Source organism: Giraffa tippelskirchi, chromosome 9, assembly GCF_054371585.1.
Source record: "Giraffa tippelskirchi isolate mGirTip1 chromosome 9, T2T-mGirTip1v1.2.pri, whole genome shotgun sequence".
Taxonomy (NCBI): domain Eukaryota; kingdom Metazoa; phylum Chordata; class Mammalia; order Artiodactyla; family Giraffidae; genus Giraffa; species Giraffa tippelskirchi.
The window spans coordinates 149,795,177-149,899,078 of record NC_137283.1 but is presented as its reverse complement, the minus strand read 5'-3'; the positions used below and the strand labels follow the sequence as shown (position 1 = coordinate 149,899,078).

Here is a 103,902-nt window from a genome sequence, read left to right as displayed (position 1 = left end):
AGCACTTCGAAAAACTTCGAGGAACTGGAAGCGGTAGTACTTAGTTGGCTCATTACCACCCCTCGGCGTGACTGTCAGCAGGGGAGGCGGCTGCCCAGGACTGCGCAGGCGCGCCCGTCGACCCCGCCCACACAGCCGTCCCCGCCCACCTCCGTCGGCCCCGTCCAGCCGGCGCCCGGCGCGCGCACGCCGCCTGGCGTCCTCGCTCCCGGGGCGTCGCCCCGCGTGCGCTGGAGTCACCGAGGCCACCCTTGGCACCGGAAGTGACCCTGGCGGGTCTGCCTTCAAATTCTGGGCGACTTGAAGCAGCCTCTGGGGCTCGTGACGGTTGGACCAGGCAGTGCTGGGTCCGTGAGCACAGAGCAGAGTGGTTGAGGCAGGGCAGGGCCCTCCCTCCTCGCTGCCGGGAATCCCGCTCGGCCCTCCCCCTCCGCCCGGTAGTGGGCGGCTTCCCGAGAGCCTCTGCGCCACAGGTGAGTGTCGCGGGGATCCCCGACCCCCAGTGATCAGGGCTCGGAGGGACTCGGGAGCTGTGATGCGATCCGGCTGCGCATTCTGCTTGTGAACCTGCCGGTGCCTGCGCCGAAGTTCTAGGTCCTCGCTGTTGTCGCTGACACCTGTGGCTCGGGTGACGGTCCTCCTACCTGAGGAATCCTGTCTGGCCGGAGACTTTTGGGGGCCCCTGCCGATCCCATTCTAGGCCTGTGTCGTTAGAGAAGTCTCCGGCGATCAGAACCTGATATTATTTCTTTGCTTTTTTGACGCGTCCCCGCCCGAAACCCTCTCTCCTGAAAAAAAAAAAGCAAAAGCCTTGACTTTGGGGATTACATTTTGTTAGGTAGCTGTGATATTGTTGATGTTATTTCTTACTTATTTTGGAGCTAGGCATCCTCTAGAAGGCTGACGACTTTTTGTTTGTTTGTTTAGAGTTGGTACTTTTTACAAAAAAGTATCCCTCGAAACTTTGTTTCATATTGTATATTATGTGGTGATAAAGTTAGAGATGGACGTGGATCCTTAATGCCTTGTGGGGGATAGACTCAAGCTCTCATTTACTCGAAAATAATTTTCTCTTTTAAGTGCGAAGTGCCATTTTTATATCAGTTACTAACTTCTGACAACACATTGCTGCACCTTTCTCTTTTGAAAGCACTCACTTATGTCTTCCTCTTTGAAATCAGACCCTTAGGTACTGCTGAGGACATTCTTAATGTTTTAGAATGTGTACGATGTATCTTTGCCACATAGTCACAATGCTAGAACACCAAGGTGCCAAGAAAGACTCTTGTGATGTTCATGCAGGCCAAAATATCTCAGTGTGCAGTCCTGTTTTCTTTTCCAAAGGAGATGGTTTTTGTAATCAGTGAGTTCTCACACAAAGAAACAGTGGCAAAACTCTGTTTTGCATTATTAATACGAGTATTAACTTGTGACTTGTTTCATGCCTTAAAAAAAGAAATAAAGAGGTAGTGCCAATCAACGTGTTTTTTTATTCATATTTTCCTTTACTTATTTTTCTTTCAATGCCAGTCAACTTTCCAATATTCTTAGACTATGAAAAGCTATATAAAGGTCCTTTATGGCATGGTTGTTCAAGTAGCTTTTACATTTTAAAGATTCAGTGCTAGGCCCATAGTCTACAATGGATTCTGCATCTTATTTTGAAACTGGTATCACAGTTCTGACAAATACTAAGGATTAGAGAATCTTCTAGAATTTACTGTGTTAACAACAATGTTGAATTTTGGTTTACAACAATGGTTTGGGCTTGTTTGCTTTTTCGCTGCTTGACTGATTTAAAAGAGTGTGTCAAATCAGTATGGTCAATATTGATACCATGCGAAATAGGTTCTGCCTGTGGTGTCTACTGATATGGCTTGAATATGGCTTTTAAGTTACATTTTAATTGTTATATTCACTGATTTGTTTTGTTCAAGGTAAACTGAAAGTTTACCAAATACATATATATGTTTTTGTTTTCTTGACCAGGTCTCTCTTGGTGCTTTTTTTGTAGTGATAACTTTTTTATGCTTCTTGAGTGTTTATCATATGATGGTTATAAAGGTAAGAATGTATGCCATGCTATAATTGGTCATTGGTCACTATTGTGCTTATTTGTAATCATCAGTGACTGATTGTAAATTAGCATTATGGTTGCTTTCATATTCCAGAGATGAACATTCTGAAAATTGCTTCACAGTGTATTGTCACTGCTGAAGTTACACACACTCAGCTTACTGAAATGCCCACAGGAAAATGCATAATTGAGCTTCATTTGTTTTTAATTTAGAATGTTAGTTTTGCAGGTAAATATTTTTTAACATTGATACTGATTTTTTAAGCCTGTGCTTAATAATGTTCTGCGCTTGTTTCCTCCAACTTAGCAAAGAAAAAAACACTGAGGATAAATAAAATGATATCCCACTAAACTTCAAGGATTTCAAGGTCTGTCTTATTTTTGTATTCAGTGCAATTCCTTGCACCTCAGTGTGTGTTCTGTAATATTTCTTGAATGAATGACCTTTGCACATTACAGTAAAAACTGGAGTGAGAGTGGAACCCTGTCTAAGATTCCTTTAAAAATTAAGTGGGCATGGTATCCTGTTTAGGTGTGGAATTGGGCAGGCTGGGTATTTGTTCTGGGCAGAAAACAGAAATCTTAGAACTCAGATATTTGGATCTGTATCCTTTTTCAGTCTCTTTGAATGCTTCTTTCCCTAATCCTGGAGGAGTAAAGATACTTTGTCTTTTATAGAGATACTACCAAGAAGGAAATGGCAACCCACTCCAGTATTCTTGCCTGGAGAATCCCGTGGACAGAGGAGCCTGGTGGGCTGCCGTCTATGGGGTCGCACAGAATCGGACATGACTGAAGTGGCTTAGCAGCAGCAGCAGCAGCAGCAGCAAAGATACTGCATAGTGTCGCATCAAATTTGCTAGAAATTTTGTTGTAATACTGAGTTTTTAGTGGGCTGCCGTCTATGGGGTCGCACAGAATCGGACATGACTGAAGTGGCTTAGCAGCAGCAGCAGCAGCAGCAAAGATACTGCATAGTGTCGCATCAAATTTGCTAGAAATTTTGTTGTAATACTGAGTTTTTAGTGTTTAAAATAATTTGACTCTGTTGTTCAGTTGCTAAGTTGTGTCTGACACTTTGAGACCCCATGGAGTACAGTACCTCAGGCTTCCCTGTCCTTCACTATCTCCTGGAGTTTGCTCAGACTCATGTCTGTTGAGTCGATGATGCCATCCAATCATCTAATCCTCTGTCGTCCCCTTCTCCTCCTCAGTTCAATTCAGTTCAGTCACTCAGTCGTGTCTGACTCTTTGCAGCCTCATGGACTGCAGCACGCCAGGATTTACTGTCCATCACCAACTCCAGGATCCTACCCAAACTCATATCTATTGCATCGGTGATGCCATCCAGCCATCTCATCCTCTGTCATCCCCTTCTCCCACCTTCACTCTTTCCCAGTATCAAGGTCTTTTCCAATGAGTCGGTTCTTTGCATCAGGTGGCGAAAATACTGGCGTTTCAGCTTCAGCATCTGTCTTTCCAATGAATATTCAAAGTTGATTTCCTTTAGGATTAACTGGTTTGATCTCCGTGCTGTCCAAGGGATTCTCAAGAGTCTTCTCCAACACCACAGTTCAAAAGCCTCAATTCTTCAGGACTTAGCCTTCTTTATGATCCGACTGTCACATCCATACAGGGTGACTGGAAAAACTATAGCTTTGACTGTACAGACTATACGACAAACTAATGACTTTGCTTTTTAATATGCTGTCTAGGTTTGTCATGGCTTTTCTTCCAAGGAGCAAGTGTCTTTTAATTTCAGTCACAGTCTGCAGTGATATTGGAGCCCAAGAAAATAAAATCTGTCACTGTTTCTACTTTTCCCATCTATTTGCCATGAAGTGAATGGGACCAGATGCCATGATCTTAGTTTTCTGAATGTTGAGTTAAAGCCAGCTTTTTCACTCTCCTCTTTCACCCTCATCAGGAGGCTCTGTTACTTGAATTAAAGTTTCATGTTGCATCTTACTTAGGTTAAATGAATGAATTTCATCATAAACTAAAATAAATACTCAGGACATTTAAGCAAAGGGTGGTTCTGACAGGAAGGATGATAAAAAGGAAAAACTTACATTTTTTATCCAGGTAAAGCATGCATAACCTATACTTATGGTTATTTTTGTTTTTAATAATCTCTCTTTAAAAACCAGCAGTGTGTTTTAGACAATCTCATTTTTATAATTTTATAATCTCATTTTCTATTAATTGAATCAATAGGTAGTGTTTGCAGTTCATTGTGGTTAAAATTTGGTCTAAGGGCTTTTCTTCATATATATTCATTTCTTCAAGTATTGCCGGATACTGTGTCAGGTAGACCTAAATTCTGTCTTCCTGAAGTGTAATTTTGGCAATGATAAGGATATATTGTTGTTGTTTATTCGCTAAGTCATATTTGACTCTTTGTGACCCCATAGACTGTAGCCCGCCAGGCTCCTCTGTCCATGGGATTTCCCAGGCAAGAATACTGGGATGGGTTGCCATTTCCTCCTCCAGGGGATCTTTCCGACCCAGGGATCGATCTTGCATCTCCTGCATTGACAGGCGGATAGGATTCTTTACCACTGAGCCACCAGGGCTTCCCAGGTGGCTCAATGGTAAAGAATCTGCCTGCCAGTGCGGGGTCAGACACAACTGAGAATGCAGTCACTAACTAAGGATATATTCTTGGAAATTGAAGATTCCTGTAAATTTACAATGTTGACATTCATTTGAGAAGAGTGTCTTAGACTTAAAGATACTAAAGGAATTGGAGCGTTTATTTTTTGTCCGACATTAAGACACTGTATTCACTGACTCGATGGACATGGGTTTGGGTAAACTCTGGGAGTTGATGATGGACAGGGAGGCCTGGCGTGCTGCAGTTCATGGGGTCGCAAAGAGTCGGACATGACTGAGCGACTGAACTGAACTGAACTGAAGACATTGTATGGTATTTTAATACATTTTCAGTAAACTCATTGTTTCTTTGATAACCGAGAATTTTTAGGTCATTTTTAATGTGGCCTTGGGTTGACTTTTACATTTGTTTGTTAGGAAATGCCCATTCATTGACTCCTTAGGAATGTTATCTGAGTAGAAAGAAGTATCCATAACACAGAACCTTCAAAGAAGGCCTAGAGTGACTTCTGTGAGTTTTGGGACAGCGAACCCTGGCCCTCAGAAAAACAAAAGGGCAACAATTTAGATTTTTTTTTAAGCCGGGGGTGGAGTGGGGTGGGGAGGATGAAAGGGCCAGAGTCTGTTAAGGAAGGAAAAGACATGTGAGTTGTACTGTCTGTGCTTGTCCAGATCAAGGATATACTGCCAGCAGTACGTCTTCTAACAGCTTCTAACAGGCCCCAACTGCGCTCTTCTTACATTGTTGCCCAGACTGGGTGTCACTCTAGGGCATATGTAGCTTCAGAGCCAAGCAGTCACACAGTTGTAGTAGGGATGAGTTGAGAATCAAGGAATGTGAGCGTGCTGAGGGTAAGAAACTGGACAAAGGTAAAAAAACTTAGTAGTTAGACAAAACCTGGCAGCACTCATTCAAAGATTTCCTGAGTGTGTGCTGTGTGAGAGGCCACGTGTTGCTGGGGATATATCCGTAAAATAACCGAGAGCCATGTGCCTGACCCAGAGCTTTTATTCAGGTGGAGTATTATCCATGGTCATGACTCCAGAAAGTCATGGGATTTTTTTTTTTTTCTTTTGGACCGCAGATGATTAGTCTTGAATTACTTATAGACCCAGTTCATAGCGGTATTGCTTCAAAACAAATTGACCGAAAACTAAAAGGCTTAAAACGACAAGCATTTATTAGCTCAGTTTCTTTGGTTAGGCTCTGGGCATAGCTTAGCTGGGTGCTTCTGATTCAGTCTTTCACAGGCTATAGTCAAGATACCAGTCAAGGCTGCAGTTATCTCAAGGCTCGGCTGAGGGAAGATCCACTTCCCCGCTCCCTCATGGCATCGTTGGCAGGATTCAGTGTCTCTGGACTATTGGACCGAGGGCCTCAGTTTCTCACTGTTGCCCTTGTGCTTCTGTCAGTTCTTTGCCACATGAGCCTCTGCATGGTCAACTCGCAGCATGGTAGCTGGGCTTCCTTTAGAGTGGTCCAGCCAGAGAACAGAAGATGGTGAGCAAGGCAGAAGTCACAGTGTAATCTCAGAAATGACATTTTGTTATTTTTGTGTATTCTGTTTGTTACAGGCTCACATCCAGGGGGAGATGATTACACGGGGGTATGGACACCAGGAGGCAGAGGTCATTGAGAGCCATCTTACAGGCTCTCTGTGATTATTGATGGATATAAGGCACTTCTTTTGTTGTAGTTATTTAACCCTAACCCTACCCTTCATCCTCTTTCTCCACTCATATTTCCCTACCTTACCCTCCATAGACACTGTAATATATTTAATATATTTTCTTGGATGTGTATGTATCCTTTGAAAAAGAGTGTTTTATATACCACATATAAATATAGCATATTTTTAAGTTTATAAAATGGTATTGGTGATTTAGACCTTGTTCTGTATCTAGGTTTTTTTTTTCACCCAACCCTGTATTTTTTGTTTGTTTTTTGGCCGAGCAGCTTGTGGGATCCTAGTTCCCTGACTAGGGGCTGAATCCCCAGGCCCTCAACAGTAAGTGTCAAGTCCTAACGACTGGACTGCCAGGAAATTCCCTTAACCCTGTATTTTGACGATATATCCATGTTGCTATTTGTACATTTTCTTCATTGCTTCCATCTGCTACATAGTATTCGTTAGTGCATGCACCATACTCCTTTATCTTTTCCCTAGCAGGAAATAGATTACCTCCAACTACCGGATATCTCAAACAGTTTTGTCATTAATATCCGAAAACAAGTCCCTTTGTGGGTCTGTGTGAAACTTCGTCTGGAATATTTATAGAAAAGTAGGGTGGCAGCGTCATAGGGTAGCTGCATACATAATTTCTCCTAAGTACTACCAGATCACTCTCCAAAATGATTGTAGGAGTTTATGCCCACAAATTGTATGTAAGGGGATATCTTTTTCCCCAAATTCTTGCCAGTACTAATTTTTTTTTAATCTAGTAAATGTAAAAGAGTCTGTCACACTTTATTTGCATTCTTCTGTTACTAGTATCTGTACTTGTTAACTGTTTGGATTTCCCCTTCATAAGTTGCCATTTATGTGCTACTCATTTTTGTATGAAGTTCTTTTGTCTGTTAGTATAAGGAATTATAAGGTGGATTTTCTGATCTTAGGTTATCCTCGCATTCCTGGGATAAATGTTCTTGATCGTGGAGTATATGTGTGTGTGTGAGTGCGTGCATGCGTGTCCTTGCTAATACATTGTTAATGAGCTAATTTTTATTTACCATGGTCTTAAGTGAAATAGGCTTTGTATTGTTCTTAATTAGTTTTGAAAATTGAGGTGGTGGCTCCCTGGTGGCTCAGCAGGTAAAGAATCCACCTGCAATGCAGGAGACACAGGAGATGTGGGTTCGATCCCTAGGTCAAGAAGATCCCCTGGAGAAGGGAATGGCAACCCACTCCACTATTCTTGCCTGGAGAATTCCACGAACAGAGGAGCCTGGCGGGCTACAGTCCATGGGGTCGCAAAGAGTCAGAGACAACTGAGCAACTAACACTTTCACTTTCTACCTCATAAAAAGTTGATTAGTTTTCCCTTATTTTCTGGACCGATTTTTATGTCATTGAAATTACCTGCTGTCTGGAGGGTAGGTAAAAAACCCCCTATAAAAACCCCATATCCATATATCCACATGCTACTAAGTATAAAGACTATGCTTGGTTTTTGCATATGGAAAGTTTCAGGGAAGGTGCAGTTAGCATTTATTGAAGACCTACTCTTTGCCAAGTAGTATGCTAGCTACTTTAAGTAGTTATTTATTCCTTATAGTGCAACTCTTGGAAGTATGGTTACTTGGGAAGTCCCTGGCAGTCCAGTGGTTAGGACTCCGCATTTTCACTGCTCAGAGCCTAGGTTCAGTCCCAGTTGGAGGAACTAAGATCCCTCCCACAAGTTGTGTGATGTGGTTAAAAACAAAAAAGAAGTGGTAACTATCCCAATTTACAGATTTAAAAAGTAAGGCTCAGAAAAGATAAAGGGCTTGACAAAGGTGGCAGAATTACAATTCTACCAAGATTCTTCTAATATCAAAATGTGTGTTTTCTCTTTCACACTGCCTTCCAAGAAAAGCATCTAACATTCTATATTTGTTCTGCAGATATTCCATAAGACTTGTATTTCATGCACTGAAGTTACCAACTCAGATCTTTCCCTGCTCTCAGAGATTCAAGGTGGACAAGTGCCTTGAGATGAAGGCCCCCAGTCAAGCACCAGGGGGCTTTAGAAGGGGGAGGGCTTTTTCTGAACTGCCAAGTTTGGAAGGTAGACATACTGGGAGAATTGCTACTTATCTGAGTGGGACTTTGACATAGGTAGGGTTTGACTGTGGAAACTAAGAAATTTCTCTGAAGGAGTGGAAATTATCATAAGCAAATGTACAGAGATGGAAAATGCAGTGTGTGTGAAAGCGAGCTTCTTCAGGGATCCTTGGAAAGTATGCTTTTAAAAAACTCTTTGTAATACTTATTTTTAAAAGACAATATGAAATGTTTCTTTCTTTTTTAGCTTGTAATTGAGCATGAGTCTTCTTATGATTAGTGAGAATGTAAAGTTGGCCCGTGAATATGCGTTGCTGGGAAATTACGACTCTGCAATGGTCTATTATCAGGGAGTTCTTGACCAAATGAACAAGTATCTGTACTCAGTCAAAGATACATACCTCCAGCAGAAATGGCAACAGGTAAGATTCGTGACTGCTCCTCGTTTCAATGGTTTAAAATACTCAGATTTAAGTAGGTAGTGCTTTTGCAGCTATGCATTAAGACTATATAATTTATTATATGGATTTGTATATAATGTTACTTAAAATGAGTATCATAATAATAGTCTATATTCACCATCATCAGTATGATGAGTTCTACTCAATTATTCTGATTTTTGGAATCTGATAGGAATGGGTTTGAAATTTTTTTCTAGATCACATTTTGACCTGCTAAAATTAGAATTGACTTTATTAAGCCATTGTTGAAACTGCAGATGACACCTGAATCTCACATGTACTGTATTCCCTGCAGAACATCATAAATCAGACCATACTTGAATCCCAGGTGGGGAATTTTAGTCACTGAGGAGCAATAGAAATTTATGTGCTTGCTAAGTTGCTTCAGTCATGTCCAACTGTTTGCAACCCCATGGGCTGTAGCCCACCAGGCTTCTCTGTCTGTGGGATTCTCCAGGCAGGAATACTGGAGTGGGTTGCCATGCCCTCCTCCAGTGAATCTTCCTGACCCAGGGATGGAACCCAAGTCTCCTGCGGCTCCTACATTGCAGGCGGATTCTTGACCACTGAGCCATGAGGGAAGAAATTTATAGGTAGAAACTATAGAACTTACACATTCAGTTGGATGTGTCATTTATAATAAGGTTCAACAAGGTCCCAGGAGAGAAATGTTATAGAAATTGATAGTCTTTTGAGCTGATCTTCTAGATAGAATATTACCCTCAAGTTATACTAAACTGCTTTTTAAATAATATTCCATATTTGTCCTTAATTTCTTTAACAGAGAAATAGTCTACCTCTTTGAACTTAACCTCTTTCCTTAAATCTGCCTCTTCATATTTTACATTAGAAGGGGAAAATATTTCGTAAAGTGTCTTAAATTTGCCACTGAAAGACTTTTAAGACCTTTTGTTCTTAGGCCAGCAACTTTTACTTAAGAAGTCTAAAATGTTTTATAAGAATATTTAAATTGGAAATTCCCTGGCTGGCCAGTAGTTAATATTCCACATTTCCACTGCAGGGGACGCAAGTCCAATCCCTGTTGTGGGAACCTGCAAGGTACGTGCTATGGCCAAAAATAAATAAAAATAAAAGATTGAGTGTATTTTTTAAAATCTTTATTGAATTTGTTACAACATTGCTCCCGTTTTATGTTTTGATTTTTTGGATCTTAGCTCCTCAACCAGGGGCTGAACCTGCACCCCCACACCCCCTGAATTGGAAAGTGAAGTCTCAACCGCTGGACCACCAGGGAAATGCCAAGAGTAAACGTGTTTAAAACAAGCAGAGAAAAAGAAAGGGCATTTAAACCATTTAGTTTTAAAACCAAACATTGCTAGCTTCATCTCTTTCATATATATATATATATATATATATATATATATATATGAAATATGTATCATTTTAAAGTTGTCAAGGCAGCTTTTTTAAAAAAATATATAGGTTGTATGTGAATTGAGCCATTTATCTTCTGAAGCTTTATTTTTCAACCTGTGGGATGCATTCCAATAGTGAATTGTGAAATTAGTCAATTCTGATGAGCATTTTTAAAGTCAGTTAAGTAGCATAAAAACCATCAAAACACAACTTGCAGAAGTAATATTTTTACAAAACTTTAAAGGTACAGCTAACTTTTAAATTTGTTATGCACTTTGACCTATAATGCACATTGTTATAAGTCAGTAACAGTGGCCTAATTAGCCAGAACACTTAATTCATTTCATCAGAATTAATTTTGTAATTGAAGAATTGATGAACCATTATTAAAATTTCAACAAAATATTTTGGTATGGTTTCCTGGATATCTGGTGTCACAATGGAGGCTTCTAGCATTCTTAATAAACGGCCCGACTTTATTTGGCAGTGATTTATTAGTTATAGAAATTTAAAGAACCATATTCTCCTTTGAAATCAGGTTTGGCAGGAAATAAATGTGGAAGCGAAACACGTTAAGGATATCATGAAAACACTAGAGAGCTTTAAGCTAGACAGCACTCCATTAAAAGCCGCACAACAAGAGCTCCCAGCGTCTGAGGGAGAAGTCTGGTCCTTGCCCGTCCCCGCCGAACGAAGGTAAGCGGAGACCCTTTACGAAACAAAGCGACACAGAGAGCTGGTAGCATTGGTCCTGTCTAGGAGAACTGAGGGGCTGAGAGACAGGAATGGGGGAGGGCTTGTGTTTTTAAATACCGTTTGTAACTTAAATTGTGTATCGTGTGATTCTGTGACCCATTTCAGTAAATGAAATTTAGGTAGACATGTTCTTTTGTGAATGAGCTCAAAGTAGTAGAAATACACCTTATGGAAGGAACATGGGGATGGAGATTGAAATATCTGGACTGTAAGTCTATCTTTGCCACTATTTATAGCTTTGGGAAAAGCATATAACCATTCTAGACCTCAGATTTTGTTATGTAAAGTGAGAGAATTAGACTAAAACAGTAGTTCTCAAAAAGCTATCACAGAACACTACTGTTTATCAAGCTACACTGCTGCTAAAATTGAAAAGTGGGCTTTTTAGTTAACAGGAAAAAAACATAAAATGTTCTCGATTATAGGTTTTATTCTGACATTTTTATTTCCAGATTCCTATTACCTGGTGCCAGCAAGTGAACAATTAGTGAAAGTTGATATTTACTGAAATGCTCAAAAGAGCCAATTATGCTTAGTTCCACTGCATATTTTTTTAACTGACAGGAGTACAAGTGGATGTCATTTATCTATTTTACTCACACAATAGATTTCCTAGTTTGTATTGTGTGTTTAAATATACTAGTGTATAATAGCGGAGAAGGCAATGGCAACCCACTCCAGTACTCTTGCCTGGAAAATCCCAGGGATAGAGGAGCCTGGTGGGCTGCAGTCCATGGGGTTTCACAGAGTCGGACACGACTGAAGCGACCTAGCAGCAGCAGCAGTGTATAATAGCATTCTACAAAGAACAGTGACTTCCAGCTTCGTTGCCCTTAACCAGTTTGAGAGCCTTGCATTAAAACATTGCTCAGGTGCTTTTTACATGTTTAAGATTCTATCATTGCAACTATTACTCCTTGACTATATTTTATGACAGGTGCTAGATATTGAGTACTCATGTGGTTCTGAGCACTAATACAGAATACACATGTTATTTTATTTATTTTTCACAATAAGCCTTCCAAATAATTAGTTATATTTTCTCTGTGTTTCAGGTAAGAGAGTTGGATACAGTGAAGTTAGGTAACTCCCATTATCACAAAACTAGTACCTGGTGGAGTTAAGATTTGAACCCGGATGTGTTTGGTTACAAAGCTAGCACTCTCTGCCATATTGGTCATTCTCAAACTCTAGCATACATAAAGATCCTTGGGGAACTCATTCAGAATGTGGATTCTGGGGTTTCACTCCCAGAGAGTCTGGTATAATAGCAGGGGAGCCCAGGAATCTGCAGGCGATTCTAATCCAAGTGGTTGGTAGATCACACTTTAAGAAGTACTGTACTGAAGTGTTGCTCCTCCAGTTTAGGATTGACTAATGCGCATTGATTGTTTTTAGCCACTTTCATTTTCTTCAGCTCCAGATAAAAGTACTAATATTCTGTTATTGACTATGACACCTTCTGAATATTTACTACATTTTACCCTTACTCTTAAGTACTTTTATATGTATGTGTGCGTGTATGTATTCTGTTTTATTTTAGAATTCACTAAAAAAAACCAAAAACCCTCAAAACTACAGCAGTGGGCTCATTAAAGAAAAGCAGGAAAATGCATAAAAGTAGAGGCGAAATCATATAGTCATCCTAGTGCAACTTCTAGTCCTTTATCCGTTGTTTATTTTCATAGTTGTAGTTGTGCTGTACCCATAATATATAACTTTGTATCATTTTTTTAAAAAAAATCCTAATAGTAGACAATAGCTGTACATTTACTGTGTTGCCGAGTACCATGTCAGTTGCTTTACATATATTATTTAATCCTCAAAACGGACTTAGAAGGTAGGTACTAAACTGTTAGCCCCAATTTCTGATGAGGAAACTTAAGCTTAGATAGGTAAAGTAACTTGCTCTTTATAGTGTAAACATTGGTAATTTATAAGCCATCTTAGACCCTATTCTTTGCTGCTTTTAAAGGGTTGTTTGCTGCACTTTTAAGGGATATAACCTACAATAGTTACCCCTTTTTTCTTCTTATAAATAAATTGAAATTTTTCTACATCTGTTTACTTTTTCTTAATTTCCAAAGTAGAACTAATAAAAGATGAGTGAAGTTGTGTTTTTATTTTATCTTGCCTATAAGTATGTTTTACTCCTGCTTAACTTTCTTTTTATGCCTCCTTCTGGAGAATCATCATTTGGCCCTTGTATTGGTCACTCTGGCTGCCGTAACAAAATCCCACAGACTGGGTGACTTAAACAACAGAAACTTAATTTCTCACAGTTCTAAAGCTATAGAAAGTCCAAGCTTAAGGTGCGAGCCAGTTTGGTTTCTGGTGAGGAGTCTTCTTGAGCAGCTGACCTCTCTGCGTTCTCACATGGCAGAGGAAACAGCAAGCTCTCTGGTGTCTCTTAAGAAGGACACTAATTCTTAGATCAGGGCCCCACCCTTATGACCTTATTTAATTTGAATTACTTCCTTACTCCAAATGATCACACTGGGATTTAGGAATTCAGTATAATGAGTTTTGGAGGAATACAAAGATTCAGTCTGTAACAGCACCATAACTCCTTTCTGAGTTACTGATAAGAACTTTCCAGTGAATAGATGTGCCCAGTGATTATTCAGGTGATTTCAGATTTAATGATCTGTTTGACTGCCACAGTCTTAACAAGAGGAAGCAGGAGGTTTCTCTCTTTGGGGTAGTAGAAAGTTGTTAAATGAGCTTTTCATCTTGAAAAGTCTATAATGATGAGCTGTAGGGTCCCTCCTTATTGCTTCTGGCTTTCTTCCATATTTTATTCTGTCTCTGATTTTAAATGCCCTGGATAGCTATTAGCTACAAAGTCCTCCTCTTTGACTTTATTTGCTGCATCTTTCTATTTCTTCCTGGAATTTATTTAACTTAACTTCCTCAACTGAATATCCCTCAAAACTCTCTGTTTTTCTGTTAGTCTTAATCTGTACTCAGGCTTAAGAGAGCTTGTTCTTTCAACTCTGTTGGGGATTGTAACTGTGACATCACCAAAATTTTAATCTCTTTTAAAGAACAGAATCAGTCGATCCTGTGTTCTCTTCTAGCGCTGTGCACAAACATGTTTGTACAAGGAGGTTCATTGAAGCCTTTCAGAGGAACGATTAAAAGTATTTTAAAGCCATTAGGTGTAATTCTTTTAAAATGTCTTTTAAAAGTCAGCTGAAGTCCCTCAAACATCTTCTCATCTAGCTGAATAAAACCCAAAGTTTTCAACATTTCCCTCAGTGCCACCCAATGAGATCCTGTCCCCCGCTACCTCTGTGACCCCGGTGCTTACAGTTCTACCCCTCAGCCTTCTTGAACAAGTCAGACGCAAATGCTTCAGTTCTCTGCATTCACCTTTCCTTCAGCTCAGGTGTGTGATGGCTTGTTCTCTCATTTCTTTCAAGTCGCAACTTAAATGTTGCCTCAGAAAGGCCTTCTCTGATCAGCCTACCTGTATCATTTCATATCCCCTACCCTTCTTTATTATATTTTCTTAGATGGCACTTAGCTTCATCTGATGTACTGTTTATTTCTTCATTGAAACCCTGTCTGCCCCCCCATACACACTGATGTGTAAACTTGTGAGAGTAAAGGCTTTTATTAAAGTTGTTTTTTTTTTAATCTTGAATTCAGGTAGTGCCTGTCAGTAGTAATAGTTCAGTAAATTATTTCTCGGATGAATGAATAGCAATAAGAAGTGGATAAAGGGACTTTCCTGGTCCAGTGATTTGGACTCTGCTTCTACTGTAGGTGGCACAGGTTCGATCCCTGGTCAGGAAATTAAGATTCTGCAAGCCACGTGGTTTGGCCCCCCAAAAAAGTAGATTAAGTGTGGTACATTTTATATGACTGACTGCCATCTAGCCGTTCAAAGTCATGTATGAGGTAATGATAGAGGAGAGGATACTGAACATGCTTCATGATACAATGAGTAGAGAAAAACATGAGCATATGTATGTGTGTGTGTGTCACTTAGTTGTGTCCGACTCTTTGCGACCCCATGGACTGTAGCCCGCCAGGTTCCTCCATCCATGGGATTCTCCAGGCAAGAATACTGGAGTGGGTTGCCATTTCCTTCTCCAGGGAATATGTATGTATAATGGTTCCAATTTTGTTTAAATGAAAGGCAACCATAAGAAAATAAACTGATATGTTAAGTGGTTAACTCTGGATAGTGGGGATACAGGTGACTTTTTCAAATTCTTTATTACTGAAATATATTTCAGTGTCTATTTGTTTTGTTTTTTTTTTCTTAAGGGGAAAAATACTATATTTTAAAACGATATCCGTACTTGGCTACCCAAGTTTCTAAATTCAAAATTGAACCCCCATCATTCCTGTCACAAAAATCAATACATTGGTTTGACTTTATCATCCTCCCAAATTCTCATTCACAACCTTTCATATCACTGTCTTTCTTCACAGTGTGTCTTTTAGAGTTTTATCATGACTCTGTAAGCTAGGCTCTCATCTTATGCCTTGATAACGCCTCCCTGCTTTTTGTGATTCTTTCATCAGTATATCTTACTCATTATTAGACTGGTCTTTCTAAAACCTTTTCAGTGACAGCTAAAAACCAAGCCTCTTGAACTGGTGATATTTAGATCTACTTACTGAACCAGGTTATCTGTTCAGTATCATCTTTTTTGTGTGTGATTAGTTCATTTTTTCACTTTTCAAAAAAGATTTATTTTTTGGCTGTGCTGAGCCTTCATTGCTGTGCAAGGGCTTTCTCTAACTGTGGCAGATGGGGGCTACTCTTCGCTATGGTATGAGGGCTTCTCTTTGTGGTGGCTTCTGTTGTTGCAGAGCGTGGGCTTAGTTGCCCTGTGTCATGTGGAATCTTCCTGGACCGGGATTTGAGCCTGTGTCCCTGCATTGGCAGGCGGATTCTTAACCACTGGACCACCAGAGAAGCTCCAGTATCATCCTTTAGTGTTTTTCATGTATCTTTACAGTTTGTGTCTTTATGACCTTTATGTAGATTAAGCTCATCTTGCTTTCTTTGCGTTTCCTCACTTATTTGCTTATCTGCAGTTGTACCATCTTATTTAGGTCAACTCCTAAATAAGGAGGATGTTTGCAGATCCAGTTTGCTTTCTGTCTTAAAGAGGCCATTCCCATTGCCGCAGCACTAGGTCTCTTTCACACTTTCTAGTATATTTGCCCAATTTTGTCTATCTTCTTTCTTAACTCTACCTGAGGTATTTGAGTACAAGACTCCACTACCGTTTTTATTGCTCATCTTAACCCCAACCAAGTCTAGAAGCATAATAGTAGGAGCCTAATAAATATTTGAGAGCTCTAAATTCTGCCACAGAAATAAAGATGAAGTGATCTACATAAAGGCAAAGCACCGTACGTGAGTTCTTATAACTCTCCATAGCCAGTGCTTGTATCAGTTTTTTTTTAATGGGAAAATGATTAAATTTTATTAATTAAAACATGAGAACTGTGATACATTCTAAATAAAATTGTACCAAATTGTGTGTATGTTAGTACATAAATGTAATTTCTACACCTGTGCTTTATTCTTTCTCTTTTGATAAAACTCCTTTCTCAGATTATTTTGCTCTCTTTTCAGTTCTCAATTATCAGGCTATTTTTTTCATTTATCATTGATATACAACAGGTATTTCATTTCAAAAGAGAGGTGATGATCATTGCTTTCTGTTGTTTCTGCCATATAACCATACTGCAGTTACAGTTACGTCCAGACAGTAACGTCCAGTTTCAATGCTAGATCTTAGATTTCAGTGACCTGCAGTTCTGTCTTGTGTTCAGTTATTGCCATTGCTTCAAGTCATAGATTGATTTACACACTGTGTGTGTTCATCTATATTTGTACCAACTCCAAGAGATAATTGTGATTTTCATGATCTTATCTTTGAGTAGACCATCACCAGGACCTAGAAAACGCCAGTCTTCTCAGTACAGCGACCCTAAACCACAGGGTAACCGTCCAAGTACAACTGTCAGAGTTCACCGTCCATCCACACATAATCTTCACAATGACAGAGGGAAAGCTGTTCGTAGTCGGGAAAAGAAAGAACAGAATAAAGGAAGAGAGGAAAAGGTAAATGTTACTGATTTTTATAAATTAAAAAGTTATTTATTAACCTTAAAAGTGAAGACTGTACAAATTTTAATAATTTTTAGGAAGTAAATCTGCTACTATAATAAAACCGTAGTCACACTGCACCTGGGCTAGGATTTTTCCTACTCAATATTCAACAAATATTTTTGGTTGCTTTTTGTAACTTTCTATCTTGGTAATAAAGAAACATATGTTCTTTACCCATTTTTACCAGTTATTAATATTTTATCCTTTTTGGTTTATCATTTACTCTCTATATATTTGATTTTTCCTGAAGCATTGAGGGTAAGTTGTAGAAATCATGCCCTTTTACCCTTAAATATTTTAGTGTCAGTTTCTTAAATACTGGGACATTCTTTTGCACAAACACAAAGCAGTGATCAAAAATCATTAATTTTGCCTTGATATAGTACTCCCAAAGAAAGGCGATGCCAAAGAATGCTCAAACTACCTCACAATTGCACTCATCTCACATGCTAGTAAAGTAATGCTCAAAATTCTCCAAGCCAGGCTTCAGCAACACTTGAACTGTGAACTTCCAGATGTTCAAGCTGGTTTTAGAAAAGGCAGAGGAACCAGAGATCAAATTGCCAATATCTGCTGGATCATCGAAAAAGCAAGAGATTTCCAGAAAAACATCTATTTCTGCTTTATTGACTATGCCAAAGCCTTTGACTGTGTGGATCACAATAAACTGTGGAAAATTCTGAAAGAGATGGGAATACCAGACCATCTGACCTGTCTCTTGAGAAACCTGTATGCAGGTCAGGAAGCAACAGTTAGAACTGGACATGGAACAACAGACTGGTTCCAAATAGGAAAAGGAGTACGTCAAGGCTGTATATTGTCACCCTGCTTATTTAACTTGTATGCAGAGTACATCATGAGAAACGCTGGGCTGGAAGAAACACAAGCTGGAATCAAGATTGCTGGGAGAAATATCAATAACCTCAGATATGCAGATGACACCACCCTAATGGCAGAAAGTGAAGAAGAACTAAAGAGCCTCTTGATGAAAGTGAAAGAGGAGAGTGAAAAAGTTGGCTTAAAGCTCAACATTCAGAAAACTAAGATCATGGCATGTGGTCCCATCACTCCATGGGAAATAGATGGGGACACAGTGGAAACAATGTCAGACTTTATTTTTTTAGGCTCCAAAATCACTGCTGATGGTGATTGCAGCCATGAAATTAAAAGACGCTTACTTCTTGGAAGGAAGGTTATGGCCAACCTAGATAGCATATTTAAAAGCAGAGACATTACTTTGCCAACAAAGGTCCGTCTAGTCAAGGCTATGGTTTTTCCAGTGGTCATGTATGGATGTGAGAGTTGGACGGTGAAGAAAGCTGAGTGCCTCAGAATTGATGCTTTTGAACTGTGGTGTTGGAGAAGACTCTTGAGAGTCCCTTGGACTGCAAGGAGATCCAATCAATCCATCCTAAAAGAGATCAATCCTGGGTGTTCATTGGAAGGACTGATATTGAAGCTGAAACTCCAGTACTCTGGCCACCTCATGTGAAGAGTTGACTTATTGGAAAAGACCCTGATGCTTGGTAGGATTGGGGGCAGGAGGAGAAGGGGACGACAGAGGATGAGATGGTTGGATGGCATCACCGACTCAATGGACATGGGTTTGGGTAGACTCTGGGAGTTGGTGATGGATAGAGAGGCCTGGCGTGCTGCAATTCATGGGGTTGCAAAGAGTCGGACACGACTGAGTGACTGAGCTGAACTGATAGTACTGTTATCTAATCCACAGACTTTTATAAAATTTTGCCAGCGTCATTATAAGTGATGCCAATAATGTCATTTATAGCTTTTCCGCCTGCCTGCTCCATGCTGGGACCCAATATAGAAGCATTTGTTCCATTTGGTTGTCACGTTTCTTTAGTCTCTTTTAATGTGAACATTTCTTCCGCCTTTATCTTTTTTGGCCTTTTTAAAGAGTTATTTTGTAGAATGTTCCTCGGTTTGAGTTCACCTCATGTTTCCTTGTGATTAGATTAAGGTTGTGCATTCTTGGCAGGAGTGCCACTGAAGTGAAGTTTTGTTCTCCTCAGCGTATCATACAAGGAGGCACACAGGATGTTTATTGCTCTGTTACTTGTGATAAATTGGATCACTTGGTTAGGGTGGTGTCTGCCAAGTCTCTCCACTATAAAGTTACTCTTTTTCCCTTTATAGTCATTTGTGGGGAGATACTTTTGAAATTATATAAATATACTGTTTCTCATCAAAATTTTATTTGTTTCGGCATCCAGGAGTTCTTGCCTGAATCAGTTACTCCTCTGACAATTGAAAAATCATTTTCTAATGCTATTATCTCTCCTTTAATTAATTGACTTTGGATTTTAAGAAAAAGCTCTATCTCTTCCCCTTAATTTAATTTTATCTGTATGGACTCATGGATTCTTATTTTATTCAATGAATTAAAATTTGTTACTATCCTTCTGATGCTTAAATTGTCCAGAATTTGAGGAGCGGGAAACCCTTGAAGCTGAATCTTAAGTCTTTGTAACATGTACTCACCATTCTCTGACAAAATAGAGTATTCCAGGCTCTTCCTGTGTTTACCCTTGTTTCTCCAGGAAACCCTGGTTCCTATTAGTGAGGAATGAGCTTTATAAACCAAGATTTCAGTGCTAGTTAATGTTATTTGAGTGCTTATGCTCCCTTGCATTAAGAAGCACATAGGACTCTAAGAATTTAATTTCAGTCCTCTCTCTTCCACCTCCGCACTCCCTTGACTGAGGCACATACCTAGTCTATGAAATGGTAAAGCACCGGATCATTTGTTTGGCCCCTCCACATCACCTGGGCAAAGTAAAAACTGGGTTATAGCAAATGTAAAGTCCCCAGTGCTGTTCTTCTCAACAATCTAACAGTCTATGCTGAGTTAGTCTATTCTTCTAAATAGTAGCTGTACAAGCTGACTTAAGAAAAGGAAATAAGAGCACAGAACCAAGTCTCTTCAGAGAAATGTCTCTTTTATAATGGGCAGGTCTGTTGCCCATTATACAAATGACTTTTTTTTGTTACTGTTGAGTTTTGAGAGTTCTTTATATATTCTAGAGTTTAGTTCTTTGTCAGATATGTATTTTGCAGATTTTTTTTAAAGTGTGTAGTTTGTCTTTTCATTGTTTTAGCTGGATCTTTCACAAGGCAAACGATTTTAATTTTGGTAAAGTCCAGTATTTCCTTTTATAGACTGTGTTCTTGTTGTCAAGTTCTTAACTCTTTGCCTATCCCTGCTCCTGCTGCTAAGTCACATCAGTCGTGTCCGACTCTGTGCGCCCCCAAAGACGGCAGCCCACCAGGCTCCCCCGTCCCTGGGATTCTCCAGCCAAGAACGCTGGAGTGGGTTGCCATTGCCTTCTCCATGCCTATCCCTAGATCCCAATTTAAAAAAATTTTTTTCTTAAAAGTTTTATAATTTTATGTTTTATATGTAAGTCCATGATCTGTTTTGAGTTGATTTTTGTGTAAAGTGTGAGGCTTAGGTCAAGGTTCATTTTTTGCCCATACATATTCAGTTGCTCCAACACCATTTGTTGACAAGGATTTATTATAGCTCAGGGAACTATATTTATCCTGTGATAAATTATAATGGAAAAGAATATGAAAAAGAATATATATATGTATAACTGAGTCACTAGGCTGTGCAACAGAAATTAATACATTATAAATAATATATACTTCAATAAAATTTTTATACCATTCTCAAAAATTTGGGGGGAATATTTGTGTGGGTCTGTTTATGGGCTCTCTGGTAGGTTTCATTGAGCTGGCAGTTAACCCAGTGTTCAAATAGATGTTTTTGTGTTTCTCTCAAAAGTTTGAAATATCCTGCAGTGTCCTGTGAGTTTGTCATTGTGCCTTGGAGTGCTTTAGCATGCAGATTTGTGGCCCTAATGACTGACATCACAGAAGATGGGAGGAAATCTCTTCTAAGGGCTGAGGAGTCTCTTGTGGGGATATGGGAATAGTCAAAAGGTGTTTTTGGAGCATCAGTAGGAACTGAGTAGGTGTTAAGGATTGACCTATTATCTTACCTAAAGAAACCATCTGTCTTTAACCTTATCTCTTCTAAAGCTTTGATATACATATACATATCTAATATTCACTAGTGACCACAATTTATCTCAATATTAATTTTTTCTGTTGTCAGTTCATATGCATAATATTTTTGTTTAACACCATTGTCATAGTTTTTATGTAAAAATAAAAATTCAGTATGAAACTTTGATGTTGATATAGAATGATGACTTACAGTCTTTGATTCTGTCCTTATTACTTGTACTATTACATTAGCTTTTATAAAAATGTCATGAGTCTGATCTTTGTTTCTGAGTCATAGAAATGAAATATAATGTTTGAGTTAATCATAAGCTCATGGTTTTTTTCCTCTATTTGTGTAGAACAAATCACCTGCTGCAGCTACAGAACCAGAGACAAATAAATTTGATAGTACTGGGTATGATAAAGACTTAGTAGAAGCTTTGGAAAGGGATATAATTTCTCAGAATCCCAATGTTCGATGGTAAGTTATAGCACAACAAAACGATTGGATGTTGCTTTTTGGAACAGAAATGGGCATGTCTTTGAGGATAGAATCGGAAGACATAAAATCTGAGCAAGACACATAATGAAAAACTTCACTTTGATTCAGGCTGTACCAGTTTTTGTTTGAAATTTTTAAATTTAATGAAATAAGTAATAATAAAATTTTTATTAAATAAAAAAATCGTGTGTACAGAATGTGAACAAGATCACAAAAATTTCATCTTCTTTTTGGGACATTCTTTAAAAGTAAAATGGCAGTCATTCGTATGCATATATATTGCTTGTTATCTTTAGGTTTATACAATACATATTGCTCCTATATCCTATTACTTAGAGCAGTGGTTCTCAACTTTATTAATATTATAAAATTAGAAGTTTGGGATTAACGTATTACACACTGATATATATAAAATATATAACCAACAAGGACCTACAATATAGCACAGGGAACCATACTTAATATTTTGTACTAATCTATAAGGGGAAAGAATCTAAAAAAAAAAAAGAAGATATTCTATGTATGTTTAACTGGATCACCCTGCTGTACACCTGAAACTAATATAACATTGTAAATCAACTATACTTCAATAAATTATTAAAAAATAAATATTATATCTAATCAAAGAACTATAATTTATCACAAGTTCTAAAGCTCCATTTCCCACAAAGTTAGGCACATTCAGTTATATATTTTTTGTTAAAACTTTATTTTTAGGTATAGTTTTGGAGATATTTTAAAATATATTATCAAGTCATATAATACATTATCATGCCATGTGTACTAGTGGTTGTAGTAGTGGTGGTGCTCTCATGGTTGATGATGATTTCGTGGCAATCTCTATAATACTCTTTAACCTTGCTGTCCACCTCTTGGTAGATTAGGGGGCGAAGCTGCTGAATTACAACCTGTGTCTGCTTTAGGCTATGTTTATTCTTATGTTTGTTTGTTTGTTTAGTGGGCTCATTATTTCTAAACTATGGAATTTATGGAATGAGCATTTTAAGAACAGAAATTTAAAATAAGATGGCATAATAATAAAGAGTAGGCCTATAGACCTGTGTTCTCATTCACCAAGCTGAAAATCATTACTGCCAAGACTTGAAGATTCAGATTGTGCCCTTTCTATATACTGGCTGGTGTGGCAGAGACCTCGTCACAATGTGTTAGTTCACTAGTGCCTAGGAAGAAACTTCACATTCTGTCGGCAACATAAAATCTTGTGCTTTCCGTGACTCTCAAGAATGACTAAATATGTGATCTAAGGTTTTAATCAAATATCTTCTCTTTCAGGGATGATATTGCCGATTTAGTAGAAGCTAAAAAGTTGCTTAAGGAAGCTGTGGTGTTACCAATGTGGATGCCAGAATTCTTTAAAGGCATTAGGAGACCATGGAAAGTAAGTTTCTTACTGTAACAGCGTTGTTAAAGCAAACAGCAAATGCATTGTGTAGAGAGCCAGTATTTACCTGTGTGGAGGGAAGGGGGAGTAGAACGTAGAGCAGGTACAGAAAAATTTAAATATGTAGTGTTATGCAGACCAAAAACTATTTCAAGGTTTCCAGAATAGGAAACAGATGCAGTGTGATCTTTGAAAAGGTATACACATAGCAGATTTATAATGAACTTATATTTGCAAATATTAACAAGTTGCCTAAATACAAAAATACTCCATTTTACATGTTGTGTTGCAGAACTTGTATCTGTATTTCTTGGAATTGTTCTGAAGAAATTAATAAGGCATATCTGCGTCTAACGAGTACTCCTTTTTTAAAAAACTTATTTATATATGGCTTCACTGGGTCTTCATTTCTGCATGTGGGCTTTCTCTAGATGAAGCACGTGGGGGGCTGCTCTCCAGTTGTGGTGCACAGGCTTCTCATTGCGGTGGTTTCTCTTGTTGCAGAGCATGGGCTCTAGGAAGGTGCTTAGGCTTCAGTAGTTGCAGCTCTCAGGCTCAGTTGTTGCGACTCCCAGGCTCTGGAGCACAGGCTTGGTAGTTGTGGTACATGGGCTTAGCTGTCCTGCAGCATGTCGGATCTTTCCAGAGCAGGGATTGAACCCGTGTCCCCTGCATTGGGAGACAGATTCTTTACAACTGAATCACTAGGGAAGCCCTAATGAGTACTTCTTAAAAGTCATGTGCTGATCTGAAAAGTGTCCAAAAAACTCTTGGATTTGGGAAATGTGCTAATGGCTCACTCTATACTTGTTATTTTGAAATTCTTGAAATGTTAAGTGATAAGCAAGATACAAAATTCTAGACATACCTTGAGTACAGCCATGTTAAAAAAAAAAAAAAAAACTAATTTGTTTGAGCAAAAGGACTACCAGGAAATATATCCAGATCCTAAGGGTACCTGTGTTAGGGTATGACATCAGTACTGTAATACTGATTATCTTTTTTCTCATCTCTCAGTTCCAAATTTTTAATAATGTGTAATTACCTTACGTTTGTAATGCAAAAAGTAAATTTGTGATAAAATATCCTTCTGTTTATCTTTGTCTTTTATTTATCTCAGTATTATGTGTAAGTTGGTTGAAGATTGATTCTTAGTACTGGAATTCTTGTGAATTAGAACAACGGCAGATAAACCCTTTGCTGACACCGTTATATTCCCAACAGGGAGTGTTAATGGTGGGCCCACCTGGCACGGGAAAGACCCTCCTTGCTAAAGCAGTAGCGACGGAATGTAAGACAACGTTCTTCAATGTCTCTTCATCAACTCTGACTTCCAAATACAGAGGAGAGTCTGAGAAGCTTGTTCGTCTTCTGTTCGAAATGGTGAATGTTTGAGACAACTCTAATGATTCTTTACTTCTAGAAGGGAAGAAAATGAGTTGTAACTAACTCCATGGTGTAGAATCGCCAGGCAGGATGCGCTTCTGCCCAGGGTTTAGTTCCTGTGCCCTTGAAAGAAAGTGAAAAAGAAAAAGTGAAGTCGCTCAGTCATGTCCGACTCTTTGCAACCCCATGGACTGCAGCCCACCAGGCTCTTTCATCCATAGAAACTTTTTACTAACATGAATTACTTGTGTTTCTCTTCAGTTCCTTTTCTCTGGAGGAATGACTGTCTGTTAGCTTATGGACATGCTCATGCTATGGAATCTGCATTACTGATCTGCTGCTATAGAAATGTGAAATTATTATGTTTTTTAAGCCAGGCTTTGTTATAGTAAATTCAGTATTGGTAAATAATGGGGAAAGGTGAAAATCACAAGTAAATATGGAACTGAGATTACCTCCTATCTGTTCACTGTATCAAATACCTGGAGTTTAATGACATAATCTCTGAAATTCAGTTCTTTGCATCTTTCTTTGAGTTTCTTTTTCCTTCTTCCACTGCCACAATTCTGAGTATCAGTAGAAGAAATATAATTCAACAAGTTCTGACTGAATGGGTTGAATTCAATAGCTTTTAGACTTAAGTTTCATGTAACTGTTTCTGTCTTACCTCATTTAAGAAATTGTATAGTTACATGCATGAAGACAGAGTTGTGTTTATTATATAAATAGTAACAAAGATTTACATTCTTAGTCATGGTGGCCAAAATCTTAGATGATCATGCTAACATTATACCACATCTTCCTTCCTAGGCTCAGGATAAGACAAAACAAAAGCCCTCACAATTTCATGTTATCCATTTTCTATAAAGGCTTCTTCCTGTTTCAGTTCCCATTTTTTTTCTCCTTCAACTGCGATAATTCATACGGCAGGATGTAAATTCTGACACATTCTTATGGATTATTAATAGTCCATCCCACAGTAGGTGTCTAATAGCGAACCTCTTATATCATTTTGAAAAATTCTCTTCAGGGGAAAAAATTACCAGTATTCCAGAATAACTTGGCGTTTTAAAAATGTAAGCTCAGTAGAATGAATGGCTAAGTATGGGGTCATTAGAATCAGATGGCCTGGTTTAGACCCCACTTCTATCACTTTCCCAGCTAGCTAACTGTGGGAGAATTCCTCTCCTGTTGCTCAGTTGCTTTATCTGTAAGAAGAGGACAGTAATTTAGGACCTACCTCTGATGTTTAAGCACAAGCTGGAATCAAGATTGCAGGGAGAAATAACAGTAACCTCAGATATGCACATAACACCACCGTTATGGCAGAAAGCGAAGAGGAACTAAAGAGCCTCTTAATGGAAGTGAAAGAGGAGAGTGAAAAAGCTGGCTTAACCCTCAACAACATTAAAAAAACTAAGATATGGCATCTGGTCCCATCACTTCATGGCAAATAGATGGGGAAACAATGGGAACAGTGACAGACTTTTATTTTCTTGGGCTCCAAACTCACTGCAGATGGTGATTGCAGCCATGAAATTAAAAGACACTTACTTCTTGGAAGAAAAGTTATGACCAACCTAGACAGCACATTAAAAAGCAGAGACATGACTTTGCCAACAAAGGTCCGTCTAGTCAAAGTTATGATTTTTCCAGTAGTCATGTATGGATGTGAGAGTTGGACCATAAAGAAAGCTGAGTGCTGAAGAATTGATGCTTTTGAAGTGTGGTGTTGGAGAAGACTCTTGAGAGTCCCTTGGACTGCAAGGAGATCCAGCCAGTCCATCATAAAGGAAATCAACCCTGAATATTCATTGGAAGGACTGATGCTGAAGCTGAAACTCCAATACTTTGGCCACCTGATGTGAAGAAATGACTCACTGGAAAAGACCCTGATGCTGGGAAAGATTGAAGGCAGGAGGTGAAGGGGATGACAGAGGATGAGATGGTTGGATGGCATCATCGACCCGACAGACATGAGTTTGAGCATGCTCTGGGAGTTCAGAACGGACAGGGAAGCCTGGCGTGCTTCCCTGGGGTTGCAAAGAGTCAGACATGACTGAGCGACTAAACTGAACCGACCTCTAATGTTTGGAGGGTGAAATCAGCCAGTGCACTTCAGGTGCTTAATATAGAGCCTGACTCATAAGAACTCATAAATATTTACTATTACTGTTTAAGAATTATTTGATTATTTTTTTAATGTAGGGAGTTTTTTTACTTTATTTTTTTTAATTGGAGGATAATTATAATACTGTGTTCACTTCTGCCATACATCAGCATGAATCAGCCATAGGTATATAAGGTAGGATTTTGTATTGAAGAAAAAGGACTGTTTTCTTCTATGAGGAAAAGCCTCTTACAAAGTGCTAATTTGTAGTATTTTTTTTATAGTGCAGTTTATAAAGACATATCAAATAACTTACTTTTTACTGGCTTCCCTGGTATTGCCTAGGAAAATGTTAACCATCTTTAAATCTTATCCAGAGGGTGCTACCTTGAGCTGCTAACTTGATCAGAGGCTCAATCACAAACCAGTGCCTGCAGTTTGGAGCTCCTGCCTCTCTGAATTTTGTTTATGGCTCCTTTGAAACCAGGTTGATTTTCTCCTTTTCATCATGTGGACTCCCTCAAGGAGTAAAATTGTACTGCCCCTTGTCTTGGTTTTGACTGCTCTGCAGATGACTGCCTCTTATGTGCCCTGCCGCACCAGAATCTTTCAGAGTGAGCGTGGCTCAAGGCCTATATTTTGAATAAAGCCGCTTAAATATTACCATTACTATTTTTAATTAATTTATTTTTAATTGAAGGATGATTGTGTTACAGTATTATGTTGATTTCTGCCATACATCAACAAATACTGGTTTTTAAATTATTTATTTTCAGTTACACTGGGTCTCTTCTGCTGTTCCGGGCTTTCTCTGGGTGCTGTGAGGGGGCTACCCTCTAGTTAAGTTGTGCAGGCTTCTGGTTTCAGTGGCTCCTCTTGCTGTGGACACGGGCTCTGGGGCTTAGTAGCTGTGACTCGCAGGCTTAGTTGCTCCATGACCATGTGGAATCTTCCTAGACCAGGGATCGAACCCGTGTCTCTACACTGGCAGGCAGATTCTTATCCGCTATAGCACCAGGGTAGTCCCACTTAAATATTATTAAAATCTGTCCAGAGTTTTTCACATGACTTGGTATAGACATTTAAAATTTTAACTGTGTATTTTTTTGTTATATTGTTAAGAACTTTTCATTTTCAAGTGTCAGAAATCTAATCATGGGACTTCCCTGGTGATCCAGTGGTTAAGACTCTGCATTTGTAATGCAGGGGTCGTGGGTTCCATCCCTGGTCTGGAACTATGAGCCCACATGCCACAGGTGCAGCTGATAAAGGGAAAAAAGTCTAATCAAATCAGTTTAAACAAAAAGAATAATATGTTGGGTGACATAACTGGGAATTATCAGATTACATTTTAGATTTTTACGTCTAGCAGGATCCAGCAATTCAGATGTCCTTGGGAATTGTTTCTGTCTAAACATTTGGCTCTTTTTACCTCTGGGTTGACTTTGATGTTGGCAGATCCATATGGTGACTAAGATAGCCGTTAGAGGTTTAAATTTTGTTTTTGTTGTCCTAATGGTAATCCCTGAGAATTAGTCCTCATTTCTCAGTTGTTCCAGCAAAACTCCAGAGATTAATGTTTGGCCTTGCTTGAGTCACACACTTGTGCCTGGACTTTCCTGGGTCTCCAGCAGAGGCTGGCCTCACTTGAAGTAGTGGAGTAAGAAGGAGAAAGAGACGATTTATGTACAAATGGAGAGCTTCTCTTATCAGAAGAAGGGGTGCTGTGCAGGCAGAAACGGTTGGTGTCCTCTTCCACATCTCTCTATGATACTTTCCCAGGACGTCCACACCCAATTTTAAATGTGCCACATAGCCTCTGTTTTAATTTAGACCTTTCTGCTGCTGCTGCTGCTGCTGCTAAGTCGCGTCAGTCGTGTCCGACTCTGTGCGACCCCATAGACGGCAGCCCACCAGGCTCCTCTTTCCCTGGGATTCTCCAGGCAAGAATACTGGAGTGGGTTGCCATTTCCTCCTCCAGTGCATGAAAGTGAAAAGTGAAAGTGAAGTCGCTCAGTCGTGTCCGACTCTTCACGACCCCATGGGCTGCAGCCTACCGGGCTCCTCCGTCCATGGGGTTTCCCAGGCGAGAGTACTGGAGTGGGGTGCCATTGCCTTCTACCTTTAATATGGGGGAAAACTCAAATCTAGTAGTTTTTGCTTGAAAGTTGATTTTTGTCATTGGTTCTGATGGTTGCTAGCTAGAATTTCAATTACAGATTTTCTTGCATGTTTGCTTTTTTCTTTCTTTCCCTCCATTCAGTTTATTTTCTCCCTCTGTTTCTTGAAAAGAAAGCACAAAAATGTTTGTACATAGTGCCTAAAATCCAAGTAAAAGGATATGTTAATTAAAAATGGTATTATCCTTTTAGAGGGAATAGATGACTTAGAATTCAAGTTTTTAACTAGAAAAGAAACTGAGATTTTAATATTAGGATTTTCCAAGTGAACAGACTAAAAGTAAATCTGTACTTTGGAGGCACAGTCTTTCAGCACAGTTAATTGCCTTTTAGAGGGTACTGGATTGTAACCTCATGGTCAGAAGAATTGATGGACCCAGTACAATTGCATGTCCAAGTCTGTTGTGTTCATTTGCCATTGTGGACTTCTATTTTTAAAATCCTGTGTGTTCACTTAAGCTCTGTTTTGAGAAATCCTTGCCATCATTTAGTTTCAAGCTTTCTTGTGTGGTGATTCTGTAAGTTTGGATATTTCATTTAAAAAATGATTGACAGTAAATATTAGTTACTATAATAATATGGTTCTTATCAACTATACTCCAATAAAAAAAATTAAGTCTACTAAAAACAAAAAAAAACACAAAAATAAATAGATAAAATAAAATGCTGCTTCTGTCTCCTTAAGAAAAGGGTGATACTATTGAGTCTTACACAGCTGTTTATTAGGTTAATACTTGACCAGTGGATCAATCTTCCCTGTCCTTTGATTTGAGAAAGAAGAAATGCATTTGAGGTACAAAAATAAACTTGGTGGATATTATCCAGCCATAAAAGAGAATGAAGTCCTGTACATGCTATAATATAGATAAACATTGAAAACATGCTGAGTGAAAGAAGGCAGACACAAAGGCCACATATTGTATGATCCCATTAATCTGAAATGTTCGGAATAGGCAGATGCATAGGGACAGAAACTATTTTCAGTGATCACCAGGGGCTGGGGGGAAGAGAAGTGTGGGTTATTGGGCAGGGGGAGGCCCTGAAATGTTCTGGAATTGATAGTGATGACGGTTGCATAATATTATTAATATGCTAAATACTGAATTGTATACTTTAAAGTGGTTTAAATGGTGAATTTTTGTTATATGAATTTTATCTTTAAAAAAAAAAAGGCTATTTTAATTGACTCTTCTAGTTGACCCTTGAACAATGTGAAGATTAATCTGCATGTAACTTATAGTTAGCCCTCTGTATCCACAATTCCTCTACACCCTCAGATTCAACCAACCTAGGTACTAGTATAGTATTTACTACTGAAAAATATCTACCTGTAAGTAGACCCATGCAGTTCATACCTGAATTGTTCAGGGATCAGCTGTACTTGTATTAGTCAAATGAAAAATGGCAATTTAATTAGAATTCCTTAGAATTTATATTTATAAAAATATACATTTAAGTATATTTAAATTTATTTATATATTTTATATTGTATATATTTACATTAAAATAAATTTAAATATAAAATATTAAAATTTAAATATACTTTTAAATATACAAATCTGTGATATTATTAATATATAAGGTAATGGCTCTCTAACAAATTTTTTTCTGAAACTTTAGAACACTTATCAGTATCTATAAATGTCTTCCCACTATTGTTATCCATATCATTGTAATGTACAGGATAATCCTGTATTTATATGACATATATATAGCCAGTTAGAGTATTGAATAGTATAGAAATTGCCATATAATATTTAAGTATATGATAAGTCTGTATTAGAAGCTATATTTTAGCTCTTCCAATTCTCTCCTCAGTATTAGGACAAGAGGGAGAGATCACAGCAGGCTCCTCCACTGTTTTCTAATTGCTTAACTGTAGGTTACTTTTAAATGAAATGAAAAACCTGATGTTGCCTGGTTTCTTCCTGCAGGCTCGATTTTACTCTCCAGCTACTATATTTATTGATGAGATAGACTCCATTTGCAGCCGCAGAGGGACTTCTGAAGAGCACGAGGCAAGCAGAAGGGTGAAGGCCGAGCTGCTGGTTCAGATGGATGGTATGCGTGTGTATAAGCGTGAACTAAGCTCCACTCACAGTGCTAACCCCCAGCTCCAGTGACCCGGGGCTGGCGAGTAGGTCCTGGAGATCGACAGCATTGAATTGGGTATGCTGACAGTGGTGACACACCGGAAATAACGGCCGTTCATTCACTGGACACCTTTTGTCATACACCCTGATCTCATTCTTAGCCATGAAACTGAAACAAATGCAGATAAATTGGCCTTAGAGGGGGATATGTATGGTTTTGAAGAATTTTTAAAATTGTTACATAGTTTTGCTGAACTAGTCTTTTTATTAAATCTGTTTTGAGTCATATTTTCTGCATGCTACAAAAATTCATTTTTCTTGAACTGCAAACTCACATGTACCAGTTTGCTTTATAAATCTTAAGGAGGCTTGATGATTACATTGCTTTTAATGTTGTGCTCAATATTTGAGGCTCTTTAAGTATTTGAGCTTTGCTTTTCTTTTTTTTTACTATGTTCTTACCCTTCCTCAAGGTGTTGGAGGTGCTTCTGAAAATGATGACCCTTCCAAAATGGTTATGGTTCTGGCAGCTACTAATTTTCCCTGGGATATTGATGAGGCTCTAAGACGACGTCTTGAGAAAAGAATCTATATTCCATTACCATCAGGTATCTTCATTTGAATCAGGAAGCTCATGTTAACTTTTTTTAAAAAAATATCTTTTATTTTATTTATTTGGCTGAACCAGGTCTTAGTTGCAGCATGTGAATGTTAGTTGCAGTCATATGGGATCTAGTTTCCTGACTAGGGATTGAACCCAGGCTCCTTGAATTGGGAGCCAGAGTCTTAGCCACTGGACCACCAGAAAAGTCCCTCATGTTAACTCTTAAGTAGTTTTGCTAAATTTTGAAGTTTGGTATTAATTAACTTTACTTTAAAAGACAAACCAGTTCAGTTAAAAACATAAAAACTAAAAAAAATTTCAATTAAAATAAAACTTTTTCAATTAAAAAAATAAAAATTAATTAAAATTTAAATTTAAAAATAAATTCAATGAGGAATAGTTCTTAAATTTTTTAAACAAATGAGCTCTAAGAATTGAGAAACAACTTCTTAAAGTAGACTGGAGAAAAATAAAAAATTATGTTGATATTTATGTTTACATTTGTTTATATTTATATATATGTTTATATATTTTTTATATATGTTATGTTTATATTTATATATATTCATTTATATTTTGTTTCTCCCAATAGCAAAAGGCAGGGAGGAGCTATTACGAATAAGTCTCCGTGAGCTGGAATTGGCTGATGATGTTGACCTTGCAAGTATAGCAGAAAACATGGAGGGTTATTCAGGTGCAGACATTACCAACGTGTGCAGGTATGAATTATTTTGGAAGTATAGGTTTTTGGTTCTGGTTTTGTTTTTAGGAAGCATAGATTTTTGTCAGTGTAAACTTCTATTATGAAGTTTTTATGCTAAATTAAGATAGATGAAGAATAAAGACCCACATTATATAACCTAGTCAGAGACACAAGTTTTGGCATTAAGCTAGTGTTAGCTGGTGCTAGTAAGTCATTTGGTTATCTTGTATGTCACTGAAGACTGTGGTTCATTTAAAAGGTACACGTTCAAGAAGGTAGTGTTAAAACAACTGATATAAAATAGGAAACCAGTAATTGTCTTGGATTAGAAAAAAAAGTTTTAGATTTTAAAACTTATTTGCATACTTTAAAAAGTGTGCATTCCAGTAATTAAAATCATTTGAACAGCAACGACAAAGTCACTCTGATTACGCTGTATTTTAACAGCCCACGGGACACCTTGGACCAGTTTGCTTTTTCACTCTAGATTTCACTGTCACCCCACTTAGCTTCCTCCTTCACCACCATGTAAATTCTTTTTCTTCCCCAGACAGGCAGATGGGAGAGGCAGGAATGGCCTTTAGCCCTCCTGTCAGTAGTTCTCCTTTCTTTGATGTGAAAAGGGCAGCACAGTCATTTAAATTTGACCCACACTCTTTGCATCTTACAAAGTTAAACAGCTAAAAGAAGTAAAATAAGAAGGCAGAGCTTGTGGAATGTACAGTGCTTATTGGCGTCACACGGCTTATTAAAACTTGCCTGCTTACTTCTGTTCAGTCATTTCTTTTGAAAGCAGTGGGTTTTTCTCTTCCATTTGTTTCTGTCTTCCATTTTGACTTACCAAATTTGATAATCTCAGCCATATTGGGTGTGTCAGACATGGTTGCAGAGGAAGCAGAGCAAGGCAAGACTGAGCGGAGTCCAGTCTGCACGGTGACTGCTGCCAAGTGCCTGAGTTAGAAAAGTTAATGTTGGCGCATTCATTCAGCATATGGTTCCATAGGAGACATAATCTAACGTAGATTGATTTGGCACATCAGAGGGGAATACAGTCTCATTTTCAGTGAAGTGTCATAAATGTGATAGGAATAGCAATAACAAGAAAAGATGGTCTCTACTTCAAAACGTGATTGAAGTAGGTTTTGTCCTAATCTTAATATTAGTTTGGACATATATTAGGAAGGTACTTGACTGCACTGGTTTACTCACCTCCAAAGTAAGCATTCCATGGAGGGCTGATGTGAGGATTAGCAATAACAGCTTTGTAGCTGTTGCTTTGCACACGTGGTGGCTGCTGTTAAGGATCAAACTGGGTGAAAGCAAGGAGGTAGTTGAATCTTAAGTTTCTCCTTAAAAAAATAGCACTAATACAGAGGAGAGGCCACTTGTTTAGCTTTTCTTACACAGGCAGTAGAAAATATTTAATTTTCCAGCTAGCAAGTTCTCTCCTGTCCCTGTGATGCTTATTCTTTATTTTATGGTACCCTTTTAAAAAAATTCAGTTGCCCTCATGTTATATCCTTCTACTTCTTGGGCTTTTGCTCTAATTTAACTGCTAACAAAACAGATCAAAAACAGGCCTTGTAGTTCAATACTAGATTCTGGGCAGTACTACTTATATATATGTAATAAAATAATTGCAGAATAACACATACACTGAAAAAAGTCTGTTCACAGTTTATTTGACCAGCACGTCAGTTTGTGGTTTTTGTCTTTTTAATTTAAAACCTAGGGATGCATCCTTGATGGCAATGAGAAGGCGTATTGAAGGTTTGACCCCAGAAGAAATCAGAAATCTTTCAAGAGAAGAAATGCACATGCCTACAACTATGGAGGATTTTGAAATGGCTTTAAAAAAGGTTTCAAAGTCAGTGTCTGCTGCAGACATTGAAAGATATGAGAAATGGATATTTGAGTTTGGATCATGCTAAATTCTCACATGTAAACTGCGAGCAACCTTGCATTAAGTGTTTGAATAATTAAATGTAGTATTTCATTGCACCAAGCGCTATATTTTTTTAAACTTTCATTATGGTAAGAGTGAAAAAGAAGTATGATTCTGAATAAAGGCAATTTTTTCAAGTTACAAGCAAACTTGTTTTACTTTAGCATTACTGTATTTCTCTTTCACTGACAACAAATGTTATAGCACAAGTGCTGTTACTTGGCTTGGAAACTGTCTTTATGTGCACTTCTGAGTGTATCCTTTTCTCTTCCACTGCCTGTGGCTGCTGTTCCTTCTGAAGAATAAGACTGGCTTTGGCTCTGTAGGTGCCAGAGGATAACTGAAAATTCCTGAACATTTTTACACAAATAGCCAATTGGGTGACGCCCGAACCACACCCACTGTGCTTTCCTTCCTGCCTGGTGTTATGGCCAGTTTCCCTCCTCCTTCTGAGAGAGCTTTAAAGGCCCCTTCATTTTACTGTGCAATTTAAAAGGAAAAAAGTATATATATACATCTGTACACAGTCTTGCCTACCTGACTTTATTCTGCCCACACGTAAAAGGCTGCACTGTAGGCAAGAAGCTACCTTTACGTTTGTGCTGCTCACTGTACTCTAATGAAAGTCACTAACCCATCACTTATGGATGTAAAGTGTAATTAAAATAATTAACAGTAAAAATATAAATTAATAAATGAAATAAACAGGAATGGTATAAAACTTTAGGTACGATTTCTATTTATAATTCCTTGTAATACTTACTGTATCACCCCCACCATAGAAAACAGAGCCTCAGGAAGACCACATGATTTGCCATGGTCTCAAGTATCACTGGTAAGGAGAGAAGGCAGGCTGGGAACTGCTGACTGCAGAGCCTGCACCCTCCAGTGAAAGCCTCCTACATTGTTCTCCCAAGAGTCTACAAGCTTATGCTTAAAGGATGAAATAAGACCCTGTCACTGTTTCAAGTTAGAACTGGTGATTTCTAGCAACTTTTAAGACTGAAGAAGGACATAAAAAAATAGTGTTAATTGCTGGGTGACTTTAGGATCAAATTGTAAACTGTATATTATTTGTCTAGAAGATGGACATAGTACATTACACAGGGCTGTTACTCCTTATTAAAACAGCTAAGCAGAATGAATGACTCCTTTACTACCTATCATCCTTCTACTACACGTACCTATTTAGCCAAAATTGAAGGTGGTCTTAAAATCCAGTCATTTCCCTCTAGAATGTGTTTTAAATGATGCTTGCTAAATCGCTTCAGTCATGTGCGATTAAGTCATGTCCACCTTATGGACTGTAGCTTGCCAGGCTCCTCCATGGAATTCTCCAAGCAGGAATACTGGAGTGGGTTGCCATTCCCTTCTCCAGGGGTTCTTCCCAAGCCAGGGAGCGAACCCGTGTTTCCTGTGGCTCCTGCATTGCAGGTGGATCCTATACCACTGAGCCACTGAGGAAGCTGTTTAAATGATGGGTTACAATTAAAAAAAAACTTAAAAAGAATTTTAATAGAACAGAAAGTACCACATAGAGTAAAGGTAAGAATTATATGTCTTATATCATATTGTAAAATATACGTCAATATGGGTGTTGGTTAAAAAAAAATCATTATTGTAGGGTAAACAGGATTATACTTAGAACCACAAGAGCAAAGGCACATTCTAATTTGACATTGATGGACTTATTAACTGATGTAACCCTTGGTTTCAGCCAGTGTTATGTGAACGGAGCTATTATAAGTAACTCACATGGGCAAAGATTTTATTCCAAAAACATTGTACTTTTATCTTCAAAAAAAAAAAAAGTTTATTTTTAGAGTGAGAACATGTCACTATTTTAAAATCCTGGTTCATTCAAGGTAAGTAGTCTTGGTACAGGATACAATCAAATCATGATACACACTTCAGTGATTTTTATACTGAGTCACATACTTAATATTAAGGCACATTTTACTGAATAAAAAAATAAGTGTTAAGTTCTTGAGCTTTTAAATTAGAATTTCATAAAGTGCTTTTCATAAAGTCTTATATATTATAGTAATTGAGTGTATATAACTTCCTTAACAAAGGCACCTTGAAAAGGATTGGCACATGGCATTTTGTCTTGCCCTTTTTTTTCTTTTTGGTAGTTTCAAAGTTTCTTCACATGTCTTCTCTTCCATTGCATTTCAATTTTCTTTAATAATTCACCACCAGAACAGGCAGCCCTATTATAGAATAAGGTGAACTTTAACTGTCACTTTAAAGATCAAGTTTTAGACAGCTTTAGGAGTTTAGCAATTTCTCTAGTGTACAAACTGATTCTTAATGGCTTAAAATTATATTTGCGTGGCAAATTTGAACCATTAGGCTAATTCAGAGTCCATGATTTGAGATGGTGTTCTAAACACATGTTTTATCTCTAGGGTTTTCCGCTGTTTTCTCAAGTCCATCTGGATATAAGTTGACAGCTGTCACAGGTATAACATTCACTTTATCCAACTGAAGAATTCCTCTGAAATATAAAAATTAAAACTAAAGTAAGATAGGGCTACTCTGAGGTTATAATTAAATGTATACCTGGGATTAGGTATTTTTGCTTCATTTTATTTATGATGGTTAGTTCACTTTAACCAAACTAATTGGTTTGGAGGAGTAAGAGCAAGTTCCTTAGCTGGTACTGTAGGAGATGACAAGGTAAATTACAGATCTCCATGGCATACACAGTCCTAGACTTGCACAAAGTGGGCAAGAGGACCAGGCCCAAGCAGCTTTCTAATCAGTACTCAACTGGCATGCAACCATAGATCTTTAGACAGCATTTCTCCTGTTACTCATAGCTCAGTTGGTAAAGGATCCGCCTGCAAGATCCGCTGGAGAAGGGATAGGCTACCCACTCCAGTATTCTTGGGCTTCCTTGGTGGCTCAGCTGGTAAAGAATTCGCCCGCAATGCAGGAGACCTGGGTTCAATCCCTGGGTTGGAAAGATCCCCTAGAGAAGGGAAAGGCTACCTACTCCAGTATTCTGGCCTGGAGAATTCTATACAGTCCATAGGATCCCAAAGAGTTGGACACGACTAAGCGACTTTCACTTTTACTTTCTTTTCTTTCACTTTCTCCTGTTACTAAAATACCTTGCTAGTCTTCAAAAATTTACTGCATTTTAAATTGATACTTTGTGGTTGAAAATACATAGTGAAGCCCTCTTGTTTCATTTCTTTCTTATTATACACAATGCATTTTCCATTATAGACACTTGATTTCTTTCTCTCCAATACACTAAGTTCTTACAGAGCAGAGTTTGTCCTATCCACATGTAAATTCCCAAGACAGGTGTCTTGACCATCAAGTTATCCAATAAATGTCTTTTAATTTTGCTAAAGCTAATAGATGGGCTAGAAAAAAGATATATTATTCCCCCCCAACTTGTCTTACTCTTCCTAATTTTTCTATTTTCTACTCTATAGTAAATACAACTACTTTTTAATCATTAAAAATACTAAAGTTGATAAAAAATGAGAAATACTTACTTGTATTCACAAACTGGGAAGAGCACCTTTAAGATGGTTATTACTATAACTGCTCCTATAATTCCAACCACCATGACATTCAAAAACATAAAGAATATCGGCAAAATACTGCTCCAGAACCTGCATAGATCTTTTCTGAACTTTTCCATCCACTGACACATCACCTAAAAAAAGAAAGTTTTTATTAGATATGCAAGTTTCATTTGTGCTCTAAGAAACTTTAAAAATTATGTTCTAGTTTTAGGTGATGGTAACATTTATACATGGTGACTGTAATGGTGGTAACATGGGTGTCTACACTTGTCAAAACTTATCTAACTGTACATTTTAAATGGGTGCATTTTATTTTTTAAATGTACCTCAAAGTTATTTACAATTTAAAAAATTATTTTCTAGCAAAAGAGGCATAAACGTTTGTTACATGTTACTATCCTTTACAATTATTTATACGTGTTGTCTAACTATAAAGGGCTTCCCAGGTAGCACTAGTGGTAAAGGATCCACCTGCCAATGCAGGAGATGTAAGAGACATGGGTTTGATCCCTAGGTCAGGAAGATCCCCTGAAGAGGAAATGGCAACCCACTCCACCCTTCTTGCCTAGAAAATCCCACGGAGAGAGGAGCCTGGCAGGCTACAGTCCCTGGGGTCCCAAAGAGTCAGACATGACTGAGTATCTGAGCATGCATGACAAGAGGGCTAGTCCACTTATACAGAATGGACCTGTCAGCTATGTGCTTCCAGTATTTGTAAGACAACAGAAGGAAAGAGTGACAGACATATTAGTAGCTTTTGGAACCCTATGGGGAGTTCAGTTCAGTTGCTCAGTCATGTCCAACTCTTTACGACCCCATGGACCACAGCACGCCAGGCTTCCCTGTCCGTCAGCAACTCACAGAGCTGGCTCAAACTCATGTCCATCAAGTCGGTGATGCCCATTGGTGATGGGGAGTTCACTGCATACTTCAACAGTGATTAAAGAACTTGGGCATGCTTTGATGGCAAGGACTTTGAAGAGTCTGTTCTTCCTTGCTCTGAGGGAGATGGAGTAAGATTAGTAAGGGCACCAGAGTTCAGGCATTCAAAAAGTAACCGAGGTTTCTCCAGTAACCCAAAGCAAGTAATCTTAACCTTCAGTGAGAGCCTCTTCAAAGACTCAGCTCTGGAATCTTTTGTTACTAAGCACAGATCCTGCTCATTTAAATGTAAATTATTTTGAGTAAGGGGCCTAGCTAATATAGAGATTTCACCATACTCTCTGAACCCTGTGTTCCCAGTCAGCAATATACTATTATTAATAATATGTGATGTGAGTACTTAATAGGTGCCAATGTATATTTACATTTGCACCCATCTTATTTAAATACTTACAACAACCTCATAAAAAAGGCATCACTTTATAGACCTTTACTGTACACATAAAGAAAAAGGTTAGAGAGGCTAGGAACTTGTTCTAGCTGACACAGCTAGTCAGTGGCAGAACCAGGATTCAAACCTAGGCAGTCTGATTTCAGAAAGTACACTCAACCAAGTGTGCCAAGTCACTGTACAAGGTCTTAAGGGGACTGTGCGTGTGTATACATGTGTGCATGCATGAAGTCACAGAATAAACAGACCAATGGGGATATGAGAAAGACCCCCAAACAAACTGAAATCTAATGCCTTAACTGTCATCATCTGACTACATTACTAAGAAGGAAAACAGGAATACCTAAAAATGGCACATTAAAACAGTGATGAGTTCATTATTAACAATGTCCCATGGATCCAACTCTCATGGTTTCCACCTCATTTTAAACGCTAGCATTTATTTTCTTTACCATAACCATAAATGCTTGTAACACATATAAAGATAATCCCAAATACCTTATATGAAGATGGAGGCTCTGCTCTGAGAGGAGTTTCAGGTAATTTGCCAGGTAGAGCTTCATTTACAGTGGTTTCCACATTCCTGATAAGATACTGGCTGGTGGTCTGCAGTGAACTAACACTTTCTCCTGAGAAGGGACAGCCAAGTTACCAAAATGCTAAGCACATGCTGGTGACTCTCCCACTAGTTCTAGGATTACTACACCAGTAACATTTAGGATGGTGAGAACAACCATTTTTCTCGTGGGAGAAAAACAAACATTTGATTGTTTAGATTTAAATGCCAGAAAGGAACCTCAAATTAAGACAGTAAGAAGGGAGCTATAGCTGTTACAATTCTGTCACACGGAAAGTCAAACTTTTTTAAGTTCTGTGTTTCAGTGGAAAAAATGACATTTCCTCCTCTAAATGAACTTAAGTGAATGAAATTCTTATTATGTATTTTAGATGATTTCAGCAAAATGTCTCCCTGTCATCAGCACGGACCACATTTTACAAAATGGATACATAAAGCAATATGTGTTATAAAGCATTTTTAAAAGAAGCTTACTTCCAAACATATTAACTATGATGAAAAAAGTTACCGACTAAAGAAATCATTTCCTTAATACCTTAAATAGTGGTCTATGAAAGTACCTTTTTTGGAAAGGTTGGGAAGGGTGAATAGAATGTCACTGTCTCGGGAAATCGAGTAGAGCATGCTTTCTTCTAAAGGCAGGGTATAGTTTGAATGTCTGACTATTCCCTGATTCTTAACTAGAATATCAATTTCAGTAACGTCCTTTTGTTGAGCCTATGAACAAAAAAGAAGCAATTACTCTTTATTGTGAATAATGACACAACCTGGTAAGAGTCGAAAAATGAATTTTCTTCCCTGATTTCTGAAACTAAAAAACTTGTCCTATTCACAGAATTCCTTTTTAAGATAATTAATTTGCAACTTTAATCACACACAGTGTGCTTTAGCACTCACTATTAGAGGTCTGCTCTCAGCTTCGTTTCACTGCATTAAGAAAGACTTGGCCAGAAGAAATGGCAGCAGAACTATGAACCAAATTCAATCTCTTCACTTAGTTGCTCTGCTTGATAATGATCATAATAATTTTAAGGGATATAAACATGTATGAATATGATCTTTTTTCAGATTAAGACTTAAAATTCTAAACAAGTAAATGCTAAAACAAGTAGACGATTCTAAATGATTGGATACAGGCAACATTAGTGTAGCTTCTTTCCTTATCAAGTCAGAAATAAACTGAACGTGTGCATAACACTGAACACAAATCTTTACAATTAACTCCCAGATAGTAAGCATACTCTCTTACCTGTTTTCCATCTATCTCTACTACCTCTTCTTGAATGACAATCAGTTGCAAACTGGAACCAGATGTCATAGGCCACTCATGAACTAAAATCCTTACACTGACGATTCCAAAATATTCTTTTTCCTCCAAGTTTTCAAGATTTTCATTCTTCACTGTTTAAAAAAAAAAAGTAGTGATAGCTTTGAACAAAAACTGCCACCAAATCAGTTACTGAATTTGATCATTTTGTTGACATTTACATGGAACAAGACAGTTGTATACCATTATCTTTGCCTTTATTTCTGACCTCACTGATGTTTCAGATCTATAAAAACAGACAACTTGACAAATCCCTACAATTCTTATACTCATTTAAAGGGAAAAATGCCTGATGACTTTCAGATTTTGTATGGAATTTCACACTTGCCACACCTTTCCTATTCTTTTACATAGATTGGCTATGAGGAACCAGTAAGGTGTAACTGTTTACAAAACAGGGTGGAAGTCACCTAATCTCAAGCGTTAGAGAAGTGAGCACATTCATTCATCCATCCATCCATTCATTCATTCATTCACAAAATCCAGTGATAGAAAGGACTCTAACAGTAAGGACACTTGAGGGTTTTTGTCAATCCTCTTCCCGGTAAGCAACTTGTAAATCGCTGGGGAGGGCGGGAATGGGGATGAGGGAGGGAAAGCCCTGTAATTACTCCCCACTAACAAGTGATGGAGTGGGATTGGCTATTGGCCCTGTTCCTTCTGGCTGAGAAACCCCACACCCACCCCAGCAGCAAAGGAGAGTGGCAGTTGCAACTGGTTTATAAAACTAAGGAAGTGCTATGGAAAAAGATAATAGAAACCAATGAAACTGCTGCAAAAGCAGCATTTTGTTTCTGTTCCTCAAATGTTATTGGCTGAGAATTATCCACCACAAAGGAACCCAGATGGATATCCTGCATGCAGGCCCAGCTGTTTAAGCTGATGCTGTGCCTTTATAGAGCTGTTCCCTTGATCCAGCATGCTCTCCATTGCTCACTCTCCTCCCTTAGGTTTTTAAATTTTATTATTTTTTGATGTGGACCATTTTCAAAGTCTTTATTGAATTTGTTACAATATTGCTTCTGTTCTGTGTTTTGGTTTTTTGGCCATGAGGCCTGTGGGATCTTAGACCCCCACTAGAGATTGAACCTGTACCCCCTTTATTGGAAGGCAAAGTCTTAACCACTGGATCTCCAGAGAAGTCCCCTCCCATACATTTTTAATAAACTCCTACTTAATAGTTCTAGATACCATATCCTTACAATGCTGAGTTCATGCCTTTTAAAAAAAATTTAAAGCACTAACAGTGTAGTTCTTAGTTTATAAACCTGTCTCAACTGGGCCGAGTTCCTTGAGAGGACGCATTAAGTTCTTATTCTATAGCCTATGTGAAGTAGTGATTCCACCCAGAATTATAAATATATAATTTAAAACAAATACCTGGTCTAGTGGTTCTAAACCCTAACTACATACCAGAATCAACTGGGAACAGTACAGATGCTAAAGCTTCACTCTAGTCTTAAAATCTCAGGAGGTACAGACTAACATTTCTAATTTTTAAGCAGGTACATACATTTTTAATGAGAAACAAGTGGCCTAACCCCTGGTCTCAATCTAAGTTCACAAACCTGTTCCTCTTTGACTTCTCTGTTTCTGTTAATAAAACCCTCCCCCTTCTCCAAACTACCAAGGACAAGAATGAGTAGGTTACCTTTGACTTCTTCCCTCTCATCCTCTGTATCCAGTCAGTTGTTCCCTTTGGACCATTCCAGATCCAAAGTACCTCTTATATGTGTCCTTTCCAGCTCCTCCTACCTCCCCACCCAACACCTAGTTCATTAGCTACTTACTCTTAACATATTTACCTAATTATTCTCCCCTTCTGTAATCTCTCCCTCTTCAACCATTCACACCATGGTGCCAGATTAATCTTACCATCACATGGTTTTGATTACACAGTGTCCTTGTTAGATGCCTTCAGCGGCACCCTATGACCTCTCTGGTGGTTCTCTGCCTGGTCCTCCTTCAGGCTCATTACCGTGTGCCCTCTCTCTTGTCTGCCTAACCTCCCTCACATTCTCTGAGGCTTCTAACTGGAAAGCTTCTCCTCTCTCGTGGTCCATTTCAGTGTTTTCACTGTTTACCCAGTGGTCTCCCTCAGGGAAGGGTAGGCTCCTCCTCAGCCTAATCATATGCCCAAAGGCCAGTCACAAGAACAGAGATTCAATAGATGAGAAAATGCAGTCACATCAATACATCAAAGCATACTGATGTATATGACTCTTCCTCCAAATCTGTAATGGCTGCTATAGAATAAAACTAACAACACCAAGAGCCCTCTATATTCTGACTTTCTCTACTGAGGGAGACCGCTTTCCAAAATGGCTGTCAATGACTCTTGCCCCTCCAGCCTTCATGCTCCTTTGTAACTGCCTTCCACAGAGTGCGAGCTGGACCTTGACACTTGTTTCGAACAAACAGAATACAGCAAAAGTGCTAGAATGTCATTTGTGTGATTAGATTATAAAAGACTGTGACTTGTGTCTTGCTGGTATGCTCTCTCCCTGACAGTCTCTCTTGTTCTGTGATAAAGCCAGCTGGCATGTTATGAAATGCTCTACAGAGAGCCCCACGTGGCAAGAATATGAAGGAGGGACTCCAGCTAACATCCTGTGAAGAAAAATTCACAAGGAAATGAATCCTGTCAAGAACCACGAGTGCTAGGAAGCAGACCTTTCCCAGCTGAGCCAGCGTCAGAGGACCCAGCTAAGCCAAGCTCAAATTTATGACCTATAGGAACTAGGAGATAATACTGTCACAGGCTACTAAGTTTTGGGTTAAACTGTTAAACAGCAATATAACTAACACATCTACAAAGAAGAATTTTTTTAAGAATTAAGGATAGAAGACTCTTTTGCTGTAGTTGCATTTAATGTTTTAAAGATTCCTGTAAAATGGTAAGACAGGCTTTTACTTCAGCTTTCAAAGAAACAAACTCAATGCAACGGGGATGACTAGAAAGATGATTATAATAAATAAAGCAGCCAGACTGCGCCCCACGTCAAATTCCTAATACATACAACATCAGTGGAATGTTATTCAAGCCAGTAATGGCACTTCTTTTCCTCGCTATGATGGATTAACTTGCAGTACACCAACTCTCTCACTAAGAACCATAGAAAACATGTAAAAACATGAACACACACATAGACACTGAAATCGGCACTGAATAAATACTAAGCAGAATTCTTTAAGTAGAGGGAAAATAACTCCAGAGGGGAACACAGATATTCAGGAAGGAATGAAAAGCAATAGAAAGAGTAACTCTGAGGGTAAGCACAAAAGAACACTGGACTACAGGAAAACATTAAGAACAACTTATGGTGCTCAGGATTTAAGAATCCAAAGAGTTAAAATTCATGAAAACAGCAACACAAAAGCAGCAAGTGGGGGAATTCCCTGGTGTTCTGGTGGTTAGGACCCGGGGCTTCCACTGCCATGGCCCAGATTCAATCCCTGGTCATGGAACTAAGATCCCTCAAGGGACAAGGCTAAAAAAATAAAAATTAAATTAACTTAAAAATTTTTAAAGCAGAAAGAGAATAAATGGAGTTTAAGTGTTCTAAGATTCCTGCAGTGGCTGGGAAATGATAAAAGTATGAGTTTACTGATCTCAAGGGTAACCATTAAAAGAACAGTAAAATAATACAAAAACCAACAAGATAGAGGGGGATAATGAAACAAAAAGTAAATAACCCAGAAGAGGACAAAAAAAAAAAAAAGAAACAGAACAGATAAGACACAGATAGAAAACAAATAATTAATATAGACCATCTAAATCTAAATATATCGTTAATGTAAATAAATTAAAATTCCAATTAAAGACAGGATGATAGCCTGAACAAAAAAAAAAGAAAGAAAGAAACCACAAGTATATGCTGCTTGTAAGACATTCACCTTAATTATAAGGACCCAGGAAGACTGAAAAAAAATGGAAACATACCACAAAACCATCCACCACCCTCCTCCACGCCCAGCCAAAAAGCAGTTACTGGTAAAATAATATATTTAGATAAAGCTGATTTTAAGGCAAGAACATCACTAGAGATAAATAAGGACATAATGACAAAAGCCTGGATTCACCAGAAAACATAATAGCTCTAAATCTGCATGGTTTTAGTTAATACTGTATGTCAAAATACACAAAGCAAAAACTGACAAAACTGAAAGAACAGACAAATATTCATAGTGCAGATTTTAACATACCATTCTCAGTAATTCATAAGGCAAGCAAGCAAACAAAAAAAATCAGTAAATCCATAAAAGACTGAACATGATTAAGAAATTTGACCTGACAGATACAGAATATCATATCCAGCTAATTACATGATTACCTTTCTTTTCAAATACAAATGGAAAGCAACATTTACTAAAACTGACCATATGTTAAGCTATACAGCAAGTCTCTAAATTCAAAGGATTAAAATTATATAGCTACATCTCTGATGACAAAGATGGAATCAGTAAAAAAAGAAAAAAAAAATCCCTTGGTGTTTGAAAATTAAGCAACATACTTCAAAATGACTCCTAGGACAAGGAAATATCACAATAAATAACTAGAAAACACCATGAATGGAATGATAATAAAGACACGTAATGAATTAAGTATAGGACACAAGTGTTCAGAGAAATATCTACTGGCTTAAATCTATATATTAAAATAGGTAATAGGAATACTACACAAATTTCTCATATTCCTTATTTCATTCAAACAATGGCTATATTCCAATGCAACATGTTTGCTTGTCTTTAAACAACTCAAGATTTTAAAAGGTTAAAAAGGAAAATGTAATACAGACATAAAGGTAGAAGAATCAGAAAGACAATTCACTTTTCTCTTTGATTTTTACAAATGTGAAGAGATTTTGCCTTGCTTGTAAATCCCTATTTACTACCTCGAGGCACATTCTTACCCTAACCTACCAGACATGCATTTCCGAGCAATATCAATGCCATGATAGAGAATATGTGAAAATGCCAGAAATAACCAACAGTAAGTAGGAAAAGAGTTTTAAATCCATTAGTGTTATCATATACTCTAGTAATGATGTATATTATTAATTTAAAATGGAAATAAATAACATCAAAGAATTGTGTTTCACTTAGTGTTATTAAAAACACAGAACAATTATGGAAATAATTTAGCAGTACTCACCTATCAAAGTCTGACAGCTTATTCGGGTTACACCACTATTTACAGGGAAGTCATTTACATATACCTGTCCACTCTCATAGGTTATGTTAAGAACAACCTTAAAATAAAGCAGCATATACATTAATTCCAATGGTTTACAAATGATGACAAACTCTACATGTTAAAAATACTTTATCTAACTAAATGAGGTGTATAGATAAAAAACAAAATAGTCTGCATGATACTTAGCTAAGTGATATAATGAAAGCATAACAAAGGCATACCTGTTCTTTAGACACCTCCCCATCCTCCAGGGTGGTTACATTAATTCTGATGCTGTCCTGCAAAACAAATACACAAATCAGGTAGGTACGCATTTGCCGAACCGAGAATAACTAAGTTCATTCTCTTCTCCCTCAGTTATACTTACTGTATGATCACTTATGACTACATTAAAAGAACACTGCTAAAAAACTCATCAGGAAAAAAAAAAAAAAACCCCACAACTCATCAGTTTCATTTTCACAGCTCTTTTGTGTGTGTGGGGGGTGCTTTCGGGATCTTAGTTCCCTGACCAGGGATGGAACCCAGGGCCCCAGCAGTGAAAATATTGAATCTTATCTGCTAGACCACCAGAAGATTTCCTTTACAGCCTTTTAAATTATTCACAATTTCAGTTTTTCATAATCTATACACTTATCCATTTAATATGAAATATATCATGTAGCTGAGCATGCAATATGCAAATATAGAGTTTAAAAGAAAAGATAAACACTCATGTATCTCCTACCCAGGAGCAAAACTAGAATGTCATTGATACCTTCTAAGTCCCCTGAATGATCCGTCACATTTCCCACTGCCCCTCAGAAGGAATCCCTATACTGTCTTCCATGTTAACATTTCTTGCTTTCTTTATAGTTGAACTCCCTGTGTGCTCTCTTTAAACAACCTATTGTTTAGTTTTATCTGTTCCTGAACTTTATATATAAAGTGGAAAGATACTGCACATATTCTTCTGGAACTTCTTTCATTTAAAACAGTTATGTGGGCAGATGCAGACAATTTTTTTTTTTTTTTTTTACAGCATTGTGTAATATACCATCAATTTGTTACCAATTTATTTACTTGCTCCAGGAGAGCGGACATCAAATGTTTCCAACTTTATTGTTTTCACATACAAACTTGCTCTTCTCCTTCTTAAAGGTGTCCTCTAATGCCCATGGACAAGGACTTGGGGTGCACAGTTTCAGTGCCTCTCATGGTATACTCAAAGACAGTCTACTCAAATATTTAAGTTTATTCATGAGATGTTTACTACACAGAAGAAAGCACTATTTTAAGTATTCAGGGCCACAGGAACTATAATTTGTTATCTGCAAATGAAATTCTTTCCTAAGTGTATTCACAGACGTTGTTATCCTAGAATAAAAAGAAGACTCCTCTTAAATACCTTTTGGGGGGTATTCTTAATTTGCAAAGGAGAAAAATTATTCATAAACATCAAACTAACATACCAGTGTATTTCTTGGCACCATGAGCAACCCCAATACTTTATATATTTCTAACAAATAAGAGACTAAGACAGTGACTTTATGGGCTGAGTTTATTGATTCCTGGGACAACTTGATAAAGAGGATACTAACATGTAAGTCCACACCATCTATTCAGGATGACTTTGGTCCGCTTCCCAACTCCCAGAGGAGTCCAGGAAGCTTTAGAACTACTGATTCCTCAGCTCCAGCCCAGTTTTCTCCTGGCCCACCCTTATCTAGAATTAAGTATGGGTTAGAACAAGTGAACTCATCTCTTAGAACAAACTAACATTCAATAAACCATCAAGTTTCTGGCTGTATTATTTTATGCCCAAATTTCAGTCAAGAATTCATTCTTTCCAAACTAGACAATCTATTTGAAAACTGTAGAGTACTGTTCTTCTAACAGTCTGGAGATAAGCCTTCAGTGCTGCTCTTCTGAGAAACCTCTTTATAGCTTCTGCCTTTCAGTAGAGAACATACCCTATATTGTGAGTAATTTACTGCACTTACATACATCACTTGCCCAGTAGAACTGGGCCCGTTGTCTTTGGAAAAGACAATGAACAGACACTAGCACACTATATTTTCCAGAGGGCCAACTCCAATTAAACTCTTTTGGATCCTCTTGAATGATTTCACAACAGGAGAAACTCTTATCCCTTCCTGTCTCCTAACCCAAAGTTCAGAGCCAGGTCATATTTCTTGTTCTTTCGGAGAGCCTCTGACAGAACTGGAAGTACAGGCTTGTCAGCCAGGGAGGTGTACACTTAGAAACGGGTGGCAGAACTGAAGTCTCTCCCCACTCATTTTCAATTCTCCTCTGATTCTGTCACTCACAAATGCCCACCTGGGACAAAATGGCTTCCTAAGAACAAAAGTAATAGATACCTGGTTTAAAGTAAGTCTGAGGGAAATAAATGAAATAAATATTTACACACATAAGAAATAAATATTTACACATATAAGAAATAAATATTTACACATATAAGAAATAAATATTTACACATATTAGAAAATCAGTGCCCTCTGGCTGCCTCCCTCTCTTTGGTGACCAAGTCATTTTAGTATTAGAGAAGAATGAATTGTAAAAAAATTTTTATTACTTCACAACCTGTGTAACCTCAACGTCTGACAACTTACATGTGTAAACAAAACAGAAAAATGCTTATAATCCAATAAATCGGAGTGACTGAAGAGATACACAGAATTTTCCAGACTTCAACCAATTTTCTTACATTTAGCTCAGGCGGGATACGAAGATAAACAAATGAAAACGTGTGTGATAAAGCAAGTATAGTAAAATACAAATTGTAGGCTGAGTTGGCATTATTCAATATGATATCCACTAACCACATGTGACTATTTACATTTAATTAAAACTAAACAACATGTTAAAAACTCAGTTCCTCAATCACACTGGCCACATTTCAAATACTCAACAATCACAGTAGTCCAGTGGTTACGGTAATGCAGAGTTCAAACACATCATTGCTGCACAAAGGTCAACAGAACAACTCCTATCAAATATGCAGGACCACTCTAAAACTCTTTCAAATATTCTACCTTTGAAAATTTTCACAATGAAACTTTGAAAAATGTTTAGATTCAGAGGCCTCAGCTTCCCACATACACCTTCCAAGGAATGAGATTCTCCTCCTAGTTGCAGAGCATTCATTTAACCAACGAAATGAGTGTAGATCTGGACTTTCCAAAAGCAGATAGAAGTCATAAGGAGAACGGAAATGAACACCTCACTAAGAACCCACAGTATGGTGTATTATCAGCCTGCAGTCTATAGGCAAGCATATGATAGGAATAGACTCAAAGGTCTTTGGGGTTCATAAATAACTATGATAAATCTTTAAAGTCTGGAAGAGGGGTAACTAATGACTCTATTTCCAGGACTCTAGGAATTACTTCATTTTAATTTGGTCTCGATCTCATATTAATACTTTCGAACGGCCACAACTGTGGTCTACTTCGGATATAAGTGGTTCTTAGAGCTTGGGATGGTGTGGCTTCTTGGAATGTCCCAAGATAACTGAAACCGAGGTATCCTATTATCTTTGTAGCCAGGAAAAGTAACGCCATAACTCTTAAAACAGTCAAAGTAAAAGAGTGACATTTATGGTGTCAGTCTGAATGCTGGGTATTCAGGTCTTGATTAGTAAGAAAAGGTGCACCTATGTCGTTACTTTTCATTCTGGGAAAATCGCATTGTGAAGTCTTCAGACTTTTCCCCCATCACACATTCAACGGCTAAGAGGCAAATACTGGTTAAGGGCAGCGAGAGTCCCCCAACCCCGGCAAAAGCAGTAAGAACCAGTCATCCTTCAGTACAAGCACGCGGTGATGCGCAAACTTCAGCCCACCTCGGGGTCACCTGGATGGAGAGCTTGCTGGAACGCTCTGCTGGGTCCTCACCCTCGAGCTTTTGATTGGAGCGTTTCTACCAGGTTCCCAGCGGATGCTGGCGCGCCTGGCCCCACCGCGCTTAGAGACTGGCTCCTCTAACACCGCCCGCTAAAGGCAGGCCGGCAGGGTCAGCGCTGGGTCTTCCGTCTCTCTGCCTCTGCGGCCCCCGGGAACCCGGCTTGCGCGCACACGGAGCCCCGCGCACCGGGGGCAGGCATTCCTTCCCGCCGCCCGCCGGAGCAGACAGGTGGCCTGGAAACGCCCTCGCTCTCTCTCGTTGAGCAACTTCCACGTTTCCCTAGCACATAAACACTGCCTCGCCCCAGAGCCCGGCTCTACCCCAAGAAGGCGCCATTACAAAAGGCTGCGACCGGCGACTTTCGACGGCAAACGCCCATCAGGACGGTAACAGCCGAGACTACCGCAACCAGCAGTTTCGCTGCGCCGGGCTTAACCACAGGTTAAAGATTCCCTTTCACTCTCTCGCCTCCCCCGCCCCCTGCCGCCCCCGTTTCCTTGGGTGCTTCTCCCCACCACTCCCAGCCCTTTGGGAGCCCGGCCCCTAGTCCACGGCCTGCTCGCGGGGAGGTGGGAGGCGTCGATGCGGACGCTGCCGTCCCAATCCCCGGTCCGGGCTTCTCCCCGAGGATCCCGGACGAGTCGCGTCTGCCTAGCCCTACCTTCGGGGCTGGCGGCAGGAGCGGCGGCTCAAGGGTGCCGGTCGTCAGCCACCCCGTGGCTGGCAGGGCCGCGAAGAAGAGCAGCCGGAGAGCGAGGGGCGCCCGTGGAGCGCCCTCCATCTTGGACAGGCCGGGGGCGGGCGGCGGGTGGGGGGCGGGGGCCTGCGGTCCGGAGGCCGGGGCCTAGCGGGCCTGAGGGGCGGAGCTTTTCGTAGGGGCGGGAGCCTTTGTGGGGCGGGGCGGGCGGCGGGGCGGGGGCGGGCGGGCGGCGGGGCGAGGGCGGGCGGGGGGCGGGGCGAGGGCGGGCGGGGGGCGGGGCGAGGGCGGGCGGGGGGCGGGGCGAGGGCGGGCGGGGGCGGGACGGGACTCGGAAGTCTCCGAGAGCAGCGCGGGGTCTGCGGCTCTGGGCCGCCGCACAATGTTCGGGGGCGGGGTCAAGTCACAGAAGGTCCGATTTCGTCTTTAGACCGGCTCTCTGATTTGAGAATTTCCTCACCTGAATGAGTGTAAACATTCTCATTGCCGTTGTTTTTGATTTAGTATATAGTGTATGTGTACATCAGTATGTTTCTGGGTGTATATATTTACGTATATCTACAAAGTGAAAATAATGATAATGTATCAGAACACTGTTGTACGTTAAAGTAAGGTATATCACATTTGGATAATCAATCCGAAAGGAAATCAATCCTGACTATTCATTGGAAGGACTGATGTTGAAGCTGAAACTCCAATACTTTAGCCACCTGATGCGAAGAACTGACTCGTTTGAAAAGACCCTGATGCTGGGAAAGAGTGAAGGCGGGAGGAGAAGGGGTCGACAGAGGATGAGATGGTTGGATGGCATCACCGACACGATGGACTTGGGTTTGAGTAAGCTCCGGGAGTTGGTGATGGACAGGGAGGCCTGGCGTGCTGCGGTTCATGGGATCGCAGAGAATCGGACACGACTGAGCAACTGAACTGAATATCACATTTCGGGTATATCACCTAGCATGCCCTGCTAGGTTGCTTCACTCCTGTGACTTTTAGCGACCCTATGGCCTGTATGTAGCCCACCAGGATCCTTGCTCCATGAGGGTTCTCCAGGCAAGAATACTGGAGTGGGCTGCCATGCCCTCCTACAGGGGATCTTCTCAACTGAGGGATCCAACCCGTCTCTTCTGTCTCTGGCACTGGTGGGCGGGTTCTTTAACACATGCGCCACCTGGGGAAACCCTCACGTTTGGAGGAGGGGTTTATCAAATCGGTACTTCTCACCTTGATTTGCACTTGGAAATTGAGCACTTTTAAAAATTGCTGTTTCTGGGGTCTTCCGGGGAACCTGAGTTTCTGATTTAATAAGTCTGGGCAGTAGCTTGGGTATTGATAGTTTTTAAACTTCCCCAGGGATTTATTGTGCCAAGGCCAAGGACCAACCGCGCATTAAGTTCAATATTCATCGGATCACTGGAGAGGTGAGGGAGCACCACTCTGCTTGAAGCCAGGTCACCTGCAAAGAATATAATCAATCTGATTTCAGTATTGACCCTCTGGTGATATCCATGTATAGAGTCTTCTCTTGTGTTGCTGGAAGAGGGTGTTTGCTATGACCAGCGTGTTCTCTTGGCAAAACTCTGTTTACATGTCCCTTATTGCAGTTCCTCTGTTATTGCTGGATAAACTCATTCTGCTGGTAAAATAACTGGCTGTTTTATTTTTAAGGTTGACACAGAAATGCTAAGAAATTCAGGTCTTTCAGGTTAACAGGATTGCATATTGATTAAGAAGAACTTGGAGATGGTGCCATTCAGGCAGAATAAGAAACAATCTTTTTTGTTTAAATAAAATTTTTGGCACAAAAAAGAAATCGGTTTCTCTCTTAGATCCTCTTCCTCTTTTATCAACCCTTCCCCCCATACCTGTGTTTTTAGCTAGGGTAAACTACAAAATCTTTGGCCAAAATTGTTGTGTAGTAAACTAGTCATTCAACTAATTCCTTGCCTACTGTGAGATACCCAACAACAATATTAACTGGCACGTGGTTTCTGCAGTGATATCTCACCCACTGATGGGGTCCAACAGCAACCATTGGCCTTTTCACTCTGTTTCAGGCCACTGAGATTAAAAACAAATAAAATCTAATGGTCAGATATATGATATATGTAGATCTGTGTAATTTGAATTAGTAATATGAGTTTTCAAAATACATTTGAAAGAAAAAGTAGTTGGGGAAGGTGAGTGACATAGTCTGTATTTGCCAACAGAGCCCACCCCATTTCCTGACCAGACATTATTCTTTCCCCTGTTTGTCTCCAAGGGAGTTAAATTTGCCTATAGAAACCCATTGTATTTCTGTGCACATTAGACACTTTATGTTCCTTGAAGATAATCCTTCATATATCAGAAGATAGTCTTGAAAAAATTTAATACAGGGAGTCCCCTGGTGGCCCAGTGGCTAAGACTCTGCCCTCCCAATGCAGGGGGATGGGGTTCGATCCCTGGTCAGGGAACTAGACCCCACATGTCGCAACTAACAAGAGTTCGCATATGGCAAGTAAGAGTTTCCGTGTCTCAACTCAACTAAGAGTTCACATGTTGCACCTAAAGATCCTGCATGTCACAACTAAAGATCCCACGTGATACAACTAAGACCCAAACAGCCAATAAAAAGTTTAATACATAGAAAACAAAGTATATATGAGGTATAAAAAAATATATCTTTATTCTCATGCAAGATAGTACTCTTTGACTCCAAACTTTAATAAGTTTTCTTTTCCAATGACTGACCCCATATTTTTATTTTTCTCCCAATCAGAACTTGAATTCCTCTTTTTCTGTAATCCAAAAGCAGTCTTGGCACCAAAGGGAAGTCTGGGACATAATCTATGTCTGTTTCCAATTTCTGGGAGAGAGTGAGTCACTACATTTCTATTGCAACACAGTTCCACTCCATTATTTTCCAGAGTTACACAACTACACATTTTTGAACTTCTTGAAGACCCCCAGGAGATGATAAAAAGGAAATAAAGATCTTCCTTTTACATCTCCAAAACCATTCACACATTTTACCTTATTTTTCCCCTAAGATGTTTTAAAACTGCCTTTACAGTATCATCCTTTTCTGCGTATAGAGATGAAGCTTTTTGCCATGAGTTATGGGATAATAAGGGCTTCCCAGGTGGCGTAGTGGCAAAGAATCTGCCTGCCAATGCAGAAGATGCAGGCAACCTAGGTTTGATCCCTGGGTTGGGAAGATCCCCTGGAGTAGGGCATGGCAACCCACTCCAGTATTCTTGCCTGAAGAATCCCATGGACAGAGGAGCCTGGTAGGCTACACAGTCCATAGGGTTGCAAAGAGTCAGACTGAAGTGACTTAGCATGAATGCACAGGATAGTAAGTGATGGAGCTGTGGTTTTCAACCTTGATGTACTGAATTAATACATTCTGAAGTGAAGTGAAGTGAAAGTCGCTCAGTCGTGTCCGACTCTTTGCAACCCCATGGACTATACAGTCCATGGAATTCTCCAGGCCAGAATACTGAAGTGGATTGCCATTTCCTTCTCCAGGGGAAACAGAGTACACTACATTCTATTGGGTCATAAAATATTTTAAACAAAGCCATACTTTAAACTTGTTTTTGTATGTTTATAGAGATGATTACAAAAGTGTTCTGTTCAACTGACTTTCTAAGGACATGAGCTGGGTTGAGAGAAATGAAGAAACAGGAAAGTGTGGGAGATCTTTGCCTCCTTCTCCACCACAACTATAGTCAGAGGGGCCCCAGCATCAAGGGACTGGCTCTGCTGTCTGCTCCCCGAGCTAACTGATTCCAGCAACCTGAACACATGCAGAGACATCTGTGTCCAAGGATGTTAAACGAGATGTAAATGAGTGTCTGATTGGTACTCTGACAAAAATTTTGGAAATAAAATACTATAAAAACATCCAAAACATTTAAAAATACTATCCAATTTTGAAACTAGGACATCCGTGACAAATATTGCAAGAAAAATTCAATGGTGGAGGTAGAAATCTTTTCGAGTCTATTTAGGGATGATTTCACATTTTGTAACACAGATAAGTGAGTACTGTTTTGCTGTAAGGCCCCATTTTTACTTGTCTTATTGACCTTTTAAGACTATTTTTTAGGAAACGAAGGGGCCTCCATGTGGAAGCAGAAGCCAGATTGCAGGATTTCTTCGCTCTGCCTTCATTGGGCTTCCAGTATTTGGGAGTGGGTTTTCTTCTTTTGAGTCAAGCTTTACTTTATTTGATTCACTAGAACACAGGAGCCTCACTTTCTCATCCTCTACCTTATTTGATGCCAAAATGATGGGCAACTTCATAATCTCTATGTATTAACTATATTTTCTCATTTTTTATATGTTCTGTCGTCTGGGGCCTGGCTGACCCTAGAGAGACTCCCAGGGCTGAGCTAATTTGTGTTGCTGTTGTTGTTTAGTTCCTAAGTCTGACTCTTTACCATTGAGCCACCAGGGAAGCTTCGAGCTAATTTCCAGAGTTACTAAACTTCTCCTCTGTGAGCCTGCCTTTCATATGTAAACCAACCAATCCAGAGTCTGTACTCCAAATCACCTCTTCAGTTCAGTTCAGTTCAGTCGCTCAGTCGTGTCCGACTCTTTGCGACCCCATGAACCACAGCACACCAGGCCTCCCTGTCCATCACTAACTCCCAAAGTTTACCCAAACTCATGTGCATTAAGTCGGTGATGCCATCCAACCATCTCATCTTCTGTCATCCCCTTCTCCTCCTGCCCTCAATCTTTCCCGGCATCAGAGTCTTTTCAAATGAGTCAGCTCTTCGCATCAGGTGGCCAAAGTATTGGAGTTTCAGCTTCAACATCAGTCCTTCCAATGAACACCTAGGACTGATCTCCCTTACGATGGACTGGTTGGATCTCCTTGCAGTCCAAGGGACCCTCAGGAGTCTTCTCCAACACCATGGTTCAAAAGCATCAATTCTTCAGCGCTCAGCTTTCTTTATAGTCCAACTCTCACATCCATACATGACTGCTGGAAAAACCATAGCCTTGACTAGATGGACCTTTGTTGACAAAGTAATGTCTCTGCTTTTAAATATGCTGTCTAGGTTGGTCACTATTAGTCTTTTAGGGCTTCCCTGGCGGCTCAGTGGTAACGAATCCACCTGCAATGCAGGGGACACAGGTTTGATCTCTGGGTCGGAAAGATCCCCTGGAGGAGGAAATGGCAACCCACTCCAGTATTCTTGCCCGGGGAAGTCCCATAGACAGAGGAGGCTGGCAGGCTACAGTCCATGGTGTTACAAAATGGCTGGACACAACTTAGTGACTACACAACAACATCAGGCTTTTACTAAACTCCAAGAGGCAGTATTTCTCTGCCCTAATCATCCTAGGGCAGGCACCAGACAACTAGAGATAGCCTCTGTACCTCAGAGCCCGCTGAAATTATTCAAAGCAGCCAGTGCTAGACCTACTTTTGTCTCACCCATCTCTGTAGAAACCACAGTAAAGACTTCTGCCTGATGACTTCCCTAGGGGTCCAGTGATTAAGAATCTATCTTGCAATGAAGGGGACTTGGGTTCAATTCTTGGTAGGGGAACTGAGATCCTGCTTGCTGTGGAGCCACCAACATAAGACTGTGCCACAATTAGAGTCTTTGCACAGCAAAGAAAGATCCCATATGACCCTGTGTGCCACAACTAAGACAGGATGCAACCAAATAATAGATATTTATAGGTATAGATGGGCTTCCCAGGTGGTGCTAGTGGTAAAGAACCTGCCTGTCAATGTAGGAGATGTAAGAGATACAAGTTCAATTCCTGGGTTGGGAAGATCCCCTGGAGGAGGGCATGGCAACCCACTCTAGTATTCTTGCCTGGAGAATCCCATGGACAGAGGAGCCTGGTGGGCTACAGTCCATAGCGTTGCAAAGAGCTGGACATGACTGAAGTGGCTTAGCATGCATGGATAGGTATAGGTATTATAGGAGTTGGCTTGTGTGGTTATAGAAGCTAAGAAGTCTTGTGATCTTCTGCCTGTGGGAACCAAGAAAGCCTCGGGAGTAATTTAGTCCAAATCTGAAGCCCTGAGAACTGGAAGGCCAATGATGTCTTAAGTCTTGGTCTGAGTCTGAAAGCCAAAGAACCAGCTGTGCTCATGGTCCATGGGCAGAAGATGAATATCCTAGGTCAAGCAGAGAGATCAAATGTGCCCCTTTTCTTCCTGTTCTATTCTGGTCCTCAAGGAATGGAATGATGCCCAAATAAAATGGTGATTGTAATCTTCTTTACTCAGTATGCTGGTTAAAATGTCAGTCTCTTCCAGAAATAGCTTTATAGACACACCAAAAACAATGCCTTACTAACTATCTGGGTATCCTTTAGCCCAGTCAAGTGGACATAAAATTAATCATCACAGATATCTTTGGCAAAATATCATTCAGTATAATGTAGCAAAGCACTCGATTTTTGAAAGAAAAAAATAAATGAAACCTCTTTTATTTTAAAGATTCTGCTACACTAAGGTTAAGATTCTTATGTGAGTGAGGTTGGAGAGGTTGGAAGGTTACTATCTCAGGGGACTCCATATTTAGAGGTAATTATGGAAAATATAACTATAAAGCCATAGAATATGTTAAGTGCTATATATATAAAATTTAATATTTAGGACTGTTTATCTTCTGAACCACTTAAGGTAAAAGATGAAAAATTGTAAATCTTTTTTCTGTACACACACTTTTTTAGAGCAATTTAAGGTTTACACTTAAGTTGAATGGAAAGTTCAAGGAGTTCCTATATACTAGGGGTCCCCAACCTTTTTGGCACTAGGGACAGGTTTTGTGGAAGAAAATTTTTCCATGGGCCAGAGGGGTGTGGGATGGTTTCAGGATGATCCAAACGCATTATCTTTTCTGTGCATTTTATTTCTATTATTATTATATCAGCTGCACCTCAGATCATCAGACATTAGGTCCCAGAGGTTGGGAACTCTCCACCCTCTCCACCATCTCCCAGTTTCCCCTATTATTAACATATTGAATTAGTCTGGTGCATCTGTTACAACTGATGAACCAATACTGGTACACTATTATTAACTAAAGTTCATAGTTTGTTAGGGTTCACTTTTAGTGTCCTAGTTTTTCAGAGTTCCGCAAATATTGATACATAATGTCATGTATCCATATGCTGCTGTTAAGTTGATTCAGTTGTTCAGAGTCTTTGGGACCCTAGGGACTGTAGCCCACCAGGCTCCTCCAGGCAAGAATACCAGAGTGGGTTGCCAAGTCTTCCTTCAGGGGATCTTCCTGATTCAGGAATTAAACCTGCATCTCTTAAGTCTCCTGCATTAGCAGGCAGGTTCTTTACCACTAGTGCCCCCTGGGAACCCACCAATACAGATAACATCATACAAAATATGATGAGGCATAAGAGACATGGGTTTGATCCCTGGGTCTGGAAGATCCCCTGGAGAGGGGCATGGCAATCCACTCCAGTATTCTCTGGGGCTTCCCTGGTGGCTCAGATGGTAAAGAATCTGCCTGCAATGCAGGAGACCCAGGTTCAACCCCTGGGTTAGGAAGATCCCCTGGAGAAGGGAATGCAACCCACTCCAGTATCCTTGCCTGAAGAATTCCATGGACAGGGGAGCCTGGTGGGCTACAGTCCATGGGGTCACAAAGAATCGGATATGACTGAGTGACTAACAAATTTACTTTTACAAAGTGTGAAACAGGGCAATTTTAGGAGGCTTCCCTTGTGGCTCAGCTGGTACAGAATCTGTCTGCAAGGTGGGAGACCTGGGTTCGCTCCCTGGGTTGGGAAGATCCCCTGGAGAAGGGAAAGGCTACCCACTTCAGTATTCTGGCCTGGAGAATTCCATGGACTATATAGTCCATGGGGCCGCAAAGAGTCAGACATGACTGAGCATGTCTGAAAGTGTCCTTAAGAGGACCCCTTACAGGACTGAGAAAGTAATGTTATGTTCTAAGGAGTTACATGGCTGTCACCAGGAGAAAAACTGATCTTTAGGATTTAAGCAGGTATTTCTGCCATTGGGGAGGAGGTCTGGGTAATGCACAACGCAGCTGCACAATGCACATTAGCGGGAAGGGAAGAGGCCGAAGAGCAGGAAAACTTTTTAAGCTTAAATTGTTCTCTTGCCTTAAAATTGTTTTTTCTTATTTCATCAAAAGTATTGATAAAACCAGCAGAGATACGATTTTTAGCTACTTGCACCAAGGACGCACCCCCCATCAGCTGCTGTAAAAGTTACAGCCCGTGACACAACTGGGCTTCGCTTGTGGCTCAGCTGGTAAAGAATATGGGAGGCCTGGGTTCGATCCCTGGGTTGGGAAGATGCCCTGGAGAAGGGAAAGGCTACCCACTCCAGTATTCTGGCCTGGAGAATTCCATGGACTGTATAGTCCATGGGGTCGCAAAGAGTCGGACACGACTGAATGACTTTTACTTCGCTTCACTTGACAGAATTAGCCAGGAAAGAACTCCCTTTTAACCATCTTTCTGAGTAGCAAATCCTACCTTTAAGGGCAAAAATTTCAGATTCGAGGCGATAAGAAGAGACCGACTAGGAAACTTGGCGTAGTTGTCCCAACAGGGCGGGGGAAGGTGGCGCCCCACACTCGCCCTCGAGCGACGAAACAGAGGGCCTACGGAGCATTAAAGAAAGGTCCGCGTCATTTTTGAGATGGACACAAAATGGAGCACAAACCCTTCACAGAAGCCACTTTGAGTGACAGCCTTCCGCGCCAGTCTCCAGGGGCTTTGGAAGATTTTTTTCAAAAGGGCCGCGCAAGGACCGAGAACCCACAGAGGCTTTGGCTTGCCACCGACCAGATCCGCCCAAAGAGGCTCCCAGAGGGGCGGTGTCGCCGGAGGGATGACGTAAAAAGGCGTCGCGTAGAGAGTGACGCGTGGCGTAGATGACGTAGGGCTGCGCCTGTCACCCCCGGGGCTTGTTGAGAGGAGGAGCGGGCGCCATGGCGGTTCTGCTGGAGACCACTTTGGGCGATGTCGTCATCGACCTGTACACCGAGGAGAGGCCGCGCGGTGAGGCCCCGGCCCTGCTCACCTCTCTGCGGGCCGCTCTCTTTTTTGTCCCCCGCTTTGCCTTTTCTGCCCAGTCCCCGGCGTGGACTGGCTGGAGCTTCTGGGCTGATGGTGCCCGCGACCGCGCAGTTTATCAGCGGGCCTTGGTTGAAAAGTTTGTTTCTGAGGAGCAACCCTTCTCCGCCTTTGGTGCTGGCCAGTCGGGTGGCGGTTGCTTGTGGTTATTAAACCCCTGTGTGTGTGTAATGCAGGCTGCATATTCAGTGCCCATAGCTCTTGTGTCTTTACTGCTTTTTACTAGTCAGAGGAACATAGCGAGTATTCCTTGGTGTGTAGTCAGTAAATCTTGACGAAAGCAGGGACGAAGGGCTTGGAGCAGTGAGTGTGGGCATCCCTCCTGGGTAGAGGGAGGGCTCTCCGGAGGTGTGCACCCAGCCTTAGCAAACACTCGTTGATCGCCCACTACGGGAGACTTTGTGCCAAGCCGTGGGATGGGCGTCTTGCCCTCGAAGGTCTAGTTTTCCATTGGGGGAAATAGGCGCCGCAACCCATTTAATTTCTTAAGAGATGTAGTGGAAGAATGTGTAAGTTGCCATGGAAACCAGAGGAGGGAGTAATTCTTCCTGGCTGGGGGTGGGGAGAAGCAGAGCTAAAGAAGAACGCAGAGCACTTGAACTCGCTTTTTAAAAAATGAGTGGGAGGGAGGGTGTTCTTGTTTACTTGGAATTTTCTGGAAACGGCAAGTAGATCGTCGTGGCTTGACAGTGAAATGGCAGACCGTGAGTCTGGTCGTATACGTTTTTTAGGTTAGGTCTGGTCCTAAATAGCCTGGTGTGCCCTACTGAAAACCATAATCTTTGAAGGGTTTGAAAGCAGGATTGAAAGAGGCATAACAAACTTGTTTTCGGACGATAATAGGCAGCAATATGGAGAATGTTTCAGAGTGGGGAGAAACTGGAGAAACTGTAACTAGACAGGAGAGTTTAGTTACAATCAGGGTCCTGCCCCCAAGGAATGCAGTTTGTCAAAGAAGATGAAACAGGCTATACAATATGGTACCACGAGTGCCTGCTGAGGTGCTAAGCTTTATCCCACACTGAGTGATCACCCCCACCCCAGCAACTCTCAACATACATCTATTCCTTTTTTATACTGATGCCTGTGCCCCACATTTTCCCCCACTGTTGTCCTTTTGGCAAACTTCCTGTTTATTAATCAGTTCTCAGGTCAAGCATGATCTCTTCTGTGAAGCTCCCTGTGTCCCTAAGCAGAGTTAGACTGGTTTCTTTTGCTCTGCCTCAAGTCTTTTATAAATCACATAGTACATATTTTGTTACACATTTTCCTGTTGGCCTGGAATTATTTTCAAGTCTTGGTCTCCTCTCAAGAAAGTAAACTTTAAGAGAGCAAAGACTATTCCTTAGTTATCTTAATATCTTGAGCACCTAGTGCAGTGCCTGACACTTTGAAGGTGGGCACCGAAGTCATGGATAATATGTGCTGTATTCAGACTCTTTGTTCAAGTGATAGAAACTCAACTGAAACTGCCTTAAAGAAAATGATGGATTGCCTTATGTTACTGGTGTAAGCTTTGGGCTTCCTTCAGCTCAGTTGGTAAAGAATCCGCCTGCAGTGCAGGAGACCCTGGTTCGATCCCTGGATTGGGAAGATCCCCTGGACAAGGGAAAGGCAACCCACTCCAGTATTCTGGGCTGGAGAATTCCATGGACTGTATAGTCCATGGGGTCACAAAGAATCGGACAGGACTGAGCGACTTCCACTTTCACTGGGGTAAGCTTTAAGGATGACAGGATCCAGGGGTTCACAGAGTCTTATAGGGAATTGTATTTATCATCTTTTGATTTTGTTTTTCTTTGAGTTTGACACTCTCCATGTGGAGCAGCATTTGGCAAGGAATGGGCCTTTTCCCCTAGAATTATGAGGAAGTGAAAGGGAGGTAGGATTATCCCATCTAATTAACACAGAGTGTTTTTTTGTGTGTTTTTGCAGTGTTTCTGCAATGATAGCTTGGAACACTTAAAACATAAATCCACACTCTTTGTATATATTTGTAATGTGTAAGTAGTTGTGATTGGATATCTACTTATATGTGTAACTACTTATCAATCTGTAGTAAATATATCCAGACTTATTTTTCTCTTTTCCTCACTCCCTCTCTCCCTTTTCCTTTTTATAAAAACTTTTTATTATAGAAAACTTTAAACATACACAAAAGTAGAATCGTGTAAATGAACTCTCCCGTGTTGATGATCAGCTTCATTTAACAGTTGTTAATATATGTTTCATTTATTTTGCCAAGTCCACTGAATTTTTTGTTTTTGGCTGTGCCGTGCAGCCTGTGGGATCTTAGTTCTCCGACCAAGGATTGAACCCCAGGCCGTGGCAGTGCAAGTGCTGAGTCCTAACCACTGCACTGACAGGGAATTCCTTTACATGACATTAAAGGGCCTGCCTGGTGGCTCAGATGGTAAAGAATCCACCTGCAATGCTGGAGACCTGGGTTCGATCCCTGTGTTGGGAAGATCCCCTGCAGAAGGAAATGGCAACCCACTCCAGTATTCTTGCCTGGAGAATTCCATGGACAGAGGAACCTGGCAGGCTACAATCCACGGGGTGGCAAAGAGTCAGACATGACTGAGTGACTAACACATGACATTTATTTAATCTGTAATTAATTAAAAGATGCTTGCTTCTTGGAAGAAAAGCTATGACAAACCTAGGCAGTGTATTAAAAAGCAGAGACATGGAGAAGGAAATGGCAACCCACTCCAGTATTCTTGCCTGGAAAAGTCCATGGACAGAGGAGCCTGGTGGGCTGCAGTCCATGGGGTTACATGACTGAGCACGCGTGCATGAGGGTGGAGGGAAATGGGTTGGTAGCAATAAACTGGTAGAACTAAAAAAAAATAAAAAATAAAAAGCAGAGACATTGCCGACAGAAGTCTGTATGGTCAAAGCTATGGTTTTTCCATTAGTCATGTATGGATGTGAGAGTTGGACCATAAAGAAGGCTGAGCCATAAAGAATTGATGCTTTTGAACTGTGGCATTGGAAAAGACTCTTGAGAGTCCCTTGGACTACAAGGAGATCCAATCAGTCCATCCTAAAGGAAATCAACCCTGTGTACTCATTGGAAGAACCGATGCTGAAGCTGAAGCTCCAATACTTTGGCTGATGTGAAGGGCCAACCCTGATGATGGGAAAGATTGAAGGCAGGAGGACAAGGGAACAACAGAGGATGAGATGGTTGGATGGCATCACTGACTCAATGGACATGAGTTTGAGCAAGACATGAATTTGAGCAAGTTCTGGGAGATGGTGAAGGACAGGGAAGCCTGGCGTACTGCAGTCCATGGGGTCGCAAAGAGTCGGACATGATTAAGTGACTGAACAACAACAAAAGATATTTTTTAAAAAAGATAACATAACCACAAGCCATGGTCACGTCTAGAGAAATAAGCAATAATTCCTCTTTGTTGTTTAGTTGCTCAGTCCTGTCCGACTCTTTTGCGACCCAATGGGCTGTAAGCCTGCCAGGCTCCTCTGTCCATGGAATTTACCAGGCAAGAATACTGGAGTGGGTTGCCGTTTCCTTCTCCAGAGGATCTTCCCAATCCAAATATTGGACCTGTGTCTCCTACATTTGCAGGCAGATTCTTTACCACTGAGCTACCAGGGGAGCCCCAATAATTCCTTAGTATCATTCATGTTTATCTGTTGTCTCATAAACATTTAAAAGAATATTTCATCATTTGAAGTGGGATCCAAACAAAAATCATGTATTATATTGGTTGATATAGCTCTTAAATGGGGCTTCCCAGGTGGCTTAGTGGTAAGGAATCTGCCCACAATGCACGAGACTCAAGAGACACAGGTTCAATTCCTGGGTCAGAAAGATCCCCTGGAGGAGGGCAGGCTGTTTCACAATGTCTTCCCACCTTGAAATGGCCCCTCTCCACTCTCTGCCAGTCCAGTTCTTTTAATGTTCATTTTCAGCCTCCAGGAGGTCTTCTTTTTTCCCCAGCCAGAAACAATCTCTCTTTTCAACTCTTGTGGCATATTTATTAACAAAACCGTACTGTTTAAGTGCACCAGTGGTATTGTCAGGTGTGCTCAGTATTATAACTGTTCAGGTGTAAGGACCCTCATTTAGTGTAAGCTCCTTGAGGGGCAGGGATCCCTCATGTATCGTTCTGTCTGTTTGGTTTCTAGCTTAGTGCTTTGAGAACTTGCTAGAATATTTCTCTACACCTAGACTATGAACTTGTTAACAGCCGAGATTTAGTGACATTTGACCTAACAGAGTGCCAAGTGCCTAGAAGATACTCAGTGTTTATTGGATAAATGAGTGAACTTATTTTAAAAAGGTAGTACATGATTAATGGATGGATATTTGCGAAGGGAATGGCTACCCCCTCCAGTATTCTTGGGGCTTCCCTGGTGGCTCCGACGGTAAAGAATATGCCTGCAGTACAGGAGACCTGGATTCAATCCTGGGTTGGGAAGATCCCCTGGAGTAGGGTAACAATTGCCTTCTCCAAAGGTACATGGTAAGTGTATGGATTTTAGTGAAGGGCTATTTAATCATTGTAAAAAAAATTGATCCCGGATACTTTGTTTTCTCTAATGTAAATAAGCTGTACCCATTTTCAGATACTCTGCTAGATCCTTTCCCATTACAGTGTCTTCTTTAGTTTTTCTTTTTTCTCTTAACAAAATCAGTTCATCAATAGATGATTGCTGACTCAGGGAGCTCAAACTAATACTCTGTGACAACCTAGAAGGATGGGTTGGGGTGGGGGGTGGGAGGGAGTTTCAAGAGGGAGGGGATATATGTACACCTATGGCTGATTCATGCTGATATATGGCAGAAACCAACATAATATTGTAAAGCAATTATCCTTCAATTAAAAATAAATTACAAAATAGAAAAAAATAGATAATTGCTTATCCCAGAAAAGTGTTAGTTTCTTGTATAGCTCAGATGCCCAAAAAATCCAAAGAAAAAGAGAAGAAAAGACAACTTAAAATATATTGCATTTTTCTAGGCTTGGTGGTGGTTGAGTTGCTAAGTCGTGTATGACTCTTGAGACCTCATGGACTGTAGTCTGCCAGGCTCCTCTGTGCATGGGAATCTCCAGGCAATAATACTGGAATGGTTTGCCATTTCCTTTGCCAAGGGATCTTCCTGACCCAGGAGTCAAACCCCGGTCTCCTGCATTGCAGGCAGATTCTTTACCGACTAAGCTACGAGGAAAGCTTACTTATCTTTTTAAAATGGCTTTGGACATTTGACCATTTGGCAAGGTTTTTATATGGTAGCTTAGAAATTAAACTATACTAACTGTGCCTTTACTTGATTGAAAATGTATTTGTGAACTGCTGTGGTAAATTTAGTATTTACTTTTTTTCAGCTTGCTTGAATTTCCTGAAGTTGTGCAAAATAAAATATTACAATTATTGCCTTATTCACAATGTCCAGGTGAGTTGGTACTATTAGTCATGTTCTTTGTTATTGGAACCGTTTGACAAACTCTGAATTAACAAAGTCTCCTATATATTACAGAGGGATTTTATCATACAGACTGGTGATCCTACAGGGACTGGACGTGGAGGAGAATCAGTTTTTGGGTAAGTTTCTTTATTGTCAAATGGATAAAAATAGAAATTCCTCTTAAAAATGTTAAGTAGTGTATTTCAGTCTGCATTTTAAAATATGGTTCAAATATAGATTTTTCCCAAGTTCCATAAATGTCTATAGCAAAAAAAGGAATATTTTGAAAAATGGTGCCATTTCTGTAAAGAAATGGTAACCTTATATGCTAACTCTAGTGCCCTATATATATAATCCTAGTATGTCTGTATTTCATGTTGAGTGTACTTACATTTTATAACCTTATTATATGTATTTTCAGTCAACTGTATGGTGATCAAGCAAGCTTTTTCGAGGCTGAAAAAGTGCCAAGAATTAAGCACAAGAAGAAAGGCACTGTGTCCATGGTGAACAATGGCAGTGATCAGCATGGATCTCAGGTTAGGAAATGCGTGAGGAGATGAGTTTTGCTGGAGGGCACCCATGAAATTATCTTTTTGAACTATCTAGTAAGGAGAGAATTTCAACCAAAGATATTTATTAGAATTAAAAAATCACACTGTTTTTTCCTATGTTAAAAAAAATCCTTATTATTTTGTTCTTTTGAATGTAAAGCATATTCTTTGGGAGGAATTTAGAAAATACAGGAAAGTACAAGAAGAAAATAACATTACCTATAATCCCACAATTCATAGATCATCACTGTTCAGAGATAGAAAGGCCTGTCCTTGCGGTATTTATTACTTGTTTCAAAACAGGTCATGTTGAGCACGTTTCATTCACTGTCACAACATTCCCATTGGAGTAGATGCTTTTTTCCTCAGAGTTTACATGTGAAAAAACTTGAGATTTGGTTTGTTCAAGTATTTTAAACAATCAAGCATCTGTGTATTTATTGATATTTTATGTTTAAACTTTGTGCCTTTCACTTAGTATTAGTAACAAGTGGGTGAGTACTAAATGCAGTTAATTAAGAGTCTTTTGTAACTAATGCCAGTTTGAATTATATATATATATGTGTGTGTGTGTGTGTATATTTGTATTTATTAAATGTCTTTTTATATAGTTTCTTATTACAACAGGAGAGAATCTGGATTACCTTGATGGCGTTCATACAGTGTTTGGTGAGGTGACAGAAGGCATGGACATAATTAAGAAAATTAATGAGACCTTTGTTGATAAGGACTTTGTACCATATCAAGATATCAGGTATGGTTACTATCTATTATTGGAATGTACTACAGTGTTTTAATATGTGATGTTTGCCCCATAATTGAGGATGGCATACATAGGACTGGTTTTTGGATAATTCTAAAATGTGAATTAATTGGAGACAATAAGAATCTTTATAATAGAAAAGACCATTACTGTACTAATTATAATTGCTTATGTTGGGAGGAATTACTAATTCTTTAGTTTTTTTAAAAAAATTCAGATTATTGAGAGAAATGACAATATTACTAAGATATAGCTATTCATCGGAGAAGGCAATGGCACTCCACTCCAGTACTCTTGCCTGGAAAATCCCATGGACGGAGGAGCCTGGCAGGCTTCGGTCCATGGGGTTGCTAAGAGTCGGACGCGACTGAGCGACTTCACTTTCACTTTTCCCATTCATGCACTCGAGAAGGAAATGGCAACCCACTCCAGTATTCTTGCCTGGAGAATCCCAGGGATGGTGGAGCCTGGTGGGCTGCCGTCTGTGGGGTCGCACAGAGTCGGACATGACTGAAGCGACTTAGCAGCAGCAGCAGCATAGCTATTCATATTACATCTTAGCATAATGCAGAGAATTAATATATAATATCAAGCAAGCAAAAGCAATAACAGTAACTGTCAAAGTATATCCTAGTAATTCCCTTGTACAATAAAATTTAAGAGCTTATGGATTTTTTTTTTGGCCTTAGGGATACTTAAGATATTTGTTATAATTTTTATAAAAAGTGAAACGTGGATTCTGAAATAATATGAATGTAACATTTGACTTGGCTTTATTTTGTAAGGATAAATCATACAGTGATTTTAGATGATCCATTTGATGATCCTCCTGATTTATTAATTCCTGATCGATCACCAGAACCTACAAGAGAACAGCTAGATGTGAGTCGAGTCTTCTTATGATTGATTGTACATATGTATTAATGTTTTGCATAGATTTTGCTTTTTACCTTTTTAAAACTTATTTCTCCAGAATGATTATCTTGCTTGATCAGTAATACTAAGCCAAGTTTGCAGTTCTTTTACTCTTCCATGGAGACACTCATTTTTCTTCCTATCTTTTCCCTAATATTCTTTCTTTAGTTTCTGTTCCACCAGAACAGTCTTAGCTCTGGATACAAATACCTTGGGAAAATGTTTCTCTTATCTCTTAACTCTAGATAGGAGTATAGCTTTAAGACTAAATTACATTGTCAGCTTGTGAGGGAACTTTTCAGCTGGGGACACTTTTGAGCCAGGCTGGAATGCAGAAATTTCTGTGACATAGTGGAGACTTCCCCTCAGATCTTTTAAAGTATATAAAGAGACTTCCTCAAAGCTGAATTTAATTCTGTAGTTAGGATTTAGTCCTTAATTTCTCAGATCATTTATCTTCTGTATTCAGCACTTACTTGGATACCAGATAGTTCTTATGTAAATGTTTATTTTGATTTAAAAATAAATTAGAAGCCTAGTTTAGCCCATATTAATGAATTCGCTTAAATCATTTTTCAGAGGTTTATAAGTTTGTTTCACATTTGTGAAACAAATATTTTAACAAAGTTGATGGAACTAAGAATAAAGCATAATGTCTCATGTTTCTTAGATTTTTCTATTTTTTTTTAAATATATATAAATGTGTATATATATATATATATGAGTAACTTCTTCCTTACAGAGTGGTCGAATTGGAGCAGATGAAGAAATTGATGATTTCAAAGGGAGATCAGCTGAAGAAGTAGAAGAAATAAAGGCTGAAAAAGAGGCCAAAACTCAAGCTATTCTACTAGAAATGGTAAAGTAATTACTTTGTTCAAATAGTTTTTCAGCAGTGTGTTCAATATGTGCTCGCTGTGAGTTTATTCCTGACTTTTTCATAGTATAAAAATATTAAAAATTTAGCTCAGAGTTCTTTTCTGGGTTAAATTTGATATGACATAATAACACATATGAAAGTAAACAATTTGGTTCTACTGTCAGTGTACTGTCAAATGCATTTTAAACAAATGGGAAATGGGTATTCAGTTTATAAATATTAATTGGATTTCAGTTGCTTTTACTTATCTCAGTTTTAAAGAGTTTCTTGGACTGAATTTTTAAGTATAATAGAGAATAACGCTTTGTACATCTCTAGTATTGAGATTAAATGATAGAATAGTAATTATAGGATAAAATAAACCTGGGCAGAAATTCAACACTCTAAAATGTACTCCTTTTCTCTTTTACTAGTAATATGAAATCATTTGGGGAACAGTTATTCAGTACATGATTATTTCACCTACTAGGCTTTTTTTCCCATTTCTTATTTTTGTGGAATAGGTATACCTACTAGGCTTTTTTTCCCATTTCTTATTTTTGTGGAATAGGTATACCTTTCATGTAGTAGATCATCAGTTTTGGAATGGATAGTTAATAATTAAGTTTTTATTACTAACATCATTTTATATACTAGAGCTTTCAGATTCATTATCTGTTTTAAAATTCATATAGCATCACTAGTCTAAAGGAACAAATATTAAAGACTATAATTCAGGAAAACTTTACTGAATTAAAAAAGTTAAAAATACACAGTTTAATGAACATACTGTGTTATCTGAGAATTTTGACCAAGAACAGTCAACACCAAGACAAACTCTTAAGAAAATTACTGGACTTAAAAGAAAAATCTTTTGAACACCAGGCAGCAAGAGTAAGTGACTTACAAGGGAAAGAACATTAGATTATCATTGAGTTTTCAACAACAAATAATAGAAAGTTTATGCCAAAATAAAAGAATTTAAGATATTCGATGAACTTTTTATTTTCAGAGAATTTCAAATTTACAGAAAAAAAAAATAATGCAGAGAACTTCTATATACGTTTTACCCAGGTTCATCCTTTTTTTCCTTTTTTTGGCTACACCACATGGCAAGTGAAACTATGAGCCATGCCATGTAGGGCCAGCCAAAATGGACAGGTCATGGTGGAGAGTTCTGACAAAATATGATCCAACGGAGAAGGGAATGGCAAACCAAGTATTCTTGCCTTGAGAACCCCATGAACAGTATGAAAAGGAAAAAAGATACGACACTGAAAGATGAACTCCTCAGGTCAGTAGGTAACCAGTATGCTTCTGGAGAAGAGTGGGAAAATAGCTGCAGAAAGAATGAAGAGGCTGAGCCAAAGCAAAAACAATGCCCAATTATGGTGATAGGAAGTCAAGTGAGATGCTGTAAAGAACAATATTGCTTAGGAACCTGATATGTTAGGTCCATGAATCAAGGTAAATTGAAAGTGGTCAAACAGGATGGCAAGAATGAACATTGATATTTTAGGAATGAGTGAACTAAAATGGATGGGAATGGGTGCATTTAATTCAAGTTTTAGAAAAGGCAGAGGAACCAGAGATCAAATTGCCAACACCTGCTGGATCATCAAAAAAGCAAGAGAATTCCAGAAAAACATTTATTTCTACTTTATTGACTAGCCAAAGCCTTTGACTGTGTGGATCACAATAAACTGTGGAAAATTCCGAAAGAGATGGGAATACCAGACCATCTGACCTGTCTCTTGAGAAACCTGTATGCGGGTCAGGAAGCAACAGTTAGAACTGGACATGGAACAACAGACTGGTTCCAAATAGGAAAGGAGTACATCAAGGCTGTATGTTGTCACCCTGCTTATTTAACTTATATGCAGAGTACATCATGAGAAACACTGGGTTGGATGAAGCACAAGCTGGAATCAAGATTGCTGGGAGAAATATCAATAACCTCAGATATGCAGATGACACCACCCTAATGGCAGAAACTGAAGAAGAAGAACTACAGAGCCTGTTGATGAAAGTGAAAGAGGAGAGTGAAAAAGTTGGCTTAAAGCTCAACGCTCAGAAAACTAAGATCATGGCATCTGGTCCCATCACTTCATGGGAAATAGATGGGGAAACAGTGGAAACAATATCAGACTTTATTTTTTTGGACTCCAAAATCACTGCTGATGGTGATTGCAGCCATGAAATTGAAAGACGCTTACTCCTTGGAAGGAAGGTTATGACCAACCTAGATAACATATTTAAAAGCAGAGACATTACTTTGCCAACAAAGGTCCGTCTAGTCAAGGCTATGGTTTTTCCAGTGGTCATGTATGGATGTGCGAGTTGAATGGTGAAGAAAGCTGAGTGCCGAAGAATTGATGCTTTTGAACTGTGGTGTTGGAGAAGACTCTTGAGAGTCCCTTGGACTGCAAGGAGATCCATCCAGTCCATCCTAAAGGAGATCAGTCCTGGGTGTTCATTGGAAGGACTGATGTTGAAGCTGGAACTCCAGTGCTTTGGCCACCTCATGTGAAGAGTTGACTCATTGGAAAAGACCCTAATGCTGGGAAGGATTGGGGGCAGGAGGAGAAGGGGACGACAGAAGACGAGATGGCTGGATGGCATCACCGACTCGATGGACATGGGTTTGGGTAAACTCCGGGAGTTGGTGATGGACAGGGAGGCCTGGCATGCTGCGATTCATGGGGTCACAAAGAGTCAGACACAACTCAGCGACTGAACTGAACTGAACTGATTGTATCTACTACTGTGGGCAAGAATCCCTTAGAAGAAATGGAATAGCCGTCATAGTCAACAAAAGAGTCCGAAATGCAGTACTTGGGTGCAATCTCAAAAAGGACAGAATGATCTCTGTTCGTTTCCAAGGCAAAACATTCACTATTGCAGTAATCCAAGTCTATGCCCCAACCACTAATGCCGAAGAAGCTGAAGTTGAACGGTTCTGTGAAGACCTACAAGACCTTCTCCAACTAACATCAAAAAGATGTCCTTTTCGTCATAGGGGACTGAAATGCAGAAGAGGAAGTCAAGTTACTCCTTCCAAGGAGTAACAGGCAAGTTTGACCTTGGAGTAAAAAGTGAAGCAGATCAAAGGCCAACAGAGCTTTGCCAAAAGAATGCACTGGCCATAGCAAACACCCTCTTCCAACAACACAGGAGACAACTCTACACATGGACATCACTAGATGGTCAATACTGAAATCAGTTTGATTGTTTCTTTGCAGCCAAAGATGGAGAAACTCTATACACTCAGCAAAAACAAGACTGGGAGCTGACTGTGGCTCAGATCGTAAACTCCTTATTGCCAAATTCAGACTTAAATTGTCTGAGGAGGCCTTACAAATAACTGAGAAAAGAAGTGAAAGGCAAAGTGGAAAGGAAAGATGTATCTATTTGAAGGCAGAGTTCCAAAGAATAGCAAGGAGAAATAAGAAAGCCTTCTTCAGTGATCCATGCAAAGAGATAGAGGAAAACAATAGAATGGGAAAGACTAGAGATCTCTTCAAGAAAATTAAAGATACCAAGGGAACATTTCATGCAAAGATGGGCACAAGAAAGGACAGAAATAGCATGGACCTGACAGAAGCAGAAGATATTAAGAGGTGACAGGAATACACAGAAGAACTATACAAAAAAGATCTTAATGACCCAGATAACCACGATGGTGTGATCACTCACCTAGAGCCAGACATCCTGGAATGCAAAGTCAAGTGGGCCTTAGGAAGCATCACTACGAACAAAGCTAGTGGAGGTGATGTAATTCCAGTTGAGCTATTTCAAATCCTAAAAGATGATGCTGTGACAGTGCTGCACTCAATATGCCAGCATATTTGGAAAACTCAGCAGTGGCCCCTGGACTGGAAAAGGTCAGTTTTCATTCCAATCCCAAAGAAAGGCAGGAGAAGGCAATGGCACCCCACTCCAGTACTCTTGCCTGGAAAATCCCGTGGACGGAGGAGCCTGGCGGGCTGCAATCCATGGGGTCACTGAGTTGGACACGACTGAGCGACTCCACTTTCACTTTTCACTTTCATGCCCTGGAGAAGGAAATGGCAACCCACTCCAGTACTCTTGCCTGGAGAATCCCAGGGACGGGGGAGCCTGGTGAGCTGCCGTCTATGGGGTCGCACAGAGTTGGACATGACTGATGCGACTTAGCAGCAGTAGCAGCAAAGAAAGGCAATGCCAAGAATGTTCAAACTACCACACAGTTGCAGTCATCTCAGGCTAGCAGAGTAATGCTCAAAATTCTCCAAGCTAGGCTTCAACAGCTTGTGAACTGAGAACTTCCAGGTGTTCAAGCTGGATTTAGAAAAGGCAGAGGAACCAGAGTTCAAATTGCCAACATCTGTTGGATCATCGAAAAAGCAAGAGAGTTCCAGAAAAACATTTGCTTCATTGACTATGCTAAAGCCTTTGACTGTGTGGTCACAACAAACTGTGGAAAATTCTTCAAGAGTTGGGAATACAAGACCACCTGACATGCCTCCTGAGAAACCTGTATGCAGGCCAAGAAGCAACAGTTAGAACTGGACATGGAACAACGGACTGGTTCCAAATTGGGAAAGGAGTTCGTCAAGGCTGTATATTGTCACCTTGCTTATTTAACTTATATTTAGAGTATGTCATGTGAAATGCCACACTGGATGAAGCACAAGCTGCAATCAAGATTGCTGAGAGAAATGTCAATAACCTCAGATACACAGATGACACCACCCTTATGGCAGAAAGTGAAGAAGAACTAAAGAGCCTCTTGATAAAAGTGAAAAAAGAGAGTGAAAAAGCTGGCTTAAAACTCAGCCTTCAAAAATTTAAGATCATGGCATCTGGTCCCATCACTTCATGGCAAATAGATGGAGAAACAACAGAAACAGTGAGAGACTTTATTTTCTTGGGCTCCAAAATCACTGCAGTTGGTGACTGTAGCCATGAAATTAAAAGATGCTCGCTCCTTGGAAGAAAATCTGTGACCAACCTAGATAGCATATTAAAAAGTAGTAGAGACGTTACTTTGCCAACAAAGGTCCGTGCAGTCAAGGCTATGGTTTTTCCGTGGTCATGTATGGATGTGAGAGCTGGACCATAAAGAAAGCTGAGTGCCGAAGAATTGATGTTTTGTAACTGTGGTGCTGGAGAAGACTCTTGAGAATCCCTTGGGTTGCAAGGAGATCAAACCAGTCAATCCTAAAGGAAATCAGAATTGGAAGGACTGATGCTGAAGCTGCAATAGTTTGGCCACCTGATGTGAAGAACTGACTCATTGAAAAAGACCCTGATGCTGGGAAAGATTGAAGGCAAGAGGAGGAGGGGATGACAGAGGATGAGATGGTTGGCTTCCATCACCAACTCAATAGACATGAGTTTGAGCAAGCTCCAGGAGTTGGTGAAGGACAGGGAAGCCTGGCGTGCTGTCGTCCATGGGGTCGTTAAGAGTCAGACATGACTGAGTGACTGAACTGAACTGAACATGGCAAGTATTTTCCCCGATCAGGGTCAAATGTTTACCCACTGTGTTGGGAGCTCAGAGTCTTAGCTACTGGACCACGAGTGAAGTCCCTCCCCCCACCTTTTTTAAAATGTGTTTATCCAAGAGGAGGCACTTCACATGATAATCTTGCCTGAAATCATCTCTGAGAATTTTTGAATATATGTATGAAGAATATTGTTTCCCCATCTAAAGGCTCATGGTAAATATACTTATCTCACAATGAAAATGACACCATCATTAAATCATGGTTTTATCTTACTGTCACCCTCTTGAGTTCTTCAGTAGAAGGTGGTTTGCTTGGTTCATTGCAGTAGTTGACTATGAAGTTGACTTTGGTTTGCCTGAAGTAGAAGCTGATAGTGTGAGGTCAACAAACTCAAAACTGTATCCAGGAATTGGTGTTCCATACTGTACAATACTGTGGAAAAGAATTGGGCATTACTTACTTAAAAGGCAAGATTTAATGTAATAGTATTTCAAAAGTTTAAAAACAAGCAAGGCTAAACACTATGTTAGGGATATATACCTATGTGGTAAAACTAAATCTGTAAGGGAATGGCCAAGAAGGAAAACCGAAGGCTCATTTGTGGTGAGAGAGGAAGAAGGATAATGGAATCAGGGAACATTTTACTGGAGGTTCTTATACTGGTTGGCACCGTGGGGTCTTTTTATTTTCATGCTACTTAATTTAGATATACTTTATGTAAATTCTTTAAAAAATAGATCAAGTACTTGAAAAAAGAAAAAATAGAGATAAAACTGGGACTGTAAAGCTGATAGACTTGGTAAATGTTCACTTGGTGTGAATACCATGCTTGTTACTGTTACTGCCAGGAAGAGTGGAGTTTTAAATTTTGAAATCTGTTTAGATCTCTTTCCCAGAGTGCACAGTTTATAATGTAAATTTAGATATTTTAGGGAATCAGCAGTGTGGGCTAACTTCATGGTATTTAGGATGGAAATAAAGGAGTTGATTTATATTCTTGTTTATTTATCTTTTAGGTGGGAGACCTACCTGATGCAGATATTAAACCTCCAGAAAACGTGCTGTTTGTTTGTAAATTGAATCCAGTGACCACAGATGAAGATCTGGAGATAATATTCTCAAGATTTGGGCCAATAAGAAGGTAGTCTCTAGAATTAGTGAAAGATTTAGAGAAACTAGGTGTTGGTGCCTTTCTAATGACATTTTTGATCAGTCTGTGAACTATAGATGAAATTTATACTAGTGAGTTTTACAGATGGATATGTTGGACAGTAGGGAAGAAAATGGAGAAGGCAATGGCAACCCACTCCAGTACTCGAGCCTGGAAAATCCCATGGACCGAGCCTGGTAGGCTGCAGTCCATGGGGTGGCTAAGACTGAGCAACTTCACTTTCACTTTTACTTTCATGCATTGGGGAAGGAAATGGCAACCCACTCCAGTGGTCTTGGCTGGAGAATCCCAGGGACGGCGGAGCCTGGTGGGCTGCCGTCTATGGGGTCGCACAGAGTCGGACACAACTGAAGCGACTTAGCAGTAGCAGTAGCAGGGAAGAAAAACACGTATGTATGCGTATGTGTAGATGTGTGTGTGTGTATGTGTTATAAATTGAGTGATTTTCTTACAACACATACAATTCAACTCTAAAACAGGAAGTGAATGAAACAGTTAAGTGTAGTTCTATAGTGTTTTCAAAAACCTTCTTTAATATTTTAAATATCTATCTCATTTAAATTCTCCCTAGAATTTCCAGCAACCTATTCCAAAATTAATTTTAATCTAAATTTTCTAAAATTTTTCTTTTAATTTTGCCTGTGTTATTAATGCAAAAGTTTTGAAGCTAGTATTTCTTTGAGAAAGGGAAGTATTTTATAATTAATTAAAAGTATTATGTTTTGAATTTCCTTTTATTTCATGTTTTTTCTTCTCTGAAGCCATTCTGTATTATTCCTATTGAAAGAAAAATTTTTCTCTAAAAGACTGCCTGACTTTATTCTTCCGCTCACTGATAGTATATAATCTTTATAAAAAAATTCCTATGCTGCTACATCTTATGTTTAAATTGGACGTTATATACTGATTTCCTGCTAAGGAAGATGAGAATTAACCTCTGTTTCTATCCTACCCTGTTCATTCTCCCTGTCTGCTACGTTGGTTGTATCATAACTTTGGTTAAGTCTTGTTCAATATTTATATTTTAATGTATATTTATATATTGCAACAGCTGAACCATGTGCTGTAATGTGATTGCTTTTCCTTTCACAATTTTTTTTCCTTCTCATAATGTTTTATATCCCTGTTTCATATCATGTTTTTAAAACGAGGCTTAAGATCTATGAGCAAAAAGGGTTAAACCAAGTGCGTTAAATTGCACTTACTGGCTGTTTCACTTGGTTATTAAGATGGATTGGGTCTATGTAATAGCTGTACTTATGGGATTAAATTTGAGCCTTATTTATGTTAAAATTAAAAAAACCCCAAATCATAAGTTAACTAATAAGCATGCATATATGTGAATGTGTGTGCATTATTCTGTAGTGACATTAGATAATCTATAATTCATTTGTATTTGACTAAAAATAAATTATGACTTAAAAGAATTTTTAGCAGTAATTTCCCTTTGTTAAAGAAAAATTAAATATTTTTATCTTGTTCTCCAGTGTTTTAGGAATTTAGGATTATAGGCCTGTATAGGGCATTCATAGTAGAATCTAGAAAACTTAGTTACTAGACAGGTCAATTATTTTAAAAAATAATTATTATTGAAGATATTTGGAGGAATATAATTCTGTGAGTTTAACTTTGCCTTTTAATAATTGGCTTATTTTGTTTTTCACTTTTGAGAAGTAAGAGTGAATCCTCTTTCTTTCTTTTTCCACACTTACTTTCAAGTTGTGAAGTTATCCGGGATTGGAAGACTGGAGAATCCCTGTGTTATGCTTTTATTGAATTTGAAAAAGTAAGTCATAATATAGCTATCTTAAATTTGTATTTTTTTTTTTGTTCTATGGTGTTAAAGTGCAAAAATGTAGAGAACTTTTTCGAGTCTGTAAGATTAGGAAATTAGAGTTTTCAGTGCTATTTAGGTAGGTATAATAACTGAGTAGTAGAAAGAAAACCAGTTTGAGTGTTTATGATCTAGATACTAATTTGAACTCTGTCACTGACCAGCTTTCTTTGATATTTGGCAGTTTATGTAGAGTCCTTTTCTAGGAATTATTTTCCTTATAAATAAAATTTGATGTTTGGATTAGATGGTACTTTCTAGATCTATAATAGGAATGATAGCTTATATTACTCAAGTAATTTTCTTTAAGCAAGTGTTATGCTCACATTTAGGTCTCATAACTCTGAGATAGGTTCGGTTCAATTCAGTTCAGTCGCTCAGTCATGTCCGACTCTTTGCGACCCCATGAACCACAGCACGCCAGGCCTCCCTGTCCATCACCAACTCCCTGAGTCCACCCAAACCCATGTCCATTGAGTCGATGATGCCATCCAGCCATCTCATTCTCTGTCGTCCCCTTCTCCTCCTGCCCTCAATCTTTCCCAGCATCAGTGTCTTTTCCTCCTTTTCTAAATAAACTTGGACACACAGTGGTAGCATGACTTGTTTAAAGTCATGCACCTACTTAATGTCATAGCCTTCTGTCCTGCTGTTTTATTTTCAAAGAAATGGTTAATTCAGTTAACACTCTCTGTTACAAGTATTAACTACCACCATATTTGTAAAATTGTTCAGACTCAAAGCATTGTAAATACTCATATATTTAGTGTAATTCTTTTAAAAAATCATCAAATTTAAATGTGACTTATACAGTGGCCAGAAATATTTGTATTCTAGTTCTTCTCTGCACTTTTCTTCATCTGAGAAATCAGTACAAAAGCTGTTACTTACTCTTAGGATTTGAACTTAGATATGTCTGGTGCTGTTCCTACTACTTTTGGCCATTATGCTAGGCTATGTTATTTCTTTTTGTAACTTTGGACTGATATATATCCAATAGTAGCTCATCCTGAATTATCATTGTTGCAAAGTATTTGTCACATCCCTTCTGTATTTCAGGCAATAGGCACTGCAGTAGGCCCTAGGGATTCAAAATGTATACTGGAGGGTTGAGGAACACAGACACATGACAAATTATACCTGGACACTGTGTCAAGTGTACCAGAAATAATGTTTACAAGGTACATTGCTGTCAGCAGAAAGGAGATCTCTTCTACCTTTAGTTTGCTATGAATGTTTTTTCTCATAGGGTTGTTATCAGATTTAATTGAGGTAATAGATGCAAAGCATTTGGTGCATAAGTATTCAAATTTTAGTTTTAGTAACAAGGAACTTTTTGTATTTTCAGTATTTATTCTAACCACCTCAATCTTCTCCATGAAGATTTATGCTTGAGTGTTTATACTTACTCTCAGGAAGAAGATTGTGAGAAAGCATTCTTCAAAATGGACAATGTGCTTATAGATGACAGGAGAATACATGTGGACTTCAGCCAGTCTGTTGCGAAGGTGAAATGGAAAGGAAAAGGTGTGTTGTTCATCTTCATTTGTTTCTGTTCTGCTTTGCATTCTTGTGTGTGTATATCTCCTTTGACAGTGCTCTTAATTAGTAATGTTCAGAGATGTAACTCCTGCTGTTTGATTTTATGTAGCTGCTTTCTAGCATCTAAGGTGGGTAGGCTGGGTGTGGGGGTGTGTCTGTGGGTGTGGGGATGTGTGTGGGTATGGATGTGTGTATTTTAAACTAATGAGGAATATATTTTCTACATTTGACTGTGTTATAAATTACTTACAATTACCCATTGAAGACATGACATATTAAAGGAATCATTATGACTTCGGTGGCTTGGCTCTTCTAGATGCAAAACTTTTGGCCACACCATGTGGTGTGCAGGATCTTAGTTCCCTGGCCAGGGATCGATCCTGTGCCCTCTGCAGTGGAAGCAGAGTCTTAGTCACTGTACTCCCAGGGAAGTCCATGATGCAAAGGCTTAATTCTTCCTTCTAAAGTTTGTTTTAGTTGTTATATGTATATAGCTCAGATGGTAAAGAATCTGCCTGCAGTGTAGGAGACCCAGGTTTGATCCATGGGTTGGGAAGATCCCCTGGAGAAGGAAATGGCAATCTACTCCAGTATTCGTGCCTGGAGAATCCCAGGGACAGAGTAGCCTGATGGGCTACAGTCCATGGGGTCGCACAGAGTCGGACACGACTGAAGCGACTTAGCAGCAGCAGCAGCATATGTATATGTGTGTGTGTGTGTGTGTGTGTGTGTATACATTTAAAAAAAAGAAAGTATAACTGTTAGTCACTTAGTCATGTCTGACTCTTTGCCACCCTGTGGACCATAGCCTGCCATACTCCCCTGTCCGTGGAATTCTCCAGGCAGGAATACTGGATGGGTAGCCATTCCCTTCTCCAGGGGATCTTCCTGACCCGGGGACTGAATCTGGGTCTCCCACATTGCAGGCAGATTCTTTACCATCTGAGCCACTTATTTGATGTTTAGGATTTCATTTCATGTTTTCCCATATATATAACATATATTATATATGTGTGTATATGTGTGTGTGTATGTATATATAATTTTCTCCTTTAAAAAAGAAACACACACACATATGTATGTTTTCTTCTTTAGAAAAAACCAAATGGCTGCAGGCTATACATAGTGTTTCTGTACCTTGCATTTTTCCTTTAACAATATATCTAAGACATAGTTTGTATCAGTATATAAAGTAACAGTTTATTCTTTTCAGTGGCTGTGTAGTGTTTGATTGAATTATGTATCATAATTTATTGAGCCAGTCCTATTAAAGCACAGTCAAGTTTCTAATCGTTTGCTCTTCTGTGTACTATGTCCTATTCCTACACATATTGATATTCCCCACAAATGCATATATATGTCAAATAAATTCCTCCTAGTAGTAGCATACAAAACTTAGGTAGAATCTGTGTATACTGAAATAATATGGGTTTTTGCTCACTGATGCAGTGTTTTTAAAAGATGTCACATTGGCAGTTATTCACTATGTAATGCTAAATTTTACTAGGAATTCTAGGATTATTTTCTTTTTCTATATAACACTCCATTTCTCATGGTTCTTATGAATGCCCCCCCCCCACATGTGATAATTGCAGCTTTGTGGTCAAAAGAATCAAATAAGTACATTCAGAAAATATAGACAAACACTGACCTAATGCATTATGGTTCTGGTCCCATAGTACTGCCAAGTAGCTCTTCTGTGGAGCTCTTTGCCTAGAAAGCTAATTTAATTTTGTCATTTGGGATATGTATGAAATGAATATTATTATAATTCTTCATTACAGAGAGGGAACTTGAGGCAGAATCTTGTGAAGTGGTTTACCCAGGGTCAGGTTTACCCAGATTTAAACCAGTCCTGAATGTAAATAGTTTTTTTTTCTCTCTCTCAATTTTCTTTTCTTCCTAACCCATCTACCCACTTTAGAAATAATACTGCCTTCCTAAGTAGTTTCAATGTAGTTTATTTATAGTAAAATGTCATAGGAGACATGCTTCAGTTTCACGTGTGCTGTCATAAACATGTAATTTGTTGTTAATCTCAGTTCATGTCGAGATAATTTTATGTATTATGTTTTCACATTTAAAAAATTGAGTGGTCATCCTATGCCCTGCGCTTCCCAGGTGGCTTAGTGGTAAAGAATATGCCTGCCATTGCAGGAGCTGCAGGAGACTTGGGTTTGATCCCTGTGTCGAGAAGATCCCCTGGAGGAGGAAATAGCAACCCATTCCAGTATTCTTGCCTGGAGAATCCCATGGACAGAGGAGCCTGGCAGGGTATAGTCCATGGTGTCACAAAGAGTTGGATATGACTGAGTGACTGAGCACACATTCTCTGTACCATTCACGGTGCTAAGTACTTTTCCTTATAGCCTTATGTGGTGATTCCAACAGCTCTGTGAAATGTTAATATTAGTTTCAGTTCCTAAATGAAGAGCGTTTCAGAGAATTGAAGTTTCTTACCTACGACTTCTCACTGGAGTCAGAATTTGAATCCAGAACTTCTTAGTTTAATCTGTTTCTCCTTCTATACTTCATCCATGGTGAGACTTCTAATGGCAAGCACATGGCAGACACCTTTTCGGTGATGAAACCATGCCTATTTGTTACAGTTACCAGTATTTTAACTCTTTATGGTTGTTTGTTTCACATTTATATGAAACGTTGTCTATGGGCTATTTTTGTTTCCAGAGCCTCTGAAATTGCCAAATAGATTAATCTTGTCTTTGATGCTTACCCCTCTTTTTACTTGTTTTTCTCTTTTGTTTAAAAACCCTGGTGACAGTCAAGGTGTATATAGGTTTCTCAATCAAAACACCTGTGTACCTCAAGTCGGCTTTATTTGCACATGCAATCTTGGACCCTTCTGTAGCAAGCCTTCCCCTCTGCAAACATTTCCTCACAGTAGTTGAGGGGATGGGTCAAGCAGGTGAGTCAGCAGGTCTAGGACATAGACAGGAGCTGGATCCTCATCTGATAGAGACTAGGTTTGAGAGTAGAGAGGCAACATGGAATGCTCTCTCCTTTCATGCCCTGCTACAGTAGGCCAGTTAACAGTCCTATTTTTCTGAAGGAATTGTTGATTTCATTTTTGGCCCTTGTAAACAGTAAAGGTGCTCTTAAGAATTTCAAAGCAGAGACAGTTTATCTTTGGGGCTCTCTTCAACCCTTCCCTCTCATATCTCTGCAGTGAAAATCTGTACATTTCCTTCTATCCCCTATCTGTTTGGTGCTCTGTTGAGATTTTGAGCAGTGTCTCTTGACGAATCAGAGATCTTTAAACTCTACTTCTTCTAAACGTATAAGCCTCTCGGATCTCAGGTACAAGTCCTAAGCCCTCAATTTCCTTTGGGCCTAATGTTCTCATAGACTTAATGGCTCTACTTAAACCCTATATTATTTTCCAGTGGTTGTATTCTTTGTGTAATTTAGAATTTGAAAATTTGGTGTTGTAATATTCACATATATCATTAGGGGGCAGCATATTACTACCTAACTAAATGGATTTCTGATTTCAGTTAAAATAATGGTGAAGAATGAATTACCATGATTCTTTTGTTTCCTTCTCAGCCTTTTATATCCTCTGATGTATGTGCTTAGTTGCTCAGTTGTGTCCAACTCTCTGTGACCCCATGGACTGTAGCCCACCAGGCTCCTCTGTCCATGGGATTCTCTAGGCAAGAATACTGAAGTGGGAAGCCATTCCCTTCTCCAGAGGATATTCCCAACCCAGGGGTCAAACCCCGAGTCTCCTGCATTGCAGGCAGATACTTTACCGTCTGACCACCAGGGAAACCACCCCCCCGCCCCCACCCTGATGTATATGCCACTTATAAAATAGTTCTTATGTATTATACCTCTTACAGTTGTTATTCTTGATTAATCAGGTGATTTTTCTAAGCTCTTTTTTCTTTTTTAAATAGGTGGGAAATACACCAAGAATGATTTCAAGGAGTATGAAAAAGAACAGGATAAACCATCTAATTTGGTTCTGAAAGATAAAGTAAAGCCCAAACAGGAGTATCCTTCACAAGAACTAGTTGGTCTGTATGTGTTGACCTTCTGTTCTGGAGAGTACAATGTGATATCTTATGAAAAGACTATAGGAAACAAGGTACCTGAATCCAGATGCTCTGTGATGAAATCAGTTTATCTCTTTTCACCATTTTATATATGTATACTTTGTTTTTTCAGTCTGTTCTTTGTTGTGGGGAGAAAGTTAGGGTTGAGAAATTTTAAGCCTAATTCTTTTACCTCCCTACACTTAGGTTAAGGTTACCATTTATTTTCAGAAGATCTGCAGGTAAGAGCTGTATTTTCTTATATAATCTTAATGTTTTAAATTTCTCACAGTCAGAAATTTCTTTATTATAGCTAAGCTAAACCCTTTGTGGTGGTGGTGTTTAGTCACTAAGTCATGTCCAACTCTCTGTGACCCCATGGACTGCAGTGTGCCGGGCTTCCCTGTCCCTCTTTCTGCAGGATACACTGTCAGTCTAGCAACGCATTTATTGCACTTCTACTGTGTGCAAGAGTTGACTTCTATAGGATTAAGAAGAAATCCAAAGACTTGACGCTTTATAGGTTTGTCCAAGTTTTAGGTTGAGACAAGTAAGAAGCAATGAAACGTACTTTTCATATGAAGTCATTTTAATTTGTTCATTAATGCTCATTATAAACCTATCACTCCACATGTGGTTATTTCTTTTGCAGTTCTTTCTGGTGAATGGTTTCTTTGTTTCCTAGTTTCTATTGGTGTTTTAGGGATACTGTTTCCCCATACTGTGTAAACATTTTTTTCCCCAAGAATTCATCAAGGAAAGAAGAGTACCAGGTTGACCTGTTGTGTATTTATTTTTTATTGTATTGGCTGTCTGCAGTGCACAAAGCATTGTAAGGTGTTAGAGCTGGATAATGTCTGGAGTGTACTGACATAATCAACACGAGGGAAGCTTTCACGTGCAGACAAACCAAACAGTAAACTAAGATTGGTCTGAAAAGATGAACATTTGAGGGCGTTTGATTGAAATCTTAGAATAGTAAAAGGTATGGATAGATACACTTGAGGTTTATTCACCAAATCTTTGAAATTAAATCGAGGCAAATCACTAGGAACTGCAGTTGGAAGAGGAGTGTGTGTAGGACAAATGAAAAGAAGGTCACCGTGGAGTATAAAGTAGAAGGAGCGTCTTCTGCCCATGGGTGTTCAGGCTGAAAAGGAGGGCTACCTAGTGTAAGAGTGTTTTACATTCAAGGTGATAGATTACTAAGAGTTAAGAAAGAAACTCGGCATGTTTGAGAATCAGTCCCTAGCCCAGTGCTGTCTAATGAGACTTCCTGCAGTGATGGAAACGTGCTGTACTCCCCTGTCCAATGTGGCTACTAACCACGTGTGGTTAGCAAGCATCTGAAGCGGAATGAGGAGCAGGATTTTATAGCTTGTTTGATTTTCATTAATCTAAATTTAAGCCACTGCCCACAGCTAGTATTGAACAGTGTTGCTTTAACCCTTTGAAGTTGATACAGAAGACAGGCACGTCCTGGTGCAAACCACGTGTTCAGAGACAATATTGAACAAGAGAAAGGAATTCATGAATGTGACCTAGTAGAATGATCTTTATGTTGTTGGTAATTGATAGGTTTCATTTTAGCAAGACATTTATTGTCTCAGGTATAATAATAGAGGGACAGAACATATGTTTTCATATATATTTTCACATATATTACTTTATTACTACGGTGAACAAGGGGGATTCTGAGGATTATCTAAGTACTGATAAGTCAGAAAGACATAGGATGTACTTTATAGATCATGAGAGAGAAATTGCTATAAAACTATTAATAAGATTCAAAAATAGAGGTAGAAGAGGGAAGTTTAACTTTGCTAGACTAGACCTTGGGAAGTAATTGGAGAAAAGAGGTCAGGGGGATCACGAAGTAGGATTTTGGAGAGATTTGACATCTTAAAAGTCTTGATGGTAGTAGTGAGTAGAAGGTAGTGGATGAGCTAGGAAAGAAGAGATATAATGAGTGTCTTAGTATTACAAGTAATTAGCCAATACTTATTTGGCTGTTACATGCCCAGAGAAGTTTAGTTATGAAACATGGCCCCTGCCCACACAGACCTTGTGTTGTATTTTGGAGTTGGGGGGAAGAACAGACATTAAATAATCACCATTAATTAAATATGTCTAGAATGTTGCGAAGAAGTGCATCTGTGGGATAGTTCAGTTCAGTTCAGTTCAGTTGCTCAGTCGTGTCTGACTCTTTGTGACCCCATGAACCCCAGCATGCCAGGCCTCCCTGTCCATCACCAACTCCCAGAGTTTACCCAAACTCATGTCCATTGAGTTGGTTATGCCATCCAACCATCTCATCCTCTGTCGTCCCCTTCTCCTCCTGCTCTCAATCTTTCCCAGCATCAGGGTCTTTTCAAATGAGTCAGCTCTTCGCATCAGGTGACCAGAGTATTGGAGTTTCAGCTTCAGCATCAGTCCTTCCAATGAATATTCAGGACTGATCTCCTTTAGGATGGACTGGTTGGATTTCCTTGAAGTCCAAGGGACTCGCAAGAGTCTTCTCCAACACCACAGTTCAGAAGCATCAATTCTTCGGCGCTCAGCTTTCTTTATAGTCCAACTCTCACATCCATACATGACCACTGGAAAAACCATAGTCTTGACTAGACGGACCTTTGTTGACAAAGTAATGTCTCTGCTTTTTAATATGCTGTCTAGGTTGGTCATAGCTTTCCTTCCAAGGAGTAAGCGCCTTTTAATTTCATGGCTGCAGTCACCATCTGCAGTGATTTTGGAGCCCCCAAAAATAAAGTCAGCCACTGTTTCCACTGTTTCCCCATCTATTTACCATGGAGTAATGGGACCAGATGCCATGATCTTAGTTTTCTGAACGTTGAGCTTTAAGCCAACTTTTTCACTCTCCTCTTTCACTTTCATCAAGAGACTCTTTAGTTCTTCTTCACTTTCTGCCATAAGGATCGTGTCATCTGCATATCTGAGGTTATTGATATTTTTCCCGGCAATCTTGATTCCAGCTTGTGCTTCTTCCAGCCCAGTGTTTCTCACGGGATATGGGACTCATAATAGAGGTGAGGGGTCAGAGGATCCTCAAATGATACTGTAAGTAGTGACATTAAAGCTACAACGAATATGGGGAGATGAGGGCTGAGGTGGGGTACTGTTTTCTTTAACTCTGGCCCATTATTTAAGGAATACAGTTTACATCTTCCCCCTGGACAGTCCAAGTATAATCATACACATACACGCAGAATTGAAAGACAAGTTTATAAAATAATATTTTTATTAGATTCCATATACTCTGTTTTCTGGTCTATGTTATTTTAAAATGCTTGCTTTCAGTGACCCACTAAATGGATTTTATACCCTGTTGAGTAGCAATTAGAAATACTCAGGAGCTCTGACGCATTTTGAACAAAGCAGCATGTGTAGAGACAACACTGAGGTGAAATCGCAGGCAAGGGCTACTGGATTTGTATCCGGAAAAGGAAACTATCCAGAAGGTACCGTGGAAACACTGTTACACAGACTAAAGGAAGAAAGAAGTTGGAGATAGTGGGGTAATGATAGGATTGTACAGGCTGATTAGCTGTCATCAGCCATCTTGTGACAAGCCAGAAGGTGCAGTGTTTTCCTGCTGCATGAGACATCCCTGAGGGAGCATAGAGCTGTGGCCTGGTGAAAACAGATATGAAACTCCAGTCCTGAGGGAAGTGTGTCTGCTTTTACTCTAGTGCCACACGCCACTAAAATAGCTCTGTGTTTTGGGCTTCCTCCTAATCTTTTTTTGAAAACCACTATTCTAGTCTTGCCTGTCTTAGGGTTTAAGATTATTGTTATAGAGGTCCTAATAGTTTTACATTTTTTCTCATTCTCAGATATTATAGTTTATTAAACACTTATTTCTAAATTAAAGCATACATTATTATAATTTTTATAATATATTTATGTGAGATTAAAAAAGATTCACTCATAGTTCTACCATTTAGGCAAATGATATGTTTTATTTTTCCTTGTTTCTTTCAAATCTTGAACTTTTATGAAGTTTTATAAAGTTATATACAATTTTTGCTTCAAGCTATTTTAACTTATAATTTTTTATAAACACCATGCCAGGTTATTTAACAGCATTCATTTGTCATTGTTAATAACTTCCTTTATAATTCCATGTTGCAGTACTCTGATGTATTTATGTATATCTTTATTACTAGGCTGCTTATTGTTCTCAGTTTCTGATATTTAAGATAAATCCTATTATGTATGCAGTCGGCCCTCTGCATCTGCAGGTTCTGCATCTGTGGATCTCCAACTGCAGATGGAAAATATTCAGGAAAAATAAACCAGAAAGTCCCAAAAAGCAAAACTTCAATTTGCTGTGGAAGCAGCTATGTATTTATGTAGCATTTACATTGTATTTACAACTATTTACAGCACATTTACATTGCGATAGGTTTTATAAGTAATCTAGAGATGATTTGAAGTGTAAGGGAGCATGTGTGTAGGTTATAGGCAAACACTATGCTGTTTTATATAAGGGACGTGAACATCTGTGGCGTTTGGTCTCCTCAGGAGGTCCTGGAACCAACCCCTGTGGATAGTGAGGGACAGCTGTGCCGTTATTCACTTAACTTATTGTCAACTTCAATTTTTTATGAATTCTGATTTGAATTTCAACATGATAACTGTTGATATGCCTTGCTAAATTTTCTCCAATAGGACTGAACTTACACTCAAAAGAAGAGTCACGTGAGTGTGTTTTCATCTTACATAGTTTCTCTGGCATTGGGATTTATAATGTCTTAATATTTTCAAGTTAAATATGTGCCTCGTTTTCTAAGTTTAAATTTTTTCATTATTGAAAAATAGGTTTCCTTATTTTTTTTAATACTACTTATATTTTTCATTTATGAAATCAATTTTTTCCCGTGTTTTTTGCCCACTTACCCACTGTAAACTGTCTATTTGAAACAACAGTTCTTTCCATTTTTCCTGCCTGTGTAATGAAGTAAAGTATGAATTAGTTTTGTTTTAGAAATATATTCTTGCTCTGGATGCTTTTTGCTTTAAAAAGTTGTCTTTAGCCTCATGGTCTCCTTTGTTGACCAGATTCTCATGTTTTGATGTATTATCTGTGTCAGTTCTCTCATTTGTCCTTAACTAACTGCTCCAGTGCCAAATACGAACTTGTGCTAGATGAGCAGGCAGAAGACTCAAAGGCAAGTCACTCACACACAAGTAAGAAACACAAGAAGAAGACCCGCCACTGCTCTGAAGAAAAAGAAGATGAGGACTACATGACAATCAAAAATACCAATCAGGTATGTACTGATGTTCAGACTCAGCTGTAGAGAAATACATATTTCATCCATCTGTCAGTTACATCTTAATGATGTAATTTAGGAATAAAGGTATGCTTCTGAACAGGGATGGATGTGTTCTTAATTCTTAAGATGTAGAACGGTTTTACTCGGGTAATGAAACTTTAATTTTAAAAAATATGTGATTATAAAAGATTGTTTTCAGAATAACTTAATATGTCATATAGTTCCACACTGTGAAGCAGGAGTGATTTTCATCCCTATAAACACTTACTCATTCCCATCAAAAACAAGTATGGTTATGGTAAAAAAAAAAATCCTTCTAATTTATCATGTTAATTTATCACCGGGTGTTCTGTACAGCACTGATAGCTCTTGAGGTTTTAGGACCTGAAAAAAACATTTATACCCTCTCGTATGATATATATGAAATAAAAGCCACATTAAATAGTTAGCTTGATCATCCCCAAAGCTTTCCAGAACAGTAAATTTTCTAAGACAATGATAATAAAAATTCCCCAAAGAAAGTAAATTATAAAGAGAAGAAATCATTTCCAACCTGCAGTTTGGCTCTGAGTTAATTGAAAAGCAGATTACATTACAGCCCCTTGCTCTGGTTTTTACCATACGAGGACCTTTAAAACTGGGCCTGGTAGATGAGGAGGCGTTCGGTTGCCGGGGGGCGGGAGGGAGGTGCTCACGGCAGTGGGAGTGTCAAGCAAAGACACAAAGATGGAGAGATGCAGTGTGACTGGCAGACTAAAGGATTTGCTGTCAAAAGAGCTAGGTTTGGATTCTTTACCAGCTGAGTTACAAGGGAAGCCCAGATTTCTACATTGCTGATCGTTGATGTGACCTCATCATGTGATTTAACTTTCTTGAGCCATGGTTTTCTCCTGTGTGAAACTGAGATAATATTTGTCTCCCAGGCACGTTGTTAAGATTAAGTGGAAACAAAAAGTGTGTGTGCAAACATTTTCTACACTGGCTGTAACTTATTATTTTTACAGTCAATATGTTTTAAATCACTTGGAATCATTTCTGTCTGTGGTAAGGCCATTAACTGGATTCACATTTCAGTTGTTTCCTTTTGATGTTTACAAATCGCTTAAAATATTTTCTTTTGTGGTTTGAAAAATTGTGTGGTTCCAAAGTAAGGTCTACAAAGTGGTACACATAGGGCACCGAGCTAGTATCCCTGTCCTCTTCCCCTTTTCTTCTTTCCCCAAAGGTAACCATTTTATGTGTTTTGTGGTTTTTTCTTCATCTTAAAAAATGACAGCAAATGCATGTTTCATATATATTAGCACCCTATTCTCTAGACAGCATATCCTCCTACTCCTTGCTGTCATTCAGCAAGGCTCTAATCTCTCTTCTTTCAGTTGCCCTTTTGCTGTTTAAAGATTCCTATCATTCATGCCCTGCTCTCTGGTTTTAAGTTACACCCTTGTCAATCCCTCCAGTAATCCTCACGTGAATCAGTAATAGTAACGTCTCTCGCGTCCATGTAATGCGAGGTGGATGCTATTGTCTCTATTCACAAGAAAGTAAAAAATAAAAAGGTTAAGCTACTTGCCAGTGGTCTTAATGCAGCTAGTAAGTAGTGGAGCCACAGTGTAAATCTGGACCTGTACCCCTGCTGCTGTTCCTCTTTCCTAAAATGTATTTCTGTCAAATTCTTTCCTAAATCTCCTTCCCTGAGATATATTCCTGCCAGCAGTTTTCTTTCCTAAATCCAGTTGTGAATTCTAGTGTAACTTGTCCCATAGTATAATATTTCAGTGTCATATAATAGGAACATCTCCCTGTTAATTTTTATACTCTTAGTAATTTAGCCAAAGATCACCCCAACATCTTTTTTAATGATAGCTATATCACATTTCTATGAATGTTTAGCATGTTTTCCACTAAAACTCTATAGTCATGCCAGCTCCCATGTGTTGCTACAGCTCCTCATCCTACACTTGTACATGGAATCCATAATGAATTTAGGCCTGAAATACACATTGTTGTGTTTGAGATAATCAGCAGTCTTAAAAAAATCTGAAGATGGGCTGCATTTCAAGTCCGTGGTTCCCACGTTTGCACCCCTGCCTTTTTGTGAATCTTTCTTTGTCTTGCTATTTGATTACTTAAGACTTTACAGTGATAGCAGCAAATGTCCTTCTCTTTTGGCAACAATATTCTAACTTTATCTCTTCCCTCAAAGTGTATTAAAGCAGTTGTTCTTGGTTTTATACGTTGGTTTAATAATATAGCTGCACTGATTTTCTTTTCCTTCTAATAAAATAGCATCCATATTTAAGATTTCAGTGGGCCCAATTTTTTTCTGTTATTCTTCTTTTTATCCTTTTGATTTTAATCTCAAATGTATTATGTAATCATTAAAGGGAATTTTCAGTGCTAGGTAATTTTTAGGTACAGCTCAAATTTTCCTATTTCTTGGTCTTTTTGCTTGGTGAGCTTAGTTTCCTAAGAATGCTTTAATTTATTTCTTCAAGTGCTTTGTTTTTTATTGACCGACAGCCTTACTGTTTAATTTGAAATCTGTTTAATTTTTCCACCTCATGTCTTAAATCCACAGATGGTTACTGTGTTCTTGAGGTGTAAGTCTTACTGGGGTTACAGGAAATGAGTCCTCAGCCGTGGGCTGCGTGCCCTCCTCTGTGGCTTTCATAGGTGTTCAGTATTCTTATAATCTGGAGCTCTGTTTTTGTCATTTTAATCCTTTAATATTATTTTAGTGATTTAGATGTGACTAAATCTCCAGTTTACTGCTGGAGACCTCAGCAAAGGTTGATTTTTTAATTTTTTGACTACTATACATGAAGTCATTGGCTCAGTTAAGTTGATTGCCTTAAACTGGCCATTTTATGGTATTCTTTCTTTTTTTTAGCTGCATGCTTGTTTAATCATCATGTCTTATTTCTTAAATCTATAAAATGAGTAGAATTTCTAAAAGTCCATACTGGAAATGACTTAGAGCTCATCTAAGTTGTTTGCCTCACCTTAGATAAGAAAATCCTGACCCCCGCAAGCCCATGGACCTTATAGTTTAGTAGGAGGACTGAAACTTTAACATTTTTAAAAAATTCATTCAGATATGGTATTACTTTTTCATTACTGCCCCCTTTTCAGTTTTATATGTAAAGTTACTGATCAGTTAAATAATTTTCTCCAACATATGTGCATCTCTAGAGTCTCAGTTTCCTTATATCTAGAATGAGGATAACATTGTACTCCACGAGCCCTGAGCACTGTGCAAACACATACTTAGATCTGTTCTAATATGGCTTCACCTAAACTTTTCTCTTTCATGCATACAGTGCTCAGTCTTCCTTGCTTTCAGTTTTCACATACACTTCTTGCATTAGCCTTCTTGCAGCCAATCCAAGCCCTAACTCACTTATCCTTTGAGGCTGATCTCAAGTCCTTTTTACCTTCTCTATGAACCTTCACTGATAAATCTAACCTCAAGAGGATTTGTTTGACACCTTTCCTAAATGGCAAAGACCATTTGAACCTAGAACTGCCTGACTTCAAAGCTTGTGTAGCTTTGAAAACTAAGCCAAGTAGGAGAGGCTTTAAGATTTCAGTCCATTTCAGATTTTCAGCTTCCTCAATTTTTTTCAAAGAACTAAGTACTGTGTAATCTCTCTTTCTTATTTTAAACACTGAAAGTATTTAAATGCCTATTGGTGTAATAATGTGCTGAAGACTTTATAGGATTATCCATCAGTTAAAATAGTCTCTCCATTTAAGAAGTTTATTGCCTCAACCAGCACTTGCTGTACAGTCAGAATAGTACATACATATTTACATTTTGTGTATGTTACAGGAAGAACAAAAAAGATCTTTTTCCTAGGGGTGTCACATTTTGCTCAAAAATAATTGGTAAAAGTTTAAGCTGAAACACCTACTCATTTTCTACCTCCGGGACTCTTACAGAATGATAGGAACTGTTGGTATTGTGGGAAATAATCAGTTTATAAGAGGTCTTCCACAAATGCTTGGCATATAACAGTCTTGTAGGTCTGTTTTCCCATAGTGCAGTTCTTGTAATAAGCATAATGTATAGTATCTAGACATCATTTCCTTAAAACCCAGTCCTTACCTATGGGTATTCATCACTTGGGTTTTAAACCTTGACATTTACATCTACTGTAATAATGTCTAAGGTAATAGAGTTGGGCACTTGGGAGTTCAGTCCTCAGAATTTTCCCTTTCTTTTGAGAAATCTTTTAAGAAAGTTGAATTTTATCAATTATTCTTGAAAGAGCATTGGCTTTGATGTCTTTAGATTTCAGCCACTTGCTGAGGTACTCGTTTTGGTCAAGGATAAGACGTGAGCAGAGATAGAGTTGATGTGCTGTAACTAGCCCTTTTCTGTATGGAAAAGTTATTTCTGCTACTTGAGGGGCTTCTCTGGCGGCTCAGATGGTAAAGAATCCATCTGCAATCCTGGAGACCTGGGTTCAGACCCTGGGTCAGGAAGATCCACTGGAGAAGGGGATGGCCACCCACTTCAATATTCTTGCCTGGAAAATTCCATGGCCTGCTATTTAGTTATTGAGAATAGAAGTAAATGTACCCACTTTGTTGTCTTTGGAGCAATGAATTCTTTTTTAAAGAACTGTGTCAATAATGATTTTAATAAAACATTTATCGTGTATGTTAATAATGATTTTAATAAAAAACATTTAGTCTAAACAAGAAACTTTATTTAAAGATTTAGAGAGGAGCTTTTATTAAAAAAAAATGCTTTAAAAACAATAGCTCAGACCCAAGTATTCAGAATCTGTTTTCTCTCCTCTTTAGACTGATTGACCTGTCTAAAATCTCTTTTGGATATGTTATTTAAATGATGTCTTCTTTATAGCATTCTTAAATGGGGATTTTAGTAGTTTCATTGTAGATCAGTGATGGAACCACATTTTGGGGGAGTGGGGGAAGGGGGGGAGTGGAATGATGGCTGTGCATAACCAGAATTCTTGGTATTGCAATTTTGCCCAAAAGACTTATTTCAACTGGGCTATTTCAGTTCCTTGTTTTTAGATGTGATCTTTCAGTTCAGCTGAAATAGTAGATACAAGGCAGTGAGATCAATGAGAAAATGATTAAGTCTTTCTCTGAATTATTTTTGCTTTTTAATTTACAGGATTCTTGGCATTAGTGGTAGTGTTCAAATTTGACCTGTTAAAACTGCTTGCTAATGGAGGACATGTCTTAAATTTTGTGAATTGATAGTACCTACAAAATGATAATTTTGCTGATTCACTTATACCTCTCTCTCTATTCCTTTGATAGGATATCTACAGGGAAATGGGCTTTGGTCACTATGAAGAAGAAGAAAGTTGTTGGGAGAAGCAAAAGAGTGAAAAGAGGGACCGACCTCAGAACCGAAGTCGTAGCCGATCTCGAGAAAGGGATGGCCACTATAGTAACAGTCACAAATCCAAATACCAGGCAGATCCCTATGAAAGAGAAAGGAGTAAAAAGAGAGACCGAAGCAGGAGTCCCAGGAAATCCAAAGATAAAGAAAAATCCAAGTACAGATGAAAGTCGAAGAATCAGACATGAGTGCTAACGTATTTACTCTTGTATAACTTGGAGTACCAGGTGTTCAGATTTAGTGTCAGAGCAGTTAAGGACTCGGCTTGTTATTTTTTTTCACAGTAGGATTATGGCCCTTTTAGATTAATACTGATGGTGTAGGGCGCTAAAAGACAATAAAGAATTGAACATTTTCTTTGTATACTTTTTTACACTAATTTTATTGTTATACATATATCAGTAGTTCTCATTTTTAAAGTCTTTCATATTTTCAGTCTTTATTTTTAATGAAGTATTTCATACCTGCCAAAATACACAATCATGTATATATAAGGTATAAAGAATAATAAATGTCCATGTACCAATCAGCCAACTTAGGAAATGATTATTGCTGGCATTTTAAAAGTGCCCTCTCCTCAAATAAGTATTTTGAACATTGTGTTTGACATTCTCTTGCTTATTCCAGTTTTACAACATATGTAAGTATCCCTAAATGAAGTACTAAGTTTTGTATTTTTTTTGAATTTTATATAAATGGTATAATGTGTGTTTACTTCTGTGACTGGCTTTTTTCAACTTAATGTGTTCTAGAAGTCATTCATTTTTATTGCTATACTTTATTATATGACAAGTCCGTAATTTATCCATTCTTCTGTTGATGGATGTTTGGGTTTTTGGTTGTTTTTATTTTTTGCTGTTGTACACAATGCTGCTATAAACATTCTTTACCTAGGAATGATTTGCTTGGTCATGTGATACGGGTAAGATATCATCTTTATAAGATAATGCCAAATTATATTCTGCAGTGTCAGTACCAGTTCATACGGCTACCAGCACTATACAAATTACCTTTGTTTCACATGATATTTTGTATCATATTTCACATCTAGTACTTGCTAATTTCAGACTTTTTAATTTTGCCAATCCGGTGGCTGTTAAGTGGTATATTATTGTAGTTTCCAGCAAGAACACTACTATTATTCTTATATTTGTTCTTCTATGTAAAACTTTTTTTTTATTCTTTTTCTCTGGTTGCTTTAAAGGTTTCTCTTGATCACTGCTGTTAAACACTGTGATTATGATGTGCTTAGTATAGTTTTTGTTTGTTTTCCCCTTCATGTTTCTTCAGCTTGGACTGTTTATCTGTAGGTTTATGGTTTTCATCAAATCTGGAATTTGGGGGGCTTTTTCATTAATCTTTTTTTGTCTCCGTCCTTCATTTCTTCCCTCTGGGGCTCTTACCTGGGTGTCCGACCCCTTGACACTCCTGCAGCGAGCATGTTCGTGCTCCGTGTTGTGGTTTCTTTGTCTCGTTTTTTCTCTGTCTTCCAGGTCGGTTTCAATCGCTATGTCCTCAAGTTCATTAGCCTTTTCTCCTGAAGTGTCTAATTTCTTATTAATCCCATCCAGTGTATTTTTCACCTCATACATTATATTTTTAATCTTCAGAAGTTCCATTTGGGTCTTCCGTATATCTTCCATGTCTCTCCTTCCAGACTCCTGCTTTCCTCTATTATTTTGTTGTGTTGTTATTTTGGACATCTGACATGTATTTGTAATTACTATTTTGACCATTCTGTCATCTACCATTTCTCGTTTGTTTCTAATGATTCCCCGCCCCCCCATCATTAGGTTGTAATTTCCTTCTTTGCATGCCTGATAATTTTTGGATTTTACATTGTTGGGTGCTGGAGCTTGTTCCTTTAAATATCTTGAGCTTTGTTCTGGGAGATAGTTACTTAGAAACAGTTTGATCCTTTCATAGCTTGCTTTTACACTTAATGATCTAGGACCAGAACAACCTTTAATCTAGAGCTAGTTTGCCTCACTACTGAGATGATAACCCTTCTGAATAATCCTCCTTCTGCCTGGTTTATAATGAGTTTTCTCCACTCCGGCTATGGAGAACGAGAACTATTCTGAGCCCTGTATGAACTTGAATTTTACCACTTATTCCTTTCTGGTGGTTCTTCCCCACCTTTGGGTAGTTTTCTCAAGTGCATACACTGTTTAGCTGAAGCCTCAGGGGAACTCGGCAGGTCTGGAATTCTCCCTTTGTAGCTCCCCCCTCTCTCCAGTACTCTGCGTATGTATGTTATTAGTCGCTCCGTCATGCCCGACTCTGACTCCATGGACTGGGGCCTGCCAGGCTTCTCTGTCCATGGGATTTCCCAGGCAAGAATACTGGAGTGGGTTGCCATTTCCAATACTCTTCCCTACACATTTTACCTTGGTGTCCTAAATGCTCCACTAGGGGAACGCCCAGGCTCTCCCTGCAGTTAGTTCCAGCAACGGTAGGACTTTCCCTGTCTATTCTCCTCTCAAGAGTCACTGTCCTGCACAGTTGTCCAGTGTCTGAAAAAGTCTGTTGTATATATTTTGTACAGGTGTTGCACTGGTTATTATGGAGAATGGAAATCCTGCCCCTGTTACTCCATTTTGGCCAGAGCAGAAGTCTCATTGTTTGAATGTGCATTTCCTAAATGCTAACAAGGTTGAGCTTCTTTTCATGTATATTCATTTCCTGAACGCTCTCAGTGAAAAGCTTATTTCATGTCGTTTGCGCATTTTATATTACGTTATTGCCTTTTTATTTTATGTTTCCTTAAGGAGTTAAACAGATTGTGGATACTAGTCCTTTTTAACTACTAAATGTTGTAAACATTTCTCTCCGTTCGTGGTTACATTTTCACCTGTTGGTGCCTTTGGAAGAGCACAAGTTTTAAATTCTGCCTCCCCCCACCTTTCTCCCCTGAACTGTTTAATATGAAAGGTTTCATACATGTGTAGAAACACAAAAACATAACAAACCTCCATTTATATTCCATCCAGATTAAACGGTAACATTTTGTGGTTGAATAATTTTAAAGTAAATTGAAAACATGATATTTCACCTTTCAGTATTTCACCATGCATTTTCTAAAGTGACCTCTATAACCACGATAGTACTGTCACACTGAAAACAAACAATAATCTCACATTATGTAACACATACTCAGATTTCTCCCATTGTCCCAGGGATGTCATTTTTTGATGTTGATTTGTTTTTAAACCCAGGCTCAACTGTGTAGTGCTGTTGTTGTCATTTTATTCTCTTGATCTAAAAGAGTTTCCTGCCATCCTTCCACCCCAACCACTTTTTTTTTTTTTTAATTTTTAAATGACTTTAAAGAGTTCAGGCCAGTTGCTTTGTAGAATATTCCACATTCTGAAATTATTCAATGATATCTTCGTGGTGTCCTCCATCCTTTCTACTTTTTATAAGCTGTGAGTTAAGTCTAGATATTTGATTAAAACTAGGTTATGCATTTTAGACTAATTTTTAAGTTCAATGTCAAATTTATTAACCTTTCCCTGAATGTTTTGTGCTTTTTGTATTTTGTTGAAGAAATCCTTGATAAAGATATTCTGCTATATTCCAAAAGTATAAAGTTTTGTTTTTTACATACAGTCCATATTGAATTGTGTGTATGTGTATGGTGTGATAATAGGGATTTAAATTCACTTTTCCCCCAACATATGGCTCTAATCAGTTGTCCAAAATCTATTATGAAGTGAAAGTCACTCAGCTGTGTCTGACTCTTTGCGACCCCATGGACTATACAATCCATGGAATTCTCCAAACCAGAATACTGGAGTGGGTAGCCTTTCCCTTCTCCAGGGGATCTTCCCAACCTAGGAATTGAGCAGATTCTTTGCCAGCTGAGTGATCCATGAGGGAAATAATGCATTTTAAAAACCTGTTAGGAATGGTTCATTTATTTCCCATCGATCTGTCATATAAATTTCTATAGATTTGTGTGTGGGTTTTGTTTCATGGGCTCTCTGTTCCATTGGTTTATTGTTGATTCCAACACAAATACCAAATATCTACATTTCTATGGCTTTAAAGAAGTCTTGATATTTAAGCAACACCCCCCCCCCGCCCCCTGCCCACACCCCACCCCCCATCATCTGTTTCATTAGCAACGCTGTGGCAAGTTTTTCTGTGTATTTGGAACCAACTTATTAGGTTTCCCAAAAGATTCTGTTGCAACTTCAACTGTATTTATATTCAAACAGTAGATCCCTTTGTGGCAACAATATCTTCATTTATCTTCCTGTTCATACAGGCTGCATGTGTGTGTGTGTGTATGTGTGTGTACACGTGCATGTGCTCAATTGTGTCCAACTCTTTGTGATCCCATGTACTGTAGCCCACCACGCTCCTCTGTCCATGGGATTTCCCAGGCAAGAATACTGGACTGCTTTGCCATTTCCTTTTCCAGGAGATCTTCCCCATCCAGGGATCAAACCTGAGTCTCTGGCATCTCCTGCATTGGCAGGCAGATTCTTTACCTCTGCACCACCTGAGAGGCCCAAAGATAGCGAACCCCTCCTTTTAATTCTTAGAATTTTCTTTTGAAAGCTTTTGAACATCTTTTGTTAGATTTACTGCTGCTGCTGCTAGTTTATCATTTATGTTCTATTATAAATGATATCTTACAAATGATTTTTTTCTGTTTCTTGACCAAAAAAGTTATATTTTTGATTAAATATCCCTGAAATATCCAGCTATTTTGCTAAAAGTCTTATATTTAAAATTTGTATGGTTTTCTTGGGTCTTTTATGTGGACCATAAGTGACAGTTGTATTCGTTTAGTGCTTGCTGGCTAAAATTTGTAGTACTGTGATAACACTTTCCTATAATCTTCCTTTTCTGGGTTATCTGGATTTGATGTCCACATTATAGAGTAAGTTTGTGACTGTCCTCTTTTTTTCTATTGGAAGAGAAAGATTGAAATAGCTCTTCCTTGAATGTTGGATAGACGGTGCCTACAAATTGTCTGACCTTAGCATTTCTTTTCCTGAGAAAATGTAACTAATGATTAGATTTCAGTGATTATAGAATTCTTAGCTTTTCTGTTACTCTCAAAGAGTTGATTCATTTTTGTTACTTTGTCTTTCTGCAAACTTTTTGTTTTCATTGATGTTTTCAATTTAGGTGAAGATACTTGCAGTACACCTAGTTGATTTTTTTTACTGCCCTTTTAATTTTGTCTTACTTGATCCTAATGTTTTAGTGTCTCATAAACAGCACATAGCAAAATGGACTATGTTTAATCTGATCGTAACTGATGAGTTGAGTCCTGATTATTTACTAATGTATTTGGATTTATTCCTACCACCTTATTTTGTGCTTTTTTGGGTTTTTGTTTTCCCTTCATTTTCTTTTGGATTAATTTAAAACATTAAAAAATATTCTGCCCTCTTCCCCCTCATCTTCTTTGTCCTGGGGAATTGCCTTTGAATTTCCCATCCATACTTAGAATGTAAGGTGATATTTTCACCTTCCTTTCTAATTGAAAATATTAGACATCTTTAAATCACCGCTTCTCTAATTTTGTGCTATAATCCTCCAGTGTTTTAGTCTCAGATTGTGATTTAGTCTGTATTGTTATTACCGTTCTTATACAGATAACTGTTAGATTTACCCATGTGTTAATCGTTTCTTTTACCCTCCATTCTTCTTGCAACTCAGATCTTCCACATAGTATCATTTTCCGTTTTTCTGAAGCACAATCTTTAATATTTCCTTACGTCTGTGTACTAAGTCGCCTCAGTCATGTTTGATTCTTTGCGGCCCTATGGACTGTAGCCCACCAGGCTCCTTTGTCCGTGGGATTTCCCAGGCAAGAATACTGGAGTGGGTTGCCATTTCCTTCTCCAGAGGAACTTCCTGACCCAGAGATCAAAACTTGCCTCTCTTATATCTCCTGCATTGGCAGGCGGGTTCTTTACCACCAGTGCCACCTGGGAAACTAGCCGTAAAAACAAATTAACTGCTGATACATAGCTTCCCATTTAAATTTTTTAAGAATTTGAATCTTTAGTTTTTTTCTGCTAACTCATGTATAGTGGCTTCTTTTTAATGTGTTTCTGATTTTTTTTTAATGTAATTTGGGACTCTTAAGATATCTAAACAGGATGCTTTTCTCTGAAGAAGATTTACATTTGTTTTTTAGGCTTCAGGTGATGCTGTCACCTAGGGCCACTTTAATTTCTTGGCTTACAATTTCCATGTGCATACATAGTGTAATTTTGAACCATAAAACATAAGAGTATACAAAGTATCAAGGGAAATAAATCTGTTATTATGATTTATACCCATTTCCATCATTGCAGAGCTGGGAAGATGCCTGCAGATTTTTTCCCCCCCTGGCCTACTCCTTCTGTGATGGAGAGCCCTTCTGTTCTCCTGGCTTCATGGGAAAATCTTAGATTCTGTTTTCCAACTTTCTATCAAGCCTAAAGACTAGTCTTCATCAACGTCTTTCAACACTGTAGCCTGAGGCCCCTAGTCCCCAAAGCTCTACATTCATGGCTGGTGGTTTATTTATCATTTTGTTCATACATTTTCAATCTTGAGGAAATTCCCCAACTGCCTTACAGTCTCATCAGCGCATTTAAAGTACAATTGCTGTAACTTATCTTGATTTATCTGGCATGTAGATGTTTTACAGAGAGTAGTGAGAGGGGAATGGAGGTGTTACAGTTCAGAATATCCAGACAACTATAAGGCAATGGCAACCCACTCCAGTACTCTTGCCTGGAAAATCCCATGGATGGAGGAGCCTGGTAGGCTGTAGTCCATGGGGTCGTGAACAGTCAGACACGACTGAGCGACTTCACTTTCACTTTTCACTTTCATGCATTGGAGAAGGAAATGGCAACCCACTCCAGGGTTCTTGCCTGGAGAATCCCAGGGACACTGGAGCCTAGTGGGCTGCCGTCTATGGGGTCGCACAGAGTCAGACACGACTGAAGCAACTTAGCAGCATACTGCTAAGAGCCGGTGTCTCTCTGGTAGCATACGTAATTCTTAGGCATCAATAAAAGAAAACTATATAGATACTGCATAAAAAACTATCATACTGATTATAGAAAGGTAAGTATTGTCCATACAGAAGATTCTAAATTTGTTGTGAAAGAATGAATGAGCAAGAAAGAAATGATGGTTGACTGTGATAGTCTTGAGAAGAAATAACTTACTGACAACTGAAATTGGAGTTCAGTAAGTTCAGTGGGAAAAATAAAAGTAGTAAAAATTTCTGAACCTATTGTTTCAAGGAAAAGCTATCCTTAATTGCCACAGATGATATTGTAGGTATGAAAGACTCTAGTTTTAGCAAAGATGTGTGTATGGAAGCACTAAGTCCTATTAATCAGAAACTGCTTTTAATGGTGGTGACCTCTAAATAAAATGTCCATCAAGTCTCCTTGACTAGATACAAGGCAATCATGGTGCTATGTTACTACTACTAACATCTAGGGTAAAGTGACTGTGTTTCCTGCTTCTGTTTTGCTTCTCTAGGTTTTTAGGTGAACTCTTAAAGCCAGGCTCCAGTAATATCTTACTTTGCTTTAAGAAAGTAGCTATAGGTATATATTTTTATCTTTAAGAGGAAAAAAATAGCCATCATGAGACTAAAATTGCTCATTCCTTGTAACTTTGCTGTAAAGTTTAAGATTTGATCTCCCTTACCAGTTGAATTTTCAAAGGTTTTGAATAGAACTATTAAAGGCTAAAAAGAGAAACTTTAAGTAGGTCCATACTTTCACAAACGTCTCTTAATGTATTAGTTGCTTTTTAGTTACTGAAAGATATATCTCATACCTATGTTTTCCACTCATCATAAAAAATTTTCAGTCTCAAGTTTGACATTTCTTACTTACTTGCATCAAGACTGAGTCACAAAGAATATATTACAGATAGTAAAATCGAAATCACAGAAGACTTACCTTTCAGTGGCTGTTGCTATGAAACCATGTTTTGATGGGAAATTTTAGAGAAGTTTGTGCTTCCTGTTGTTAAATGATAGAATATGGAGATCCCCTTCATTTTCAAAATTGCCCTTTTTTAAAAGCAAGTAACCTCAATTATTCTTTCTAATGGGACAGACACTCTTTCTTCTTACCCTCTCTTACTTACCCAGAACTGCTAGTTAGGTTTAATTTTATCTTTGCTTCCTCTCCTTGCACATTGAAGGGGCAGCTGGGCAGAGTTTTGGAGAGATGTTTTGTGTGCAATTACAAGGTTGTATTGCTATTACTTATTTTTACCTAGGACACCAGGATGCTCAAGGATCGAAAATATGATAACTTATGAGCAAGAGAGCTTGGATAAAATGGGAAGTTAGAAAACTACTGTTTTGTTGTTGTGAATCTACAACAAGACCACAATGACCTCTGGTTCCTGAAAGAGAGAAAATTTTTTGTTTAATTTTGTTTCCTCCAGGCAGTGTGATCTGGAGAAGAGAACTTTGGGATTCCAAGTCAGAAAATGACTCAAAAGGCAAGAGGGAGACTTCCCCGGTGGTCCAGTGGCTAAGACTCAGCACTGGCAAAGAAGGGGGCCTGGGTCAGGGAACTAGATCCCACATGCCACAGCTAAAGGTTCCGCATGCCACAACTAAGAACCGCCGCAGCCAAATAAATAAAACAGGCAAGAGGGAGAGTAATATGGTGATCTGGCTGAAGCAGGACCACAAAACAGAGAGCGTGGAGAGACAAGAGCGGGAGTGAGCTAAACTGAGACTTGGTTTTCCAGACAGAGGAAAAGCAAAACATATGTCTAACAAAAGCAGTGGCACCGGACAGTTGAAAAAGTCACTCTGGCAGTTGTGTATAGTTATTCAAGGGTTGGCACCAAATTCCTTGGATGGCCTTGCATGCAACTCATTTGCCATCTATCAACACACAGTCCCCAATCCAGATTTACATCACAGCGGGCTTCCCAGAGGAGACGATGTATAACCTGACACCTTCTGTGTTTGATATCCAGCTTGGTGCAGTGCTAGAAAGTGGAATGGGCCACACAATAACAATTGTAAAAGTCATGCTATCTTAGCGACATAATCACTCATTGGATATTACAGAACACATTTCAAATATCTTGGGAATGGTGGGAGCTCAACATGCCTTGAATGAAACTTTGATCTGGTGTAGGGTTGGAATGGAGACCGCCCCCCACCGCGCCCTGGTGTCGGGGTGCTCACTTTGTACTGCGTTGGTGGGATTTGTGCAGAGGCCTAGCCTGGAATTGTCCAGATTCGTCTTTGCACATCTGACACACAGGAGAGTGTTTCTCCTCAGGAGGAGACCGGCCCCACAGATTCTGCCATCTCAGCTGATAGCAGTATGTATTTGTAACTTTATCGTAAGTGGTGTTTCATTATTATGTTGATAATTATCTACTACTCATTCTCTGAAAATAAACCAGAGACACACAGGCATGGCCTCTCCCCCGAGCATATGCTTATGGGAAAGGATGTGACAGGCTTCCCTGCTTGATCTTTGGGCCTCTCTCAGCTGTCTTCTCATGGCACACCCCAGGCGTGTGTAGGAGCAGGCCGGGCAGAAGTACATGCAGACAGCCTCTCCTCAGCCGGCCGCCAGCCCCTGGGCCCAGGGACTCCCTCTGGCCACTTCCTGTCTTCCCGCTACATAGGAACAGTGAGCTTAGCGGAGTCCATGGTGACCTCGGCTGAAGGCTCTGAGGGAAGGCATTGCAGGGGTTATTCATTTCCTAGGGCTGCCATCTCATGGTATCACCAGCTGGGTGGCTTAAAACAACAGTCATTCTTCCTTCAATTAAAATAAATAATTACAAAAAAAAAAAACCCAAAATAACAGGCATTGATTCTTACAGATCTGGAGGCCTGAAGTCCAGAGGCAAAGGATCAGCAGGGCCGTGTTCCCTCTGAAGGCTGTAGGGAAGAATCTTAGCTTGTCTATTTCTAGCTTCAGGTATGGACCTTGACTCACAGCTGCATCACGCCTATGTCGGCTTCTCTTCACCTGGCCTTCTTCCTTGTGGCTCTCCTGGGTCTCTCGATCCAAACCTTTTCACTTATACAGGCACTAGTCACGGGATGCCATGGCCATCCTCATCCAGTCTGATAGCAAATCAGCTTGATTACAGCTGCAAAGACCCTACGTCCAAATAAAGTGAAGTTCACAGATATTGGAGGTTAGGACATTTGAACATTATCTTTTTGAAAGATACTATTTCAACCCACTGCAAGGGGTGAGATATTGACCACATTCAAGAAAAGCCTCTGCAGCACTTTGGCCAGAGGCCAGCAAAGATGCTGCTGTGAGGATACGGAGCTGAGCCCTAGAGAGCAAGTTTCGAGATGTAGAATGTGCTCAAGTGTTCAAATGTGACCAGTTATAATCTGCTGTCATTAGCCCTGGAGAAATACCTGATCTTAACACAGCTATCATCACTCCTTCTGTGCCCTTAACCTGGGCTTCGCTACCTGTTTCCCATTAACTTCACACCTGTTGGTTCATGGTCTCTCTTCCTCACAATGACTAGTGTGTTAGACCATCTCATAATTCCCTCAAGGCCTTTTATGTGAGAACTAAGGACTCCAGAAAAAGTGGGTTCTCCAAAGTCAACTTCAACTGAAACTGTGGTTGCAGCAGATTTAGGGAGCTTTCAAAATGCCAACTTATTTTAATTACAGAGACAAGCAGAACAACATTCTGGACCTTCAGCAGCCACGTGCACACCCACAACCCAGACAGAAGCAAGTGGGAAAGCCGCTG

The 103,902-nt window shown here is 39.1% G+C and overlaps 3 protein-coding genes across 11 annotated transcripts; 2 read left to right on the top strand and 1 right to left on the bottom strand.

Annotated features, from left to right (window-relative positions):
- The first annotated feature begins 204 nt into the window (after positions 1-204).
- KATNA1 (katanin catalytic subunit A1) lies at positions 205-34,297 on the top strand. Of its 8 annotated transcripts, none has more exons than XM_081529940.1 (12): positions 443-594; positions 2,385-2,445; positions 8,705-8,879; positions 10,834-10,991; positions 16,968-17,148; positions 21,588-21,709; positions 23,024-23,129; positions 24,357-24,515; positions 30,743-30,869; positions 31,375-31,509; positions 32,098-32,224; positions 33,941-34,297. In XM_081529940.1, the coding sequence occupies exons 3-12, from the start codon at positions 8,718-8,720 to the stop codon at positions 34,137-34,139; spliced, it is 1,476 nt and encodes a 491-aa protein (XP_081386066.1). In that variant the 5' UTR covers positions 443-594; positions 2,385-2,445; positions 8,705-8,717; the 3' UTR covers positions 34,140-34,297. The 8 variants fall into 8 exon arrangements, with proteins under 8 accessions (XP_081386068.1, XP_081386064.1, XP_081386067.1 ...); XM_081529939.1 differs by having other exon boundaries at positions 443-838; XM_081529942.1 differs by lacking the exon at positions 2,385-2,445 and having other exon boundaries at positions 205-473; positions 31,384-31,509.
- A 1,644-nt stretch (positions 34,298-35,941) lies between these two features.
- Positions 35,942-50,844, bottom strand: GINM1 (glycosylated integral membrane protein 1). 2 transcript variants are annotated; one of them, XM_081529960.1, is made up of 8 exons: positions 50,703-50,844; positions 46,357-46,413; positions 46,094-46,190; positions 40,861-41,012; positions 40,172-40,328; positions 39,533-39,663; positions 37,669-37,832; positions 35,942-36,653 (listed from the first exon to the last, which is right to left on the bottom strand). In XM_081529960.1, the coding sequence occupies exons 1-8, from the start codon at positions 50,820-50,822 to the stop codon at positions 36,542-36,544; spliced, it is 990 nt and encodes a 329-aa protein (XP_081386086.1). In that variant the 5' UTR covers positions 50,823-50,844; the 3' UTR covers positions 35,942-36,541. The 2 variants fall into 2 exon arrangements, with proteins under 2 accessions (XP_081386086.1, XP_081386087.1); XM_081529961.1 differs by having other exon boundaries at positions 39,533-39,660.
- Positions 50,845-59,664: 8,820 nt separating this feature from the next.
- On the top strand, positions 59,665-96,730 carry PPIL4 (peptidylprolyl isomerase like 4). Its single transcript, XM_081529937.1, has 13 exons — positions 59,665-59,756; positions 65,192-65,259; positions 65,344-65,408; positions 65,693-65,810; positions 66,437-66,579; positions 67,374-67,470; positions 68,246-68,362; positions 74,871-74,995; positions 76,745-76,811; positions 78,275-78,386; positions 82,322-82,418; positions 87,606-87,753; positions 93,061-96,730. Exons 1-13 carry the CDS (start codon positions 59,687-59,689, stop codon positions 93,310-93,312), a joined length of 1,479 nt encoding a protein of 492 aa, XP_081386063.1. The 5' UTR covers positions 59,665-59,686; the 3' UTR covers positions 93,313-96,730.
- The last annotated feature ends 7,172 nt before the right edge of the window (positions 96,731-103,902 follow it).

What these genes read in the sequence shown, in the direction of transcription:
- GINM1 (XM_081529960.1), bottom strand. Translation starts at nt 50,822, where the DNA reads ATGGAGGGCGCTCCACGGGCGCCCCTCGCTCTCCGGCTGCTCTTCTTC. An exon ending in TCCTGCCGCCAGCCCCGAAG is followed by an intron (nt 46,414 to 50,702) that starts GTAGGGCTAGGC and finishes TTTGTTTTGCAG; the next exon opens with GACAGCATCAGAATTAATGT. An exon ending in TTCCCAGTTTGTGAATACAA is followed by an intron (nt 36,654 to 37,668) that starts GTAAGTATTTCT and finishes TTTATATTTCAG; the next exon opens with AGGAATTCTTCAGTTGGATA.
- PPIL4 (XM_081529937.1), top strand. Translation starts at nt 59,687, where the DNA reads ATGGCGGTTCTGCTGGAGACCACTTTGGGCGATGTCGTCATCGACCTG. An exon ending in GGTGAAATGGAAAGGAAAAG is followed by an intron (nt 78,387 to 82,321) that starts GTGTGTTGTTCA and finishes TTTTTTAAATAG; the next exon opens with GTGGGAAATACACCAAGAAT. An exon ending in CAATCAAAAATACCAATCAG is followed by an intron (nt 87,754 to 93,060) that starts GTATGTACTGAT and finishes TTCCTTTGATAG; the next exon opens with GATATCTACAGGGAAATGGG.
- KATNA1 (XM_081529938.1), top strand. Translation starts at nt 8,718, where the DNA reads ATGAGTCTTCTTATGATTAGTGAGAATGTAAAGTTGGCCCGTGAATAT. An exon ending in ATAAAGGAAGAGAGGAAAAG is followed by an intron (nt 17,149 to 21,587) that starts GTAAATGTTACT and finishes CTATTTGTGTAG; the next exon opens with AACAAATCACCTGCTGCAGC. An exon ending in GCTGCTGGTTCAGATGGATG is followed by an intron (nt 30,870 to 31,374) that starts GTATGCGTGTGT and finishes CCCTTCCTCAAG; the next exon opens with GTGTTGGAGGTGCTTCTGAA.